This window comes from Microcaecilia unicolor, chromosome 3 (genome assembly GCF_901765095.1).
Source record: "Microcaecilia unicolor chromosome 3, aMicUni1.1, whole genome shotgun sequence".
Lineage (NCBI taxonomy): Eukaryota > Metazoa > Chordata > Amphibia > Gymnophiona > Siphonopidae > Microcaecilia > Microcaecilia unicolor.
The window spans coordinates 340858061-340979956 of NC_044033.1; the positions used below are offsets into that span (position 1 = coordinate 340858061).

Consider the following 121896-nt stretch of genomic DNA (forward strand, 5'->3'; position numbering starts at 1 on the left):
CAGCCATCCATACCCAGTGATTCTCTTCTCTCCCCTGCCCCCCTCCAGTCATCCATACCCAGCGATTCTCTTCTCTCCCCTGCCCCCTCCAGCCATCCATACCCAGCGATTCTCTTCTCTTCCCTGCCCCCCTCCAGCCATCCATACCCAGCGATTCTCTTCTCTCCCCTGCCCCCCTCCAGTCATCCATACCCAGCGATTCTCTTCTCTCCCCTGCCCCCTCCAGTCATCCATACCCAGCGATTCTCTTCTCTACCCTGCCCCCCTCCAGCCATCCATACCCAGCGATTCTCCTCTCTCCCCTGCCCCCCTCCAGCCATCCATACCCAGCGATTCTTTTCTCTCCCCTGCCCCCCCCCTCCAGCCATCCATACCCAGTGATTCTCCTCTTTCCCCTGCCCCCTCCATCCATCCATATCCAGCAGCTGTCCTCTCTTCCCTGCCCTCCTCTCCCCTCCATGTCCAGCAATTTCTCCTTTCTCCCTTGGCCCTGCCTTCCCATCCATATCCATCGATGGCTTCGATGCTCCTCTCTCCCCTGCCCTCCCGCTCCAATGTTCACCTGCCCGCCCTCTTCTCCCCCCCAACATCCCTCTTTTTGCTCCTGCCATCCTGGGGGGTTTAAATTGTTCATCCGTCACAGCAGCTGCAGTGAAAGCCCGTCTCTAGCCTTCCCTTCATTTCCTGTCAGTGTCCCGCCCTCGCGGAAAGAGGAAATGACGTCAGAAGAAGGCAGGACACTGACGGGAACGAAGGGAAGACTAGAGACGGGCTTTCACTGCGGCTGCTGCGACGGAGGTAAATCAACGATTTAACCCTCCCCCAGAGCGGCGGGAGGTGAGGTAAGCATGGCTTGTGGCGCCCTCCTGCCATGCTTACCTCACTTACCGCCGGGTTGCGCCGCCCCTGGGAGCCAGCTCACCTGCCAGAACAACCAGCTCGCAAGAGCTTTAAAAATGTAACAACCGGCTCTTGCGAGCTGGCTCCAGCACACCACTGGACGTCCATCTTGTTTTGATAATATGGGTTGCCCCACCCCTTTATGAGGCCATCCTGCGAGGACGCCCTCATGAAAACTTGGGTGCCCCATTCGATTATGCCCCTTCATGTGTCCCTATAAGATGATCTATATAGAAAGACCATACGACCTTTAAACAAGCACATTCTGGAACACAAAAGTGCCATCAAAAGATCTGCAATTCATAAACCATTAGACCAGCACTCTATAGAAAAACATCACAACTTTGAGGATTTTCAGTTCTTTTGTATTGTGTATGCCATGTCCCTCATAGAGGACCTGGACAGATTTCTCTTACAAACTGAACAAAGGTTCATTCATGATTTTAACACAGTATCACCTTTTGGACTTAATCAAGATATACTCCCCCCCCCCCCCCCCCCCGACATAGCTCATTGACTGAAACTGTCAGACCAAATTGAGCAGTTGAAGTGGGTGCACTAGCACTAGCTAACTATCTGGAATTCCATAGGAGAACACAATTTACGCAAATTCATTGAGAGTGCATTCCAAAAAGAGGGTCCAGCAACTGAAAACATTGTTTTCCATAAGTCACTGTAGCTGAGTTAAAAAAAAAAGATTTGGACAAGCATCTAGAGGACAGGCCCCATTACATTACCCATTATTTTGCTGGCTACCTTAGGTAGGGTTACCATATGGCTCCAGAAAAAGGAGGACGGATTGAGCCAGCCGGGTTTTACTTCCATTGCTTTCAATGGAAGTAATTGAGCCAGCCGGGTTTTACTTCCATTGCTTTCAATGGAAAGCAATGGAAGTAAAACCCGGCTGGCTCAATCCGTCCTCCTTTTTCTGGAGTCATATGGTAACCCTAACCTTAGGTGCCTCCACCTCCTACAGTACTTCTAGAAACATTCTCCTTGTTGGGTGGCCACTACTAGTAACAGGATGCTGAGCTCCATGGCCTGGCCCAGCGGGGCACTTCTAATGTTCTTATACTACATAAAAATAAACAAAAGCCATTCTCTATTTATCTCTTTTCTTTGTTAATGTACCAGGTCTCAGCCGATCAAACACTGCCTGTGCTAATTGTCTGTTCTTTACAAATGTGCCTTTCTAATACATGCAGGCTTGTGAGTTTGCCAGTAAACTCCCTATATACACAGGTTTCACTTAGCCTTACTGAAAAAAAAAATCAGGCTGTCCCCTGTATCTCTTCCAGGCATTGCGACTTAGTAAGTGTTTCTATTGTGTTTACGAAATGGCAATCTGTTGGATTAGTTCTTTCTGTATCGCTCTTAGCAGACAGTCTTTTCCAGCTAGTTACCTAATGCCACTGCACACACTTCAACTGCTCAGTTTGGTCTGACAGTTTCAGCTTGCAGTTTTGCATCAGGAGAGAAGCCTCCTGGCACTGAAAGAGTAGGGCAGGAATCCCAAAGCAATCAGATAGCCAACAATTCTCCAAACTAAATACAGCAGGTACAAATTAGTATATTCACACCACAAAACACTGCTGTTGTTATAATTCAGAACAGTTTACAAAAGAAGGTAACTTCAGCCCATCAGAGGCAGTACTCCACATACTATTATGAGAAGTTTAGTTAGTTTCTTAGAAGCAAACACTAAATAAATTACACCAATCTTAAGGCTCTTTATATTCATCTGATATCCCTAGTACCTTAATTAAACAACTCTATAATACTAAGAAGCAGACAGTAGTCCAGCAGCAAGAGGGGTGCTATCCAGTCTTTTGCATTGAGTGTCACATGTATGATAATCTCCCAGTTGGTGAGAGGTCATATGTGTGTGCTTGATGCAAAGAGCTTCTAGCTCGCAGAGAATGAGTCCGTTCTCTTGAGGCTAGAGTAGCAAACTTGGCGGAGCTGAGGGAGACAGAGAGGTACATAGAGGAGCCCTACAGGGACGTTGTAAAGAAGTCCCACCTCCAATCTGGCCCTGTGCTGCCTTAGAGGAGGGAGGTCTCCTAAAAGGAGATCGCCCTGGTGCAGTTGGAAGTAATCCTGTAGCCAGGACCAGCACACCAGGGGATGCAATATCCTCTCGCACTGAGGATGTGTCTCTAGGAGATACTGCCCAGAAGGGAAGGATTAGGATAGTTGTTGTAGTTGGGGATTCGATTATTAGGCATTTAGATAGCTGAGTGGCTGGTGGACTTGAGGATCGCCTGGTCACTTGCCTGTCTGGTGCAAAGGTGGCTGACCTCACGCTTCACCTAAATAGGATTTTACATAGTGCTGGGGAGGAGCCAGCTGTCTTGGTACATGTCAATGACATAGGAAAATGTGGGAGAGAGGTTCTGGAAGTCAAATTTAGGCTCTTAGGTAGAAAGCTCAAATCCAAAACCTCTAGGGTAGCATTTTCTGAAGTACTACCCATTCCAAGCACAGGGCCCAAGAGACAGGCAGAGCTCCGGAGTCTCAATGTGTGAATGAGGCAATGGTGCAGGGAGAAGGGTTTTAGATTTGTAAGGAACTGGGCAACATTCTAGGGAAGGAGGAGCCTATTCCGGAAGGATGGGCTCTACCTTAACCAGGGTGGGACCAGGCTGCTGGCATCGACATTTAAAAAGGAGATAGAGCAGCTTTTAAACTAGAACCTGGGGGAAGGCTGACAGTCATTCAACAACGCGTGGTTTGGAACAAGGTATTCTTCAAAGATATCACCAAAACAGGAAAGATAGGGTATCCCGAAAGCGAGGTTGCAAAAGAGACCATAGTAGATCAGTAAATCAGACAAAAGATTGCAAATTAACACAGTCAACTAATGAGCAAGATGGAATTAGGAACAAACAAACATAGTTTGAAATGTCTATATACAAAAGCCAGAAGCCTAAGAAATAAGATGGGAGAGTTAGAATATATTGCATTAAATGAAAAGATAGATACAATAGGCATCTCTGAGACCTGGTGGAAGGAGAATAACCAGTGGGACACTGTCATACCAGGGTACAAATTATATCGCAGTGATAGGATGGATCAAATTGGTGGAGGGGTAGCATTGTATGTTAAGGAGGGCCTTGAATCAAATAGATTGAAAATTCTGCAGGAAACAAAACACATCTTGGAATCCCTATGGATTGAAATTCCATGTGTAAAGGGGAAAAGGATAGTGATAGGAGTGTACTACCATCCGCCTGGCCAAGATGAACAGATGGATGTAGAAATGTTAAAGGAATTTAGGGATGCTAACAAACTGGGCAACATATAATAATGGGTGATTTCAATTACCCCGATATTAACTGGGTAAATGTAACATCAGGGCATGCTAGGGAGGTAAAATTCCTTGAAGAAATTAAAGACTGCTTTATGGAGTAGCTGGTACAGGATCCAACAAGAGAAGGAAAAATTCTAGACCTAGTCCTTAGTAGAGCTCATGATCTAGTGCAGGAGGTAATGGTGCTAGGGATACTTGATAACAGTGATCATAATATGATCAGATTTGATATCGGCTTTGGAGTAAGTACACACAGGAAATCAAATACGTTAGTGTTTAACTTTCAAAAAGGAAACTATGATCAAATAAAAAGAACAGTGAAAAAAAAAACTTAGAGAAGCAGCTGCAAAGGTCAAAAATTTACACCAGGCTTGGATGCTGTTCAAAAATACCATCCTGGAAGCCCAGGCCAAATACATTCAGTTCATTAAAAAAGGAGGAAGGAAGACCAAACAACAGCCGACATGGTTAAAAAGTGAAGTGAAGGAAGCTATTAGAGCTAAAAGAAAATCCTTCAGAAAATGGAAGAAAGAACCAACTGAAAATAATAAGAAACAGCATAAGGAATGTCAAGTCAAATGCAAAGCGCTGATAAGGAAAGCAAAGAAAGACTTTGAAAAAAAGATTGCGTTGGAGGCAAAAACATATAGTAAATTTTTTAAAGGTATATTAAAAGCAAAAAGCCAGCAAAAGAATCGGTTGGACTGCTAGATGACCGAGGGGTAAAAAGGGCAATCAGGGAAGACAAAGCCATAGTGGAGTGATTAAATGAATTCTTTGCTTCGGTCTTCACCAAGGACGATTTGGGAGAGATACCGGTGCCAGAAATGGTATTCAAGGCTGACGAGAGAAACTGAATGAAATCTCTATAAACCTGGAGGATGGGGGGGATGAGGGGAGGGGGGAAAAGAATGCATACGACCAGATAGCGAAGGCCTGAATGGTGGAGCTTATCATTGACAAGCATTGTTGAAGTTAAAGGTTCACATTAATGAAGATGTAATATCAGGGTACTACATTGGCAGAATAAGCAAATGGCTACTAGAGGAGAGGGGAAGAGGGGGGAAGGGAGGAATTGGGAGGGGTAGATAGTAGTATTAAAAGTTATATAAGAATTGATGTCTGTTAGTTAGCAATTATTGCACAAACACGTTGGGATATGATGTTTGATCTGTGCAGAGATTGTATGAAAACGTTCATTGTGTTGCAGCATCAATAAAAAATGTTTAAAACTAAACCTGGAGGATGTAATGGGGCAATTTGACAAATTAAAGAGTAGCAAATCTCCTGGACCAGATGGTATTCATATCCTAGTACTGATAGAATTGAAAAATGAACTTGTGTAATTATTGATAGTAATATGTAATTTATCTCTAAAATCAAGCGTGGTTCCGGAAGATTGGAGGGTGGCCAATGTAATGCTGATTTTTAAAAAGGGTTCTAGAGGTGATGCCAGGAAAATTATAGACCGGTGAGTCTGACATTGGTGCCGGTCAAAATGGTAGAAACTATTATAAAGAACAAAATTACAGAACATATTCAAAAGCATGAATTGAGACAAAGCCAACATGGATTTAGTGAAGGGAAATCTTGCCTCACCAATCTATTACATTTCATTGAAGGAGTGAACAAACATGTGGATAAAGGTGAGCAAGTCAATATTGTGTATCTGGATTTTCAAAAGGCATCTGACAAAGTACCTCATGAAAGACTCCAGAGGAAATTGGAGAGTTATTGGATAGGATGTAATGTCCTATTGTAGATTAAAAACTGGTTAAAAGATAGAAAACATAGAGTAGGGTTAAATGGACAGTATTCTCAATGGAGCATAAAATGTATTATATTGTTTTGGGATCTTGCCAGGTGCTTGTGACCTGGATTGGCCACTGTTGGAAACAGGATGCTGGACTTGATGGACCTTCGATCTGTCCCATATGGCAACACTTATGTTCTTATGTTCTGTTTTTATTAAGTAGAACAATGCTGAATTGCAAATTGAGATATCAGATGTCAAAGGGAACCCCTCCAATACTTCTGCTTTTTGTATTTGGAGCACGCTTAGTTCAAGTGCAACCCTTGCAACTTGCTTCAGTGGAGTATCATCTTCCTTCTGCATTATTCAGGAAGTTCTCAGTCTTAATGGGTTATCTAATTGTGAGGATTTCATGCCCTCCATTTACACTAATGATCAGCCATTTCATATCTCTTGTTACTGTTACCACTGCAGCTGATTGCTTTCTTTTTGTAAATGCATCTAATATATCTTTAGTGTCTTTTGCTTATTCTCCTATGTACTTACCCAGCTTTTCTATTACAGCAACTGCCTTTCTCTCTTTGTGTGGGTGATTTTGGAGAGAATCAAAGGTTGGGGTTTGGGGGGGGGGGCTGTTGTGAGGGACTTGAAGGGGATCCTGAAGAACAGGGCCTGGAAGAGCTGGAGTTTGGGGGACCAGTAGGGGGATTAGAGAAAAATGGAAAGCCTGTGTCAGTTATATAATGAAAACTGTTTTTTTGAGTTTTACAGTCGCCTTGAAGGCTATGAACCGTGAATGCTTGGCTAATTAGCTCTCAAACCAAATGTCCTAGCAATAGGCTTTGAAACCTAGACATAAAAGAAAATTGTCAGTAGCATAGCCAAGGAAGGAACTACGTGGACCAGAAAGATATGATGTACCTATTGATGGAACAAAACAGATAGAGAGGGTAGTACAGCATACAAATAGAGTATACAAACAAAAAAAAGTAACACTGGGCCTTCAAAACTGAGACAACAGTGATTCTTTATTGACAGGTGGCCCGACACGGGCCGTGTTTCGATGCAAAAAGCGCCTGCCTCAGGGGTCAAGGTCTCTGTTCTACAGTATGTAAAATATATAGATCCAATCCCTCAGGAATTGAGAAAATTTCTCATCAGTGAGCATGTCTGTAGAAAAAATTACAGCAGCAAGTTGGAGATTGAGCTCCATTTGAAGCCTTCTCGTTTGTATAAATGATGGAACAGACAGGACCTGAGAAAGGGAAAGTGTGTTGCTTGCCAATTATGTTATCATGCCAAAGAATGAATCTGTATCCTGAAATTTGCTAATAAAAGTAGCCCAGCAAACAGGAGACTCAGAGGCTTATCTCACAAGTCTGCTGGATTTTTGCAGCTGTGATAACCTTTCCTGATGCTGGTTTTAGTTACAACTGTAACCTGTTTATTTCCTCAAACACAGCTTGGGCTCTAAAATCTAAGAGCAGAGGTAAGGGCAGAGTCCTCCAGGTTTCTACAGTTATTACGGCCAATATTTAAAACCTTTTAAGTGGCCAGGAGCAGCTCCTAGCCAGTTAAACAGCACTTCACTGGCTATCTGGCGATATTCAGTGAGAGATAGCCGGCTATCTCCTGCTGGTTAGTGGCTAACCAGATATATCACAAGATATAACCAGCTATCCACCAATATTGAACGTATTGCTGGCTAAGTTTGGTAACCAAATTAGGCTGCTGAAATAGTAGGCATTTCTTTAGCTGGTTTCAACTTAACCGGCCAGCACAGAATATCTACTTGGCTGGTTAAGTTGAAACCGGCCAAAATACGCCTGGATATTCAATGCTGGTCACCGGCAGTGAATGTCCGGGCTCAGTGCCAACCACGGGAGTCAGCCCAGCCACCTCCCACAGTCTGAATATCAGGCTAATCATTACTAGGCAGAGGATAAACTCTGATCCTTTCTGGAAACTGCAAGGGTCTTCTCAAGTCACAAAGGTCACACGCTTCACTCTAGTAGAGGCACAGAGATTACTACCAAACTGTCTCTGACGGGCATAATACTTATGCTCTTTAGAATTTTATAAAATATTATTCTTGGACTTTCAGCATGTGTCTTGCTACAAGCATGGGTATAGTTGGGGAGGCATTAACCCCCTCTTCCCCCCCTCCCCCAATGCTGCAGGGCATAGGCATTGGAGCGGAATAAATTCCTGCCTCATCAAACCTCCCCTTTATGCTGTACCTGTGTCCCTCCCTCCCCCTTCTTCCACACACCTTCCCTCAAATCACTCCTCCCTCCAAGCCAGTGTCCCTTACACCCCAGTCCACCCACCTTCCTTTAAACCAGTGGTTCCCAAACCTAGTCCTGGAGGCACCCCAGTCAGTCAGGTTTTCAAGATATCCACAATGAATATTCACGAGAGATATTTGAATGCAGTGGAGGCAGTGCATGCAAATCTCTTTCATGAATATTCATTGTGGGTATCCTGAAAACCTGACTGGCTGGGGTGCCTCCAGGACCTGGTTTGGGAACCACTGCTTTAAACCATTCCTCCATATTGAGCCAGTGTTAACAGAGAAAAGTACAGCTCAGAGCCTTGAGCTTTCATGCCAAAATGCTGTGCAAATCTCTGTCAGGTCCCATCCTTTTGACACACACTTCCTGTTGCTGTGGGGGTTGGACTTGGCAGAATCTTACAGAGCAGTTTGGCACAAAGGCTTAAGGAGCCTCATTATTCTTTTCACTGTTGACAATGGTTCAATATAGAGGAGTGGTATGAGAGAAGGTGGGAGAACTGGGGTGGAGGGACACTGGTGCAACATGGAGGAGAGGTTTGAAGGGATGAGGGAAGGGGAGAGAAGAGATGCTGGAGGGCAGGAGAAGAGATGTAGATGCTGAACCATGTTGTGGGGAGGGGGAAAGATGCTGGAGTATGGAGAGATAGAGAGTAGGAGAGGAGATGGAAGGTGCTAGATCATGTTGGGGAGAGCAAGATGGGAAAGTGCTAAATGAGGCACGATATGCTGGACTAGGTGAGGAAGGGTCACAGGAATGAAAGGAGATGTGAGAGAAGATGCTGGACCTTGTTGGGGGGAGGGCAAGAGGGGTAGATACAGAACCGCAGAGAAGTAGAATGGAGGAGAGGAGAGGGAAGATACTGGACCATGTTGGGGGGGGGGGCAGGTGAGAGGAAGGAAATGATACTGGCACATTGTAAGCAGAAGAAAAGAAGTGTTGATGCTCCTGTACAAGTCATTGGTGAGGCCCCACTTGGCGTATTGTGTTCAGTTTTGGAGGCCTTATCTTGCTAAGGATGTTAAAAGACCTGAAGCAATTCAGAGAAAAGTGATGAAACTAGTAGGGGGTTTATGTAGCAAGACATATATAGAGAGACTTATTGACCTAAACATGTATATCCTGGAGGAAAGGAGAAAAAGGAGTGATATGATACAAATGTTCAAATATTTGAAAGGTATTAATCTGCAAACAAACCTTTTCCAGAGATGGGAAGATAGTAGAACTAGAGGGCATGAATTGAAGTTGAAAGAGGGCTGACTCAGGAATAATGTCAGGAAGTATTTTTTTCACCAAGAGGTTGGTAGATACCTGAAATGCCCACCCATATGAGGTGGTAGAGATAAAAACTGTAACGGAATTCAAAAATGCGTGGGACAAACTCAAAGGAATCCTGTTTAGAAGGATTGGATCCAAAGAAGCTTAGGGGAGATTAGGTAGGAAAGCCTGTGCTAGGCAGACTTCTACGGTCTGTGCCCTGATTGAGGCTGAATAGAGTTGGATGGGCTGGAGTGGAGCTTTACAGGGGCAATGACAACAACTTCAGAAATTTTTGAACAAGGCCAGTGCCGGGCAGACTTCTACGGTCTATGCCCTACAAAAGGCAAGGATAAATCAAGATCAGGTATACATAAGATGTATCACTTCATACTATATGTAATGAGTTTATCTTGTTGGGCAGACTGGATGGATTATAATGGTCTTTATCTGCCACCATCTACTATGCTATTCTGTAAGGTGTTCATGTTATTTTATTTTATTTTTATTTTATTGCTTTTGTATCCCACATTTTCCCACCTTTTTGCGGGCTCAGTGTGGCTTACAATACATTGTGATTGATGGAAGTACAATTTGTTACAATACAATTTTGGGTTACATTGTGAAGAGTTTAGAGGGTGAAGATGTTAGAAGAAGGGACTGAGGCTGGGGCTAGGAGAAGGGGTCTGGGGAGCTGAGGAAGAGCTGAGGCAGGGGCTGGTGATGGGAGAAGGGAGATGCCTGACAGATTCTGGTCCTGGGGGGCTGAGTTGGGAGAAGGGAACTGATTTTTGGAGATAGTTCTTATGTTGTGGCTGGAGGCTGACACAGGTCCTGGGATTGAGAGAAGGGGACTGATGCTATGGCACTGAAAGAAGAGGGCTGATGTTGGCGGAATGAGAATGAAGAAGAGGACAGAAACTGGGGGAAGGGGAGAAAGTAAGGGCATATACTAGGAATGGCCTAGTGGTTAGGGTGGTGGACTTTGGTCCTGGGGAACTGAGGAACTGAGTTCGATTCCCACTTCAGGCACAGGCAGCTCCTTGTGACTCTGGGCAAGTCACTTAACCCTCCATTGCCCCATGTAAGCCGCATTGAGCCTGCCATGAGTGGGAAAGCACGGGGTACAAATGTAACAAAAACAATATATAGAAGGAAGAGATGTAGAAGCAGAAGGGTGAATGCTGGGGCAAGAAGGAAAGGTTGGGTAAATGAATATTGGGAGAAAAGGTAGGTGAATGGATGCAATGCAAGAACGTATAAGGGAAGAGGCAGGGAAATGGATGTTTATGAGGGGGATGAGGCAGGGGCAATGGATGCCAGGGATGGGTAAGAAAGAGGCAGACAGCTTTGAAAAGTGTGAAAGACACATTGTGAAAGGAGGTGAAAGAGGTTAGAAATAGGAAATGGTGGCCTTGATAAGGGGATAAGATATAAGAAAGGGAGGGAGGTGGAGATGGGATGAGTTACAGGGAAAAAACTGTAGTTGGTGAATGAATAAGAGGCAGATGAAGGTAGATGAGCCTAGGAAGGGGGTGAGTACAGAGGATGAAAATGGGGGACTAGAAAGTGGCTGAAAGATAAGGGGATAGGATGCAGACAAAGGAAAGAGAGACGTGAAATGGGAGTACTAGATAGGTAAGTAGAGGGAGACCGAGGACAGGAGGAGAAGGAAGGAGGAATGAAATCTAGAATTATAGTTATAGGGTGATAAAAAGGCTTATGAGAGAAATGGAGAAGATGAAACAAAAAGACTAATGTCAGAGACAGATGTAGGGAAGGGAAGAAGATAGGAGGAGTGAAGAAATAAAAAGGTAATGAGATCCTGAAAAGGACTTAGAAGAAAGCCAAAAGCGGAAGTGGAAAAGAGAGACCAGAACCAACCCAAATAGAAAAATAAAATAAATTAGACAAAAAGTATGCAATATTTTTAGTTTTTAGAAATGTCAGTTTTGAAAATGTACATTTTGTTCTGTAGAGGAGGAATTGCATTTCTGTTTCTTTCTTCAGTATTCCACTTTCACAGAGGCTGGGTGCTTGGGCTCTCCATCTCATATTTTGTCTTCATATTTGTTTCAAGGTGATGATCTGTGTTTTGTGTGTGTAACCAAGGTGAGGGATTCTGTAACCATGTAGGTTCCATGTAGGAATCTGTTTAGCATAGTTCACGGCAGGTGTACTGGTACAGTTTGTGTTTTTGCACTTGGTGCTGGTATGGTATGGTATGGTAAGCTTCTGAGTGTCTATTTGCAGGGTTGTGTGTTACTTCATACAGTTTCTGGTGATGAAGAGAGAAAGAGTGTGTCGGGTGAGGGAAAGGTGTGGAGGAGAAATGGGTGGGAAGGGGTAGAAATGGAGAGAAGGAAGGAGGGAAAGGGCAGTATGGAGAGGAGAAGCAAAGAGGGAAGGGTGGAGGAAGAGATGAGGTAAAGAGATGAAGGATGAGGGAATTATGGAGGAGTAGAGAGCACAGAACAAGGGGTGTGTGTTTGAGAGATCAGGAGGGAAGTGAGAGAGGAGAATGGAAGAGTATAGGTGGGATAAAGGGAAAGAAGGAAAAAGTGAAAACAAAAGAAACACAGCCAATAGCATAAGCAAAAGATAGATGAAGACAGGATGGAAAAATCTAAAATGATGAAAGAATAAAATGGGCAAGAGAAGAAAAAGAAACTTAGGGTCCTGTTTACTTAGGCGCGTTAACCATGTATGTGCCTACATGGTTAGCGCTAAGTGTATGCACGCTAAAAACACTAACGTACCTTAGTAAACAGGACCCTTAGATATCAGAGGGGAGAGAAATTATGGATAAAGGAAAGATGAATTAACAAGAAAAGGCTACAGAACTGAAAATAAATGTATATAAAAAGAAACAAAGATATACAAAGGTTCAAAAATATTTTATCACCTTCTGCAGCTACAACTGAATGTGTGGAAGAGAGAGTGCATGTTGGAAGGGGGAGAAGAAGCAAGACTAATCAATTCCCATTTGAGGGGGAGAAAGTTCCTCCCTCCTCTACTACCCCATGTCCCCCTCCCCAAACAAGCAATGCAAACTGTTGTAAAACTGCACCCCAGATATCCAAAGGAAAACAGAGTGGAGGAGTAGCCTGATGGTCAGAGCAATGGGTTGACAACCAGGGGAACCAGGTTTGAAGCCCACTGCTGCTCGTTATCTTGTGCAAGTCAGGGGCCCTTTTACCAAACTGTAATAAAAAGTGGCCTTGGTGTGTCCATACACGGATCATTCCTGTGCACTAAAGCCATTTTTACTGCAGGGGTAAAATGGCGGCATTTTCTATTTTCTCTATTAATGGCTATGCGCTAATTTTCCCATTAGCTCATGGTCATTAGTGTGTGAGCCCCTACCCTCACCTCTTTTGTAGGCAGTAAAGGCTCACACGCTAACCACATGCTAATCGGTTCACATGCAGCAATGTAGCTATGCTAACCAATTAGCGCTTACACGCCTACTGTCTGTTCCCAGACCCACCCCATTACTAAAAAATAAATTGTATTTTTTAGCACATGGGTAGCACAAGCACATCCAAATATTACTGCAGAATGCCTAAGTGCATCCCATGGTAAGCTCTTTTTTTTTTTGCTGTGGTGCTTACCACAGCTTAGTAAAAGGACCCCTTATCCCTCCATTGCCTCAGGAACAGGCTTTGATTGTAAACCCTCTTAGGACAGGTCAGGAATCTACACCGTCCGTGCCTAAGTGTGACTTAATCCTGGGCTACTACAGAAAAAGGTGTGAGCCAAACCTTCCCCTTCTGGATGCTGACTTTAGAGCCAGTAACAGCGCTGTAATTGTCATTTTGCATAATTCCATCACGTAATGCTGCAGCATCCAGACTGCAAAATAAAATGTTCTTTCTAGATTTATTTTCCAAAGAATGTGAAAATAATATAAAAGAATACCAGGAAAAGAATTTTGATCAGGTTTAAAAGCTTTCTGAAAAGAGAAATTGTGCACCATATCAAACACGTAAGGGGGAAAAAAACCCTGCTACACGACATATTTATTTGTTTTTATGTTTTTTTTCAACAATATTTAATTTTTGAGCTGCTTCTCCTTCCATCCCAGTTATGCTCGCTAGCTTCAGAGGTGATGCAAAGACCCAGGACATAAAACGCTTTTGAGTAATCACTGAAGAATGTGACCGTAGTACAACCGCTTTCACGTCTGCAAGTATTTGACTGGGAGGGAGCATAAGAGAATAGACTTCCGAAATATGCCCCTCCCACTTGTACGGGATAGGCCGGCAGCCCTGTGTGTCACAGAGAGGGGCCCAAGCTTCTGGATTACAGGCAAACTTGTTCCCACCCCCAGTGCCTTGTCATTCGTCTTCTGTTCCCCTGACAGGTTCTGGAACAAAGTGAAAGGGGAGAAAAAATGCACAGTGGGGCGAACAGTGCAGCCCTGTGTAAATCCCGATGAACTGTTCCTCGACCTCCGCAGGAGAAAAACTGTGAAAAAACAATGGCATCTGGGCAAAGTACAGAGGAGGTCAATCTACAGCATCAGAAGCTCAGGGAAAGTGATCAGGACACAAAAGCCACCCACCTGCATCATCTCCAAGCTCAAACAGGTAAAAGTGACTTGTTGCTGCTTATAGCCAGTGCAGCACTAATATTTCCCCCCCTTTTAGCTTATGATAAAATGTTTAACTTTTCCTAAGAGAGTGTAGAATGTTCAGGTGACTTTGGAAGGGAACAAAGGTGGCAATGTCAGTGGTGGCCACAATCCTAACACACCGTAGGAAGGTGACTGAAAAGATTCCATTATTCTGCCGGTTACATGAGAGAGCGAGCTGTCCAGAGTGACGCTAATGCTGTGGGAAATGCTTGCCTACATGTTGATAAGAATAATGCCAAGATTTTTCCTCGATGGAAATTGATTAGAGTAGAAATGTTAGGGCTCAGTGTCAGGGTCTAAGAATCTTTCAGTTTCCAGACATTTTAGTGTGTGTGTGTGTATATATATATATATATATATATATATATATATATATATATATATATATATATATAACTGTCTGTTTTCTTTATCTCTCACCTCCTTTGTTCAGTTTCTTACCTATCTATATTTGTGCTTCCATAACTACTGCTTCACAGACTCACTAGTGGACAGTATACTGTGTACAGTATTTGCTTAGGGAATCTTTGAATTTCTTGTAGGGTCGCACCTCTTGGTGAGTGAACCAAAGCATGATGAAAAGATGAATGAGTTTTCAAGATAACATAAGATCCACCCCCCCCCACCCCAGATTATTACAGCTTTGGCTCAATGAAAACTAATATTCCATTCACACAGAATCTAGTGTTATCTGGAACCAATCTAGCTACTAGACCCCTGTGCTCTGAAAATCCCTATTAGTCTGTCACTTAGTGTATTTATCCCATAAATACATAGTAACATAGTAGATGGCGGCAGAAAAAGACCTGCATGGTCCATCCAGTCTGCCCAACAAGATAAACTCACTACTTTTTGTGTATACCTTACCTTGATTTGTACCTGTCCTTTTCAGGGCACAGACCGTGTAAGTCTGCCCAGCACTAACCCCGCCTCCCAACCACCAGCCCCGCCTCCCACCACTGGCTCTGGCACAGACCATACAAGTCTGCCCAGCACTATCCCCACCTCCCGTCACCAGCTCTGCCACCCAATCTCGGCTAAGCTCCTTAGGATCCATTCCTTCTGAACAGGATTCCTTTATGTTTATCCCACGCGTGCTTGAATTCTGTTACCGTTTTCATTTCCACCACTTCCCACGAGAGGGCATTCCAAGCATCCATTACTCTCTGTGAAAAAATACTTCCTGACATTTTTCTTGAGTCTGCCCCCCTTCAATCTCATTTCATGTCCTCTCGTTCTACCTCCTTCGCATCTCCGGAAAAGGTTCATTTGCGGATTAATACTTTTCAAATATTTGAACGTCTGTATCATATCACCCCTGTTTCTCCTTTCTTCCAGACTATACATGTTCAGGTCATCAAGTGTCTCCTCATACGTCTTGTAACGCAAATCCCTTACCATTCTCGTAGCTTTTCTTTGCACCGCTTCTATTCTTTTTATATCCTTCGCAAGGTACGGCCTCCAAAACTGAACACAATACTCTAGGTGGGGCCTCACCAACGACTTATACAGGGGCATCAACACCCCCTTTCTTCTGCTGGTCACACCTCTCTCTATACAGCCTAACAACCTTCTAGCTACGGCCACCGCTTTGTCACACTGTTTCGTCGCCTTCAGATCCTTCTCCCCGTCCGTTCCTATCAGACTCTTCCCGCCAAACACATACATCTCCCGAGGATTTCTATTCCCTAAGTGCATCACTTTGCATTTCTTTGCATTGAATTTTAATTGCCAAACCTTAGACCATTCTTCTAGCTTCCTCAGATCCTTTTTCATGTTTTCCACTCCCTCCCGGGTGTTCACTCTGTTACAGATCTTAGTATCATCCGCAAATAGGCAAACTTTACCTTCTAACCCTTCGGCAATGTCACTCACAAATATATTGAACAGAATCGGTCCCAGCACCGATCCTTGAGGCACACCACTACTCACCTTTCCCTCCTCCGATCGAATTCCATTCACATAAGTACATAAGTACATAAGTAGTGCCATACTGGGAAAGACCAAAGGTCCATCTAGCCCAGCATCCTGTCACCGACAGTGGCCAATCCAGGTCAAGGGCACCTGGCACGCTCCCTAAACGTAAAAACATTCCAGACAAGTTATACCTAAAAATGCGGAATTTTTCCAAGTCCATTTAATAGCGGTCTATGGACTTGTCCTTTAGGAATCTATCTAACCCCTTTTTAAACTCCGTCAAGCTAACCGCCCGTACCACGTTCTCCGGCAACGAATTCCAGAGCCTACCCTCTGGCTTCTGTGCGTCAACTAGTTCCTAATCCAGTTCACCACTTTGGGTCCTATCTTCAGCCCATGCAATAAAATACTTTAAATGAGAAACATATTGCCATGTTCTCATGGACTGTCTTAAGCAGAAAGTGTGGATCAAGAAGACACTGGCAGTGTGACTGATGGAAAAGTAATAGGATAATTTAAACAGTGATTCCTGGAATGAGTTTCAAATCCTGACTCTTAGAAATTCAAACAGAATGCTTTTCATTTGCAAGGAAATTAAAGGAGGGATTTACACAAATGAATGGGCATGTTTAATTCCTTTGCTACTGTTAGTTCATGGCAACCAGGAGGGAAGATGGAAAGCAAAGCATAAGGCCAAAGAACAATAACTTATTGAAATCATATTCAATTTAGTATAATAAATGAATCCTTTAACTATGTTTTTCTACTGTAATTAGACGTGGTGAAAGCCGACTGCTAGCTAGGCTCTGGGTTCACTTGGTTAGGCAGGTTATGCTTGATTTCAGGCACAAATTAGAGAAGCAGTGAGTGACTTTTCCCAAATTGCTGTTTGGAACCTAAGTTCACATTACCCCATGTCTATTCAGTAGAAAGTAGAAGAGGACAAATTTACAGACAATGAAAGACTATAATCAGAGTGAGCTAGAGATTTAAAAGTTGAAAGACTGGGCTTTAAATTGGATTGGAACAGGAAATTAGAGGTGTGCTGGAACTTTGACACCCATAGCAACACATGCAAATGCTGGAGTGTTGACCCTCTTTAGTCCCAAGAAAGCCACTTTTTGTGGTAAACACTAACTCCTTCCGTCTGGATGATAACATGTGTAACAGATGCATAAATAGCGCCTATGTTGTAGAATTGCCCCTAAATTTCTACTTTGTTCTTTTGCATGGCAGTCCCAGCAGAAAAATAGTGCACATTATATCACAAATAATGCAGAACATATTTTCACCTTACAATATAGTGTTATTATAAGAACAACCAAAAATAGATCAATTAGCAGTTAAAAACTGCATCTGGGTTAAGAATGTACCACCTGATAGTCAAAGCAATTTAAACAGCCGGGAGGGGCTCCTGACCATTTAAATCACTTGTCCGGGACTATCTGCTGATATTCAGTGGCACTTAACCACAGTGCCGTTGAATATCACCACATATCGTCCCTGCACTGTCCAGTTAGTGCCAGGGTGGTCCATGAGAGGAGCATTGGAGGTGCCTGGATCTAACCAGTTAGCAGCCATATTTAGACCGCTAACCAGTTAGGAAAACAACTAAAGTTAGGACAGCAAAAAGACTGTTCTAATTTTAGCCACAAAGCTAACTGGGCACCGGTCTGAATATTGGCTGGTGCCCAGTTAACTTACGGGTTATGGTGGAGAAGTGCCGGCTGCCCTCCCTTTCTGATCCCCCGTTTCACCCCCAGGAAGTACTGCACTCTCTTCCCGTCCTGATCCCCCTCCCAACCCCCCCCCCCAAAGAAAGAAGATTTCAGACTGAGCCCCCCTCTCCCTACCCCCAAACCTGTTGCCCCCCTCCGGGCCTACCTGGATGGTCCCTAGTGGCCTAGCGGGGCAAACGGGCAGGAGAGGTACCCACTTGCTCCTGCTTGGTGCGGCAGCTTGTTCAAAATAGCTGTCACAAGTTACAGAGGCAGCCTAGCGGTAGTACCCAAGTACCATGAGGCTGCCACTAGAGGTTGCAGCAACCATTTTGAACAGACTGTCATATCAGGCAGGAACAAGTGGGCATTGCTCCAGCCTGTTTGCCCTGCTAGACCCTAGGCCATAAGGGACTATCTAGGCAGGCTCAGAGGGGGCCTACAAGAGTGGGAAGAAGGGGCTTGGGCCTACCATTTTTCTTTGGGAGGCTGGGTGGGAGGGGGATTGGCAGGAAGGGGGGTGCTATGGTTCCTGGGAGGGGGTATTGGAAGGGGGATGCTATGGTTCCTGGGCACAAACTCTTATGCCGGACCTGGTCGAATATTGGCTTGGACCTGCATAAACTCCGACAGCCACTGCTATAACAATTAGCCCCAAGTATTCAGTGCCGGGGCCCGCACATGGCCTGGCACTGAGTATCTGGGGCTAATCTAACCTGCAAGATGTAGTGATGCAAATCGACAAGTTAAATAGGAAGGGGTTCCAAGGCAGAAGGCCTTAAAAACCATGAGGAGAATTTTATATTGGACTTGAAAGGCTACTGGAAGCCTGTGGTGGCCTTTTAGAAGAGGCGATACACGGTCTGACTTTCTGGCATGACAGACCAGTTGAATAGCGGTGTTCTGCAAAGTTTGTAATCTTTTGAGAGAAGACTGAGAGGACCCTGAATAGCTGACATTACAATAACCAATTTTAGTCATGAGTAGTGCTAGAACAGGAACATAGAAGGAATCATGACTAAAGTATTGTCTGACACAGTGAAGCTGTCGAAGAGTGAAGAAAAAAAAACAACAACAGATTTTAAAATGGATGAAATTTGTGATGAAAAGGAAAGTTGGGAATCAAGGGTTACCTCAAGATACCAGAAATATGTTACAGGGTGATGGAGGAACCCATGAGGAGGGGAGAAGTAAGAGTGGAGTGTTACTATGCAACTGCTCATCTCCATGGTGGCAACACTGGAGGTAGTAATTTGGATGAGGGCTCATATATAGCCGCTCGATAAGGTGCTGTTTTACCAGTAGGTTCCTTGGTTTCAGGTGTTTGAGGTACATCTCCCACTGTTGGGGACTCTGCACAACAGTGTGTCTTTGTGGGCCAATTTTCACTATCTGCTCTGGGGGATTCTCCTGGACTGTCCTGACTGGATTGTATTGACCAGCAATGTGAGCCTCCAGGGTGAGGTGTTCACTGCCTGAGTTGGGTTGCGCAAATTTGATGGTCCCAGATGGGAGTTAGCATGGTCCATCAACTGCCTGGAGACAAGAGTCATTCAACTAGCACTACATGAGTTTCTTCTCTTAGTGAAGGGGAAGGTGGTCAGGGTGCTGTCAGTCACAGCCACTGCAGTGGCTTACATCAACAAGCAGGGGGGCATGTGTAGTGCAGTGGTGGCCCAGGAAGCCAGCTGGATTTGCTGTTGGACCCAAAACTTCTCTCTCGGCCATCTCAACAAGGACAGAAAATGTGCAGGTGGACTTTCTCAGCTGGGATGCTCTGGTTCCAGGAGAGTGGAAGCTGAACCACTTCGCCTTCCAGCTACAGGTGGATTGCTGGGGTCTGCCTTGCTTTCTTCTGATAATGATGCACTAGAATGCCAAATGCACCTGATTCTTCAGGAGAGTGGTCAAGATAGAGGAAATTGAAACCCTGGTACAGTCCTCACTGCTGCAGGAGCCTTTGTACTAGTTTCTACCCTAACCCGTCATTGGCTGAATCCTCTGGAAAGTGGCCAGGCACCCCTTATTAGTAATTCTAGTCATCCTGGACTACCCCACTGTCCATGGTATCTTTTGTGCCTCCTGGCAGAACCCCCTTCCTGTTATTGAGGGGTTGGGGGTGGTGATCATGGAGGATCTCAATCCATTCTGGCTTATGGCAAGGCCTTTGAGAAGCAGTGCCTGAGAAATAGGGGTTATTCTTCATCAGTTATCTCCACTGTGTATTGTCAACGTCCCAGCCTCTGTCAGCTCGGGCTTTCCACTGTCTGCTCCAAGCGCACACTGCCACTCTGGGTTTTCTAACAACTTAGAAATTATAACAACTGAAAAGGTGGGGTTTTCCTTGCCCCTTTTATTCTGAAACCACCTTAAAGCAGGGAACAGTTTTATAGCCTTCCCCAGTCCACTGCAGTCTTTTTGAAATAGTCCACTCTATATAAGGGTCCTTCTTCCCTAAAGCCAAAGCAGTCTACTAGCAATAGTTCATTCAATGTACTTGTTTGTATCCCCAAAGCAAAACAGTCTGCTAGAAACAGTTCATTCCATGTACTTGTCTTTATCCCCAAGGCAAAGTAGTATGCTTAAAACAATTCATTCAAAATAATTGTACATCTTCAGACTCGAGTATTCTTTTCCCTTTCCTCAGTGGACCACCAAGGAAAAGGAGACCCCCCCCCTTCCCTTTATTCTACTAGCCTGGAATTCTCTGGTAGCCACCCTGGGGTCTAACTTGAGCCCAGGGAAACACCTCTGTAATAACTTCCTTCAGTTCAGGTACTCCTATTAAACCTCTTCTCCATGTAGTGAATCAAATTACCCATTAAGGTAGCTAACATTCCCCTAGAATGCCCCCTCTGTACCTGGTCAAGGGCAGAGATATCCATCGGTTCCCACTTCGTCTCCCCCTCCACCCTTTCAGCCTCAGAAATCCCTCCTTGTGCCTCCCATTCCATTTGAATCTATCCTTCAGCAGCTGATGATCATTACCCTCAGCTGGGCTAGAAAGATCAAGCCTTCCAGCTCGGGGAACCTGGGTCTTGTAGTCCAGCTCCTCCAGATTAAAAGAATCCTGTGACTCATTTCGGGATCCTGGGAAGCGTAGTGTAGTCTACTCTCTCTGGAGGAGTCAGGTAATCTGACTTGGGGAAGCTGGGAGTTGTAGTCCCTCCCATGTCCCTGGAGATGCCTTCCACTCTTACTCCTCCTCCCAGAGTCTCCTCCTCAAGGGCTATCCTGGGGAAGCTGGGAGTTGTAGTCACCTGTTTAGATGAAACTTTGTTCTTGCAGAGCCTAACCCCCATGTCCTGCCTTCTGGACCTGTTGTATCCATCACAGTATGAAACCTGCAGACAATCTACATCAGGGGTGTCTAACCTCGGTCCTCAAGGGCCACAATTCAGTTGGATTTTCAGGATTTCCCCAGTGAATATGCATCATCTAAATCAAATAACTATGTATGACCAGCAGAAGAAAAGAGGTGTTGATGCCCCTGTATAAGTCGTTGGTGAGGCCCCACCTGGAGTATTGTGTTCAGTTCTGGAGGCCATACCTTGCTAAGGATGTAAAAAAAATGGAAGCGGTGCAAAGAAAAGCTACGAGAATGGTAAGGGATTTGCGTTACAAGACGTATGAGGAGAGACTTGCGGACCTGAACATGTATACCCTGGAGGAAAGCAGAAACAGGGGTGATATGATACAGACGTTCAAATATTTGAAAGTTATTAATCCGCAAACGAACCTTTTCCGGAGATGGGAGGGCGGTAGAACGAGAGGACATGATATGAGAGTGAAGGGGGGCAGACTCAAGAAAAATGTCAGGAAGTATTTTTTCACGGAGAGAGTGGTAGATACTTGGAATGCCCTCCCGCGGGAGGTGGTGGAGATGAAAACGGTAACGGAATTCAAGCATGCGTGGGATAAACACAAAGGAATCCTGTGCAGAAGGAATGGATCCTCAGAAGCTTAGCCGAGATTGGGAGGTGGGGCTGGTGTTTGGGTGGTGGGGCTAGTTCTGGGCAAGACTTCTACGGTCTATGTCCTGAAAATGGCAGATACAAATCAAGGTAAGGTATACACAAGAAGTAGCACATATGAGTTTATCTTGTTGGGCAGACTAGATGGACCGTGCAGGTCTTTTTCTGCCGTCATCTACTGTGTTACTATGTTAAATAGTAAACAATCATATTATCAAAATTACTTGCTAAAATGTCCCTCGCTAAAAAATCTCCCTATATTAAACACAGCCCAATCCTAATCTTTTTCAACCATTATATAGTGCTTGCAAAGATCAAATCTCAGGACCACATAAAAATATTCCCTTAGATAAGTCCCACAATACAAAATGTTGGTTCCATCAGTTCAAACAAATACAGGCTCCATACAAGTCAATCCCGTACAGCGTCAACCATTGCAGTTCAAGAAAAGCAAATGTGACTCCATCAGCAAAGCTTGCTCAGTTCCAAAGCGAAGCATGCAAATACAAAAGCTCCAAGGCACAGGAAAGTAAGCACACTGCGTCTTCCACTATTCATCCATTCACAGAACAATATGTTGATCGCAATTCACATTCTGCAACATGTTCTCAAGACTTCTTAGGGGTCGAGATTAATTACTACAACCCTCTATCATCAGCCACCAGGCAGTAAGAGCACTATCAACACCGCTCCCAGCATATGGTTGGCTGTACAAAAATGCCAACACATGCCAGCTGACTGTATGCTGGGAGTGGTGTACAGGATTGACTTGTATGGAGCCTGTGTTTGTTTGAACTAATGGAACCAACATTTTGTATTGTGGGACTTATTTAAGGGAATATTTTTATATGGTCCTGGATTTGGATCTTTGGAAGCAGTATATAATGGTTGGGATAGTTTAGGACTGGGCTGTGTTTAATATAGGGAGATTTTTCAGTGAGGGACATTTTAGCGAGCAATTTTGATAATAAAGATTTATATGATTGTTTACTATTTGCATAGTTATTTGATGTAGATGATACATTGACTAATAAGTATACTGACATTGATTTCACCCATTTTTTTTGTTAAGCAATGAATATGCATGAGATCTATTTGCATGTACTGCCTCCATTGTATGCAAATAAATTTCATGCGTATTCATTGTGGAAATTCTGAAAACCCAACCTGGCGGGGGCTGAGGTTGGACACCCCTGGTCTACATCCTTGGGCCTTTGAGGATTGGTGCATGGAACTGGAGCTTTCACCCTGGCATTTCTTGCAGAGTGGTTTCCCCTGAAGGTCCAGGTGGCGGCTCTCTCATGTTTTCAAGGCAAGCTACAGTGAGGCTCCCTGGTGGTGCAAGTGGATATCTTGCTGTTCTTGCCTGGGGTGAAACAGATTGGCCCCCATTATGGCCTGTTCTCCCGCAGTGGGGCCTGAATTTGGTCCTCAATGCCTGCTCGGATCTGCTATTCCAACCTTTGAGGAGAGTCTCAGTGAGGGATCTCATTCTGAAAACAGTCTTCCTGGTAGCCATTTGTTCTGACAGCCGAGCTGCAAACCTTGTGTTGCAGGAACTCCTACTTGCTATTCTTAGATGACGCAGTCTTCCTTTGAGTGGTCCTTCCTTCCTACTGAAGGTGGTCTCCCCATTCCATGTGAACCAGGTATGGTTCTGCCTTCATTCTTAGGTTGGAAGATAATGGTGTCCTCGTGGCAGCTCCACAGCTTGGATGTTTGTAGAATGTTGCTTTGGTAATTGGAGGTCACCAACTCCTTTCAATTTTTAGATAGGCTATTTGTGCTGTTTTAGGGCCTGTATAAGGGGTAGGCTTCATCTAAGCCTTTGATAATGGCAGATTAAGGCAACAATTGAGATGGTGTACTTCTTGTGCGAAAAAATGGTTCCATTGGACCTGAAGGTCCACTCCACCCAGGCTCAGGTGGCATCCAGGGTGGAGGCTCTAGTCGTCACGCCAGAGGACATCCACAAGGTGGCAACATGGCCCTCACTATATTCCTTTGTAAAGAAAGCACTTCAAGATTGGTGTATTTTGCGTGGTAGAGTAGTTATTCATAGTGCCTTGTCTTCCTCCTTCAAGTAAGGTATTGATTTTTTGTACATGCCATTGGTTTGTATTGGTCTAGAAGAATAGTTCCAGCATCTCTACCTCCCATTTCCCGTGGTCTGACGGTGCTTGCTGGCTTGACTCGGTCGCTGCAGGGCACTGCAGCGATTGGGGAGGGCTGCCTGGGTGCTTCGATCTTTCTTGTGATGTGTTCTGTCTCCTTTGATGTTCCATATGGACGGGATACGTCGTGGGGGGATCAAGGCACCCAGGTAGCAACTGTCAGGTGCTGCAGTGTCCCTGCTGGCGGCGATTGGGGCGGGTTGGCATGCTCCATTGGACCGCAGGGAGCACAAGGGAGGGAGAGAGGAGAGCTGCCAGCTGCCTGGGATAGTAGGTGGAGGTCATGATTGCACTTAGAAGGGTAATCCTCCCCATGCCTCTTATATGCCTTAGCTTAGCAGGGTTTAAAAAAAGGTTTGGATGGCTTCCTAAAAGAAAAGTCCATAAGCCATTGTTAAAATGGACGGGAAAATCCACTGCTTATTTCTGGGATAAGCAGCATAAAATGTATTGTACTGTTTTGGGATCTTGCCAGGTACTTGTGACCTGGATTGGCTACTGTTGGAAACAGGATACTGAGCTTAATGGACCTTTGGTCTGTCCCAGGATGGCAACACTTATGTACTTATGTACTTAATCTTAAGGAAGGTGAAATTTATTTACAACTGTTAATTTCCTTTCCTTGAGTTCTGCTAGACCAGACCAGGGCCCGCTCTGGAAGACAGTGGTGTAAGGGATTTCTTTCGGGCTTAGCATGCTTTCTCACTCAGTGCATTTGTATATACAGTAGTTCTTCCCTGTTGATAATCTCTTGGTTATGATCAATATATGCACTGCAGTGACTTAGATGGGATTCTAAATTGGTGTGTAGCAAGGTGGACTTAGTGCTGCTGTGGTAGTGGCATCCTAGAGAATTCCAGGTTGCATCAGCCCTTATACTGGTGACATCTCTGGAATAGTTCAGTATCTCTACTTCCATTAGCTGGTAGGAGGACTCAACCCATTGGTCTGGACTTGTCAAAAAGGACTCAAGGAAAGGAAATTAACAGGTATGAATAAATGTCACCTTATTGATCTGGAATGAGAAACAATGAGAGAAGTGATAAAATATGTAGGTTACAAAAGATTATTCTAAGTTGTCAACATATGAACAGGCTGAGGAACTGCAGAAGGACCTTTCCAAACTGGATACAGTGGTGTAGCCAGACCTGACTTTTTGGGTGGGCCCAGAGCTAATATGGGTGGGCACTATGTATATAGGTATGAGTAGTGTTTCTTGGGATACTACAAAATGATGCCTTAGAATGCTGCCCAACAGCTGCCCTGCATCAATATAAACCACATACACACTTAATGGAAAGCAACAATATTTGTAAATATAGTTACATTATGCCATATCAAACATGATCAGACATAAGTCTACAATAATGGCAAACATCTCAACGCACTTGACAGGATCCTGCATTATAATTACAGCAATGACATAACAATGTATTCAAATTCTGGTAGCATCTCAATAATGACAACAAAATCCCGTCACTACCAGTACTTTGTGAAGTAACACTAAATCCTGCAAGGAGGCTTCTTAGAGCCTATATTGCAAACTGTCAATAACAGTACCTTTAAAAAGGCAGCAGTGCATATACACAACAGCCAGAAAAGTCAGACTCATAGATCCCCATACAAACTACATACCAGCAGAAACTCTCACCTGCTCAGTCACATGCAGACCACAGACCAACCCTCATCAATTACAGAATAAAGGACCAAAATTAGAATTTTTTAAAAATTTATTTTCTAAATTTCTATGCCACACTATCTGCAATTCTAAGCAGAACACAATTCAACACACATAATTTTAAAACATATTACAAAAAACATAAAACAAAGACCTTCCCTTCTCAACCCCCCCATCCATCCCAGCAGCCTGGCATCAGCCCTTCCTTTCTATACCTTACCCCCCCCCCCCCCGCAATCCATCCCTGTAGCCCAGTATCAATCCTTCCCTTCCCCACCATCCATCCCATAGCTAAGCATCAGCCCTATCCTGTCGCCTAGCGTCAGCCCTGTCCTACTCCCTACCCATCCCCATGGCATTAGATATAAGACTTTTTTAATGTTCTGGGCACTGCAGAGCCCACCTCCACCGCACCGGTGCAGCCACAGAAAACCGCCTACACTTTTTTTTTTTAAATTTAACCTAGGCACTGTAGAGACCATCCCCACCCAAAAACCCACCAACATGAGAAATAGACAACTTTTTAAAAATTAACCTGGGCACTATTAAAATTTATTGTTGGTGAATTTCTGGGTGGGGGTGGGCTCTTCATTGCCTAGGGCAAAAGAGATATATTTAATGATTAAATATACCTTTTTTTTTTTTGGCTCTAGGCAGTGAAGAGTCCACCCCACCCAGAAGCCCACCATCAGAGCCATCATTTTGGTTACAAGAGTAATCAAAATGCTCGCTGGTGGTGGGCTTCTGGGTGGGGGTGGGCTCTTCACTACCTAGGGCCAAAAAAAGGTATATTTTAATCATTAAATATACCTTTTTTGCCTTAGGCAGTGAAGTGCTTACCCCACCCAGAAGCCTACCACCACCAGCAAGTATTTTGAGTACAAACACAAATCAATTAATACATGACACATTACAAACATTTAAAAATACATATGCTTTTATTACCTGGCTCCTGTAGCTGTGTGGGGCCACGAGGGAGTGCTGCTGCTGTGATTAATTGACTCCCCAAGAGAACTGACTAAAAATCATAGGCCCAGCCGGCAGGACAGGGCACAGGGTGGACTTGGAGTCGTGTCCGTGACCTTTCCCATGCGGCGCTGCGTGTGGTGCGGCGCCATCATGCTGTGAGCAACTACACACTGTGGGCCCCGGCCAGGCTGTGTGTGTGGGGGGAGACGGCAGTGTGGTGGCGTGCGTGGCGCTGGCGCGTGTATGTGGCACCGGCCGCAACTTTGCAAGTCTTTAGCGCGAGATTATATGCGGCCCGGCGTCTGGCCAAGGAGGAGCTGCCAGTGAGTGCGACTGCTGAGAAAAACATGTGGGAGGTGGCTGAGCGAGCCGACAGCAGATTGGGCAGAAACTAAGGCTGTAGCTGCTCAGCTGCTGCAAAACTGGGTGGGCCTGGGCCCACCCAGGCCCACCCGTAGCTACGCCCATGACTAGATATCTAACCTGCAGGTGAAATTCAGCACAGACAAGTGCAAAGTGATACACATAGGGAAAGTAATCGCACTTTTAAGTATAGTTTCAACTTCAACCATTCTTTGTCCTTTTTTTTTTTTTTTTTTGATCTAGCAATTTCTTTCTGCTTTTTTGGACTCATTGAAAACTTGCACTTAGACAGTGCCTTGAGCCTTTATTCATGTAGGTCATTTTCTCAGTTTATTCTTTCTGCTGTCCAGCCCAGTAAATCACAGTGACTATGTATTAACTGAGAAGTATGGATGAAGATACTTTCCCACATCATGCAGCACCTATGATTTTGCAGCTCTTATTTTGAGATCTGGCTCTGCAGCAGCAGCAGCAGGAGGTGATGTTCTTAAGCACTTCTCCTGCTGCAGTGCCATATTGGGTAATTGAAGAAAGTCAGGAGGTGGGGTAGCAATACTGTTGGAAGTAAATTCAGTGTTTGTTATGCTTACCTCCTGCCAGTCTCAATAGAGGCTTAAAGCTTTATTGGAGGGGGGTGGGGGAGCGGGGAATTTCTCTTCCACCACCACCATTGCTATTGGGGAAGGAGACCATTGTCAACATTTTCCTTGGAGTCTGAAATTTGAGCTTGCACCACTGTTCAAAAGCTAAATTAATACCATACCTGAACAAACAGTTATGTACAAACAGTTGTAGACTACCTTGTATTAAAATTGGAAATATGTTCTAAAAATATAAAATATTTGTTTATGATATATATATATATATATACATGATGCAACTTATTTATACTTTTCTTTAATTCTAGGATGTGGAACATTTACTCTTCTTTCATCTGTCATTGCATCTGTAAGTGGACTTCTGGTGGGCTATGAGCTAGGGATAATCTCTGGAGCCCTTCTTCAGCTCCACAGTTTATTGGGGCTTAGCTGCCCACAACAGGAAATAGTAGTAAGCTCACTTTTGACTGGAGCCTTACTAGCATCACTCACTGGTGGTTTCCTGATAGACCATTATGGAAGAAAACCTACTATAATTATATCATCATGTCTACTTGTCCTGGCAAATCTGCTGTTGATATCTGTTGTAGCATATGAAGTTCTCATTGTAGGACGTGTTGCCATAGGAGTTGCCATATCTCTTTCTGCAATTGCGACATGTGTTTACATTGCTGAGATTGCACCACAACACAGACGAGGCCTACTGGTATCCTTAAATGAACTGATGTTTGTAGTAGGCATTCTTCTTGCCTATGTTTCAAATTATGCATTTGCTGCTGTTTCTCATGGCTGGAAATACATGTTTGGTCTAATTATTCCACTAGCCACTTTACAAGCTGTTGCAATGTCCTTTCTTCCACAAAGCCCTCGGTTTCTACTTATGAAAGGCCACGATGGACGAGCCAGCAGGGTGCTCCAAAAGCTCATGCCAGCCACTAACACTATTGAGGAACTCACTGCTATTAAGGCTTCCCTTAAAGCCGAACACCAATATAGCTTTCTGGATTTATTTCGCTCCAAGGACAACATGAGGGCCCGAATGTTAATAGGCATCACATTAGTATTTTTTGTGCAAGTTACAGGACAGCCTAACATTGTATTTTATGCTTCTACTGTTCTGAAGTCAGTTGGCTTTGATAGCAATGAAGCAGCCAGCCTGGCATCTACTGGAATTGGAGTAGTTAAAGTAGTTAGCACAATACCAGCCATCTTGTACGTGGATAAAGTAGGAAGTAAACGCTTTCTTTGCATTGGGTCAGCAGTCATGGCTGTATCATTGATCATTATGGGCTTTGTAAGTCTAAAAATAGATGTAAATTTCAGTAGCATTTGCAGAAGCCATACTCAACCCAACCAGTCACAGGAAGATTCATATATTCCTGACCCAAGAAACTTGAACTTCAGCAGTGGTTCTCACCGGACAGAGTTTGTTAGTATAACTTCATCTAGCAGATCCCCTTTTATAACACAAGAAAACTTGGAAACTGCAAGGACTGAAGAGTGGAGCTGGAGACATGGATCTCATTCATCTACAGTGAAACAAAGAGACGCCTCTGAGTCATCGCAAACTGACAGTCCAGTTCCAGCTTCTTTAAAGTGGACATGCTTGGCAAGCTTACTTGCTTTTGTTGCTGCTTTTTCCATAGGCCTTGGACCGAGTAAGTCACAAATCATTTTTCTCACATGGATAAGGTAGTAAGTTCTTTGCACAATAAGGCAACTTTCTAGTGGTTGAAACGTGATCGCACAACTTTTTGTTTAACTGTTGACAAAGGTTTAAATATTATGCCGGGGTGGACTAATATTCAACACTGTTTGTTTGCAGAGGCTTAGTAACAAAAATAAAATGGAATTTAGTGCAGTCCACAGTAGGCTTATCGCTCGCTTGTCTGGGGCTACCACCGGCCCAACTCGGCCACCGGCGGTAGTCCCACACTGAGCGTGCGCCATTTCCAGGGATAAAGAAAAACCCCAGAAATGGCTTGCACCTCGGTAACCCGGTGGTAATCGGGCATTGCCTCGCACTGCCTGGTTACTGCCGGGTTAGCGCGGGAGCCCTTATCGCCACCTCAGTGTGTGGTGGTAAGGGATCCCCCGTCGCATGGCCATGCGGTAAGAGTTTTCTTACCGCATGGCCATGTGTCCCTGGGGTCTTTTGACCCGCTGCGGTAAAATGGGTCCTGGCGTATGGGAAAAACAGTCCCCGCCGTTAGTGCAGGGCCCTTTGTTAAAAAGACCCCTTAGTGCAGTCATTATAAAAATGTTGCCGTTGGCTATTCAGGCCAGGCAAACATTCATTTTCATGCCGGAGTTCTTCCATGAGGAGACAGAATATTCTGTTGGACCTCACAGCTTCTCGGTTTTCCCCAAACTCAAAAATCAGGAGACACTAAGAGGCATATTTTCAAAGCACTTAGCCTCCCAAAGTTCCATAGAAACCTATGGAACTTAGCCTCCCAAAGTGCTTTGAAAATATGCCTCTAAGTGCCTCTTTTACAAAGGCACACTAGTTTTTTTAGCGCACACTAAACATTAGAGATGCCCATATATTTCAGTGGGCGTCTCTAGCATTTAGCGCACACTAATCATTGGCACACGAAAAAAATGGTAGCGCGCCTTTGTAAAAGACCCCCTGAGGTTGTGTAAATTAGAAAAAAAACTTGCATTTTCTGGCGGGGGATACATCCTTCAAACAACTTTCAAAACTTGTCCAAAACATAATTATTTCCAGTCCTGAACATCAATAGCCCCATGTCCTTTAGTTGTATTTTTGGAGTCTTAAACAACTGTGCATAAAACTTGCAACAAGGCTCTTGACCCTCCCAAGGTTTTGGTGGTAGTGGAAAGCAGATCGATACAGGGTATCCGTCACCAAGAAACAGCAGAGCAATGGAGAATGTGCATCATCAGAGGTTTATTAAGCACAATAATATTAAAACACTAAAAAGCCTGACATGGCCATGTTTCGCCCTACTAAGGGCTGTGTTGGGGCAAAATAGCAACTATTAATAAATACATAAAACATAATAGGGCCCTTTTACCAAGCAGCTCTAAAATAGGTTTTTCCCGTGCGCTGATGCCACTTAAAGCGCAGCCAGTAAAAGGCGCTAGTGGCGGTGGGCGTTTTTGCCGTGACCAAGGGCCCCCTTTACCGCAGCGGGTATAAAGGACGAAAAAAGAAATGTCCGTGTGGTAAGTTCGCACTTGCTGCACTGTCATTTTGAGGGAGGGAGCACTTACTGCCACCCATGGAGGTGTCAGTAACAAATCTTGTGCTAACCCGCGGTAACTGAGCAGTGCATGATGCTTCCTGATTACCGCCGGGAAACCCCCTGTGGACATATGGCGTGCGCTGGGGGGTGGAGCTACTGCCAGCACCCGCGTTGGGCCGGCAGAAATTCCGGGTTGCTGCGCGGCAAGTAAAAGGGCCCCTAAGATCTTTTTCCACAGACAAAATCATGTTGCAAAAAGAGGCCCCAAATCCATTAGCACACTGTAGTAAAAGGACGCCTACATTCTGAATCTGGTCCATGGGAATTACACTTGTGGGATTATCACAATCTTTCTTTTGTTGTTGATTATTTGATTCTCAGGTCCTTAATCTGAGAATAAAGAGTTCAAATGTTTGCCTAGAGTTTATGAGTGCTGATGTTATTAATTTATGTAAGCACATTTATCAGTTCTGAAAGAGATAATTTTAAAATTATTGCATGTAAAAAAACATTTAGAGTAATTTATTACCAGCCCTAGTAGAGATGTACCACATTGATTTATGTTTATAGTAGAATAATTTCCAAACCTTAACAATTTGATTCTTGAGGCTAGAAGAGGCTCTGTGCCTTTCCTCTGTCTGAACGATGTTGCTCAGTGGTTCCCAAACCTGCACTGGGGGAACTCCAGTCAGTCATATTTTCTGGATATCCAAACTGAATGTGCATGAAAGAATTTTTCATGCAGTGAAAACAGTGAATGCAAATAAGTCACAACCTTTAAATCCAAAGGAGTTAATATTTAAAATGATTTATGTAGTTAAACTTTGGTGTTAAGCACATAAATTGTTGGGCCCGCTGACCACTTTTGTTAAGACATCAAGGTTAAGTCTGGGAGGAGTGAGTAGCATGTGACTGGCACAGCCTAAAGCTGACTGGATAACACTGATAAATACTGCTATGTAGATAACAGGGAAAGATATCCATTTAACTTTCAGACATCATATCCACGGTCCAGTTCAGCTGCATAAATCGGCTTAATATTTACTTAAAGAATACCGAAGAAGTGATCCAGTTAACTTTAAGCAAATAGTGGTGGTGGTGGTGGGGTGGGGATTCTATAAGGAGCCACATGATTTTAGGAGAAAGAATGCATGTCAGTGGTGGTATTACAGTCACTGATACGTGTAAATGATCTCTTATCAAACACTGATTAGCAGGAAATTATGTTGTGCCAGTGGACAAGTGCAAAGGCAGAGTTTGGATGGAGCATGGATGGGGCACGCAGTTATGTGCATAAATTATCTTCGGTGACTTAGGTTTTTTTCCCACCTTTACCATTCCATTAACTTCTTGGGGATATTATCCAAAAATGAGGGAGACAGAGAGGAGGAAGGCAAGGTTGAGGGGGATAAGTGCTGTGAGACTGCCACTAGTGGTCATGCAGTCATTTTAAAAAGGAGCTACGACAGGCAGAAGTGAGTGGGCATAACCCACCCTCTAGACCACCAGGGACTGAAAAGGTTGGCTTGGGGGGGGGGGGGTCTTTCGCTCTGGAGATTCCTGTTGTCATGGGAGGGAGGAGGGAGGGGAAATTAGAGGGTGTGAGAGAACCTGCTTCAACTTTATGCAGGTCCCAGCTGAATATTGGCTGGGACTTGCAAAAGCTTCGACAGCTAGCCATTTCTGGATTAGCCACAGATATTCAATCAGGTGCCTGGACATGATCTAACATTGAAGATCTTTGGCTATTTCTACCCATAGTGCTCAGCATTAAAAAAAAAAAAACACTGATCGCTGCGGGCTGATTATCTAGTGGTGAATTTACGGCTAACATCTAGGTGTAGAAATTTACATCAGCTACAGAGGTGGTGAAAGTGATCATGTTTTAAATATGTGCATTTTTGTCACTCCTGCTAGAATTACTACAAAGAAAAGGAGGGTGTCTATTTTCTTTTCAGAATAGGCTTGAAATAGGCACCTGCTTGCCCTCTCATCCTAGACAATATATTATAGAATCACCCTCCTAGAGACCTACTGAATATTATCCCAAAAAGTCCATATGTCAGTAGAACTCTCACCAGGACAACTGACAGGATTCCTAGGCCAAAAATCTGTGTTGATTTTCATGTCTTTCCCTATAACCCTCAGTAAATTATTGTATGTTGTTCTATGGCCTATATTTTAAATGCCTGCTACTTTAGGATATGGATGGGCAGTCATTTCAAACGAATGTTGTTTGCTGTTTAGAGTGTTCACTGTGCACACATAGGATCAGATTCAGAATGAAAGGAAAACTTCTGGACCTAGTATTTCCATCAACAAGAGGTGTCAGATTTAAGACAGTACACTCATCAACCTTATCCTGTCTATTTGCAAAATGGTGGAACGATATACCAGTGACAGTACGATCAGTATTAGAAAATACGTGTTAGGGAATGAGGGATAATGTGTACATCACCCAAATACCACCCCCCCCTCACCGCCCAACTACAACCATTATGACCCTAAAATGTAGCAATGTTTTTCTTCTTGAAATGTGTCGTCTAAAATGTAACATTGTACTTGATCTCTTAATGTAAGTTGCGCTGAACTCAGATTGGGAATGCTTTAGACTAATAAGAAGTAAAGGGCCCCTTTTCCTAAGCTGTGGCAAAGAGGGGCCTGCTTCCGTCGGTGCTTGTTTTTTACGCGTGCCGAGGCCCCCTTTTTCCGTAGCGAGTAAAAGGGAAGTCTCTCTTTTCTGTAGGAAATGGCCATGTGTCAAGTAAAGCAATTGCCGCACAGCCATTTTGGGGGGCGGCGGAGCCCTTACCGCCACCCATTGAGGTGGCGATAAGGGCTCCCGCGCTAAACCAGCGGTAACCGGGCAGCACGTGGCACTGCCTAATTACCGCCGGGTACACTCTGGCTTTATAAAAATAAATATCGTTTTTTTAGCACTGGATATGACGGCGCACTAAGGGTGGGAAGTACTGCTGGGCTGCTGTGGTATCCCGGCAGTAGTTCCTGTTTAGCGAGCTGTAAGCCCACGTTGGGCTTACTGCTGCTTAGTAAAAGGGGCCCAAAGTAAAGTAAAGTAAAAGTATATGGTGCCCAAATTTAGGTGTCAGAAGGATTCAAGCTAAACTCTTACATTAAAAAGGCTGCTCTGCGCCAAGCACCCTATATAGAATAGCACCCCCCAGATTCTATATAGTGCACCTTGAGATCCATGCCAAAATCCAAGCGTATTCTTTAACAATGCACGTAATTTAATTGGCTTAACAAGCTAATAGCGTTGATAACAGCTCTTAGCAAGCAACGATCTCATTTGCAACTTTCTCTAAATCAGTCACCTACTTTTTAACTCTTCTTACTCTCTTACCTATCTATATGTTCCATCTTTGCTTTACCCTTCACTATCAGTTATAATGTTCTATTATGCATTGCGTTGACATTGTAAGTAGTATACTATGCTATACTTTGTATTGTTATTTGAATATTTTGACTGCTGTAATTGCCTATTGCTCGTGCTTGATCTATTCTTACTGTACATCGCCTTGAGTGAATTCCTTCAAAAAGGTGGTCAATAAACCCTAATAAATAAATAAATAATGAACACTAATTAGCAATAATTAGAATTTACACGTACAACTCGCCAAGCGCATTCTGTAACACAGTGCACCTAACTTCTAACGGGCGCAGGCAAAAAGGTGTGTGGTTATGGGTGGGGAAATGGGCATTTTGTTGGCATTCTGAAATTTACGCTCATAGTTATAGAATATGGTCCAATGTGCGTAAATCTACGTGCAGGGATTTATGCCACGTTTTCGTAGTGTGAATGGAGGTGTGTAGTTTTAGGTGTTGAGTTATCAACTAAGCATATTCTGTATATCGTACCTAAATCTAGGCACTGCTTATAGAATACGCTCAAATCATCATTGATTTCCATGCCGATTTGTTAGGCACCATGTATAGAATTTCCCCCATAGTTCCGATTCCTGTGCCTAATTTTGAGTGTAAGGACTTATGCCTGCTGAAACCTGGTGTAAATTCTGGTGTGCAATCCGGGAATTGTAGAACACTTCACCAAATTTTTGGAATGCCCCTGACCCATCTATGCCCCCCATGGACACGCCCCCTTTTGGGTTGCACACGAGTCACTCTGAGTGCCACGTTATAGAATAATGTGTAGGCAGAGGCACACACAAATTCAAATTAGTGCCAATTAATGCCAATAATTGTTATGTCCTGTTTACTAATTAATTTTCGTGAGCATCTACCCTACACACCCAGGCTTGGGCGTCCCAGTGACATAGTTATGGGTGGGCCTGGGTGGCAGCTAGCTCACTATCCTCTCTTCTGCCCCTGGGTCCGGCATTCCCCTCCTGTGGCCTGGCAGCTCCCTCCACCTTGATGAGTATCTTTGCTGGTGCAACAGTGACACACCTCCACTACGTTCGCCAACCTACTACTACTTCTACTTATCACTTCTATAACGCTACAAGTCATACGCAGCGCTGTATGAATGTTGTTTGCTGTTTAGAGTGTTCACTGTGCACACATAGGGTCAGATTCAGAATGAAAGGAAACCTTCTGGACCTAGTATTTCCATCAACAAGAGGTGTCAAAGACAGTCCCTGCTCAAAGAGCTCAGTCTTCCCTCTGCTGCATCCTGCCTTCGCTGATGTCACTTCTGTTTTCTGGACATGGCAGAGGGAAACCTGCAATGTCAGTGCAGGCAACGGAGGTGTGTCGCTGCTTTGCCAGCGGCGATGCCGAGGTAGACCAGGGTAGGGCTGCCAGGCCACAGGCGGGGGGCTAATGTTGGATCCAGAGTCGGAGGAGAGAGAAAGAGATGCAGGGCAAAGTGGTGGTGGTGGTGGTGGTGGTGGTGGGGAGTTTTATCCACTACTTTCTCTAGATACAACTGTCTCTATGTTTCCTCAGAGGAGGAACACCACAAAAATGGAGGAACGTATACTTTTCCTCAGCCCTCTCTTTCTCAGATTATGGAGGCCTTTCATGCTGTATGTCCCACTATAGCTCCTCATGACCCATTCACTTCAGTATTATTGAAGGCTTTAAATGCCTGGTAGCCCCTTTCATTCAATGTATGATGACCCATAATTTTGCTCTGGGTTTAGTGCCTTCTTTTTAGAAAACAACCTTTATTGGGCCCTGGCCAAAAAAACTTCATTTGGTCAAGAACATTGTATCTAATTATCGTCCTATTGCCAGCATCCCCTTTCTCTCTAAGGTTAGTGATCATCTGGTTCTTGTACATCTCTCAGAGCTTGTGGACTATATGCATATACTAAATTATAATTAAACTGGTTTCCGCAAAATTACAATACTGAGCTAGCATTATTGAGTATGCTTACTACTGTGCATTCATTCCTTGGCTCAGGGTAAAGTAGTCCTTCTTTTGTCTTTGGACCTCTCTGCAGCCTTTGATCTGGTCAATCATGGAATCTTACTTTCTAGATTGCAGGAAATTGGTATTGTAGGGAAAGCCTGGCTTTGGCTTCGTTCTTCTCTTTCTGACAGGACTTATTCTGTCCAATGGCAGGGTGAGAATTTGCGGCCTTATGTCCTTGATTGTGGGATATCGCAGGTATCCCTTCAGGTGCTACTATTATTTAACATAATTATCGCACCATTGGCTTACATTAATTGAATCGCTGGGGCTTACTCCCTACATCTACACTGATGATATTCAGCTTCTTGCTGTTATGGATTCAATCACTGATTCTGCGCTGCTTGATTTAGACACTAAGCTGCAGTTTATTTTTCATTGGCTGCATATGAATAGAATGCAGATTAAACCAGATATGACCACAGTGTTATTTTTTTTCTAGAGGGCGGGCCAACTCAGTCCCTACTTCCCTCCCATTGGTGAACACTAACATTCCTGTGAGTAAGACCCTCAAGGTTTTGGGAGTCATTCTTGATTCAGCTTTATCTTTTCATCCTCATGTTTCCTCTGTTGTTGAAAGATGTTTTACGTTAGTTACGTTTGACATGGCATTTCTTGGAAACTAAAGCCTTGTGCGTTCTTTTGCATTCTTTTTTCCTGACATACTTGGATTATTGTTTGTGCAGCGCTGCGTACGCCTTGTAGCGCTATAGAAATGCTAAATAGTAGTAAATAGTAGTTGTATTGTAATGCCTTATTCATAGGCATGGTCGCTATCGACATTTGGCGGCCTCAAATAGTGCAAAATACTGTCATTAAGCGGCTTTTGGGGGCAAGAAAATTTGATCGTGTTACCCCTTTGCTATGCTCAGAACATTGGCTTCCTGTGCAGTACAGATTGCAGTATAAAATTTTGGTTTTAGTACATGTAATTTTTCACACTAGTTTACTGGCATTTCTTCCAGGATATTTACTCCCGTGCTGTTCCCACCTTCCGTCAGATTTTTCACAATGCATTTTGTAAGTCCATGTTTCATGTGGTGGGCCTGACGTGGAATGGACTCCCTTTGGATCATTGTCTGGAGCCCTCTCTTTCTAGTTTTAAATCAAGATTAAAAACATACTTATTTCAAAAGGCTTTTACTGTATGAACTTCTTTCCCTCCCCCTCTTGGCTTGCATTGGGGGTAGGTTGGTGTGTCCTGTTGGACCACTTGCAAAGCTTACACATTTTTATACTGGTTTTTTTTTCCTCCTTTCTGTCTTTTATGCTTTTCTATTTTATTGTTCCTTTTCCTCTTCCTTTTTTGTTGTTTGAGTCTTCCTGGATGGCTTGTCTTTTATGGTAGTATATCAAATAAATCTAACCTTGAACGTTGAACCTGGAAGACCCAGCCATCCTAATTATGGGCTCACCCAAAATGATAGGTCTGGCTATGCCCCTGGGACGACCTATATAGAATCCATGGAATAGTGCACACTTTTATTAAAGCATGTGTGTGCTATGTGATAGGTGCATGTGTGCACTTGTGCAATAGTTCGTGTATTAAAACAGGTTTGCGCACGCATGTAATATCAATTGTGCACCACGTGCAAATAGGCACACACTCTTTAAGAAAAGTGTGCACTTTTAATGAAATTTGTTTCCATCTGAAAACAAACAAACAAACATGAAAACAAAAATTTCTGGGTGCCTATCTCTAATATTGGAAAGAGGTTGATGTTAGCTTGATTTATTTAGTATACATGCTAACAGATGATTTAATGCACAGTAGACTTTATATGCAGCATTAAGGTGAGCCTGGCTTTTGAATGTACACTCTTTGCATAAAATTATGCTTTGGGCTGTGCTGTTCTCACTGGACCAAAGTTAATAGGCTAGTTAGACAGGGGAATTCTACCTATATCTCTATTTGCCTCAATCTTTACCACATCCCTTCCTGTCTCTGGAGCATCATCGACATCAAGACTCTCTCCTGGCCAGACATCAAGAGCCCCCTGACCCCACAGGAGATAATGGCCCTTCCCTATCCACAATCAAATCCTCTTCCCAATATACTTCTCCAGTTCACCATGGGGCTCTACACACTGCCTGATCCCCACCATACCTCACTAGCAGGAGGAATGTCTTTTACCCCTTGCCTATTGCTGATGTATCTGGGCTTCCACTCATTGGGGTGAGGGCAGCCCCAGAGATGCTTCAAAAGATATTTCTCAGTCCAAATGTCTGGATCCTCTGAGAAAATACCTGTACAACATGCTAGCACAATATACAACAATTAAGGGTCCTGATGGGCAGGGGGAGAAATGTCCTCAGCCTAAGCTTGCAGGATTCTTTCTTCTGACTAAGAATATGTACAGTGCACGTCGGATAAGTGCATGCTCTGTTTAACTGCATGCCGTACTTTGGTCCTGTTTTTGGCACCATCAATTTCTATGGGGACAAACTTCGGTTTAGTGCACCAGTGATAAGTGCAAGATTTGCTTATATGCATGGTTTAAGACTGCTCCTCTGCAGGAAAGACTCCGCATAAGCGCACGCACGGAATATGGAAGCCGATTGGCACGTGCCAAAGGGGCGGTAAATTTGAAATCTTGTTGGGTAACTGCCACAGGCAGAATAAGCGAAAGAATGTTGTTAGAGTGTACACTGGTGGCAGTGTCGTCGCACAACTGTAAGACTATAACACTGGCTGAATGAATAGAAGTTCTTAAAAAATTAGAAAACAAACAAAGTCAAGCATCTATTGCTAAAGAATGTGGTGTCAATCCCAATCAAATTTCACGTATCTTGAAGCAGAAAGACCAGCTTCTGGAAGACTGGCAAAACAATACAAATCTACACTGGAAACGTAAACGGGTGGGAAAAGCTGAGGATGTAGAACATGATCTTCTTCGGTGGTTTTCTCAAGTCAGTAGCAGACAGTTTCCTGTCAGTGGTCCACTGCTTATGGAGAAAGCTAATCAGCTAGCTGAAAGTCTTGGACTAACTGAATTCAAAGCCACTGTTGGATGGTTGGAAAGATGGAAGGAGAGGAACAACATAAAATTCAAGAAACAGCATGGTGAAAAACAAGACGCTGATGACTTTGGTGCTGAAAATTGGGTTGTTTCAGTTCTTCCTACCATCTTGAACGAGTTTGCACCTCATGACATTTTCAATGCTGATGAAAATGGTCTCTACTGGCGAGCGATTCCTGATGGAACACTTACATTCAAACATGCCAAAATTACTGGAGGTAAAACATCGAAGGACCAACTGACGATCCTCCTTTGCTGCAATATGGATGGGAGTGAGAAGTTGGAACCCCTTGTCATTGGAAAGAGCAAACAGCCCCGTTGCTTCAAGAATGTTAAGCGACTTCCTGTGTCATATGAGGCTAACGCAAATTCATGGATGACTGGGGAACTTTGGAAGCAGTGGTTAAAGAAGTTAGACACTAGAATGCGGGCACAAAAGCGTCAGATTCTGCTGCTTTGTGATAATTTTGCTGCACACAGGGATGATGTCAGGCTGTCTAATGTCAAGGTGGTCTTCCTGCCACCAGACAGCACCTCTCTGATCCAACCTATGGATCAGGGCATAATAGCCAATTTCAAACAACATTATCGGGCTGTTGTGCTACGTTGTCTGATGAGCGTTATGGATGACCAAATTGGCAAGGATAAACATGCTGTTGCACTGGCTCATAATCTATCACTGTTGGATTCTCTACATATGCAGAAAGAAGCCTGGAATCATGTTACACAGGCAACCATTGTGAACTGCTACAGGAGGGCAAGCTTTGTTAAGGATGTGGAGGGGGATGCAGCTGTTGCAAACGTGTCAGATGAAGAGGTTATTGACATACCAGCCGGTGTTACTGAAGAGGAGTTCCATCGCTACGTAGCTGTTGATTACGATCTACAAACAGCTGAAGACAGCTCTGATGTCGAGATATGCGCCTGCACGCAAGCAACAACAGCTGGTGATGGAACAGATGAAGAAATGAGCAGCGAGGCACATGCTGATGAAATTCAACAACCTCCTCCTGTCACTTTTGCAAGAGCGCTGGAGAGTCTCAACACCGTGCGGGCCTATCTGGAGGCCACTGGATGTCAGTTCTATGACAGTTTTTACCGTCTGGCAGATATAGTCTATGGAACTCACAGACCCAAGAGTGTACAGAGGACTATAACTGATTACTTTAAGTAAAGCCTAATGTCAGTTAACTGAGACTGTATACTGTATGTATAATAATAAACAGTACTGTACATACGTTTATCAGATGTCAAGCTTCTGTGGGTCACAACGGTTAAGTGCATGCTCTGGTTAACTGCATGCATTTCTTTGGTCCCAGACCCTTGCACTTAAGTGCATTGAACTGTATCTGTGTTACATACACTGTTGTTAATCCTAGACAAAGTTCTCTCAATCGTATCTAGAGAAATCTCATTAAAAGAAACTCACAATTCACTAACTTATAAAGGACAACTAATTTTTACCGGTAACTATAACTCATTAAAATGCTCCGAGATCCACTTCACTTTTCCCACAAACCCTTCAGCAAACTTATTATTGGAAATTAATAATGACCCAGAGTACTTATTCCCTTCTTCCTGAACCAGAGTCGAAAATACCAAAAACAGTTCTTTTGCATTTGATGATGCCTGTTCAATTTCATTATCTTAAAATTCATATTTAGCATTCATTGTAGCATTCCTATACTCTACCATCTTATCCAAATAAGAAATTTGTGTTACCCTCAAAGGATATTTCCTCTATTCTCTGTCAGACTTAATTTCTGCTTCTTCAATCTAAGTTCATTAGAAAACCACGGATGTCTATAAGATCTTTTGGCAGTATATTTCATCATAGGATCAAAAACATCCAAGGAATCAGATAGAATAGCGTTCCATTTCTCAACCATATCATCCACAGACTCATTCTCTGCAAAATTTAAACCAGACACATTTTTAATCAATTCTCCCTTCAAGTCTGGAACCTCAAATGGTTTTCGATTACACAATACCTTGATCGTCTTCCTAGCACTCAAATCACTACAATAAAATATCCCTAAAGAAATTAAGCCATGATCCGACCAAGGTACAAAATCAACCAAATTAACATTCAAAAAATTCTGCTGTTTCAATTTCAGTACAAAAACTAAATCTAGACTATGTCCATCACTATGTGTAGGAACCCCAATAACCTGTTTCCAGCCCAATGCATCTAAGGAAACCAAAAAATTACCAGTCATATCATCATTCATTGACATATCAACATATAAATTAAAATCACCAAGCAAAATAGTATCTGAAAGAGGTACTTTTAGACTAACTAAATACTCTATCTAACTCCTGGGGCTGCATATACCAAAAGAACATCCCATCCATTTTCTTAAAATCCAAGCAATTCTTAAAAATGAATAATACATCCCTACCCTTTTTTCTTAGCATGGAAAAACGCAGAAAAGCCTGGGGGACAGAGTTGATTCAAAATAACTAAACTATCTTCCTTAAGCCAAGATTCAGTTATACAAAGAAAATCTATTATATGATACTTAATCAAATCAAAAAATTATAGGAATTTTATTCCTTACTCGTCACACATTGATTGAAACTAATTAGCAATTTTCAAAAAACAAATTCCCACATTTATGTGAAATAGTTGCTGGAATTAGTTCCCTATTCCACTGCAGGATCTAGTTTAGTCTATTCCGAAAGGATGGTCTCCACCTTAACCAGGGTGGGACCAGTGTGCTGGCATCAGCATTTAAAAAGGAGATAGAGCAGCTTTTAAACTAGAAATGGGGGGAAGGTTGACAGTCGCTCAAAAGCGCATGGTTCGGGATAAGGGATCTTTCAAAGATATCACCAAAACAGGGAAGATAGGGTATCCTGATAGTGAGGTTGCAAAAGAGACCGTAGTAGATCAGGTGTCCCTAAATAAAAATAAAAATCAACAAAAGATTGCAAATTAGTACTGTCAAGTACTAAGCATGATGTAAATAGGAGCAACAAACACAGTTTGAAATGTCTATATGCGAATGCCAGGAGCCTAAGAAATAAGATGGGAGAGTTAGAATATATTGCACTAAATGAAAAATTAGATATAATAGGCATCTCTGAGACCTGGTGGAAGGAGGCTAACCAGTGGGACACTCCATTCTGGAAGCCTAGGCCAAATATATTCCGCATATTAAAAAAGGAGGACGGAAGACCAAACGACAGCTGGCGTGGTTAAATAGTGAGGTGAAGGAAGCTATTAGAGCTAAAAGAAAATCCTTCAGAAAATGGAAGAAGGAACCAATTGAAAATAATAAGAAACGGCATAAGGAAATGCAAAGCGCTGATAAGGAAAGCTAAGAGGGACTTCGAAAAAAAAGATTGCGTTGGAGGCAAAAACACATAGTAAAAATTTTTTAGGTATATTAAAAGCAGGAAGCCAGCAAAAGAATCAGTTGGACCGCTAGATGACCGAGGAGTAAAAGGGGCGATCAGGGAAGACAAAGCCATAGCGGAGCGATTAAATGAATTCTTTGCTTCGGTCTTCACCGAGGAAGATTTGGGTGGGATACTGGTGCCGGAAATGGTATTCGAAGCTGACGAGTCGGAGAAACTTAATGAATTCTCTGTAAACCTGGAGGATGTAAGGGGGCAGTTCTACAAACTGAAGAGTAGCAAATCTCCTGGACCGGATGGTATTCATCCCAGAGTACTGATAGAACTAAAAAATGAGCTTACGGAGCTGTTGTTAGAAATATGTAATTTATCCTTAAAATCGAGCGTGGTACCGGAAGATTGGAGGGTGGCCAATGTAACGCCGATTTTTAAAAAAGGTTCCAGAGGAGATCCGGGAAACTATAGACTGGTGAGTCTGACGTCGGTGCTGGGCAAAATGGTAGAGATTATTATTAAGAACAAAATTACAGAGCATATTCAAAAGCATGGATTAATGAGACAAAGTCAACATGGATTTAGTGAAGGGAAATCTTGTCTCACCAATCTACTACATTTCTTTGAAGGGGTGAACAAACATGTGGATAAAGGGGAGCCGGTTGATATTGTGTATCTGGATTTTCAGAAGGCATCTGACAAAGTACCTCATGAAAGACTCCAGAGGAAATTGGAGAGTCATGGGATAGGAGGTAGTGTTCTATTGTGGATTAAAAACTGATTAAAAGATAGGAAACAGAGAGTAGGGTTAAATGGTCAGTATTCTCAATGGAGAAGGGTAGTTAGTGGGGTTCTCCAGGGCTCTGTGCTGGGACCGCTGCTTTTTAACATATTTATAAATGACCTAGAGATGGGAGTAACTAGTGAGGTAATTAAATTTGCTGATGACACAAAGTTATTCAAAGTTGTTAAGTCGCGGGAGGATTGTGAAAAATTACAAATGGACCTTACGAGACTGGGAGACTGGGCATCTAAATGGCAGATGATGTTTAATGTGAGCAAGTGCAAAGTGATGCATGTGGGAAAGAGGAACCCGAATTATAGCTATGTCATGCAAGGTTCCACGTTAGGAGTCACGGACCAAGAAAGGGATCTGGGTGTCGTCGTTGATGATACGTTGAAAACTTCTGCTCAGTGTGCTGCTGCGGCTAAGAAAGCAAATAGAATGTTAGGTATTATTAGGAAAGGAATGGAAAACAGGTGTGAGGATGTTATAATGCCTTTGTATCGCTCCATGGTGCGACCGCACTTTGAATATTGTGTTCAATTCTGGTCGCCGCATCTCAAAAAAGATATAGTGGAATTAGAAAAGGTGAAGAGAAGGGCGATGAAAATGATAAAGGGGATGGGACGACTTCCCTATGAGGAAAGGCTAAAGCGGCTAGGGCTCTTCAGCTTGGAGAAAAGGCAGCTGAGGGGAGATATGATAGAGGTCTATAAAATAATGAGTGGAGTTGAACAGGTAGATGTGAAGCGTCTGTTCACGCTTTCCAAAAATACTAGGACTAGGGAGCATGCGATGAAGCTACAATGTAGTAAATTTAAAACTCTGGAATTCGTTGCCAGAGAATGTGGTAAATGTGGTTAGCTTAGTGGAGTTTAAAAAAGGTTTGGACGGCTTCCTAAAGGAAAAGTCCATAGACCATTATTAAATGGACTTGCGGAAAATCCACTATTTCTGGGATAAGCAGTATAAAATGTTTTGTACATTTTGGGGATCTTGCCGGGTATTTGTGACCTGGATTGGCCACTGTTGGAAACAGGATGCTGGGCTTGATGGACCTTTGGTCTTTCCCAGTATGGTAATACTTATGTACTTATGTACTTATTTTTGTCTTAAGAATAACCATTCAAATCCCCATACCTACCCCTCCCAGTTATTGCAGAGATATTACTAAAACACATATTTTCCAATAAAACTGACCAATCACTTCACAGTTCTCCCAAAGTTCTTATGAAGTCTGCATGGAGCACACAAAGGAGCGCTTCTTTGTTACGCTTCTTAATTGGCACGCCAACCTTCAGCACATACAGCTCCAGAGCAAGGCTTCCCCCTAAATATTCTCAACGCCTCCTGGGAAACGTCATGGATAGGCGGAGTCTTGCTGTCCCAGGGAGAAGCCTGGATGTCACACTCGGATAGGTTTACTCTGTGATGATCCTGCAGCAAGATGGAAAATGTCAGTGATTATCTCAACTCAGTGTAAGAGAAAGGGAAATGGGACATGATATACCACCTTTCTGAGGTTTTTGCAACTACATTCAAAGCGGTTTACATATATTCAGGTACTTATTTTGTAAGGCAGCTCCAAGCGGGATATCCTTCACGCCAATGACCTAGCTTGGTCTCCTTCAGTATTACTCCTTACTCCTCAGCTCCCCTCAGGGCAGGTCAGAAGAAGGGAAAACGTCTTTTCCTCTTTTTACATGACCTTTTATAGTTCCTCCGAAACCATATGGAAAGACCTACTACTAGGGCAATGGACAGGGTTGCAGTAAGAGATCTGTATATAAAGGGTTAACTATAGTCAAGCATGAATATATAGACAAAGTGCATATCAATTTTCAGTGATCCCTGCTCGTAGAGCAATAAACTGTGAACAATATGTAACCATAAATCTACTGGTTATCAAGGCTTGGTAAACCTTTAAACAATCAGTGAACTCATTATAACCCTGGAGAGTATATCATTATATTAATAAATGAGCCAGTAATATGCATGGATAAACTTGTACAGTTGCCTTCAGGCTCTCTACTATAATATTTATTTTGTCACTTAACCTTCAGGCTTTCGTCAGTAAGTTGATGTGTCTTCCACCCCTCTGAGAGCAACAGGCAACAATGAAGTACCCATAAGAGTTCCACTGAGAATATAGAGCAGGTTGCCCCTTTCACTGCTGGTAAATGATGATTAAACCGGGGATGGCAAATTATCTTAACAGTTAACTGGAAATGTAAGAACTTGGGGGTTAGATCAGTGTTCCTAAACCTGTCTTGGGGGGCTCCCTAGTCAGTCAGAATTTTAGAATATCCACAATTAATATTGATGAGCGAGATCTACATGTGGTGGAGGCAGTGCATGCAAATCTCTCTCATGAATATTTATTGTTGATATCCTGAAAATCTGAATAGCTGGGAAGTCCCCTGTATCTAAGCCTGTAGTTTAGATACAATCTACAGGCTTACATCTGATGCAGATGAAAGTATTGGGTTAATATTCAGTTCCCACAGTAAGTGAGTCCTTTTAAATATCATCTGTGGCATTTATAAGAATCCATTCACCTGATATTCAGACACGGCAGTCAGTGTTCTTTTTAAATGCTGGTTGTGGCATTTGATTAATCACATATTCAGTGCTCCTATCCAGATTATGGCTAGAGATCTTTGGGCAGCTGGTAAATATGTAAGTCCGCTGACCTAGTATTTTTAATATAACAAAAATTAGGGAAATAACAAATAAATATCTCTCCTTCAAACTATGGGCCCTGTTTACTAAGCAGTGTTATAGGTGAATTAACATTTTTAACATGCGTTAACCATGTTCGCGCCTACATGGTTAGCGTGCATGCTAAGTGTAGGCGCTAAAAACACTAACAGGCTTATTTTCGAAAGAGAAGGGTGCCCATCTTTCGACACAAATCGCAAGATGGGCGTCCTTCTCACAGGGTCACCCAAATTGACATAATCGAAAGCCGATTTTGGGCGTCCTCAACTGCTTTCTGTCGTGGGTATGACCAAAGTTCACGGGGGCGTGTCGGAGGCGTAGCGAAGACGGGACTTGGGCGTGCCTAACACATGGGCATCCTTTTTTTCTTACAACTAAGCCACAAAAATGTGCCCTAAATGACCAGATGACCACTGGAGGGAATCGGGGATGACCTCCCCTTACTCCCCCAGTGGTCACTAACCACCTGCCACCCTCAAAAAAAAGATTTAAAAATATTTTTTCCAGCCTCTACTCCAGCTTCAAATATCATACCCAGCTTCATGACAGCAGTATGCAGGTCCCTGGAGCAGTTTTAGTGGGTGCAGTGCACTTCAGGCAGGCGGACCCAGGCCTATCCCCCCCACCTGTTACACTTGTGGTGGTAAATGTGAGCCCTTCAAAACCCACCAGAAACCCACTGTACCCACATGTAGGTACCCCTCTTCACCCATAAGGGCTATGGTTGTGGTGTACAGATGTGAGTAGTGGGTTTTGGGGTTTTTTTTTTTGGGGGGGGGGCTCAGCACACAAGGTAAGGGAGCTATGTACCTGGGAGCAATTTCTGAAGTCCACTGCAATGCCCCCTAGGGTGCTCGGTTGGTGTCTTGGCATGTCAGGGGGACCAGTGCACTACGAATGTTGGCTCCTTCCATGACCAAATGGCTTGGATTTGGTCGTTTCTGAGATGGACATCCTCGGTTTCCATTATCGCCGAAAATCGGGGACGACCATCTTTAAGGTCGACCTAAATTTCACGATTTGGGCGTCCCCGACTGTATTATCGAAACGAAAGATGGACGCCCATCTTGTTTCGATAATAGAGGTTTCCCTGCCCCTTCGCCGGGATGTCCTCAGGAAAACTTGGGCAACCCTTTCAATTATGCCCCTCCACATCACCTTAGTAAACAGGGCCCTATTTATTTATTTATTTATTTATTTATTATATTTGTATCCCGCACTTTCCCACTAAAAGCAGGCTCAATGCGGCTTACATAGTAATATAGGATAGATGTGCCACAGTGGGGTGGGGGCTCTGGGAGCATGGACATGTAGGGAATCGTCATTTTATTAATATATTATATTAAGGTATTTAAATAATAATTATATCAAAATAATTTTTTAAAGAAAATGTGGAATATTTAAATATCATTGTGAATATTAAGAAGTGCTCAGTTCACACGTCAGTCATTATAGAAGTGACTGGCTGAGTAGAGAACCATCATCGCACTGCTAGTGTTCTCAAGAGCACAGTACATATATATGTGTGCTATATTACAGCTCAAAACAAAATAAGATATATCGTGTGAAATTCTGGGTAATTATGTCAAAATGAGAGATCTTCACCCCTGAAGTTGAATAATACACGTTATCTATACACGTAAGTAGAAGACAGCAAGCTAATGTTCATATACTGAATCTGATAATGTCACAGATCAGCAATGTCTAAATCGCTGTGTCTTGCTTAGTTGTCACCATTCATCCAGTTAGGTGATTATTGCTAGAATTTTTTGACACTAATCCAACCCAAGTTTGATCTTACACCAAACACTGTATCATACCATAAACATGGTGAGAATCAAATGGGAACTCTCACAGGTTCACCATGTTTGTGGGGGTGAAAAACCTGGACTGAACGTTAACCTTTTTTCACACAAGCTGGTGCTGCCTATTAATGATTCAAGATAAGTACATATAAGTACATAAGATCATTCAGATAAGTACGATACAGTGTTTGGTGTAAGATCAAACTTGGGTTAGATTACTGTCAAACAATTCTAGCAATAATCACCTAATAATTGGATGAATGGAGACGGCAGGACATGGCGATTTGGACTTTGTTGATCTGTGACATTATCAGATTCAGTATATGAACATTAGCTTGCTGTCTTCTACTTATGTGTGTAGATATTGGTGTATTATTCAACTTCAGGGGTGAAGACCTCGTGTTTTGACATCATAATTACCCAGAATTTCACATGATATATCTTATTTTGTTTTAAGCTGTAATATAGCACACATATATTTTATTTATTTATTTATTTCTTACATTTATACCCCTCATTTTCCCACCTATTTGCAGGCTCAATGTGGCTTACATAGTACGTAAAGGCGTTCGCCAATTCCGGTATAAACAGTTACACAGTGATGTTGTGGTAGAATGAGGTTCACGTGGAACAAACACATTAGGGAATCAAATAGAGGAAGAGTTACGTTATGTTCATTACGTGCTTTGGTTTCGTAGTGTTGCAGGGTTCAGGCATTTAGTAGGGTCGGTAGGGTATGCCTTTTTGAACAGGTAAGTTTTTAGTGATTTCCGGAAGTTTAGGTGGCTATACGTTGTTTTCACGGCTTTTGGTAATGCGTTCCATAGTTTTGTGCTTATGTAGGAAAAGCTGGATGCATAAGTTGATTTGTATTTGAGTCCTTTGCAGCTTGGGTAGTGCTCTTGAGAATGCTAGCAGTGCGATGATTGTTCTCTACTCAGCCAGTCACTTCTATAATGACTGACTTGTGAACTGAGCACTTCTTAATATTCACAATTATATTTAAATATTCCACATTTTCTTTAAAAAAATTATTTTGATATAACTAGGATTTTTAATGGCACAATTTGGATAGAGACAGTGAAAATTTCTCTAACTGCCTCAGCACTATCCAGATAGTGGCAGGGTGGAAAGAAGGCTAAATGACGAGCTATACAGAGTGGCTATATTCAGCCATAATTTGGGGACAGTTCTATAAGTGGCCACCTCCTTTTCAGTGCCCCAATGCTGCACAGTGAGAATCTATTCTGAAATGACCGGAATGCTCTGATTCAGTTGAAGAAAACTAGTGTAATCCAGCATCAGCATGTTTTACATTTACATGCCTGCGGTTACACCAACCATAGACCTAGCATAACTGCAGGTGCAAGCAAAAACAGGATGTTGTTGGTGCCAAATATTCTTTATTCAACTTCTGGACGACTTGACCCGAGCCGTGTTTCGGCTGCAATGCCTGCCTCAGGAATCTGAAGATTCGAAAAACAGAATTCGCCAAAAGGCTTCCAGTGCTCACAGACACAGCAGCACAAATGTAAACCAAAAGTTTTTTGAATCTTCAGACTCCTGAGGCAGGCATTGTAGCCAAAACACGGCCCGTGTCGAGTCATCCAGTAGTTGAACAAAGAATTTTTGGCACTGACTACGTCCTGTTTTTGTGTTCTCCGCTGTGTTGTTGTGCTTTGCGTTCTTTGTAGAGATTAATTTTTCTGTGTTTTGTTCTGTAACTGCAGGTGCATTGATAGGAAGGGAATGTGCACTTAAGTGGCAGCAAAATCTTCTCCTGCCCCTTTCATGGTGCTTGGGCTGTTCATGTTACTGTTTGTTCTGCTTTATCCCACTCCTAGTACCTTGGGTTGCTCATGACACCATTGGTTCTGCTTTTCCCCTCTTATTGTGCCTTGGGTTGTTCATGCCACTGTTTAACCATTTTTCTTTTCTTCTCTTCTTGTGTATGGGGCATCCTTGCTACTGTTTGGCCATTTTGCCTGTCTCATTGTGCCATGGGGTGTTCATGCCACTCTTGGTTCCCTGGGGTGCTGTTGCCACCTATGATATCTACCTGCGAGTTTTATTAACTTGGAAGGAAAATCCGTTGACTATAATGGAAAAAGAAAGCAAATGACATAATGAAATATACAAAATAAGTTGGGAAAAAAGACATAAAAGGGCAAATGAAAAGAACAAATGAAACAAATCAAAAACTTTTCCTGTGCGCATGTCTAATTTACAATGAGGGCAATATTATTATGATGATTATTATTGTTATTTGTTGGACTGCTGCATATAATTTAAAATGCAGCAGTCCAGCAAACACATAAAGTTGTATGGATAATTCATGTGTATAATTTTATGTATATTTGGAGTTGTGATATGCTACTGCGAAATTACAACAAATAACGTAATAACTGACAATGGACAAAGACCAACTATAACATGATCTCCAAACCACCAGAAACAATAATCAGTATACCAAAAACAAACAAAAATATCCAGTGGAAGTTATGTCACAATATTGAATAATTTAATCAAAGACTTTCACTCACACTGTCAAAGGACATGAAATATATAGCATACATGAAAGTGAGCCATCACACTCTCATCACGCACAGCATGGCCACAATGCTTATATAGCTGATAAATGGGTGGCAAATATTGATCACTAGTAAAAGAGGCCCGTTTCAGAGCAAATGAAATGGGCGCTAGCAAGGTTTTCGTCGCCAACACCCCTCCCTCCCTCCGTGGCCAACCCCTTCATTGTTCTGCCATTGCTCTGCCCCCAGCGTCATGACATTTGACGCGAGGGCGGGGCCTGAAGCGATTTCCCACCCCCCCCTCCCTGCCTCCCTCCCTGCCAACCCCTTCGTTGTTCTGCCATTGCTCCGCCCTCGAGGGCGGGGCCCGGAGCGATTTTGGTGGCTTCACCACCACGAACCTTCGAACCTTTTTGAAGGAAGTCAGGGCTTGGCTTCACTGACGACAGTGTCCTCAGAACGTTGAGGGTGAGTTTTATTATAGTAGATTTGTAAGGCTCCCTTAGTGATTCACCTGATTAACATGGATAACTGTTTCAACAGAATTGATAACGTGTGAATAGTCTCAAAAAATCATTAAAGAGTCATGGAATAATATCACAATAATGCATCTATTCGGCAGCTGATGAAAACATAAATTTAGATGCCTTAACACTTGTAAGCTCCCATGAACTTGGTCCATCTAGTCTGCCCTTTAAATATTCGGCTCGTTTGTATTTTACATAGTCTTTCCCCCCTCCTCCTCCTTGGGATGGTTCTGTAAAAGATCTCTCTACAACAAGCAAAAGAGTAGCTGGACTCACTAAAATATACATGAGACCAAGTGCTGTGGAGAAAAATTGCAATATGGACTGGTATCTTGTTAATAAACTCTTGAGTCCTGCCACCTGTGCACAGTTATATAGTGCACACAATTGTATAGTGTGGAAATATGGACAAACCACCCTATAGTAGGCTCTGTGCTTCTTGTCTATATGCAGAAAAGAGTAACATTTAACATATCTGTCAAGGAATTTCTATTTAATATAATTGCACATATTTATTCAGTATCTTAGTAGTCAAAAACCAGATCAAAGTGGATCAGAACCTTGAAAATGGCATTATAACAACATAGCAGTATGGAAAAGGTAAATATTTCTCATATCATCCTTTACGACTGCCTTCTGTTCATTGTGCACTTAACAATGTGCCATTTATTCTTTCTCTTGCCATGTTCCTCATCGCTTGGCAATTGTCGTTCATTGCTAAAGACTGAAATAAGCAGTCATTGTTTGTAGCATGCCTTTTACTCCAGGCTGTGATCCAACAGAGCCTGTTACAGAAATCTATCTTTGATTTATCACAATTTTCATCAATTTACTCTTCTCTTTTTCCAAACTTTCTATAGCCATATGAATCCTGGAGAAAAATGGAGACTTTGTAGATTGTGACACCTTTTAAAAGCCTACAAATAGGAAGCTGAAGAGCAATGGTGTTTAGGGCGGAAGTTATCAAGGTGTGGTGAAAGGCGAGCTTTTACTGCATCTTGATTTACCATAGGAGTCAGCAACCTGCGGTATAACAGTCCCACTGGTTCCTGAACACCATGGTAAATGAATAACACTGCTTGTGAACCACCTCAAAGCTGTGGCCTGATGCTCCTGAGCTGCATCTTACATAACTGTCAGAGCTTCCCTCATCCGTCCAATCCAAGCCCCCACCCCTTCACATCCCCCACCACCCTCGATCCAAGTGCCCCAATCACATCACCCACCCAATCACATTTCTAAAACCCCCATGGCTCTTTTTTTATTTCTTGATGTCAGTGAGTTTGCAAAGCAAGTATTCTGAATAAGACTCTTTGAGGTCCTTTCACAAAGGTGCGCTGAAAAAATGGCTTGCGGTAGTGTAGGTGTGGGTTTTGGGCTCGTGCCAATCCATTTTTCAGTGTGCCTGTAAAAAAGGCCTTTTAAAAACTTTTTTGCTGAAAATGGACGTGTGGCAAAATCAAAATTGCCGTGCGTCCATTTTGGGTCTGAGACCTTGCCACCAGCCATTGACCTAGCGGTAAAGTCTCACGTGGTAACTGGATGGTAATGATTTATGCGTATCAAATGCCACTTGGTGCGCGGTCGATATGTGCAGCCAAAATAAATATTTTCAGACGTGCGTATCGGATGCTTGCCAAAAATGAAATTACATCAAGAGCCACGCAGTAGCCAGGCAGTAACTCCATTTTGGCGCATGTTGGGCGCGCATAGATGCTTACGCAGCTTAGTAAAAGGACCCCTTTATTAGGGATGTGCATTCATTTTTGGAAGCATGGTAAGACACAACATATAAGGGCATTTTCAGTTTATATACTGTACTTTTAAGAGAACTGAATTTACCATGGGGTACAATGAGCTGAATCCTCATGTGAACCATTTGTTTTCAGCACCATTGCAATATGGACAGTGGGGAAGAGGAGCAAAGCACAAGATGCTTCACCAAGAACATTGAAAAATTTGACAAGCAGGTAAACAAGCCTATCCCTGCTTCAGTTCTCCCAAATCCCATGACTGATGATGATGTTAGCATCTTAGCAGAAAGTGAAAGAAGGCACGAGCAGGGAACCATTTTCTGGCCTGCATTCAGAGAGAAAAGGTCAGAGAGAAAGACGCTAGCTTCAGAAATTGCTTTGCTGAAGTCAAAAACTTATGAAAAAAAAAATAGAAAAAGCATCCAAAGAGCACATGTGGAGCTCTGAGAGAGAGAGAGAGAGGCAGTAACAGCCCTATTTTTCACTCAGAAACAGACCAGCTAATATATTTAGCCCAGGGCAGTCAGTTGTTTTTAAGTCACTGATAGCTGCAAGCTGAATTAAGCCCAGATATTCAATGCTGAGCTATGTTTTAGGTACTGAAATTGAATATCTGACACAGTGCAAAAACTCAAAAGTTACCCAGGCACCAGCCAATATTCAGGCTGGTATACCTTGGTAACTTGGCGGATCAAGTTAGGCTAACCTTTTTGCTGTCCTAACTTTATCCCTTACTTAACTGGTTAGTTGACTGAATATTGCTACTAACCAGTTAAGTGGCAGCTCCATTCAAGCTCTGCTCGAGGACTGCCCTGCAGTCAGGGGAGATATTCAGCTGTCCTTCCTGGTTAAATCCTTTTGAATATTAGGTCTAGACCTTTTCTTTAAAAATCTCCTAGATTCCCCGCGTACGAGTCCCAGTGAGGGAGAAAAGTAACCCAAACCGAACAAGGCAAAGATATACAGGCAGGTAGTTACCCCTAATTCTATAAGCTTGTGTGCTCAAATTTCTGAATAGTGTGCAAATTTGCACACACAAGTTATAGAATAAGGTCAGTTGCGCATATAAGTTAATTCAATAATTGGCTGTTAATTAGCATTAGTTCCAATATATATATATATATATATATATATATCAGAAAATCAGTCTACACTAATTATACTCAGACTCATACATCGGGATTCCAATGACAAAACAGTCCTCCAGCAGACTTCAAAAAATGTGGAGAAAAACCTCAGTAGAGCCACCCAGTCAACAATAGTCATAAGACATGGGCCTGGCCCACCATCATGGGAAAAAAAACTCCACTCAACAGTGCGCAAAATAAACTTATCAAAAGTTGTAAAATAGAGTCACAAAAATGCAGAAAGCAAATCACAGGAAAAACTATATCCAACCAATGTCTGGTGTAAACATAACACAATAAAAGAGTGATACTCATCAATCTTTTTCCAGGTTTCTTATGCTTCTTGTATTCCAATAAAACATCATCAAGAGTCATCCAGATTGTCCATTATCCATTCCATATACCCAACAGGGATTCCCTGTTTCGCCGAAGCTGTGTCAGGGGTTAGACAAAATAATCCTGTGACATGACCACTGTGTTTCCAACATCAATGGGTAACTGCCAAAAGGATGCCAGATGGGCTGTTAAGCCTGCTATAAGCTCTGCCTCTCACAGGACAGCCAATACACATTCACATGCTCCATTTCAACATTTAAAAAAAAAAGGCAGACCATTCAATGCGAATATTCAAAAAATTAGGTTCAACAGAATTAAAGAAGAATACCCATTTTTGTTCCACCTGTCTCAGGATGTGACTAAAGTCACCACGCTACTGGGATCGCTCTATTTGTTCTAAAATTGTACATCACAGATCATTAAACTGATGTCCCAGGCGAGCACAGTGCATCACCATAGGTGCTTCCAATTTGTGGGTTTTCAAGAAAGACCGATGCTCCATTAGTCTAGTTTTCAATGATCTTGAGATCTGTCCAATATATCCTAAGTTGCAAGGACATTGTATCAAATACACCACCCCTGTCGACTCACAATTAGTGTAAGTCTTCAATTTACATTTCCTACCAGATCTTGGATGAATGTATTCCTTATCATCTAACATTATATGGCAGATCGAGCAGTGGCCACATTTCCCATGTTGACCTATGTTAGTCTTCTCTTAAATGTCCAGACATCATTCTGACTTATTAAGTCACCCAAATTGCATCCCCTCTGGTACGAGAACAGAATATTAGCTTGCTCAAAAACTGGATGCCGCCATGATCCGACCCCACCTAGCTCACCTCACAGCTCTCGAGTGGGCTGGTCCACCACTGGTCAAGCTGGGGACTTGGAAACCATCAAGTCCTCAGCGGGGAGGGGCCCCACCAGGCAGTTGATGTTGCGCTACATGCACAATGCACGTATGCCCAGCGCACAGGCTTGCAGATAGCTGACGCACCTGGATGACACCGTTGCTGGCTTCTTGAAGACCAGTGTCCCTCCATCTGAGCAATGCCTTCATGTCACTCATCTGTGAGGAAGCTCCTGTCAGATCCAGCCAAGCCTGCTCAGCTTCAGCTAAGCCAGCGCAGCTTCTGCCAAGCCAGCTCTGCATCAGCCAAGTTTGCTGAGCTTCAGCTAAGCCAGCCCAGCTGCTGCCAAGCCAGCTTAGCATCAGTCAAGCCTGCTCAGCTTCTGCTAAGCCAGCTGAGCATCAGCCAAGCCTGTTCAGCTTCAGTTAAGCCAACTCAGCTTCAGCCAAACCAGCTGAGCTCCAGCCAAATCAGGTCAGCTCCAGCCAAACCTGCTCATCTCCAGCCCCGCATCAGTCAAGCCTGCCTAGTTTCAGCCACGCTAGCCCCAGCTCCAGCCTTCTTAGATTGCCTGCAGTGGGTCGGTGACTCGTCTGCAGCTGCCTGGGACCTGGCCCTTGGGACGAACCTGGCTTGTGGTCCAAGAGCTCACCACCAGGTTAGTGACAGACACCCATTCTTGATGTCTCCAGTGTTTGGGGTGAGTATATACCCCTTCCAGCTGTCTTCTTTGCCTATGTATGCAGAAAAGAACCCGACTGTCCAGAGAAGCTCAGAGAGAGAAATATTTTGGAGCCTGGTCCGAATCGTCAACATTGGCATTGACATTGGTGCCGGTGCTTGCACTAACATCAGGTGCATCAGTCCCCATGGCCACTAGACCCATGTTTGACACTAGGAGTGGGTTTGCATTGAGCAGGTCTTCACCTGCCTTGACGCTGGCTGCTGTACAGGGCCCCCGGGACTGATCAGCATCGGACCCAACACCAAGGGAGCGTGGGGATTTGACGTTGTCCTCAATGGCACTGAGGAGTGTCGATGGCATCAGGCGAAGGCCAAGAAGCACAAGCATCAATCCACCTTGATGCATGGTGCTGGGAACACCGGGTCACGGAGAATCCCAGTCCACGAGAAGCGTCGGCACAGGAAGGAACGCTCTCCCTCCGTTGAGGAGGTGCCAACGTGGGGGTCTCCATGCAGCCACTACCAGGCACTCACATTGACCCTGACAGTTCAGCAGGCTGTCTCTAACTCCACACCCCAGTGTTTCCTGATGTCGGCCCTTGATGAGTGCATCCGGGCCGAGCTTCAGGAGCATTTGGTGGGGCTTCTCCAACAGAGGGCATTGGCATCCATGCCTCTGCCTGTTGCCCCCCCCAAGTTGCTCAGCCTGTGGTGAGGTCTCAGAGACTGGTGCCGCGAGCGGTACCAGTGTCTACAGCTGTCTGTGCTGGCACCCCCTCGACATCAATGGAGGAAGCTTTGCTGGAGTCGAGGGTGGAGCCTACACCTTGATGCCCTTCCAGGCAAGGACATGGTTCCTCTCTGTTGAGGCAGGCTCGGTCTCAGCCCTCTCATGAAGAGTTCTTCGCTGATATTGATACGGAATGCTCCTGACCCTTATCTTTAAAGCCCATAGGACTGGTTCCCCCTCCCCCTTTCTAGCTTCTTTTGCCATTCCATATTCCCCACTCGTCTTCTCCGTTTTATAAATGATCACCGTTTAGTTCTTCTCGGTCCCAGATCTGCCCAGTTAGAATTGACTAGACACTAGGCCTTCTACTTCACGGTCCTTTTTTTTTTTTTGGAATTCCGTGCAGAACTATCATTCAAGAATTTCAAATCTGTCCTGAAGACCTGGCTTTTCGGACAGGCTTTCAGTCAGATTAACCCACCATTGACAAGTGGTGTGACCAGTGTTTTCCCATCGCTTTTCCAATTACCCAGGTTCCCATCCCTTTCCCCCCACTCTACTCATTCATACTTTTCCCTGCTATTTTTGTTGTTGAAGGATTGCCTCTTGGATGCTTGTGATATTCTTTCCTGTCCAGTTTTGTAGTTCCTTTCCTACTTTGAAATGTTGTTTTTAGTCTGTAAACCACTTAGTTCTGCTAGTTAGTCCAGGCAGTATAGTAAGTCCTAATAAACCATAAACCATAAGAATCCACGGTATTTCTCGGAGGAGGAGTCCTTTGGTATCCCTTCTGACCCCTCTCCACCTGAGGAAGGAGAAAGTCTCACCTGAAAGTCTATTTTTCCCAGCTTTTGTCAGGGAGATGGTGGCTGTTATTCCTATTCATTTGGAGATGGAGGACGGCACAAGACTTTGCAAGATGTTCAGGTGGAGAACTGGAAGTCCCATCTGTCGGTCCCTGGCCTCCCCCAAGCAGATTGACACCATGTGCTGGATCTAGAGTTCCCCTGAGTTTGATAGACCACAGATGCCTCATCCATTCTCTGGTGGTGGAATCTGCACTCAAAAGAGCCTGGAATTCTAGAGACTTTGCTTTGGTGCCCCTGGCAGAGAAGCTCGAACCTCAACTTTTTTGGGTGGAAGATGTATCAGGCCTCTATGTTCATCTCCCATATACAGTCATACCAGCTCTACACAAGCCTTTACTTGTGGAACTTGGGTAAGTTTTTGGCCAGGTGTGCTTATGATACTTTTGATGTGGCATCCTGGATGTCTGCCCAGAGTATAGTGATGCGCACACACTCTTGACTGCATATCTCTGACTTAGACCCCGCAATCCAGCAGGGATTGGCGGATCCCACATGCTGTGGGGAATAACATTTTTGGAGAGAAGGTGGAGGAGGTTGCTGACCTCATCCAAAAGCATACAGATACCATTGATACTCTCTCCTGCCAGATGCCTTCTGCACCCTCTACATCCAGGAGGTTTTCGGGCAAGATGAAGAGGGATCCCTACTTCTCTCAGAGGCACAGGTACATTTCATCAGCCTCAATAGGCTTAGCCCCAGTGCACTTGGTCTTGTCAACATAATGTGCCTAAGTCCCAGCCAGCTCCCCAGTCAAAACAGGGGACGAGTTTTTGACTGGCTCCAGCAAAGCATAGCTGATGTAACAATGAACTTTCTGGATGACCTACCAGTAGGAGGGAGGCTGAGATTTTCCAAGAAATGTGGCCCCTTGTAACCTCCAACCAGTGGGTTCTTCAGATGGTCCACCCTTCATTGGCATTAAAGACAACCAAATTGCCCTCCAAGAGTGTGTTTCTTCAGCTGTCAGTACAGGGAGGTACTTGCAGAGGAACTTTCCACCTTTCTAAAGGCTGATGTGGTTGAGCCCATTCCATCAGGGGAAGACTGGAAGGGATTCTATTCCAGGTACTTCCTTGTCCCAAAGAAAAATGGGGTATGCGTACATCCTAGACCGAAGGGCCTTGAACAAATTCCTGGTCAAAGAAAAGGTCAGGATGGTTTCCCAGGGCACCCTTTTCCCAGTGTTTCAGACTCAAGGTTGGCTATGCTCTCTGGACTTAAAGGATGCCTACACTTACATCTCAATACTTCCAAGCCACAGGAAGTATCTTAGATTTCAAGTGGGAACATGCCATTTCAAGTACTGAGTGTTGCCATTTGACTTCACTTTGGCTCCCAGGGTTTTCACCAAGTGTCTAGTGGTAGTTTCATTGTCGCTACGCAGACTGGGAGTCCATGTGTTTCCCCACCTGGATGATTGGCTGGTAAAGAGCAAGTCAAAAGATGGTGCTCAGGAGTCCATGCGGAGAACTGTTTGGGTGCTGGAGCTACTAGGGTTCGTTTTAAACTATACTCCAAGTCCCATCTGTTCTCAGTTCAGCCTTTCTCCCTGTGCCAAGTGTGGATGCTCTAGTTGCACTCACCGCTCGGGATCAAGTCAGCCAGCAGGTCACAGCTCGGCAGATGTTGAGGTTGCTACGCCACATAGTCTGCACAGTATGTCACTACCTTTACACATCTGCACATGAGAACTGCCCAGTGGACTTGAGCTTTCCAGTGGTGTCAAGCCTCTGGGAACCTAATGGATGGCATCCGATTAACACCAGAGTTGGGTCAGTCCCTCTTCTGGTGGACAATTCGATCCAATTTGACTATGGGACTTCCATTCCAAATTTCTCAGTCCCAGAAGGAGCTGATAATGAATGCATCCCACCTGGGGTGGGGAGCTCATTTGGATGGGTGCCTGGTCATTTCCTTGTCCCAAAGAAAATGGGGTATGCATTCATCCTAGACCGAAGGGCCTTGAACAGGGTAATGATCTTAGGGTAGATTTTATTGTTTCCTGACCACCCAGTTGGTCAGGAAACAGATCTTCAGATCAACCTTCTAGAGCTACGGGCAATCTGGAACACTCTAAAGGCTTTCAGAGATCGGCTGTTCAACCAAATTATACTCATTCAAATACACAATCAAGTGCTATATATTAAACCAACAAGCAGGGGAGTACTGGATCATACCTTCTGTGTCAAGAGGCTATCCAGATGTGGCACTGGGCTGTCTAGAACAGGATAGTTCTCAGGGCCACAAACCTGGCAGGCAAATCTTAACACCCTGGCCCATAGACTGAGCAGGGTCATGCAACTGCACGAGTGATCACTCAGCACAAGTGTTACCTGTGAGATCTTCCAGGAGTGGGGCACCCCTTCAGTGGATCTCTTTGGCACTCCATTCAACCACAACGTCCCTCAGTACTGTTCCAGGGTCAGGGCTCATGACAGACTAGCGTAGGGATGCCTTCTTCCTCCATTGGGGGAATGGTCTTCTGTATACATATCCTCTTATCCCTCTCATGGAAAAGACTTTGCTGAAATTCAAGCAAGACCAAGGAACCATGATTCTGATCGCCCCTTATTGGCCCAGGCAGATCTGGTTTCCTCTTCTTCTGGAGTTATCCTCTGAAGAACTTTGGAGATTGGAGTGTTTTCTGACTTTCATAATGTAGAACGAGGGATCTCTTCTGCATCCCAACCTCCAGTTCTTGGCCTTCATAGCCTGGATGTTGAAGGCTTAGAATTTGCTCTTTTGCATCTCCCTGAGGGTGTCCCCAAGGTCTTGCTGGCTTCCAGGAAAGGTTCTACTAAGAGGTGTTATTCTTTCAAATGAACGAGGTTTGCTGTCTGCTGTGAAGGCAGGGTCCTAGATCCTATTTCTTGCCCTGCACAGACCGTGCTTGAATATCTTCTACACCTTTCTGAGTCTAGTCTCAAGACTAACTCTAAGAGTTCACCTCAGTGCAATTAGTGCTTACCATCACTCTGTGGAAGGTAAGCCCATCTCAGGACAGCCTCTAGTTTGCTTCTTGAGAGGTTTTCTATTGGCAAAGCCCCCTATCAGACCTCTGCCTGTGTCACAGGACCTCAACATCATCCTCACCCAGCTGATGAAAGCTCCTTCTGAGCTGCTTGATTCCTGCCATCTGAAGTGTTTGATCTGGAAGGTCTTGTTTTTGTGGCGGTTACTTCAGCTCACAGAGTCAGTGAGCTTCAGGCCCTAGTAGTGGATCCAACTTACACTAAGTTTCATCACAGTAGTTCTCCACACTCACCCTAAGTTCCTACCTAAAGTTGTGTCGGAGTTCCATGAGAACCAGTCGATCGTTCTTTCAACATTTTTCCCAAACCCATCTTGGTGAAAGTGCACTGCACATCTTGGACTGCAAGCAAGCATTGGCCTTTTACTTGGAGCAGACTAGGCCCTACAGACAGTTCACCCAGCTTTTTGTTTCTTTTTTTTTTTTATTATCCCAGTATGATGGGAGTTGCCATTGTGCCATCTTGAAACGCACAATCTCCAATTGGCTGGCAGATTGCATTTCTTTCACTTATGCCCAAGCTGGGCTGACTCTTGAGGGTCATATCAAGACTCATAATATCAGAACCATGCCTGCGTCGGTAGCCCACTTGAGATCAGCCTCTATAGAGGAGATTTGCAAGGCTAAAACATGGTCTTCAGTCCACACTTTCACATCTCACTATTGTCTTCTTGAGCAGAATACCCGATGCAATGGTTTGGACAGACAGTTCTGCAGAATTTGTTTGTGGTCTAGAATCCAACTCCACCCTCCTATATTTTGTTCTGTTGTAGGCTGTTCTGTTGCACAGTGTGTATATAGTTTTAGGTTAATTAGGTTTTTTTTTAACTTGCTGTTGTGGGTTCCAGTTGTCCTACTGTTGTTGGTTTTTGGAGAGCCTGGTAACTAGGGATTCTCTTATGCGAGTATGACATGGTCTGCTTGTCCTCAGAGAAAGTGAAGATACTTACCTGTAGCAGGTATTCTCTGAGGACTGTAGGTCAATCATTCTCACATACCCTCCCCACCGCCCCTTGGAGTTGTTTTTGAACTGCTATTATACTGTACTGTTGGTCCTGCACTCTCGCGGCGGGGCAGGTTGGCACTTGCGCATGCGCAGTGGGGATGCTAGTGCATTCTGTTAAAGTTGTATAAGCTGTGAAAGTGTTCCGCACCGGGCGACATGGATGCCATTACCCACATATGAGAATGACTACCTGCTGTCCTCAGAGAATACCTGCTACAGGTAAGTATCTTTGCTTTCTAGGGGCATGGTTTGGGTGTAGCAGGGTGGGATTGTCTGTAACTCATGTAGAGCATAGGCACACATTTGCACCTGCTTCAGGGCAGCTGTTAATTTATGCATCAGTGTGTGCACCGTATTGGAGTTGCCTTTATTATAAAAGTACCTGAATGTAACTTACCTTAAGCTATTACTGAAAAGGTGTGAGCTAAATCTGAAATAAAAATAAAAATTTAAAAAATGGCACAGAGGAACCTAATTTGCCTTTTAAAAAAAATATGCACCTTTTTGGACTTCTCACATAAGCATCCTGTTGTAAAATCAGGCCCATAAAACTGAATTCATGGTTTCATCAATGCTGGCAGGCCATTCGGATTCTGCTGTAGCAGAGCAGCCCCACACTACAATACTTTCATCACCATGCTTACCAGACAGAGTGAGGTTCTTACTTTGGAAAGCAGTGCTTGGTTTTTCCCAAACAAAACATTTGTTATTGTGACCAAAACGTTCTATTTTTGACTTATCTGTCCACACACCCTTATTCAAGAAGTTTTCCGAGTCATCTAGATGCTCCTTGGTGAACCTGGGGTGGGCAGTGGTTTCTTTGCAGCTGTCCTCCCATGAACACTGTTTTTTCTAGATGGTTGACACATGAATCCGCATGTCAGCTGCAACAAGACAGTCCTGCAGAGTGATAGATGCTAATCTGAGATTCTCTGGACTTTGTAGATGATTTCCCAGTTTTCTGTTTAGGTGATCTTGGCAGGATGATTGCTTCTGGCTAGAGTTACCTAGTTTTCCACTTTTAAGATTTGTAGATTATCTTTCGGACAGTGCATTAATGGAGCCCCAGATAAGACGTAGTCTTGTATCTCTGTCTGGAGTTTTCTTTTCTCTTAGGTTCTCTGAGATTTCCCTTGATTGTGGCATGATGAGTCCCCACTAACTTTTACGGTGAAAGCCAAACTCAAAACCTTTTGGACCTTTATTTAGGAAAGGATGCCGAAGTGCAGTAGCAGTGACTTTCCCTGGCCCAAGGCCTAGGGTTTGAGGGCAAGCAAGGAGACAACAGCAGCAAATTATTTCCCCAGCCAGGCCATCAGGGCTGGTGTTAAACAGACTGGAAATAATGTAAAAACTAAGAATGGACTCTCCACCTCTCTTTCCTTCTCCCTCAACTCTCTTTTCCAGGTCTTCTCCCTCCTCCAGATACTTCTGTTGGTTAGCCCCTCATACTGTAAAACTGATCCTGCATTGTACAGGTCGGAGGCTGACATGACAATAAGTGGATGAAACAGCAGTACAGCTCTCTTCCTGCCAGGCACCACCACTGACTTTATACTGGGTAGTGGGAGAGAAGAGAATTTACAGGATTTACAGGACAAAGGGAAGAAAGGGAGGCAGGAGTCAGTGATCTCTCAGATCTGGACTCAGATTTAGACCCCATATTGCAGGAGTGCAGAAAACATGGGCACTAGATGAATATTATTAGGTGTCAGAGAAACTTATTTCCCTTTTTTTATTACTCCTTTCTTTGATGTTTATTAGTTTATTTTAAGTTTTTTGTGTATATGCTTGTTTTACCATTTTCTTTTTTTCATTCAATTTTAGATGTTTTTATTCGCTATTTTCCTTTTTTTTTTTCTTTTTCTTTTTATTACCAGCTTCTTATTTTCTCCTTTTTATTTCTCTCTTCAGCGTCTCTTCCTGCAGTAGCCCCCCCCCCCCCCCAAGCTTTCCAGTAGTACTAGGACTGGGGAACATGTAACAAAACTAACTATCAGCTGCCTTAAAATGAATTCTAAAAAGTATTTTTATCAGTCAGTGCATAATTAGAAGGCTAGAGAATGTGGTCAAGGCTGGACTTGTATGGGTGCCCAGACAAATTGAGCCTTATATCTGCTTCTGCCCCACCCCACTTGACCCTGAGTTACTTAGTCAAACAGCTCACAGTGTAAAAGACCAGCATCAGAAATTGCTGATGTTGCGACCAAGCATTTTGAACATTCTTAAGGAGGAGGAGAAAGAACACTAGACCTGGTGTCTGGACCTCTGACTTATTTCTATCTTTCTACCTTTGGTTGTCGGGGCTGGGGATCTGGACCAGGTGTGATGCTTCTCCTGGCCATCTCTGCTTGCTTATTTAATGACTCCCAAATTCTGGTACCTGAGGTGACTACCTGATTTGCCTAGTGGTAGGACTGGCCAAGATCAAGGTTAGTAATCTAGCTCAGTTTTAAAAAGGTTCAGATACGTTTACATGGTAACTTAATAAATGTTGGCAGATAAAGACCCGCACAGTCCATCTAGTTTGCCCAATAAGGTGGGCAGATTTGAATCTGGCACTTTGCACAGGTTCCACTTCTTAATCTCTGTCTCTCCCTGCCAATTTTGGGACACAGATTGTAGAGTCTACCTAGCACCATTACTACTTCTCAACTACTGCAGTTGTTGTCAAAGCCCACTGCATCCTTGATTCTGGTCTGTGTTTGCATTTACAGTACCCAGACCATGGAAGTCTGCCTGGCATTGTTTTTACTTCTTAACGTCTGAAGCTGCTATAAGTTATGAGGTCATTTAAGTTTTGCTTTAATTAGATTCCATCCTTTTTCTACATAGTGTTCCTCTGTGTTCACATTCTTGAATTCTGCTACCATGTTTGTCATCACAACCTCCCGCGGGAGGGCATCCCAGGCATCCACCACCCTTTCTGTGAAAAAGTATTTACTAACATTGCTTCCAAGTCTCCCATCCTGCAATCTCAACTCATGAACTCTAGTTCTACCGCTTCCCCATCTCTGAAAAAAATTAGTTTGCATATTAATACCTTTTAAGTATTTAAATGTCTTTATCATACCCCCCTCCCCCATCCTTCCTTTCCTCTAGGGTATACATATTGAGAACTTCTCTCATATGTCTTTTGGCACAAGCCCCATATCATTTTTGTCACCTTCTTCTGAACCGCTTTAAGTCTTTTGATGTCCATAGCGAGATATGACCTCCAAAATTGAACACAATACTCCAAATGGGGCCTCACCAATGACTTGTACAAAGGCATTAACACCTCTTTTTTTCTATTGGATATGCCTCTCTCTGTGCAGCCTAGCATCCTTCTGGCTACAGGAACCACCTTGTTGCATTGTTTTCCTGCCGTAAGATCCTCTGACACTACCACCCCCAAAGTCCCTCCCCCAAGCTGTGCTTATCAGCTGCTCACCCCCTAGCAAATACAACTCTTTTGAGTTTCTGCGCCCACATGTGCATCACTCTACATTTCTTTGCATGAAATATTAACTGCCAAACAGGCCATTCTTCTCATCTTTTTCAATCACTTCTCATGTTGTCCACTCCCTCTGGGGTGTCTACACTGTTGTAAATTTTCATGTCATCCACAAAAAGGCAAACTTTCCCTTCTAACCATTCAGCAATGTCACTCAAAAATATGTTGAATAGAATCGGCTCCAATACCAATCCTTGGGGCATTCTGCTACTCACCTTTCCTCCAAGTGAATTCCATTCAGTACCAGCCTCTGACATCTGTCAATCAACCAGTTTTTAATCCAGTTTACCACTTTGGGTCCTAACTTTAGCCCATTCAATTTGTTCACAAGTCTCCTATGAGAAACTATGTCAAGCTTTGCTGAAATCCAAATAGATCAGACATAGTATGTGCCCTCGATCCAGTTCTCTGGTCACCCAGTCAAAGAAATCAATCAGATTTGTTTGACATGATTTTCCTTTGGTAAAACTGTGTTGCCTTGAATCTTATAAGCCAATTGATTCTAGGAATTGTACTATCCTTTCCTTCAGCGGTGTCTCCATATTTTTTCCTACTACCAAAATGAGGCTTACCGACCTGTAATCTCCCACTTCTTCTCTGTCACCATTTTTGTGGAGAGGGACCACATCTGTCCTTCTGCAATCCTGTGGAACATCCCCTGTCTCCAAGGATCTATTATACAAATCTTTAAGAGGGCCCACCAGAACCTCTTTGAGCTCCTTCAGTTTCCTTGAATGTATTTCATCTGGCCCCATGGCTTTGTTCCCTGTCAGTTTTTCTAGAGGAGAAGTGATGTGTCCATTAACTATGTCTCCTCCTCCCTCTTCTATGAACAAGTAATTTATAATGGGCTTTTTATGTGTGATTTGACAGGTATTGCCAAGTGAGTCAGTTTAAGCACTGTCAGAGATAGGATGTTGGGCTAGGTGGACTCTTGGTCTGACCAAGCTTGGTATGTCTTCTGTTCTTACTTTTAATCTGGATCAAAAGATGAAAGTTGGCCACATATCAGGTTGATTTCTCCTTTCTTTCTGTTGTTCATGGTACTCACTCACTCACTCCCCAGTCACCCATACTTACTTTCTTCCTAGGAAATGAGGAGGTGGGAATCTAGTAGATTTATTTTCTCTCTTTATTCAGCTCGGACTCACGTTACGTTTTCAGTAGGTCCCCCCTGTGAATAGGCTTGTATGGATAGGCAGCTGGTAGTGAGTCATTGTGTATGGGAGATGGACAAAGACCAGACAAGTTCCATGATATAACGGGAAATATGGTGGGTCTGGAAAAAGCAAAAGTAGAGGCTGACAAATGCGCAAACCAATAGGGAGATGATATCAAAAACCAGTTTATTCAGAATATTCATATCAAGGACCCGACACGGTCCGTGTTTCGGCGCCAAAGCGCCTGCCTCAGGGGTCACAATCAACTTTCTCTGAGAAGAAGCTGAAAGGCTTGAATAATTCCTTTATGCATGCAAGTTAATCCACAGAGAGAACAAAAGAACAGCCAACCGATCAGCAAACACCTATCAGCTTCTTCTCAGAGAAAGTTGATTGTGACCCCTGAGGCAGGCGCTTTGGCGCCGAAACACGGACCGTGTCGGGTCCTAGATATGAATATTCTGAATAAACTGGTTTTTGATATCATCTCCCTATTGGTTTGCACATTTGTCAGCTCTACTTTTGCTGTTTTGCTTTGACTTTCCGTGGAGGCTCCTCCTGTCTTCTTGGGTCTGGAAAAAGGACTGGGGCATGACTCAGGTATTACACTATGGCACAGAGAAGGAGATAAGGAGTCAATAAGAACTGGAAATAGATCTGAGTTCATTTAATCTAAGCTCCTGACCAACTCTTCCTTTTATGCTGTGTGTGTCTCTCTCTTCTTAATAGCTCTTCTTCTATCTGATCTTCCTTCGTACCAGGTTTTTGGCTTCTGTGATGCAGTGATGCATGCATTTTTCAGGTTGCTTTGCCAATTCAGGTCAGCAACATTCACAACTTTGAATTCCACTTTGCTGGTAGGTTTTATCTTGACATTCTCAGCCCTCAGGGACAAGGGTTATGTGTTACTAAACAGAAGAAACATAATTTTTGTTCTTTAGGGCTGCAAAACAGTTTTTTTCAGGTAACCAAACTATTAAAATTCACCTGGTTCTCATGACAGAAGTATATATTGTGACTGTTTTGTAACCCAGACCCATTTGCCGTCTTGAAGGACCAAATTTGTGACCTCTGCCTTCAATAATATTATTTAAATAGAATCGTCATCTCGTTGGGAGGGGGAGGGGGGAGGTTGTACCCAGTTACAAAGCCAAGCCTGTTAATAGTGCTAGTTATAGATAGGACTATGTTCTTCATTAGTAGATGTGAAGGAGCATTTTCAATATGACGTCTAAATCCAACTTTGGATGTTTTTCTAAGAACATCCAAAAATCAAGTGGCAAACATGGCCATTTTCAAACTTGAAAAATGTCTATCTTTTTGTTTTGAAAATGGCCATTTTCTTGACATTTTTTAGACATTTTGTGCTCAGTTCATTTTTCTTTTGTGTCTATTTTTGGAAAAAAAAGTCAGAAAAATGCAGAAAAACAAGACATTGGGACATATGGGAGCCAGCAGTCTTAGTAGACTGGCCACCCAGACATACCAGCAAAGCAGTGGGGCACCCTAGGGAGTGCTGCAGTAGACTTCACATAAAAGGTCCCAGGTACACATTTCACTATTTTATCCCCATATGTTGTATGGGGAGCCATATGTTGTTGTATGGCAACCGCCATTACGGCAAATGTAAGCCACATTGAGCCGCAAATTGGTGGGAAAATGTGGGATACAAATGCTACAAATAAATAAAATAAATAAAAACCTGTACCCATCTGTACACCACTATAATAGCCCTTACGTCTGTAGGTGTCACCTATATGTGAGCACAGTAGGTTTTTGGAGGGCTCGCACTTTCTCACCATATGTGTATCAGTTAGAGTAGGATATGGGTCTGGGTCCCCTTCTCTACAGTCCACTGCACCGACCACTGGGCTATCCCAGGGACCTGAATGCTGCTCTAATAGGCCTGGCCATCTGACATTTGTCATAGTGCCTAGTATGTACTGTCTTTGGGGAGGGGGGGTCAGTAACTACTGGGAGAATAAGGGGGGTCATGCCTTAATCCCTCCAGTGGTCATCTGGTAATGTAGGGCATCTTTTTATGACTTAGTCCGTTCAGAACTCTGCTGCACGTCATATCTTCCACCTGGACTGATACACTCATATCACCCCTCTCCTCAAGTCACTTCATTGGCTTCCAATCAGGTACCGCATTCAGTTCAAGCTTCTGCTACTAACCTACAAATGCACTCGATCTGCAGCCCCTCCTTACCTCTCAACCCTCATCTCCCCTTATGTTCCTACCCGTAACCTCCGCTCTCAAGACAAATCCCTCCTTTCAGCACCCTTCTCCACCACCGCCAACTCCAGGCTCCGCCCTTTCTGCCTCGCCTCACCCCATGCATGGAACGGACTCCCTGAACCCATACGCCAGGCCCCCTCCCTGCCCATCTTCAAATCATTGCTCAAAGCCCACCTCTTCAATGTCGCCTTCGGCACCTAACCACTACACCTCTACTCAGGAAATCTAGACTGCCCCAACTTGACATTTCGTTCTTTAGATTGTAAGCTCCTTTGAGCAGGGACCGTCCTTCTTTGTTAATTTGTACAGCGCTGCGTAACCCTAGTAGCGCTCTAGAAATGTTAAGTAGTAGTAGTAGTACTTAGTCATGATTGAAGCAGTTCTAGACCAAAACATCCAACTTTTAGCCCTGGACTTTTTTGCTTTGTTCCATTATGGCAGAAAAACGTCCAAGTTGTGGGAATGTCCAAATCCCACCTCCAACATACCTCTGACACACCACCTTGTGATTTGGACGTACCACATAGAAAAATGTCTTTAAAATGTGTTTTGAAAATAGCGATTTGGACATTTTTGTAAGAATAATGTCCATTTGCCTCTGTGATGCTTTTTGGATGTTTTTCTGTTTCAAAAATAAGCGCCTAAATACTATAGCTATCCAGCTCTGTATAAAATCAGTCAATCACGTTCACAAAATTATAAAACTACAAGAAGACGTGACAAATCTGCTAATCTGCTGATTTTATAGCTATTCTTTATAAAACAGCTGTAATAGTAATTTCAGACATTCACTGTTCACAGTCCTAATATGAAGTCAGATATTAATTATGTAATTGGTTTCTTCTGTTGAATAATTTAAGACTATTATTTTTTTCAGTGGCCTGGCTGGTGTTGAGTGAAATATTCCCAGTTGGGATTAAAGGACGAGCCTTTGCTTTCACCTGTAACATGAACTGGGGTATGAATCTCCTCATCTCCTTGACATTTCTAACTCTAACTGGTAAGAGATTTTTGATTATTTTGTAATACTTTATACTGTTTCCAAAATATAAAGTGACAGCATGTCTGGAGTATTATTCAGTTGTAAGGGCTGGTCCCAGTGTATGCCTGGATAGTGTAAGAGGGACTGTTCACATAAAGAATTCATTAGTTTGGGACCGGCAGAAACCAGTAAGCCACAGGCAATTTCACCACATGCTCTGCATCCTCCTTTTAATCAGTAAGCAAACCACTCCAGGGTTGGTGTTTAGAACCAACAAATGTACTTATAAATCTTTTAAAATAAATAACTGGGATGAAACAATATCAAAGACAGTCACGTTGGCATTATTTGAACAGTCTCTTTATCTCCTTTTCAACCTTTCTTTTATTCTGGCATTTATAGTCTACTTAACCATCAAGTTCAAGGTGGAAAACAATCTCACATTGCCTAGATGGCATTCCTGGCTGGTGACATAGTAAATTGTAATAAACTTGAACATTATAAGCAGGTACCATCTCTATCGCTAGAGGGCTCATAATCTTGGTTTTTGTACCTGAGGTAATGGAGGGTTAAGTGACTTGCTCAGGGTCCCAAGGAGCATCAGTTAGAATTGAACCCAGAACAGTTGGCTCAAAGCCCATTGCACTAACCATCAGATCACTCTTCCACTTTCCCCACTAAGGGTACTTCAGAGGGTATAGTTGTCTTCAAAAGGCTATCATTTACAGGCCTTGTCAGAGATGCAAAGAGTCTCAAGGATTGTGAGGGTCCAAAGTAGTGATTAAGGTGACTTATTCCTGGTTGGATGCGAGAAGGTCCCCAGGAGATCTGTGGCTTTAAGCTGTTCTTTTTCCATCAGCCTCTGGAGCTGTTCTAGTATCCTGTACCGATGGTGAGTGGGCCTGAGCACCCTACTGAAAATACATAATGATGCCAAGCTTCTTCCTTTCACCTTTACCCCTGGAATGGGTACAGTGGGTTCCCCATTCCCACAGTGTCAATCAGTACAGAGCTTCAGCAACTGCTATTACTACTAAAGGCTCCTATGTTTCTCTTTGTAGATTGTTCTGCCTAGGATAGCCAGATATCTCTATCATCTGTCTTTGCTTGGGCTTCGATGGCTAGGGACTTTTTGCTGGAAGGGCTCTTCCCTCACATGCAGGTCAGGTGCTGAAGAGGCAGAAGCCGAAGACATAGATTTGAATTATGCACAGGGTTTTATATTCCTTTCAAATTCATAAAACTAATGCCCCTTGGGGAAAATTCCTTCCTTCTAAAAGCTGTCAGGTTAAAGTAAAGTTAACCTTCAGTATTCTTGTATTTATTTATTTATTTTCAAACTGTATACCCCGCCTTAAACCTAATCGGTTTCCAAATATACATACACAATAAAAACACATAAAACAAAAACAGCATAAAAATACATTCACATGTAACAACAACACTGCTCCATCCTCTACAAGTCCACACTCTACAAATTCAGAAAAATGTCACTAGAAGTCACTGTGGAATCCCAATATAGCAGACTAGTGAACTATATTATCATTACTGGGTAGAGACACTAAGGTCTGTGTCTCTACCCAGTGATGATAATATAGTTCACTAGTATTTCTTGGTCAACAATATCTGTCAGAGAGGATGCATGTTCTTTCTGTACAGCTGTTTCCAAACAGACATGAACAGATTTTTAACAGACTACCTAATAATGAAACTAGAAATCAGTTTACTATTGAAACAATGCATCAGTTTTGGCATGTGACTTGAACGTTGTTGGCAAAAGCACAAAGCCAATAACATGGCACAGTAGGACACACCTCTTTCCACTACTGTCTCAGGGAAGATTTTATTCAGGGTCAGTATAAGTGATAATGCTGTACCTGTATTGCTTAACAGGCAATTTCCAAAAAAATACTTTCATCTGTTAAACTAATGTCAGACCTGTGAGTTCTTGTACCAAGTAGAGCGCTGCCGAGCCTGGTACTCAGACCAGGTTCTGCTTGGCGGCCGGACAACCCCGGGTTTCACCTGCATTGACCGCTGTTCCCCAGAGGTTGAGCCCCTAGGTGTGGGCGGCCTGCAGGGCTTACGAGATGGAGCAGGAAGCGGGGTGATGAACATGACAGCCAGACAGGCAGCAGGTAAGAGAGTGATCCAGGTACAGGCAGAGTCAGTAGGCAGGCAGCAGGTCAAGAAAGTAATCCAGGTACAGGCAGAGTCAGTAGGCAGACAGCAGACACAAGAGTAATCCAGGTACAGGCAGAGTCAGTAAGCAGGCAGCAGACACAAGAGTAATCCAGGTACAGGCAGAGTCAGTAGGCAGGCAGCTGACACAAGAGTAATCCAGGTACAGGCTAAGTCAGCAACAAAGAACAAAGTTGAGGAGAAGCACACTACTGAGCAAGTAACACCTACCAAAGTAGAAGCCGAAGCAAGGAGTCTAGGGAGAGCTCAGCTGATAAAGTGCTGGCGTCTGACATCAGCAGGGAGAAGGGGCACAGCCATAGGACAAAAGCAGGGAAGGAGGAACCGGAAGACCAATAGGAGAGGAGCAAGGGAAGCCAGGCAGAGGAAGAGCAGACCTAGGTGGGTGGAAGCAAAGCAATCAAGGAGCCTGGAAGCCAGGCAGAGAGAGAGAGCAGAGCCAGGTGCATGGAAGCAAAGCAATCAAGGAGCCTGCAGCCAGAGAAGAACTACACACACTTGGCTCAGGGCTGTGCCAGTCAAGTGTGCATGTCGACGGGACCCTGCGCAGCCCAAGGACTCCGCTTGCGTTGAGTTAGGGGACATAACAACTAATTCTTCCTCACACTGATGTACTAAATGAAGTTGGATTCCACACTCATCTGCCATGGACAAAATAATCATTAGCTCAGAATGGCTAGAAGTTATTGCTTGCAATTCCTGAAGAAAGATATGCATACACTGTACCATATGCATATTCTTCTTCACTTCATATGCATGAAAGTGGAAGGAAAAATGTGCCAAAAAGACACAGGCAAAAATGGAAGTGTCTAAAAAGCTTATTTTCAAAATTCACAAGCAGTAGTCCACAAAACAGTGAAAGGATAAACCAAGTGACCCTACTTGGAATTAGTGCTATTTATGGTATGGTAGAATTGCTCTATAGTTCCTGAGTGACATTTGTAGGGCTTTTATTACTTTAAAGTATCCTGATACTGGATTTTGGATTTGAATTTAGATTACGCCTTTCTCAGTAGCTCAAGGCAAGTCATATTCAGGTACAGTAGATATTTCCTTTTCCTGGAGGGCTTGCAGTCTAAGTGTGTACCTGAGGCAATGGAGTATTAAGTGACTTGTCTAAGAAATCAAGGAGCCGCAGCTGGATTTGAACCCTGGCTTCCCTGGTTGGCAGCCTACTGCTCTAACCATTAGGTATAACTTATACAGATAATACAGTAAAAAATGTAGACATTTTCGGCTGCCGAACTCATACCAGTGCCAAAAGTGTATGCATTTTTGACTGTAATAAAATTCAGTGCTATTCAAAGAATGAGTATGCTGGTGATTATGTCTTAGTTGTTGTACATATGTCCCCCCTGATAAAGCCATAGTGCAAAATGGCATGGCCACCATGGTCCTTGTGACAACGTTTTGATAAGTTAAAATTGTTGCCTACAGCATATATCATAAATGTGAATATGAATGTTTGTATATGAGCTCAATATCCTATATAATAATTTGCATCTCCAACGTTCCATGTCTGGCTGCCTGGGTTCATAACATCTCCTGACATCAGCCAGCCTCCAGCGTTCCATTCCCCCTTACTGTCCCGCCCTTGCGTCAAGACGTAATGACGTCAGAGGGCGGAACAGTGAGAGGGAAGGGAACGCTAGAGGCGAGCTGATGTCAGGAGGGATGTTACGAACGGAAGCCAACGCCAGCCAGCCAGAGAACGTCGGGTACAAATCGAGGGGAGGAGAGAATCGCGGGACATCGAGGGGAGGGCAGGGCAGAGGAGAATTGATGGACATGGATGGGATGGGAGGACAGTAGAGGAGAGAATCGTGGGACACGGATGGGAGGGCAGGGAAGAGGAGAATCGCTGGACGTGGAGGGGAGGGAAGAATTGCTGGATATGGAAGGGAGGGCAGGGGAGAGAGAAAAAAAAGCTTACATGACAGCCTTCCTAGGGCCCGTTTCATTGTTGAGGAAATGGGCATGGTTCCACTAGTTATTACCTATTTTATCTGTACTAGTTGAGAGAGGAAGAGAGACAGACAGACTGACAGACAGATATAGAGAGAGATAAAAATGGAGGTTTTTCTTGACCAATGATTGAAATGATTTAGAACACCTGTGTTATGATGATGTATATCAGCAAGATTATTTGATTGTCACTTAATTGAAGAATATTTATTATGGTGCTCATTTTCAAAACGCATAGACTTAAAAAGTTACATACTACTACTACTACTACTATTTAGCATTTCTATAGCACTACAAGGCATACGCAGCACTGCACAAACATAGAAGAAAGACAGTCCTTGCTCAAAGAGCTTACAATCTAATAGACAAAAAATAAAGTAAGCAAATAAAATCAATTAATGTGTACAGGAAAGAGGAGAGGACGGTAGGTGGAGGCGAGTGGTTACAAGTGGTTATGAGTCAAAAGCAATGTTAAAGAGGTGGGCATAGAAACATATGTAACTTTGTCAGTTTATGTACTTTAAAATGAGCCTCCATATGTGTTGGGATGATTATAAAGGAAAGCATATTAAGGAGTTGGTGTTTGAGGGGTAGGGTGGGAGAGATTATAAGTGGCAAAATCTGCTTGAACCCCCAAGGTGAAATGACTTCCAGGATCTGCAGCTAATAGTAATACAAACCAAATACTGAGTGCAATGAAAGAAGAAAATAAAGAAGCCACATTTGATGTTTTAATCTATCTGGGGACAAATGGCCTGGTCAACAACATTATCCTTGTGACAGAGAGCTTTCCAGAACAGAAAGTGCACCGAGAGAGAGAGAGAGAGAGAGAGAGAGAGAGAGAGAGAGAGAGAGAGAGAGAGAGAGAGAGGACTTTATTAGGAACCTCTATCAAGAAAAAGTGTTCATAAGGAAAACCTACTAGTAACTGTAAGTGCTAGAAACTTTTTTTTTTCAAGATACCTCTGTTTGTATATAGTTGCTATTAAGAACTGTTTGCTTTTACCTAAATAATCCACGTTAAAGTAAATCCTGTGGTTCAGAACATAAATTTTAGCCTGGGCTGTCTTAGCAAAAGGAATGAGTTAGCTGTGCCATTGGCCTCCCAGAGCAAGCTGGTCCTGGCCATGACCCCTTTATAAACTGAGGGCCCTGTTTACTAAGACACGCTAGCATTTTTAGCGTGCGCTAATGCTGGAGACACCCATATATTCCTATGGGTGTCTCTAGTGTTAGCGTGCGCTAATTTTTAGTTCGCCTACAGCGCGGCTTAGCAAACGGGGCCCTAATATTTTACGCTATGTTTCTCTGTTTAACTGTTGTTGAGGATCTGGCCATCTGTCTGTCCATACACATGAAGTTGTAGTTTCGGAAGCACATCACGCGTGCACTTTGGAAACTAAAACTTCCAACAGCATTGAAGAGAGGAATTGAAGTCTGCGTGCAGAAGACAGAGCCAAGCAGAACTGGTAGTGGCGATGGCAAAGAGATAGTGAGGTTTCTGAATTCCAGTCAGCACATGAAAATAACAGGCAGAAGTGGCAGTGGCAGCTGTGGAGAAGAGAAATGCCATGAGTTTTCATTCAAACTGACAGAAGAAAAGTCTGGACAGAAGTGGTAACAGCAGTGGCCTGGGGACCTGCAGGAGCTCCTAATTCCTACCAGCAGAGGAGAAGTCTGGGCAGAAGAGGCGTTGATAGTGGCAAAGAGAGATGTGTGGATTCCTAATTCTGAGTGGCAGAGGAGGGGGCCAGGTCAAAGTGGTGGCAATGGCAGGAAACAGAACCATAGTAACATAGTAGATGACGGCAGAAAAAGACCTGCATGGTCCATCCAGTCTGCCCAACAAGATAAACTCATATGTGTATACCTTACCTTGATTTGTACCTGCCTTTTTCAGGGCACAGACCGTACAAGTCTGCCCAGCAGTATTTCCCGCCTCCCAACCACCAGTCCCGCCTCCCATCTCTGGCTCTGGCACAGACCGTATAAGTCTGCCCTCCACTATCCTCGCCTCCCAACTACCAACCTCTCTTCCCCCACCTGCTCCGCCACCCAATTTTGGCTAAGCTTCTGAGGATCCATTCCTACTGCACAGGATTCCTTTATGCACATCCCAATGGAGATTAGGAACCATCAGGGGTTCCTAATCTCCATTGGCAGAGAAGACAGCTAGGCAGAAGTTGCAGTGTTGGCAGGGAAGAAGAGAACTGATAGGGTTTCTTAATCCCTACAGGTAAAAGAATTACTGCGGCAAAATGATGGCAGCAATGGAAGAATAGAGAACTGCTAGCAGTGATATTCAATCTCTGCCAAAAGAAGAGAAGACTAGGCAGAAGTAGCAGCAGCAGCTGCAGTAGAGAAGAGAACTGGTAGGGGTTCTCAGGCCCTTCCAACAGAAAAGAAGTCTGGGAGGAAGTGCTGAAGAGATCTGTCAGGGCTTCTGAATTCCTGGCAGCATGAGAGAAACCCAAGCAGATGTGGTGGGGTGTGGTAGTGAAGAAGAGATCTTGGGGACATTTTCAGTTCTCACTGGCAGACAGTAAGACCAGGAGGAAGTCACAGCTGCAGTGGCAAATTGAGCAAGCAGGGTTTCTGAATTTTCCACTGGCAGAAGAGAAGTCCTGGTGGAAGTGGAAATGGTTGTGGCGGCAGCAGCACAGAATAAAGCCTGCGGGGATTGTTAGTCCTTGTCAGCAGAAGAGAAGGCTGGGAAGAAGTGGTGATGGCAGCAGTGAAGAGAGACAGCAGGTGTTCCTAATCTGTGCCAGCATGAGGCCCGGAGGAGGCAGAGGTAGCTGAAAAGAAAATAGGAGTGCTCCACAAAAGAAATGAAGGCTGGAAGGAGGAAAGGCAGAAAGGAGCTGCATTCAGCAGTGAACTGAGAGGGAAGGGGAAGGGACGAGAGAAGGAAAAGAAGGGGAAGTTTAAGGAAAAATAGGGGAGGAGGGTGAGATGAATAGGGAGGGAAAGGGATGATTTATCCAGTACACCTTTTCACGTATACCACATTCAAGCAATCACTATACACGCAGCTCCCCACACATTCACACACAAGCCAAATCCACTCCGTTACACACATACCCATGCACTCACTGATGCATAAATGGCATTCATAGACCTGCACATACCGACTCAGAGTACACATTTGCAGACACCTCCTACCAACATCCTCCACCCAGGCATTACACCCACTCGAATTCTACTCTGCACAAGCATGCAGACTTGAAGGTAACCCCTGATCCACTCCACTACCAGTCACTCATTACTCAGTCACACACTAACTCGCATGCCCACCCAAATCCATTCAGTCACATATACACAAACACTTATATACATGTAGACCTCAGCTGCAAACTTACATATGCCTCTCTCCTCAACCCTCTTAACCACAGCCCCCATGTCAAAGTTATCATCTACCCATTCATCCACACCTACTCCCAAAATGTTTAATTTGCATACTCGGATCTTACATAGAGAAACAGTACGTTTGTGTCATGCTTTTAACACATACTTTCTGAATTTTTTTGTATCTATTCATGAAAGTCCTTAAGACAAGGACTAGAACAACCGTGAAACTGCAAAATACCTCTGTGGTTAAAGAAAAGGAACAAACTGAACATTTCCCACAGCGATGATGACCACTCATCTGTACTGTGCAGGGCCAGCTGCTCTAGAAAAGATTCTCTTCTGATGAAAACAGAAAAATATCATACATTTTGAAACCAGGCCAATATTATATTTATAACCTGCTGACCACCAAATGCCTTCATGGGCACAGGATCTGCAAAGTTACCAGCCTAGTTTGGGATTTGTAGAAGTAAATCCATCTGTGTGAGCTTTTCTTTCTTTTTTTATTACCTGTTAGTATTGAAAAACTGTTCCCCCCCCCCCCCCCCCCCCCAGATTCTGTACGTTTTGAACATAACAGGCCTGATTTTAGAATAGGATTCCTATCTGAGAAGTCCAAAAGAGCACATATTTTAAGTACATTTTATAAGGCAACCAATGCTTGTGTGCCTTTAGACTCCCAGAACCGGCTCCAACAGTGCACAAATGCTGGTGCATAAGTTTACACTTGCTGAGAAACAGGTGTATCCTATGTGTGCACATGTGGATTTTATAAAATATACACACACATCACGCTACACTCTAACTCCACCCCCAGGAACATCTATGTGCAAATCTTGTGAAAGTAGGTGGATACTTTCAGCGTACATACTTTTTTGCACATACGTGGTGTGTAATTTTTACCCTTGTATGGTAGACTGACCCGCCTAATGTCTCTTTCAGGTTCAGTGGTCAAGAGGGACCTGGAGAAAGGGTTGGGGGGGGGGGAGGGAATGCTACTAGACACAAGGGCTTTTTATTTTGTTTTAAATCAGGGGAGGAGGGGATAGGGGGTCAGTCATGAGGGGGAGGGTTGTCTCTAGACACCAGAAAAGTGTTTAACTAGGGGGAAGGGGTTTGGTTTGGTTGGGCCAGACGAAGGGGTGGAGGAGGGAGGGAGATTGTTGAAGGATGCAGACTGTGGCGAGCTGAGAGCTGCCAGTTACTCAAGATGGTATAGTAAATTCTAATAAATTGTAACCATAACCATACAGCATTGACTTGCCTGAAGTCAATGGAAAATCAGGTTGACCCATCCAGCTTGGGTACCAGCACTATAAGACTGGCCCATTTGCTTACAGATTCTTCAATGACCCCTAACTTCAGCATGCTGGCCACTTCTTTTTTTACTGCCTCTTATTTGGCCTCCGGGAGGTGATAAGGCTTTTGTCTTATCACTTTTCCGGGTTGTGTAACTATTCTGAGGACCCCTAACTGCATGTGGCCCGGCAAAGTAGAAAACATCCTGAAACTTCAGAACTAAATGTTATATCTGCCCTCTCTGCTCTGGGGTCATGCTTTGTTCTCCCTCCAACTTGGCTGTATCCAGTCCTAGGTCTTTCTGTCCTTCCAGGGTCTCTACCACCAACCCTTCCCAAGTGTTAGGACTTGAGTAGTGAGCCCTTGTGCCACGACTGAGCACAGTGGATGAAGAGCAGCGCCGCACTCGGACAATCCCTAGCTTCACCTGGGAAGCGACCACCGTTCCCCAGGAGTTGAGCCCCCAGGTGCAGGTGACCACCAGGACTTCGGGATCCGGACGGGGCTGGGCAGCCAGTGACCTGGCTAGTGATAAAAGTGGGCGTAACTCAGCGGGTAATCAGGTACAGTCCAAAGATCAAGGCAGGCAGCAATACAGTGGATAATCAGGTCCAGTCCAAAGGTTTAGGCAGGCAGCAACACAGCGGGTAGTCAGGTCTGGTCCAAAAGTCAAGGCAGGCAGCAACACAGCGGGTAGTCAGGTACGGTCCAAAGGTCAAGGCAGGCAGCAACACAGTGGGTAGTCAGGTCCAGTCCAAGTAGTCAGGTATCAGCAGACAAGTAAGCAGTGAAACACACGGTGCAAGCACCAAACTTCTATAATCATAGAAGCCGAAGCAAAGATAGTGGCTCAGGCCAGCTCTTAAATAGGCCTCCAATCAGAGGGTCCTGGTCTCAGCTGTGAGGCAAGAGCTCCCATAGGGCACGCCCAAAAGAACTCAAGATGGCTGCCTCCTAGTGAGCTACCTAAGATGGCTGCTCCTCAAACGATCCTTCCAAGATGGCTGCCCTTCAGATGCTCTTCCCAAAATGGTTGCTGCTCAGATGATCCTTCCAGTATGGTCGCTGTCAGAAGAACAAGGTAGGGTTGCAACACCAAGTTAACCAGGATATCAACAAATTCACATGAAGTATATGACTTCTTTTGCCTTTTTGGCTAACCTCATAATCTATCAAACCCACCCTTTGCTTTATCACAAAAAGTCACTTTCATTTGGCCAAAAGCTTATTAGCAGAGGTGGGAAACTACACTAGTACTTGATCCTGAGGCTGAAACTCCCGCTGCCTAGCATTCCTGTCATAGTAAGATTTTTGATGGGCCTGAGCCTTCACCAAGTTCTCTCTCGACTCTCAATTTTTTTTTATATTCTCTATTTCTATTCCAGGACATGCTCAACTACTGAGCTCACTTGTCTATTCCTTCCTATCCAGGCTTCCTGTACTAGCTCTAACAGGTTCCAGGGTTGGCGGCCAAACATTAATTCAAATGGGGAAAAACCTAAGGAAGCCTGGGCAACTTCTCTATGGGTAAACAATACATACGGAATTACTGTGTCCCACTCTTACATTGTCCTCATTACACTTCTTCACCATATGGATGAGACTCTGGTTAAATCTCCCTACTAACCCATCTGTCTGCGGATGGTAATCTGCCATTTCAGATGCTTCACCCCGAACATCCTCAAAAATTCTCCTAATGTGCTGGATAGGAAATTGGTTCCCCAGTCCATCAATAGTTCCTTGGGTAACCCAAACTGGCACCATCAACTCATGAACTATTTACCTGGGCAGAAATCACCTGCAGGGAAGTAGCCCAGGAAAACCAGGTCGCGTAGTCTACCACTACCAGAATGTATTGATGGACGGCAGCATTATGCTCCAGTGGCCCTATGATATCATCACCTGCCCTATCTATAGGCCATTCAACTATGGGAAGAGTATTACAGGACTTTTCTCGGGCAGCCGCTGGAGTACCTTCTGACATTTAGGACAGGTCTGACAGTTCTTTTGCACTTCCTCACAAACCTTTGGCCAAAAAAATCATTGTATAATGCAGGCTACCATACCATGCTCCCCTAAGCGACCTGCTAATGGATGGGAATGGGCTAGGGTCAGCAGGGTCCTTCTAAATATTTTGGGTATTAGTAGCTGTATATATTCCCCTTTTCCTTCTTTATCTTCTACATTTTTCTTAATAAGATATGGACCACTACACACCTCCCTCTCCCCTGGATCCCTTACTTTGTCCCAACGTTCTCTCAGAGAGAGATCCCCTACCTGCTCCTCTTGGAGCTAGTGAAACTGATTCATAACTTCTTCCCCTAAGGCTTCTACTGTACCTAGAGAAATTAACCCTTTCCATTTCTCAGCTTGTTTCATAGACCTACTTTTCCTGTTCTTCCCTGGTTTGTCCATCACGCTCTGGGTGGGAAAGTGGAATAGTTCTCCTAATTGCAGGTCCTCAGCGTCTGGAGGGGAATAACCCCTATCTTGGGTTGACACACCATCCCCATTCCTACCCAGTCTCTCCCTAAAATCAGGGGAAAGTGCAATTTTCCCACCACAGCCATCTTGAGGACCTGTGTTCTTCCTTCCCAAGTCACCCCTACCTCATAAGTAGGTTACTGCTTTATATCTCCATGCACACAATTTACCTTTACCACTCCATTAAAGTGGCCTTCCCTTTTCCCTATACATAGGGACCTGGCTAATGCTCTGGACATGAGGGACTGATTACTCCCGGTATCTAAAAGGGCTTCCAGAGCTACCCCAGCCACACATACCCCTGTTTTTATGGCATGATCCTGACCTCCTGGGAAGTTGATGACCAGACTTCTAACCCTGAGAGGGAACAGTCCATCTGAGGGCAGTCTCTCTGGAAGTGTCCCTCTATCCCACAAGCAAAACACTTATAACTGGGGCGGGTTTCCTGGTGGGGATGGTGAGTAATGGTGTCCCACTTTACTCTTCTAAAATCCCCAGGTGAAAGGCCCACGTGATCCTTTCTGGAATCTCTACCTTCCCCCTAAGGGTTTTAGCTGTTTCCTTCCCTACTAGGGACATTGGGGTTCTCTTGGGGGCAGGCACTTACTTACTTTCACTCAACCCTTCTTCCTCCTCCATGTATCTCTCTACAAGTAAAGTAACCTCCTCTATCAACCCTGGTCCTTGTCTGGTAACACATGATTTTATAGAAAAGGGTAAAATGGTGAGAAATTGTCCTAAAACTATGGCCTTCACCAAGTCCTGCGGGGTTTTCTTTTCTGGTTCTAGCCATCGGGAGGCTAAGTCCAGCAGTTGTACAACCACCCAGGGTCGATCCTCTTTCTGAAAGTTATGGGCTTGGAACCTCCTGTGATAATTTTCAGCTGTGAGGCCCAACCTGTCCTGTATAGCTGCTTTAACTTCCTTATAGTCCAAGGCCTGGGTGGCATCTAATGCTCTATAAGCAGCTTGGACCTCTCCAGTTAAGTAAGGGGCCAAAATAATAGTGCAGTGTTCAAGAGGCCACTTTGCAGCCATGGCCACCTGCTCAAAAGTGACAAAAAAAGCTTTCGGGTCATCCTCTGGTCAATTTAGTAAGGGGCAAACCTCTAGGCCAGCCTACATGGGAGATCCCAACTATTCCATCAGAAAGTCTCACCTTTGATTCCCATTGGGTCTCTCGTCTATGAAGGCCAGTTGCGAGGTTTCTTAGTTATAGAGCCTAAGCTTCCAGCAATTGCAGTAAAGGTTGCTGCTGCTGCACCTGTTGTTCTAAGGTGCTGGAAAACCTGAGATCCATTGCCTCTTGTTGAGCCTTCATCTGCTCCATGAACCATTTCATGAAGGCTTCTAACACATCTTCTTGAAAAACTGGAAAAACAAACAACACTAAGTGCTGCTCCTAAAGCTTCAGGTGTTTCTCCCCCTTGGGTGCAAGGCCCCACCCAGCCCTTCTTTGAACCCCTGCTTTCTATCCTCAACTTGTATCCTCCTTCCTAGCTCTTAACCTTCAACACTTCCTTCCTGCCATTAACCCATCCCCATTCCTCCTAAGTTCACCCCGTTTTCGTCGCCTTCGCTGCCCGACCTCCCCCACCCTCCTCCGCATTCTCTTGCTCCTCCTCCTGCTATCCGCGGGAGACATTAACCCTAATCCAGGTCCCTCTCACCTGTCCCCGTCCTATCCATGCGAACGATTCCGGGATGTCTCCAATCTCGTCTCTATTCCTCTCCTCCCTCCCTCTTCCCTCCCCTTCTCATGTGCCTTGTGGAGTGCCCACTCAGTCTGCAACAAACTGCCCTTCACCCACAATCTCTTCATCTCTCACTCCCTTCAACTGCTCGCCCTAACCGAAACCTGGATCTCCCCGGAAGACTCGGCCTCAATCGCGGCCCTCTGCCATGGAGGTTATCTCTTCTCCCACACTCCCCGCCCATCTGGCCGCGGTGGAGGCGTTGGGCTACTACTCTCACCCTCCTGTAGTTTCCAACCCCTCCCCCTACCGCAGTCTCACTGCTTCTCTTCCTTTGAAGCCCACTCCATCCGGCTATTCTATCTGCTGCCACTCAGAGTCGCAGTCATCTACCGCCCCCCCTGATAAATCCTTCTCTTCCTTCCTCACCGACTTTGATGCTTGGCTTTCCGTCTTTCTTGAACCCTCATCTCCGTCCCTCATTCTCGGAGACTTTAACATACACGTTGATGACCCAACCGACCCTAACATCCTCCTTCAGCCTCCAGCTGGGCTCCACCACCCCTACTCACCGTGATGGCCATTGTCTTGACCTCGTCCTCTCCTCCTCCGGCTCACCCTCCAATTTCCATGCTTCTGCTCTCCCTCTCTCCGATCATCACCTGATCACATTTACACTTCTTCACCCCCCCTGCCCTGTCCAACTTTAACCACCACCTCCAGGAATCTCCAGGCTATTGACCCCCCCCCCCCCCCCCCCACACTTTATCCTCTAGTATCTCTAATCTCCTCCCCTCCATCATGTCCTCTGAGACTGTAGACAAAGCGGTTTCCGCTTACAACGCCGCTCTCTCCTCTGCTTTGGACACCCTCGCTCCATCCACCTCCCGTCCCACAAAGCGTACTAATCCCCAGCCTCGGCTGACCCCTTGCATCCGTTACCTTCGCTCCTGCACCCGTTCCGCTGAACGCCTCTGGAGGAAATCTCGTACCCATTCAGACTTTCTTCACTACAAATTCATGCTATCCTCCTTCCACTCCTCCCTATTCCTTGCAAAACAGGACTATTACACCCAATTGACCAATTCTCTCAGCTCCAACCCTCGTTGTCTCTTCACCACCCTTAACTCCCTCCTCAAAGTGCCCCCCGCTCCCACTCCCCCTTCACTCTCTCCTCAATCACTGGCTGACTACTTCCGCGACAAGGTGCAAAAGATCAACCTTGAGTTCACTACCAAGCCACCACCTCCTCTTCAGCCTGTAGCCCCTTCCAACAACCAACCAACCATGGCCTCTTTCTCCTCCTTTCCTGAGATCACCGAGGATGAAACCTCCCGCCTTCTTTCCTCCTCGAAATGCACCACCTGTTCCTCCGACCCCATCCTCACCAACTTACTTAACATCATCTCCCATACTGTCACCCCCTCCATCTGTCGCATCCTTAACCTCTCTCTCTCCACTGCAACTGTCCCTGACACCTTCAAGCACGCCGTAGTCACACCTCTCCTAAAAAAAACCATTACTTGACCCTACCTGCCTCTCCAACTACCGCCCCATCTCTCTCCTACCCTTCCTGTCCAAAATACTTGAGCGCGCCGTTCACAGTCGCTGCCTTGATTTTCTCTCCTCTCATGCCATCCTCGATCCACTTCAATCCGGTTTTCACCCTCTACACTCGACAGAAACAGCACTCTCTAAAGTTTGCAACGACCTGCTCCTCGCCAAATCCAGAGGCCACTATTCCATCCTCATCCTCCTCGATCTATCCGCGGCGTTTGACACTGTCAATCATGATTTACTTACATAGTAACATAGTAACATAGTAGATGACGGCAGAAAAAGACCTGCACGGTCCATCTACTCTGCCCACGATAAACTCATATGTGTATACCTTACCTTGATTTGTACCTGTCTTTTTCAGGGCACAGCCCGTATAAGTCTGTGCAGCAGTATTTCCCGCCTCCCAACCACCAGTCCCGCCTCCCATCACCGGCTCCGGCACAGACCCCGTATAAGTCTGCCCTCCCCCATCCTAGCCTCTCAACCACCAACCCCTCTTCCCCCCGCCACCCAATTTCAGCTAAGCTTCTGTGGATCCATTCCTTCTGCACAGGATTCCTTTATGCCTGTCCCAAGCATGTTTGAATTCCGTTACCGTTTTCATCTCCACCACCTCCCGCGGGAGGGCATTCCAAGCGTTCACCACCCTCTCCGTGAAGAAATACTTCCTGACATCTTTCCTGAGTCTGCCCCCCTTCAATCTCATTTCATGTCCTCTCGTTCTACCGCCTTCCCATCTCCGGAAAAGATTTGTTTGCGGATTAATACCTTTCAAATATTTGAACGTAAACTTCTTGCCACACTGTCCTCTTTTGGGTTCCAGGGTGCTGTCCTCTCCTGGTTCTCCTCTTATCGCTCCCACCGCACCTTCAGGGTTCACTCTCATGGATCTTCCTCCACTCCCATCCCACTATCTGTTGGAATTCCCAAGGCATCTGTCCTTGGACCCCTTCTCTTCTCAATCTACACCTCTTCCCTAGGCTCACTGATCTCATCTCATGGTTTTCAGTATCATCTTTATGCTGATGACACCCAGCTATATCTCTCCACACCAGACATCACCGCGGAGACCCAGGCCAAGGTATCGGCCTGCTTATCCGACATTGCTGCCTGGATGTCCAACCGCCACCTGAAGCTGAACATGTCCAAAACCAAGCTCCTCGTCTTTCCACCTAAACCCACTTCTCCTCTTCCTCCACTCTCTATCTCAGTTGATAACACCCTCATCCTCCCCGTCCCATCTGCCTGCAACCTCGGAGTCATCTTCGACTCCTCCCTCTCCTTCTCTGCGCATATCCAACAGACTGCCAAAACCTGTCGCTTCTTCCTCTTCAACATCAGCAAAATTCGCCCTTTCCTTTCTGAGCACACCACACAAACTGTCGTCCACGCTCTCATTGCCTCTCGCCTTGACTACTGCAACTTACTCCTCACCGGCCTCCCACTTAGCCACCTATCCCCCCTTCAATCCGTTCAGAACACTGCCGCACGTCTTATATTCTGCCAGAACCGATATACTCATATCACCCCTCTCCTCAAGTCACTTCACTGGCTTCCGATCAGTTACTGCATACAATTCAAGCTTCTCCTCCTTACCTACAAATGCACCCGGTCTGCGGCTCCTCACTACCTCTCTACCCTCATCTCCCGATATGTTGCCGCCTGTAACCTCCGCTCACAGGACAAATCCCTCCTTTCAGTACCCTTCTCCACCACTGCCAACTCCAGGCTCCGCTCATTCAGCCTTGCCTCACCCTATGCCTGGAACAATCTTCCTCAACCCCTACACCAAGCCCCCTCCCTACCCATCTCCAAATCTCTGCTTAAAACTCACCTCTTCAATGCTGCTTTCGGCACCTAACCTTTCGAGAAATATAGTATGCCCTATCAGATCGCCTCTACACTTGTCTTTTAGATTGTACACTTGTCTCTAGATTTATACCTGTCTTGTAGATTGTACACTTGTCTTTAGATTGTATACCTGTCTTTTAGATTGTAAGCTCCTTGAGCAGGGACTGTCCTTCCACTTTCCATGTTAAAATTGTACAGCGCTGCGTAACCCTAGTAGCGCTTTAGAAATGTTAAGTAGTAGTAGTATCCCCCATGGTACTGTTATCAGTGGTATAGGTGAGTCTGCGCTCTGCATGGGTCCTTAGGCTGTCCAGCACTGCTACCACTTTTTATGTACCATCCACCAGAAGGGTGTGGGCCGAGTGTCTGTGGAGACTTGCCTCTCACACCACTGTCATGCACCACCCACTTGAAGGGTGTAGGCTGAGTGTTTATGAATTCCACAGCAACAAGAAAATTCAGGGTCAAAATAGGTCTACAAATCCTTAGTAAAAGCCCCAAAGGAAAAGTGTGGACCTTGAGCAAAACAATAATCCAAAAGCAAAAGATCCATCCCTGATTCTCCACAGCAAGCAGTCATCCAAGTAGAGAACCATCCATGATCCTGCATAGAAACCAGTAGTCTAAATAGAAGTCAATCCCCAATTCTTTCTGCTAGAAGGTGCTCTCTCATCTTTTTCAAGGAAGAGAATGGTCACCAACTCTGTAGTCCCACCAACCACAGGGTCCTGATTTGGCTCTCTCCTTAAGGGCAGGGTGAGTACAGCTTTACCCCAGTCTATCCCCCTGTTTGCCTTAAAGTCCTGGGAAGAAAAGGTCTTTCCCCTTTGGGCCTAACAGGGGCCTTTCCTTCCTTCTAGACAGAGCTTATATCTATTCAACACAGACAACAGAATAGGGAGTTTAATTTATTATGGGCACTGAACAAGTGAACAAGAGGTTTAAGAATTAAAAGCAGCCTCAAAAACCTGGGCTTTTAGGCTGGATTTTTTTCTTTTAATTTCATTAATCTTAATATAAATCTGGGGTGTATAGGAGATTCAAGATGGCCACACGATTGCGTAAACCAAAAACCAAGGAGGGCACAGTCTGCAGAAAAGACACAGTCAAACAAAAAAACAGCGAAGTGGACAATGGGTGGCAGAAGGTCTTTATTCACAATAAAAGGGACCTGACACAGACTGTGTTTCGGCTTTAAGGCCCTGATACTGGTGTTTGCAGAGCCCTGTTAAGGGGTGGTAAGTCTAAACTCCAGCAGGGAGAAACCCCAGAGGCTGCTCTTGAAGAAGAGAGGATCAGATAGGTCAGGCCCCAGATCCAGGAACGCCCTGAAGGGGGCACTACATATGCAATTATTATAATCATTTATGCACATAATAGGTGAGCAAATGTTAGCATCCACTTTATAGAATTATGCCCATAGAGGGCAATTCTGTAACTGGGCACCCATACATAGGGGCAAAATGACTGGTGCTTATTCAAAAAATGGAGAAAAAGCCCTCAGAAACCGCAGGTAAATTACCTGGGGTTTAGTGCGTGGTTATGGTTATTCACATTGACTTATAACACACGCTACAGTTCCATCACTGGGCAAAAAACTTCATTTTAACACAGGCTCAAAATTTTATGCCTTAATGTTGCTATTAAACAAAACAGATTTCTCTTAACATGGAGTTTTTTTTTTTTTTTTTGAATAAGCACCAGTCATTTTGCCGCTGGAGCTTTGTTTGGTATTAGGTTACAATTTTTGCTCCAGTGATACTGCATTTGTACTCTTTGATTGACCCATTCATAGGGGCCCAGAGAGCACTTGGTAGGATCCTGTTCTGTTAAGGAACACAGGACCAGCATTAGGGGTGGCAAACAGGGCAATTACCCTGGGCCCCCATACTGCAAAGGGCTCCCAAGCCTGCCTGATGCTCCTCCCCAGTTTTTGCCCTGGGCCCTTGAATGTCTGACAACAGCCCTGAAGGAACATAGGTGCCTACTTTATAGAATACTAGTATAAAAGGCCCGTTTCGGTAAGCAAAGAAACGGGCACTAGCAAGGTAATCCCCCCCCCTGCAGCGTCCTTCCTGTCTCCCCTGCCCCCCTGCAGCCACCCATCTGGTCTCAGGACCCCCTCCCCACCAACCCTCCTCTGCCCCTGCAGCCACGCATGTGCAGCGGCCCTCCTCTCTCCCCTGCTCCCCTTGCAGCCACCCATGTCCAGCGACTCTCCTCTCCCCCTGCCCCCCCTGCAGCCACCCATGTCCAGCGACCCTCCTCTCCCCTGCCCCCCTGCAGCCACCCATGTCCAACGACCCTCCTCTCCTTTCCCCTTGCCCCCCCTGTAGCCACCCATGTCCAGCGACCCACCTCTCTCCCCTGCCCCCCCTGCAGCCACCCATGTCCAGTGACCCTCCTCTCCCCCTGCCCCCCTGCAGCGTCCCTTCTGTCTCCCCTGCCCTCCCCTGCAGCCACCCATCTGGTCTCAGGCCCCCCTCCCCACCTCCCTCTTCCCTGCCCCCCCTGCAGCCATCCATGTCCAGCGACCCTCCTCTCCCCCTGCAGCCACCCATGTCCAGCGACCCTCCCCTCCCCCCTCGACGCATCACCCAACCCCCTACTCCCCCCCCCAGCGCATCACCCAAGCCCCTACCCCCCCCCCGGACACAACCCCCTCGCCACCCGCAGCCGCCAATACTAACGCTGTCTGGACCCTGCTGCATCTCCTGTTGAGCAGCAGTGGCCGGTACAAAAAGAAAAAAGCCAAAAAAAGATTTTAAACCTGAAACACGGCTCCGTAGACAGCCATCTGGCATTGGCTGTCATCTCTGCAGCCGCTCCTCCTCTCCCCTCTGACGTCGCTGCGCTCTTCCGGGGTCTTCCTGCAGGGGCAGTGACGTGGAGGGGAGAGGAGGAGCGGCTGCAGTGACGACAGCCAATGCCAGATGGCTGTCTACGGAGCCGCGTTTCAGGTTAAAAATCTTTTTTTGGCTTTTTCCTTTTTGTACCGGCCGCTGCTGCTCCACAGGAGAAGCAGCAACGGCCGGACAGCGTTAGTATTGATGGCTGCGGGTGGCGAGGGAGTTGATGTGCCCGAGAGGGGGGGGGGGGTAGGGGCTTTGGTGATGCGCCGGGTGGAGGGTCTTGGGTGATGCGTCGAGGAGGGGGGGGTAGGGGCTTGGGTGCTGCGCCGGGGCAGAGGGACTTGGGTGTTGCGCCGAGGGGGGGCACTGAGCTGATTGGTAGGCAGGGGGAGGGGGAGGGAAACACGCTCTGCGTGTTTCCCTACTCCTCCCCCTGCCTGGTTCGCGGTTTTGCAGGGCAGGGGCTTGGGTGTTGCGCCGAGGGGGGGGGGGCACTGACAGCTGTTTCCCAGGCAGGGGGAGGAGTAGGGAAATACTCCTCCCCTTGCCTTGGAATCAGCTGTCAGTGACATCACTGACGTCAGTGCATTCTAAACTGCCTAGCAGACCACCTCCCGAGGGAGCCACGGTACCAGGCACATTAGAACGTTGGAGGTGAGAATTATTATATAGGACTAGCCTAAACATGAATATATATACATCTATAAGTTACGTATAAGCACTTGCAGTAGAGCTGATGTGTGTTCATCTAAGTGCTAGAGATATGTGTGTAAGATACAGTAATCTGTAAATTAGACACAAAAGTTTGAGTCCTGCCCATGTGTATACGGAACTTTAAAATAGTGATTAGGCAACATTGTGGCATACACATATACATTGTAGCATGAAATACGAGTGTAATCAGCATGTAACTTTGAGCACATACCTCACAGAATTATCCTGATACCCCTAGATTCTATAAACTTGCATGTCCAGCCTTATGCATAACATGGAAAGTTGCATTTGTAAGTCACAGAATAAGGTCAATTGCACTTGTAAATTAATTTAATAACATAGTAACATATAGTAACATAGTAAATGATGTCAGATAAAGACTTGTATAGCCCATCCAGTCTGCCCAACAAGATAAACTCATTTTCCATATCATCAAGCTGATCAATCCATAGACTGGTGGGTTGTGTCCATCTACCAGCAGGTGGAGATAGAGAGCAATCCTTTTGCCTCCCTATATGTGGTCATGTGCTGCCGGAAACTCCTCAGTATGTTCTCTATCTCAGCAGGTGGTGGTCACACACAGCAGCAGCTCTGGCTAGGCCTCCAAGCCTAATTTTTAGGTTTTGTTGAGTGCCTGGGGTTGAGGGCTCTTCTTGAGCAAGTGCAAACCTGGTGGCGCCAGGCCCCTCCTTTTCTCCCCCCTCCCGCTGGCTCCGTTAAAAAAAAAAAATTTTTTGAACGTCCTTAAAGGCGTTTATTTCGACGTTTATTTAAACGTTTATTGCAGCATACTCACTGGGACACCAGGTCGTTACAGCTCGGAGTGGAAAGCAGGTAATTTTTACCTTTTTATAGCGGGCAGGGGGTTCCCCGATTGATCTCCACGTGGCATATGGCGTCGGAGGGCGAGGGCGCAAGTCGCTCCCCGGATCGCTTCGGCGCTTCTAGAGGGGATGCGGGGGTCTTAAAATCTGATTCGCCCTTGTTGGGTGACAGTTTCGTGGCCGATGAGTGTCCCGGTCCTTCCTCCGGCGTGGCGGTTTTTCCCGCCATAAACGCCCATCCCCCGCTGCTCGCCTCCGCCATCTTGGCCGGCCACGCGACTCGGACGGCTTCTTCTTGGGCCGCCCTTGAGGGAGACATTAATGCCATGGACGCCCTTAATTTGGGCGACGGCACCAAAACGGCAAAAATTAAGCGCCGTTCTTCCCGCGCGGCTCCTTCGCGGAGTGTCGCGCCGGACGCCATCTTGGATGCGCAGCATGTCTCTCCCCCGCTCTTGCGAGCGCCGGTCGAGGGTGCGTCTAGGGCTGTAGCCCAGGCTGCGGAAGTGCACAGTCTGGGGGGTTCTCCCCCGAGTTTGTTTTGCTGCTGCATCAGGCCTTCCTTATGCAAAACGCTGCCCCTGCTCCCTCGCTTGCTAAAGAGGTTGAGGTCCCCGGAGGTAAACGCCCTCGGGTTGATTCCCAGGCCTTGGAGGACCTTGTCTCCTCCGATGTAGATGAGGGCAGCGTATCTGAGTTCTCCCAACGGTCCTTTGCGGATTCCTTGGAGGAGACGGATCCCCGCTCGGTTGGAGCGGATGACCCCTCTGCAGCGCGGCTGTTTAGCTCAGAGGATTTGTCCAACCTGTTAGTGCAGGCCATGGGCATTTTGAAGATTTCCTCTCCGGAGGACGTCTCTCCCTCAGCCCCTGTTGGCTCTGCCATTATGCTGGGGACGAAGCGCTCGCCTAGAACCTTCCACATGCATGATGCCATGCACACCTTAATTTCGGCTCAATGGGATGTCCCGGAAGCGAGCCTCAAAGTGGCTAGGGCTATGTCCCGCCTCTCTCCTTTACCTGAAAGTGAACGTGAGGCCTATCTGTGGCCTACCGTGGATTCTTTAATCACTGCGGTGACTAAGAAAACGCCGTTGCCGGTGGAAGGTGGCACGGCCCTAAAGGACGCCCAAGACAGAAGATTGGAGGCGGCCTTAAGGTCGTCCTTTGAGGCGTCTGCTTTAAGTTTGCAAGCCTCAGTTTGCGGTTCCTATGTGGCCAGGGCGTGCCTGACTATGGTGCAGCGGGCTTCCCCCTCGGATCATTCCTTGAGGGCTGATTGGCCGGCCCTGGAATCGGGCTTAGCCTATTTGGCAGACTTGCTGTATGATGTCTTGAGAGCCTCAGCTAAAGGCATGGCTCAGACCATCTCTGCGCGGCGGTGGCTTTGGCTGAAGCATTGGTCTGCTGACCACGCCTCTAAATCCCGCCTGGCTAGATTGCCTTTTAAAGGCAAGCTGCTCTTTGGGGTCGAGCTGGACAAAATCGTGACCGATCTCGGCACGTCTAAGGGCAAGAAGTTACCAGAGGTCAGGGCTCGGGCTAGTACTCGTCCCGGTACCTCCAGAGGACGGTTTCAGGAAGCCCGTCGGTACCGCCCGGGCAGGTCGGGCTCCTCTGCCCCCTCTTCCTTCAAGAGGAATTTCTTCCCCAAGCAGCATTCCTTTCGCAGAGACCGCCGTCCCGGAGGTGCTCCCTCCGGTCCTCCCCCAGGGTCTCGTACCCAATGACGGGGCCTTGGTCCACGCCCCAGTGCAGATTGGAGGACGGCTGTCCTCGTTTCTGGGCGAGTGGACCACAATAACTTCAGACGCTTGGGTGCTGGAAGTCATCAGAGACGGCTACAAGCTAGAGTTCTGCCGACCCTTAAGAGACGGGTTTGTACTCTCTCCCTGCAAGTCTCCGGTCAAAGCTGTGGCAGTGCAGCAGACCTTGGACAACCTGATCCGCCTGGGTGTGGTCGTTCCGGTGCCAGAAAATCAGATTGGCAAGGGACGTTACTCCATTTACTTTGTGGTACCAAAGAAAGGAGGTTCTGTCCGGCCTATCCTCGACCTCAAAGGGGTCAATCGGGCCTTGAAAGTGCGGCACTTTCGCATGGAGACTCTCCGCTCTGTTATAGCGGCAGTGAAGGCAGGAGAGTTCTTGGCTTCCTTGGACATCAAGGAAGCGTAACTGCATATTCCCATCTGGCCTCCTCACCAACGCTTTCTGCGTTTTGCAGTCCTGGGACGACACTTCCAGTTCAGAGCCCTCCCTTTCGGGTTGGCTACTGCTCCGCGGACCTTTTCCAAAGTAATGGTGGTCATAGCGGCCTTCCTGCGAAAGGAAGGAGTACAAGTCCATCCTTATCTGGACGACTGGTTGATCCGAGCCCCCTCTTATGCAGAGTGCGGCAAAGCTGTGGACCGGGTAGTTGCTCTTTTGAGCTCCCTGGGATGGATCATCAACTGGAAGAAGAGCCAGCTGCGCCCGACTCAGTCCCTGGAGTATCTGGGAGTTCGATTCGCCCCCAAGTGGGCAGAGTGTTCCTGCCAGACAATCGGATTGTCAAACTTCAGGCTCAGGTGGACCAGTTCCTAGTAGCCTCTCCTCTTCGGGCTTGGGACTATGTGCAGCTGTTGGGCTCTATGACGGCCACGATGGAAGTAGTGCCCTGGGCCAGGGCTCATATGAGACCACTACAACACTCTCTGCTGCAGCGCTGGACTCCGATGTCGGAGGATTATGCTGTGCGCCTTCCCTTGGACCCAGCAGTGCGCAAGGCGCTGAGCTGGTGGATGCAGACAGACAAGTTGTCTGCGGGAATGCCTCTGGTGACCCCAGAGTGGATTGTCGTCACGACGGACGCCTCTTTCTCGGGCTGGGGAGCCCACTGCTTGGGAAGGACAGCGCAGGGGCTCTGGTCTCCTGCAGAGGCAAAGTGGTCTATCAACCTCCTGGAACTCAGAGCCATTCGGTTGGCGCTTTTGGAGTTCATCCCGGTACTGGCGTTGAAGCCGGTACGGGTCCTGTCGGACAATGCCACGGCTGTGGCCTATGTCAACCGCCAGGGAGGTACCAAGAGCACCCCTCTAGCCAAGGAGGCCATGAATCTATGCCAGTGGGCGGAAGTGAACCTGGAACAGCTGTCAGCGGCCCACATTGCTGGAGTTATGAATGTCAAGGCGGACTTTCTCAGTCGCCATACCTTGGAGCCCGGAGAGTGGCAACTATCGGCTCAGGCGTTCTTGGACATCACGAAGCGCTGGGGCCAGCCGAGCCTAGATCTGATGGCGTCATCGGCCAATTGCCAAGTGCCGCGCTTTTTCAGCAGAGGACGGGACCCTCGATCCCTGGGAGTAGATGCTCTTCTCCAACAGTGGCCGACACAAGAGCTTCTCTATGTGTTCCCGCCCTGGCCCATGCTGGGCAGGGTGCTAGACCGGGTGGCAAAGCATCCGGGCCGGATAATCCTGGTGGGTCCGGATTGGCCCAGACGTCCCTGGTATGCGGACTTGATCAGGCTCTCAGTCGACGATCCTCTGCGACTGCCAGTGGAGCAGGGCCTGTTACATCAGGGTCCCGTGGTGATGGAGGATCCCTCCCCCTTTGGTCTTACGGCCTGGCTATTGAGCGGCAGCGTCTGAGAAAGAAGGGCTTCTCAAACAAGGTCATCGCCACTATGCTGAGAGCGAGGAAGCGCTCTACTTCTACTGCTTACGCCAGGGTTTGGCGTATCTTTGCAGCGTGGTGTGAAGCAGGCTCACTTTCTCCCTTCACTGCTCCAATTTCTTCAGTGTTGGCGTTCCTGCAAGAAGGTCTGGAGAAAGGCCTGTCGCTCAGTTCCCTTAAAGTCCAGGTAGCGGCTCTGACTTGCTTCAGGGGCCGCCTGAAGGGTGTTTCCCTGGCTTCTCAGCCAGATGTGGTGCGCTTTCTCAAAGGAGTTAATCACCTGCGCCCTCCTCTGCACTCTGTGGTGCCTGCGTGGAATCTCAACCTGGTGCTAAGAGCATTGCAGAAGCCGCCTTTTGAACCCTTGTCGAGGGCATCTCTGAAAGACCTGACGTTGAAAGCTGTCTTTTTGGTGGCTATCACTTCAGCCAGAAGAGTTTCCGAGCTCCAGGCACTCTCATGTCGAGAGCCTTTTCTGCAGTTCACTGAGGCAGGAGTGTCTATTCGCACAGTGCCTTCCTTCCTGCCCAAGATTGTTTCTCGCTTCCATGTGAATCAGCAGCTCTGTCTCCCTTCCTTTCGTAGGGAGGACTACCCAGAAGAGTACTCTGCTCTCAAATATCTGGATGTGAGACGTGTCATCATCAGATACTTGGAAGTGACCAATGATTTCCGGAAATCGGATCATCTGTTTGTCCTGTTTGCAGGTCCTCGTAAGGGTCTGCAGGCTGCTAAGCCTTCAGTGGCAAGATGGGTCAAGGAAGCCATTTCAGCGGCTTATGTGGCCGCGGGGAAGATGCCGCCTCTCCAGCTGAAGGCTCACTCCACTAGAGCTCAGGCGGCCTCGATGGCAGAGGCCGGGTCCGTCTCCTTGGAAGAGATATGCAAGGCGGTAACTTGGGCATTGGCCCATACTTTCTCCAAGCATTACCGCTTGACTGTGGCTGCTCGGGCGGAGGCCCGGTTTGGAGCCACAGTGTTGCGGTCAGGGATTTCAATGTCCCGCCCTGGGTGAGTACTGCTTCGGTACATCCCACCAGTCTATGGATTGATCAGCTTGATGATATGGAAGGTAAAATTATGTATCATACCTGATAATTTTCTTTCCATTAATCATAGCTGATCAATCCATAGCCCCTCCCAGATATCTGTACTGTTTATATTCTGGTTGAATTTTAGGTTCAAGTTTAGTCTTCAGTTACTTCAGGAGGACTTCGTGTTCAAGTTCTTTTTTCACTTGGATCCTACAAGAGTTGAGACGAGTTTGTGTAACAGTGAGCTGCTGCATTCCTCTCCCCTCCGTTTTACGGGGCTGGATTGAGACATAAATTCTGCCGGCACTCCCTCCCGCTTCGTGCGGCTGTAGGGCAGCTTGGTACCCCTCCCGCTTCGGCGGTGTTAGGGTCAGTCAGCTCCTCCCGCGGTTGCGGTTGCAGGATAAGCCAGATCCCCCCGCATCGGCGGGGTGGTGTCCCTCCCCCGCTCCACGGGGATGAGCTGGACGGATTCCCCTCCCCCACTTGTGTGGGGATGAGCTGGGTTAATTCCCCTCCCCCGTTTCGGCGGTGGTGAGCTGGGCAGAGTGTCCCTTTGTGGGTGTAATTCTCTAAGTGCTGAGTCCTGCGGATGGAGCTTTGATATCGACATACTGAGGAGTTTCCGGCAGCACATGACCACATATAGGGAGGCAAAAGGATTGCTCTCTATCTCCACCTGCTGGTAGATGGACACAACCCACCAGTCTATGGATTGATCAGCTATGATTAATGGAAAGAAAATTATCAGGTATGATACATAATTTTACCATACATGGTATGCGATACTTTATATGTATACCCGAGTTTGATTTGTCCTTGCCAATTTCAGGGCACAGACTGTAGAATTCTGCCCAGCACTGTTCTACTAAAATTTCTGAAGTTAACGTCGAATCCTCTTAAAATTTACGCTCCGGCCCATCCATATCTATTTATAAATATTCAGTCAGGATCAGGGCACAGAACCGTAGAAGTCTGCCTAGTACTGGTTTTGCTTCTTGATTACCTGTGTTGCCACTCAATCTCCGCTAAGATTCCATGGATCAAACGGATAATTGGCGTTAACGAGCAATAATAGGCTACCGTTGATCTCAACTGACATGCCTCGGTATCAGTTAGCAGATATGCATTCAGCTGCCCTTAGTCGGTATTCTGCCACATGCAAGCGCAAATTCTACCGCACGCACCTACTAGGCGGTGTAGGCATGGAAAGGTCAGGGGCGTGCGTAGCAGTTATGTGTCCATATTACAGAATATCAGCATTTATGTGCCTAACTTCGTAAGTAAGGCACAAGCACTTACGCCATCCTTTCACATGGCATTAATGCTCACATCTAAAGTTAGGTGCATATATGTGGACTTACGCTAGTTTTCTATAACAACAAGTGCATGTGCAATTATGCTTACCGCTGTATTCTATATATCGCACCCAGAATTCTGTGCCAAAATCCAAGCGTAACTTAATTGGCTTAAGAATCTAATCAGCGTTTATAACTGCATTTAACAAGCAATAATGAGCACTAATTGGCAATATTTAGAATTTACTCGCACAACTCACAAAGTGTATTCTGTAACACAGATCGCTTAAACTCTAATGCGCACTGCCAAAAGTGGGCGTGGTTATGGGCGGGGAAAAGAGCATTTCTTAAACCTCTTCACCCAGCAACACAGCATGACTTTGATCGTACTGGACAACACGCAATCTTCATCCTTCCTGATCCTCCACATATACCTCATACGATCACATTTCAACCTTGTACTTGTTATCTACCGACTGGGCAAACGCCTTTGACGGTACTATGTAAGCCACATTGAGCCTGCAAATAGGTGGGAAAATGTGGGGTACAAATGCAACAAATAAATAAATTTCACGGGCATTCCAAAATTTTCATGCACCATTATAGAATATGCCCCTCTCTGCATGGATTTTGTAGACGCCATATGTAGAATTCCAGGGTTAGCGTGCTGTATCCTATGCCTAACTTTAGGTGCCCTTTCTTGAACTGCTAATTAGTGAGAAAACTGAATATGTTCTCATTGCTTCATTATCCAGCCAAGACTGTTATGAACAGCTATTGTATTAACAGGTTTTGATGCAATTAGGTTATTATCAAGTTTTATGTCATTGTTTATCATTGTTTAATTTTTAGTAGTCAAAAATCAGGATTGGTACAATGTAAATGACAGATGTTTGAAAATTTTTTTTCTTTTGTAGAATCAGTTGGTCTTCCGTGGATATTTTTTAGTTACTCAATAATGAGTTTTGCATCCCTGGCCTTTGTCATAATGTTTGTACCAGAAACAAAAGGACGTTCTTTGGAGCAGATATCAGTGGAACTGTCTAAAAAGTGAGTATTGAAAGCATTTTTTTAAAAAATTTGCTGAAGTTTGTCAGTGCTCATGAAGAATAGAATTGCCTAGAACAGAATTAGGCAACTCCATGTCCCTGAAAGTCATTTTAAAAAAGTCATATGTTAACTAAAATCTACAAACAAACCAGATTCATAGATTTATTTCTTTGCACCGTTTGCATGCCTTTCTATTGGCTGCCCAAAAGCAAATATATCGGATGATGTATCCTGAAAACATCATTTACTTGCAAGGAATGGAGTTGCTTAAAACATTCATAGAGACGAACTCTATATATGACCCCAGCAGTTCAGCCAATGCAGTTCTTTCCTGACTTGGATTAGCTCTGCAGTGCCATCACAGTCGTGTCTGAGCAGACAGTAGAGATGCGCTGTCATTTATGATGAAATGTCAATCGCCGATAATGTTATGATCGTGGTCAGAACCCCTCTCAAACTTACCTTTTGCCTGGGGGTCAGCTTTTTAGCTGGCTTCTGTTCTGTTTTTCTGTCCTGTTTGAGCTAGCTCTCTCTCTCTGCCGGCTGCTGCCAGCATGGGGCTAATTGTCTCACTTCACTGCAGCTGTGGGTGTGGTCTGAGTTGCTCTATCTCTCCCTGGGTGTACTGGCTTCAAGAGCTTCTCAGTGCTGCATTGATGAGGGTTGGGCCTCTCGGGGTTTCAATGTGTTCTGCCTGGCTCTAGGGAGAGTGACATCATCTGGGAGGGCCTTGATAAGGAAGTGATGTTCTTTCCTTCAGAGCCTTCGCAACGTTTGCTGTTCTGGCTACTTGCTTTAGGTCCAGGTTAGTTTAGTGCAGTCAGTGTGCACTTGTGACTTGTGTGTTTGACTTCCCTGTTTTTCCCTTTGGCTCCTCTGCTTTCCCTTTTGCTACAGTGTGTAGCACTGCTGTTAGTGCAGTGCTGGAGTTTGGTGCTGGGAGCACCCTTGTTAGTAAGTGTTTAGGAAGCACCTTTTGTTGTTTGGGTATTTGGCTTTCCTGCTTGTTTCCTTGTGCTTTCCCCGCTTTTCCTCATGACCTGTGTTTAGCTGCTGCAGCTTGGTGCTTAGGAAGCACCAGTGTTAGGTCTGGTGTTTGTCTTCCCTTCCTTTTCCCTTGTGGCTTCCCTGCACTTCTGTTAGTGTAGGGCGTAGGGGCGGCACCCCTGTTAGTTTCTGTTAAGAGCACTGCTGTTAGTGGAGGGCTTAGGAGCTCTTTGGTTGGTGCCGGGCTTAGGAACGCTTTTGGTCAGTTTAGGAGTTAGGCGTACTTCAGCTACAGCCTGTTCTAGTCCTGGTCCCTGTGCGTTCCAGTAAGTCCTGCCGGCTACTCAAACCCAGGAGCTCAACTCCTGGGGGGCTTAGTAGCTAAGTGCAGGTGAAGCTGTGTGGACCAGTCCAGTGTGCTCCAGTCCAGTGTTCCAGTTCTGTGTCCTCCTGTCCAGGGGATTCCAGTCCAGTGTTCCAGTCCGGGGTTCCAGTCCTGTGTCCTCCAGTCTGGGGAATTCCAGTCCCGTGTTCCAGTCCGTGTGTTCCGGCTCACTGGGTGGTGCCTGCAGTCCCTGCCGGTGTCGGTGTGCTTGCCCAGCGTTGGTTGGTGGGTTTTGCCTGCTGCTGTCGCTCCTCGTCAGCAGCCCAAGGGCTCACGTTTGATCCAGAGCCCGGCCCCGTGGGCTCTGAACCTGAGAACCTGACAGATAATAGTGCACACTCTTCTCAAAGAGTGTGCACTGTGTGCAAAAAAGGTTCACTCTTTCTTGAGAGTGCCAGATGCAGGAAAAGAGTGTGTGCCGGGTTGTGCTCAGTGGTGGCATGTACTTCCTACCCCCAATATTGCCCTCCATTCCTCTCACCCTTCACTTTGATGCAGGTTGCCAGTTAGATCCAGATTCGCCCAACAGAGTTGATCCAGTCCTAGGCTTACCCCATTGCAAGCAGTGGTTCTGATTTCCCCGTTGGATTCCCTAAGAAAAACAAGGTTAGAAGTCCCTGCATACATTGGGGTAAGCCAAGGTCTGGATCAACCCTGTCAGGTAAGAATCTGGATCTAGTTGGAAACCCTGAGTCCATTTTTCCTCTCTTCTCCCCACCTGGAGGGTAGAAGGACAGTGAGACACTTTCTGACTCTAACCACTACCAGCACATTTATTTTGTTTAAATGATTTATTAACTGTAACAATAACTGGGTACACATAAAAGCAGTGAACATACATCATTAAAATGATTAAATTATCAGGAAAGGATAGTCTCAGAAAGGGAATAATAAGTAAACATAAATGTAATGACACTTCAAATAGGAGGAGAAGCATTGCACATTGTGAGAAACATCATCGGTGAAAAAGATAGAGGTCCTTTTACTAAGCATCCTGCATTAGTTTAAGCATGTGTATGCATTGACTGCATGGTAATTATTTTTTCTTAATTTTTTTAAGGGAGTGTGTCAGGGGTAGAGAGTGGGCGTTGCTGCACTAACCAATTAGTGCATCTATATTACCACATGCTAAATGGTTAGCACACGGTTAACGTAGGAGCCCCTTACTCCCCCAAATAGGTGGGGGTAAGTGCTCCTGTGGTAATTTTTAAAAATGGTCGTACACTAATGACAACAGTACATGTGATATCAAAATTTTCAGTGAAGAAAAGGATCGCTAACAAATAGTTTCCACTCAAAACAGAAAAATATTGGTCAAACTCAACCTGCTAGCACGTTGAGTTTGACCAACCTGCTGAGCTTCAAGGAATGAGAGCACTGGCACTGAGTTGAGATTGTTCCAGGACTTCCCTTGAAGAAGCAGTTGTGAAACGGGTTCCCTTTTGGGATGGGCCAAAAACAAGATAAGTTTCTCAGTCTCTCTAATGCTCACTTTATACAATAAGAATGACAGGTACAGATGCTGATATTAACCGCACCTGCTAGCTTCACTGAGGTTGACAAGAAGATAAATGAATAAGATAAAAAATAATATAAAAAGATATTACAAAACAAAAGAAAAATCATACAATTTAACAATTGGATTCGGAGGTTTTTTGGGTGAACCAATGATCAAACATAGCTGACCCAAGGAAGTTTGGAATGCATAGTTTTCTTGGAACATTGTCTTGGTTTCGGCACCAACTGAGGCTCTTTTTCCTCCGTCCCACAGATTTAAAGTGATAATTATTATTTCCTGAACATGCTAACAGGTTGAGTTTGAACATTAGTACATGGCCACTAGTGAAATAAATAGAAATTTAGGTTTTATGGCCACGGTAAAAATGGCCTTAATGCGTAGAAATGACCTGTGTAAGGGCTCATTAAGGCCAATTAGTACCTCAACTTAATAAAAGGACTATAATATAAATGACAATAGTGACAGTGATAACTTCAAATTAATCAATTATATAAAATACTTTTAAAAAATGTTATCTGTATATATGAAAACAAAAGTTGCCATATTTTATTGAAAAGCAAAATGTTATTATTTTTTTTAAACTATGCTGTTAATCTTTCCATCAACATAGTCTCAATTATCTAACAAAGCCATCCTATTTTTGAAAGGGCAGACTATGTCTTTCAAAAGTTAGTTATGATAGCTCTAGCTGAGAGCAATAATGCTTTAAGTAGACATAAATAATGCAAATCCCAAACACGCAGAGGATCTGAACCCAGTAAACATTATTTGGGACCAAGAGAATGGATACAGTTAAGGGACATCGCCACTACATATAATCAAAAGAATCTAGTGCACCACAACCTCTCCGATGGTGAAGCTGAACTTCTGGAAAGCATTGTGCAATTCTTACAGGGTCAAGATTTGCATTTGCGTTTGAACTCTAGACATTAAAACACAGCATTTCAAAGTAGAGAGCAAGACTGGAGACCAGAATTCAGGAGATTCTGATTACGTTGCCAGTCTTCTCTATACTTATGCTTATAAGAAGAGAAAACTGGCAAATAAGTTTTTTCAAGCCCAGGTTTCCAAATAACATTTTTTTTAGAGGATAAATTTCTCACAACAACTCTTGTTTAGAAAGAGGCTGAAAAAAATTGAGAGAAACACTTATAAAAATGGCAGCTTGGTGCTCTGTTGCATACTGCAGTTTCAGTTACTATCAGTATCTACATTACAAGTTGAGGTAAGTGAATTACCATCAGTAGCAGTGTTGCTAATAGATTAGTACTATTTCAGCAGTTTGAAAACAGCAACGTAGTGAGCTGGATACATTTTTTTGCTATGCTGGAGAGAGAAACAAGATCAAGCAGCCTTTTTCCGGCTCGCTGGCCACTTCCTCCTCCCTACCAGCACATTCTTGCTTGATGTTTTCCCAGTATCAAGATACTTTATGCCCTTGAGTTTTTTAATAATTTTATTTAACTGTTCAGGAACAACAACAACAACAACAACAGAAACAAAAACTGTACAGTGCCAAACTAAAGAAAATCATCAGAGTAAAATACCCCAAAGAACAGCTGGAACCCAACAGAATAGTCAAAGAAAAGCAGCCCCCCCTAGTGGTCTCTTATCCAAGGAGGCTGCAACCCCGATAGAGAGGTTGCCATTCGCTGAAACATTTTGTAAGATCCCCTAAACCATCACACATAGCACAACCAGCCACACTATCAAGTAAACCATCCACTCCACCCCCCCCCCCAACAAGTGCAGCACAGGAACTTCTGGAAAAGCACCAAAGGGAATAAGAAGGGAAAACATATAAATCAGTCCTCAGCTGGCTCAAATGAGCCATATAACCACAATAATTTTTTCCAAAGAAGAACATAGGTTTTCATCCAGGGTTTGGAACCATGAGCATAAGAGTCTAGTTCAAAACTATCCATGCTGGTCATCTAGTGAGTCCAAAGTGTGAGCACTGGGGCAGTATCCTTAATCCAATCTTTCAAAATCAGCTGCTTAGCCAACAACAAGGCAGAGAGTATACATTTTTTTCTGAGCAATGGACACGATATGCTCTTCATCTCTGTCCTCAGTCTCCTAGTCCCCCAATAAAAGCAGCGTATAAGTGTATGGAGGATTTTATACCAGAACAAAAATGGGGTAGAGAGGGCCCAATATCAAGAGATCAGTCACCACGCTTAAGGGTAAGATGCTCCAGAAAAACTTTATTAGGACCAAACACGGTCCGTGTTTCGGCTATATCAGCCTTCTTCAGGGGTCAATCTATGGATGTACGGTGATATATCGACTGATGGAGCATTTAATGATCATTAATAAGAATCAGAAAAACTCAAAAGATGACAAACATTCTCAGCGTTCTATGTGATGAAAAATGGTGTAGGGAATTTTAACTTCTCCTCTTCAACAGAAAAAACTTTATTGAACAACTCTAAAACATTACCAGGACACTGGCTATAACCCGAATACGTGACTCCGTAAATCCATGAGAACAGGACAGTCCAGAAAAAATATGGATCCACATACCACTTCCTCGCTTTTATGTCAAGCAGGTGTTCGTGTCCCAGAACTTCATTTTACAACCCCATGCCTGAGTAATATATACCTGATGCGATAGCTTATAGTTTATTTCCTGAAGCAGAACAGAGGGTATCAGTTTAAAATTTTCCTCCTAATACTTGCACAAGTTATCCACGTTAACATTCACACCCAGATCCGCAGTTCACTGCTGCACCAGCCATTCAACGTGCTTATTCCATGAGCCTCTAGGCTGTATTTATACCACGTAGATAAAGTATTAAATGTAAAGGGTAGCGCATGAAAATCTTCATCACATTCATTCCATTGCACACTAGATGGAGCTCTCCTCTTGAACACATACCAGTAATGGCATATTTGTAGATAATGAAAGAAATGGGTGTGGGGAAGGTGCCACTTACAAATAATATCATCAAAAGAGAGCAATAGAAGATCCCCCAAAGTGGACAACCCTGCTGCACCCACAATTTTATGCGAGATGATCCCATCCCTGCAGGAAATTCAGGATCACCAGTGAGTGACAAGAAAGGTGGGACGTGGGGAGAGCTGCCACAATGTCTGGCACCAACTGTAGGTTTTACCAAAGGAGGCCAGAAAACCCAGTGTATTATTTCAAGCTCCTTTAGCTGGCATATGGAGAATGGTTAAAAAGTCCTGAGTCCCTGAAAGCGGAGCTCTGCTGGCATATAACATAATGGACCTCTATAGAATATCTGGGGCTCCCAGCCCCCCCTTTAGGTTTGTCCAGAGTCAGTTTAGCATAGCTCAGCCTATGCAGTTTACCCCTCCACAAGAAGGAATGCAAAATTCCTTTATAGAAGTGCTCTTCCTTTTTGAGCTCCCAAAAAGGTACCATTTGGAGGGGATAGAGAATCTTAGGTAGCATGAGCATTTTAAATAATTCACATCGTCCAATAAGAGAGAGAGGTAAATCCCTCCATCTCTCACACAGCTGCTTAATTTCTTCTAGAGGTAGTTGAATATTAAGATGATATAATTGGCAGCTATCAGGGGTAAGCTGAATTCCAAGGTAGCTCATAGAACCAGCAGCTAACCAATGGGGCACATCCAATGAGATCACGCTTAATCCCCGGCCCCCTAACTATTTTGCTTTATTGTAATTCTGAGACCAGAGAAACACCCTCATGAAGTAATAAATACAGTAAGAGTTTGCAGATTTCCGCCGGTCTCCCCCCAAATTAAGCATATCATCTGTGAATAAATGTTTACATTGTTCATACTCCCCCAAAAGAATACCACAGATATCAGGGGCATATCTAATTTTCTGGGCCAGGGTTCCAAGGTTAAAATATAAAAAGTAAGGGCAACAGAGAACACCCCTGCCTTGTCCCTCTGTGTAATAAAAAAGACTCCATAAGAGTCCCATTCATCAGCAGTTGCACCTCTGGTTTTATCATAAAGAATGCTGATACAGGAATGAAAGGATGGTTCCATCCTATATCTCTCCAAAATCCAATGCATATAGCACCAGTCCATGCAGTCAAATGCCTTCTTGGCATCTAGACTCAACAGAGCTGCCAGGCAAAAGCCCATAGTGTGCAAGGCCAAAAGAGCCCAGACAGTATTCACCAAAGTGTAGCACCCAGGCATAAAGCCCGTTTGATCTGTGTGGACCAAATGAGGAAGAACTTGGTTCAATCGCATGGCAAGAATCTTAACTAAAATCTTCAAATCTTGATTAATCAGAGAGATAGGGTGATAGGAATCTACCTGCACAAAATCCTTACTGAACATAGGGAACAGTAAAATATGTGCCCTGTTCTGATAAGCACCGTCCCACCCTGACAAGCCTGTTCCTGGAAAATTCTCTCCAGAACCGTGAACACAAGATCTGCTGTCATTTTGTAAAATTCGGCCCCATAGCCATCAGGGCCTGGGGTCTTCCCTAGTGTCAATGTGGAGATCACCTCCCTGATATCCCCCACCATGATAGGAGCATCCAAAATCCAACACTCAGGGTCCAACACAGTAGGCAAATCCAACTGCCGGAAAAATTGCTCCCGGGAATCCACATCATGGGGTGCCTGCGCATATAAGGTCCGATAATACTTCATAGAAGTCAGCACAATATCTTGATGTGACTCTATAACTTGCCCATTCACTCAAAACTTGGTAACTACCTGCTTGCTGTTACTTGGACAAATTAAATTAGCCATTAACTTCCCTGACTTATTTCCCCATTTATGGAGGAAGCATGTTGTGCCAAAAGCTGATCCACCTGACCCCAAATCCCAACATAAACCTCCCTATCAGCCTTGCCCAAGATGAATTGGTGCTTACACTGAGCCATTTTCAAACGCTACAGTAATTCTTTTAGTTGTCAGTCACTCTCCTTGTACATATGATTAACATAAGAAGTGATATGACCTATTTAAAAAGCCTTAGCCAGTTCCCAAAGCATGATGGCGTTGACCTGCCCAGTATTATTCAAGTCCAAAAACTCCTGCCACTCTTTATGTAAAGAGGCCACACATTTGGGATCACGATATAACAAAAGATCAAATTTCCAAGATCTGATCTGTGACACATCAGAGAACCGCAAAAAGACTTCCACTGCTGCATGATCGAACGCCATCAATGGCTCAATATCTAGATGCTGTAAACTAGAAAATAGAGATACTGGGAGTAAAATATAATCCAAATGAGCATATACTTTAATGCACCTGTAAAAAATAGGTAAATTCCACATCAGCGGAGTGTAGACTATGCCAATATCAAGGAGGCCCAGTTTTTTTAATAAGAAAATTAAACCCCCTCTGATCATGACCCACTCCAGGAGGTTTAGGGGGCTTACAATCCACTAGCACAGGGGTAGGCAACTCCGGTCCTCGAGAGCCGCAGGCAGGTCAGGTTTTCAGGATATCCACAATGAATATGCAGGAGATAGATTTGCAAGCACTGCCTCCATGGTATGCAAATCTATCTCATGCATATTCATTGTGGATATCCTGAAAACCTGACCTGCCTGCGGCTCTCGAGGACCAGAGTTGCCTACCCCTGCACTAGCAGATCAACAGTGATATTAAAGTCACCACCCATGATCAACTGGTAATCCTGGTATTGCAAAACAGTGGCCACTATCTGGAAAAAAAGGCATGATCATAAACATTAGGAGAGTAGATGCTACAGAGCTAGACCTTATGACCCATTAGTTCTCCCAGGGCCATAACCACCCTTCCCTTCAGATCCTTGAGAACCTTATGCAGTGTCCAAGCCAGTCCTCTCCTCAACAAAATGGTTATCCCTCTCTGCCTATTATTAAAAGTAGAGGAGAGGACCTCCCCCACCCACTGCCAGCACAATTTCTGATGTTCCACCTGTGACAAGTGAGTTTTCTGAAGGAGGGCCACATCTGATCTCCACCGCCTCAGGTAAGCAAGGAGCTTCATACGTTTGACAGGGGAATGGATCCCATTGACACTGAGAGAAATTACCTTAAGAGGGTTCTCATCCACATCTGTGACTAGACAGAGCAACAGGGAGGAAAAGTCCCAGCCATCCCCTCCTCTCACCAACATAACTACCAAACACCTGGAAACATACAAGAACCATGCACCATCTATCCCAGCAAAACCTGCACTGTACCCATCTTACCCCCTACACCCCTACTGTAGACCCCTCTCCCACACCCAAACATACAAACACACACTACAGCCAAACATCCCAGTATCCACAACCTGTATTCCCATAAACCCCCAACAAGGATACCCACATGCTGCTCCCTCCCACAGCCCCAGTGCACATGTCCCACTGAAAGAAGCCAAGAGAGAGATACGTCTGGCGAAAGCGCAAGTGGAAGAACAAATGGCTAGAAATGTAAGGAGGGGCGACAAAAATTTTTTCAGGTATATTAGTGAAAGGAGAAAGACTAAAAATGGAATTGTGAGACTGAAAGATGCTGCGAACTGCTATGTGGATAATGAAGGAAAAGCAAATTTGCTAAACAAATACTTTTGTTGTGTTTTCACTGAAGAAAATCCCGGAGAAGGACCACGATTGACTGTCAAAAGTACATATGAGAATGGAGTGGATATAGCACTGTTCACGGAAGAGAGTATGTATGAACAACTTGAAAATCTAAAAGTGGACAAAACCATGGGACCGGATGGGATCCACCCCAGGATATTGAGGGAGCTCAGAGAGGTTCTGGTGGGTCCTCTTAAAGATTTGTTTAATAAATCCTTGGAGACGGGAGAGGTTCCATGGGATTGGAGAAGAGCAGATGTGGTCCCTCTTTACAAAAGTGGTGATAGGGAAGAAACTGGAAAATACAGGCTGGTAAGCCTCACTTTGGTTATTGGAAAAGTAATGAAAACGATGCTGAATGAAAGGATAGTGAATTTCCTGGAAGCCAATAAGTTGCAAGATCCGTGACAACATGGTTTTTTTACCAAAGGTAAATCGTGCCAAACGAATCTCATTGAATTCTTTGGGTGACCAGAGAATTGAGTTGGGAAGATAGTCTCACATGAAGTTCTCAGCTTCAAAAGGAAAGTTATTGAAGAACTTACTTCTAATGCAGCAATAAAGGCCGGCTTAAACTTTCATACAGTACACACTCTACAGAATGAAAAAAGAAAGCCATCCCATATACAACTGATGCATTTGGAAGGAGACCAGTTTCATTTTGCAGGCTTACACAAGGATTATGTGGGTTACACATGATTTTCTTTTTGAAGCTAGGATTAAATTTACATAATGCTATCATTCTCAAACTTTGTCCCCCACTGAGTCACGTCAACAGTCGGCTAGGGCTCAAAGAATCAGGGTTTAATATTAAATGTTAGAATTAATTAAAGCCAAGGATTAATTATATTCTATTTAAAAGAAAAGTAATAATAATCTAGCTACATGAAAGTTACACTGAAGGCAGTAATAACTCACACATTGCTATGGAGCATCAGGTGGTAACTCATCTGTTTCCTGGTTGAAGGTGTTAAAGAAACACATGCATTCTATCTAGGGACAGACTTAAAGATGTAAACATATGAGCCCTAGAGGAAAGGCGGGAAAGGGAAGATGTGACGGCAACATTTTAATGTAGTTTTTTATTGCTGAAGCTTCCTTTGATGTATTTACAAAGGGTAAGTTATAAAGTGAATAAACGGAATATATTTTAATTGCCTTCAAGATATAAATACACAGAAAGTGAGTCCTTTCATTCAAAGAAGATTACAGAAAGGATGGTGGATGTGTGGAACAGCCTCCCAAGGGAGTTGATGGAGACAAGGACAAAATGTATTTATTTACATTTGCTTATCTGCCTAGCATCTTCATATCTAATTGGATTACAATAATACAAATAAGATAAACTGCAAGAAAGCCTGAGACTAACATAGATCACCAAGGGAGACCAAGGGATTGCAGAGCAATTGACATGGATAGGCAGACTGAAAGGGCTGTATGTTTGTTTGTTTTTTCTACAGTTACATAAACCTTGGAGCTGGGACCCGTTCTACCAGGCATGTCCCCACATTCCCCCCCCCCCCCCCCCCGTACGCTTTCACTCAATAACTCTCTGCACACAATTGTGGAATAACCATAGGCCGCAGCTTGATTTATTAACATTTAAACTTCCAATTAACATCCGTATAGGATAACCCCCACCCCCGAGCTACAGTTGTCATAACAAAAGCACCCACAGTTGCCCCCTCCGCCGCTCGCCATGATAGCAAAGCAGCAACTTCCACTTCCGGCTGTCACCGCAACTCTTCACCCTTTCGACTCCGCCTTCACAGCAAGAGGCCTGGCCCGTGTGGACCTCCACACATTATTCCGGGTCACCTGACCCATCTTAATGACCTGGCTCAGCCCCCCCATGAGCCATTGCTTCTGTAGCTCGGGTTTTTTGCTGCTGCGACAAACTCCGATGCCGTTCCTGAAAAACATCTACAACACCACACAGATAAGCCTCCTCACATCCAGTACATGAGAGGGTGGGAGGGAGGGAAAACTGCCTCCGAGGATCAGACAACGCCCTGAGCCTCGGAGGAAGCAGAGCCCCTCTTCCCTTCCCACAGCCCCGCCCCCCAGCAACCTATCCTCCAATCAGCTGCCTGTGTTGCTTCTGTGCTGTCAGCTTCTGTTGATCTGACCAATCCCAGCTGCCCACGTGCTCACCAGCCGAACACGACCCCCCCCCCCCCCCCATAACCACATGCTCTTCACCCCACTGCCCTCAGAGCCTTCTCGAACGGGCCCAGCCCTCGTTTAACTGGGCCCGTCGAGACAAGCTCTCGGGCCTTTCATAAACCTTGGAGCTGGGACCCGTTCTACCAGGCATGTCCCCACATTCCCCCCCCCCCCCCCCCCCGTACGCTTTCACTCAATAACTCTCTGCACACAATTGTGGAATAACCATAGGCCGCAGCTTGATTTATTAACATTTAAACTTCCAATTAACATCCGTATAGGATAACCCCCACCCCCGAGCTACAGTTGTCATAACAAAAGCACCCACAGTTGCCCCCTCCGCCGCTCGCCATGATAGCAAAGCAGCAACTTCCACTTCCGGCTGTCACCGCAACTCTTCACCCTTTCGACTCCGCCTTCACAGCAAGAGGCCTGGCCCGTGTGGACCTCCACACATTATTCCGGGTCACCTGACCCATCTTAATGACCTGGCTCAGCCCCCCCATGAGCCATTGCTTCTGTAGCTCGGGTTTTTTGCCACAGGGGGGGAGGGGTCCGTGCACCTGCAAAGGCCCCCTCCCACCCCCCCCCCAAAGCAAGCTGCGGCCTACTGAGACCCTGCAATACCATGCTGCTCCAAGAATACCTGCACATCATTTTAGAATAGATCCAGACCCCCATCAGACAGGTGTACCCTGTCCCGTGCAAAAGCCCCACTCACTGAGCAGCCACCCAGTTGTGTTGAAGTTGGAAACCTCCCATCATTCTTACCCATACTGTGACCTGCCGATTGACCTTGCGCAACCCCTGTGCCCCTTGCGCGCCAGTAGGCGGGCAGGTCTGGGTATAATATCTGACCACCAATTTTGTACCAGGAAACCAGGCCAATACCAATCGTGAGTCTCCCCCTTTTTAGTGTCACTGAGTCTCTTACCCGTCCAACCATCCACCTCGTTCCCCCACCCCGAACCAGTAACCCCTGAAGGTGTCGCGGTCTGTTGCGCAGCCAATACAACAGTGGCCCTCGTTGACTCCTCAACATGCCCCACTCTCCTAGCCAGGCTATCTAGGCCCCACGCCACGCCAATCCCCGGTGAATCCCCCCAGGATGTCTCGCTGCTCTGCTACCAGCCCAATGAATGAAGGCGTGTCCAACCATCCAGACTGAGTAGATCGAACCAACAGCATCTCAAAGGGGAAGGGGCAACCACACACGGAGAAAGCGAGCACCCACACCGGCAGCCCCTTCAATAAACTAAACTGCCGGCATATCAGGCCACCGGCTAAAGCATAGAAATAACCACGACCCCACCATTATGTACCGGCCCTGTACTAGGCTCCCTCAGGAGGGCCTAATATATCCACGGTACGCCCCGGAAGACCACCTGCTGGCACCATTCGCATGTACTAATAAGGAAAGAGGGCCATGTGGGCGGACCACCCAGGTAGGCCTCCAACAAGGACACTGGGTATGAGATCCTGCCCAGAACTCCGTTTTTTGTGCGCAAGATCTTACTGCACCAAACTCCAGTCTGGATACCAACAGTCTCCCGTAACAACCCAGATAACACAGCAACCGACCTGTGGCTCGCTACAAGCTCGCCTACCCAAAAGGTCCCATAAGATGCCAATGCGGAGGCCACTCGGAAGAGGCGTATCTCGAATGTTGGATAAGTTGCGCACTCAACAGCCCGCAAAAAGCACACCCAAAGTCGTGAGTAATCCGCCAGCGCGCGTCCAGCACCAAGGAAGATGAGCGGCTCTGACCAATCAAGGCACTGCTCACCCGAAAACTAAAGCTCGGCAGTCCTCACCCACACACGTTGCTGGAAAAGGAGAACCCAGCCAGATGATGCGCGGCTGCATTTCGAGAAATACCCCATGCCTGTGTGAGAACAATGTAGGCTGCTAACAGCTCACCTGATGCCCGACTCGCTGTCCAGCCTTAGTCCCGAAACTAACTAGTCACTCTGTCCTATCCACAGGTATACGCTGACCGTGTGGCAGGTGCAATCGAGATTCTCGGCCGCTCCCACACCTCAGGCCTCCTAGCCGCCAAAAATGACCTGGCATTGGCTGCCCTTCCGCCTCTGCCGCCTGTGCCAAAGCCCGGAAAGTCTGAAATTGAAATGAGAGAGTGCATCATCCATACGATTGGACATTCCCCGGCATGTGCCTAGCCCGTACGTGCATATTTAGTTGCACACAGCGCAGGACCAATTCCCTGATCACGGAGCTCACCAGCAAGCACGTGCAACCTCCTTATTCACCACCTCTACCACCCCCTGATTGTCGCACCACAGCAGAATGCTTGTACTTTGCCACTTCCCTGGCTGCCACTCGCATGCCCCTACAAACGGGAACAGCTCCCTGAAGGTAATGGTCTTTGTAACTCCCGCCGCTATCCAGCTGTCCGGCCATGGTTCAGTGCACCACGCGCCCTCACAGTACACCCCGAACCCAAGCCTTCTGCTGCATCCTTACAGAAGTCAAGATCCGCATTAGACACCACCGTGCTCTGCCACGCTAATGTACCTTTACACGCACACAAAACTCCAACCACATCGCAACGAACTCCCGCTGACAAGCACACATGATGAAAAGGCTCCGTGACCCCTGACGTCGCAAATGCCAGCCGCCAAGACAAGGCCCGACCCGTCGGGATGACGTGACATGCCAAATTAAGGCTCCACACCCGGGACTGAAATGGTACACAATGTAGCCTTACGGGCCTGTAACACTGCCAGAATCTGCTCTTCCGACTGAATCACCTTAGCCCGCAGCAAATGGGTGAACTGTCCGTATTGTGTCAATTTCAGTGCCGAGGTCTGTGAGGACCGCGGCTGGGCCCTCCATTTTGTCGGTAGCCCAGGGGATGCCAAAGTCCTCCGCAACCGCCCTAAAGACTCTCAGCATATGCCCATGGTCCCCGACCTCAACTGCCCCAATAGAGAGAAATTGTCTAAATAGCGCACTATACTTTCGAGCCTGGACCCCTGCCCATCACCCAGTGTACGTATGAGCTGACTGTTCCCCGTAAGTACAGGCGACTGAACCTCCCATCGGCATTCCAGCCCCCGTAAAATAGATCCTTCAAAGTGGAAGCCCAGCAACAGAAACGCAGAAGGGTGAACAGGTAACAGCCTGAACGCCGCCTCAATATCGACCTCAGCCATCTGCGCCCCTACCCCCCCCCCCCCCCCCCGGCATATCAACCGTACCACACCGTCAAATGACGTGTACTGCACTGAGCAGAAGTCTCTGGGAATGCTCTCATTTACGTACTCACCCGCTGGGTCCGAGAGGTTGCGCCTGAGCTGGAATTACCCCAGCGCTGTCTTTTAGGTATAACCGCACCAGGAGATATCGCAAAGGACGGAAATGGACCGGCAATCCTGCCGAACGCAATCCCCTCCGTCAACTTATTCCTCACCACCTCCCGCAGCCACTCGGTGGACCCAAGTTCTGCCCCCAATTACTGCCCAGCTGACCTTGAAACGGAATGACAACCCCCTCCACGAGATCCCACCCTAATGCCTCTGCAGCGTCCCTGACCGGATATCGATGGAGCCATGGCAGCATCGCATCGACCCTCACCGGTGTAAGGGCACGGCTAATCAATTATGGCTTCGCTGCGGACGGTCCCCCCGGTCCCTTCCTGACATTCTGCCGCTACATGCCTCTGGCCGCAGGCGGAACGGATGCGTCGCAACTTGCAGTCCATAAATGGACAGGAAGCTCTACTGAACCACCAATAGACCTCGGAGTATGACCCCGATCTGGCTCCCGGGACACCGCCCCCCCCCCCCTGCACTCATGGCCCGAAGGACTGACCCAGAGCCGCCTGGGCCAACCCCCATTTACCCATCCCCCAACCTCTACCAGTGCTGCCCTGGGAGCCATGTGAACCACCATAAATTGATCCTGTGTCGGCAACGCTCCCATTCACTGTCATGCGCAGACAAGACCGAACCGAATTACCCCCGGTTTGGCGCTCTCACGCTCCCTCGTACCCTCTGCCTTTGTCTTCTCCTTCGCAACCTTCCGGCGCCCCCCAGCCTCCCGCTACTAAAATATAGCTATGCACTTTCTCCGCCTGATCTTCCTACGTAACGAGTGCAGGACCCACTCCCAGACAGGGCTACCCTGGCAGGCGGGCCCCTCGTCCACTCTCCAGCACCCTTTGCCAATTCTGCCGCCCTGGAGACGCCCACTGACCGAGAAGAAGAAGAGGAATAAGAGGAAGCCCTAATCCGCTTCCCCCCTGCCCCTCCCCTTTCGTCACCCACTCCCCCCTGTGCTCGCTTAGAGGATGACCCATTACCCGATCCAGAAGCTCCAGCACCTGCCATGGACGATCCCGAGACTGCAGCAGGGCTGTGTCCTGACGCCCAGTCCAGCTGCTCCGCCGTGTCCTGGATGAACGGGGTCCTCTCCTGCCCTGTCTCTGTCTCACCACTGGTTCCTCCTGCTGCACTGTAGAAGGGCGTTCCGCCGTCCCCTGCTCGATCTGGCTGGACCCGCCAGTCGCCGGCTCCACTCCCTCCGTTGCACTCTGCACCTGTAATGACAAAAGGAAGCGGCAGCAAAACCAGCCCCCTCGGACTCCCACACTTGCCCCAGCCCCCCCCCCCCCAGGACGCTTCCGGCAAGACCCCATGGAACCCCGGAAATGCCCAATGCATATCCGCCCTCAGAGGTATCCCAGCCCATGTGACCACCTGGGGAAGAGCCATGGCCGCTGCCCATAGGGGCATAGCGCAGGGAGACCCAAAACCCATGGGTATGGACCCCAGCCTGTCGAAGAGTCGCCTATGTTTGTAGGAAACCCTCCCCCATAGCTCCTCGATACAGGACCAGAAGGCTGTGCGTGCCCACCAACCGCCGCTGCTCTCTCCACCCGCCGTCTACCCGCAGGCAGCAGACCCCCCCTCCATAAGCACTCTGCCCAGGCCATGTGTGCTCCCCTTAAAACCCCAGCCGTTGCCACCTCTGCCATGCAAGCAGCAGGGAGGGGGTAGGAATCCCTCACTGATTCCCTGCACCAGCCCCCCTACTCTGACCCTTTCTCACTCACCGCCAGCTCCAGCCTGTTAGTGAAGGTCGATGCCTCCACTGGCAACTCCCCTGCCCCTTTTTCTGTGACCCCCGCTGAGCTCCTTAGATCTGCCTCCCCCCCCCCGGTACTCACATGTGCTGGGCTGTCTGGAGTCACTGGCGCAAAATGAGCTCCACACCTTGATTCTCCTCTGCCTGCTCCCAACACCATGGTGCAGGTCTCCCCAGTTCCTTCCTGCCTGCCTGGGAACTTTGTCCTTTTGACCTCCTGAAGTTGGACTCGATCCAACAAAGTTTCTAACCTCTCTGTGAAGGCAGGAACCTTTCCTCCAAGCCACTGCAGCTGTTAGTCTGTAAGTTTTCTATCTCTTAAAGCCTCAATCATTCTTGAAAAGCTGCACAGCTCCTTTGCAAAACTGCCTCCGAGGATCAGACAACGCCCTGAGCCTCGGAGGAAGCAGAGCCCCTCTTCCCTTCCCACAGCCCCGCCCCCCAGCAACCTATCCTCCAATCAGCTGCCTGTGTTGCTTCTGTGCTGTCAGCTTCTGTTGATCTGACCAATCCCAGCTGCCCACGTGCTCACCAGCCGAACACGACCCCCCCCCCCCCCCCCATAACCACATGCTCTTCACCCCACTGCCCTCAGAGCCTTCTCGAACGGGCCCAGCCCTCGTTTAACTGGGCCCGTCGAGACAAGCTCTCGGGCCTTTCATTCTCTGTTTTTGTTTGAAGAACTGTGGCTTTAAAAAGTTGCATAATTTAGTCAAGGAAACAGAGAGACTCATTTTCTAAGAGCAGAAGATATTGGCCCAGGAGGAAACCACTGATGAATGCAAACTATTTGGTACTTTAGGAATAAAGATATCAGTTGGATAAAATTTATTTTTCTTTCATGAATATGTCACTTTAAAAACAATGGTCGTCTTTGAACACAAGCAACAAATGTCTACTTTTCTTTCTTTTCTACTATTCTTACAAACATAAGTGTTGCCATACTGGGACAGATCGAAGGTTCATCAAGCCCAGTATCCTGTTTCCAACAGTGGCCAATGCAGGTCACATATACCTGGCAAGATCCCAAAAGGGTAAAACAGATTTTATGCTGCTTATCCTAGAAATACTGGCAGTAAGTTAATGACCTCACTCAGTCACAGAAATATATCAGAAAAAATTGACACAGAGTGTGTGTGTATGAGTAACCATAAAACAGGAGCAAATATAACGAGGTGGATTAGAGTCTCATATATTGAACACGATTGTTCACATCTCACACAATGGTGAATCACTTATACGTGTTTGTTTATTAATCATTGACTCTACCTTCACCACCCTGTGGCTACCAATTCATTCAGCCCCATTAATTTATAAATTATTAAGGCTCGATAGTGTAAAGTACTTATGACTTTTGAAGCACTCAATACAAAATGCAAACAGCACTTAGCTTATGCAGGCTGGCAAACTCTTGCACCCCGACAGGTCCCTGTTTCGTTACTCTTTCTCAAGGGGGAGTATCGCCATATCGGATTTCAGCATACCAGCGAGAAGCGGGTCAGCACATACAGCTACGGTATGCTGAAATCCGATATGGCGATACTCCCCCTTTATCATTTTTTTATCATCCCCTTTATCATTTTTGTTGCCTTTCTCTGTACGTTATCTAATTCCGCTATATCTTTTATGAGATTCGGTGACCAGAATTGCATGCAGCATTCGAGGTGCGGTCGCACCAAGGAGTGATACAAAGGCATTATAGCATTTTCATTTTTGTTTTCCATTCCTTTCCTAAGAATACCTAACATTCTATTTGCTTTCTTAGCTGCCGCTGCACACAGCACAGAGGGTTTCAATGTATCATCAACAATGACACCTAGATCCTATTCCTGGGCAGTGATTCCTAGTGTGGAACATTGCATTACGTAGCTATAGTTTGGATTCCTCTTTCCTACATGCATCATTTTGCACTTGCTCATACTAACTTCATCTGCCATTTGGATGCCCAGTCTCCCCAGTCTTGTAAGGTCCTCTTGCAATTTTTCACAATCCTGTTGTGATTTAATAACTTTGAATAAATTTGTGTCAACCTCAAATGTAATAACCTCACTAATTATTCCTATCTCTAGATCATTTATAATGATATTAAAAAGCAGTGGTCCCAGCACAGACCCCTGGGGAACCCCACTAACTACACTTCTCCATTGAGAATACTGATCATTTAACCCTACTCTCTGTTTTCTATCTTTTAACCAGTTTTTAATCCACAATAGGACACTACCTCCTATCCCATGACTTTCTAATTTCCTCAGGAGTCGTTCATGAAGTACTTTATCAAATGCCTTTTGAAAATCCAAATACACAATATTGTTCGGTTTAGCTTTATCCACATGTTTATTCATCCCCTTAGAAAATATTTTGAATTTAATATTTTCAGGATTCTAGTTCAGTCACTTTTGTTTTCACAAATTGATTATTGCAACATAGTTTATTTGGGGTGCCCTAGGCCTATTTTTAAGAAATTGCAAACTATAAAAAAAATATGACTGCCAGATTAATATTTTCAGCTCATAGGTATGGCAGCATTAGGCCTTTCTTGGTAGGTTACACCAGTGGAGGCATAGGTGGAGTTAAAAATCTGCATGCTTATATTTACAGTTTTATATGGTGTTGTCCCAGAATACATGAAGTCTGTGGTATAAGTATTCTCAGTCTTCGAAATCAAATGATGTTACATTTCCCAAGTTCATCTAAAATTAAATCCAAAAAACCTTTTTCATCATCTATATTATATGAAGAGGTTAGAGTCTGGAATTTGTTTCCTTCCTCTATTTGAATAATATATGATTACAGAATTTTTGGAAAGGCAGTAAAGACGTTTTTGTTCTGTAAATTCTTGATTATCAAGGTTTAATTCTTAACATTTGAGGTTCTTATAGTAAACTGGGGACTAAATAAGCAGATAGATATTATTATTTAGAGATTATAGATTAATATACATGGAGGAGCATTTTCGATATGAAGTCTAAGTCTAACTTTGGACCTTTTGGTAAAAATGTCCAAAAATCAAGTAGGGAATATAGCCATTTTGGGCACAGAGAAATGACTTAAACAGAAAAAAGTCTATCCTTTTTTTTTTTCAAAAATGGCTATTTGTAAGATGTTTTTGTGCTCTGTGCATTTATCTTTTTGGTCCATTTTGGAAAAAAAAAAAAAAAGTCCAAGTGAAAAACGCACAAAATCAAGCCATTGGGATGTAGGAAGAGCCAGCATTCTTAGTAGAGTGGCCACACAGACAACCCAGGGGAACAATGGGACACCCTAGGGGGTACTGCAGTGGACTTCAAATAAATGCTCCCAGGTACACATCTCACTGCTGCTCCCTTATCTTGTCTGATGAGCCCCCCAAAACCCACTACCCCCAACTGTAGCCCTTATGGGTGAAGGGGGCACCTATATGTGGGTACAGTGGATTTATGGTGAGATTTGGAGGGCTCACAGCTTCCACCACAAGTGTAACAGGTAAGGAGAAGTATGGGCCTAGGTCCACCTATCTGCAGTGCACTGAACCCACCACTAGATTACTCTTGGAACCTGCATTCTGCTCTAATGGACCTGAGTATAACATTTGAGGCTGGCATAGAGGTTGGGAAGTAATGTTTTTAATCACATTTTGGGAGGATGGGAGGGGGCCAGTGACCACTGGGGGAGTAAGAGGAGGTCATCCCTGTTTCCTTCCAGTGGTCACCTGGTCATGTAGGGCACTTTTTGTGGCTTATTCATTAATAAAACAGGTCTATACCAAAACATCCAACTTATTTTGTTTCATTATGGCAGAAAAATGTCCAAGTGTTAGGAATGCCCAAATCCCGCCCATGTCCCTGATACGCCCCCTTGTGATTTGAATGCACTTCTGATGGACATCATAGAAAAACGTTTAAAAATTGGTTTTCAAAATACTAATTTGGACTTTTTGTGAGAAAAACATCCAAATGCAGATTTATGCCACCTTTTGGACGTTTTTCCTCTTTTGAAAATGAGCCCCACAGCACTGTATTTCCCTGGTATTGTCCAGGCCTTCTTGCATGTAACCCACACAAAACCTGTCCAAGGATGTAGCTGGCTATGTGAGGCATATTTTCAAAGCACTTAACCTTCCAAAGTTCCATAGGTTTCTATGGAACTTTGGAAGGCCTATGGAACTTTGGAAGGCTAAGTGCTTTAAAAATATGCCACTATAAGAACTGCAATAATGTAATATAATGTTGCCACACTGTGATGCATCTACCATGGCTCTGACATGACACTGAACCTCCTCCCACCCCCAACACTCCCTCCTTTACATGGCACTCCTCCAGGCCTAACTGGCTCTTACTGGGAATATCTCTGGTGTCTAGTGGGAAGCAGGAGTGATCTGCACTCTGTCCTGCTTTGTGTGCAGCCTAGGATCAAAATATTGCCAGTGACCCCTAGAGGCTGTCTTATGGTACTACTCCTAGGGAGGGTCAAGTTACCAAATAAGAGTGAGCTTTATTCCTACGATCTTATGCTGGTAAAATATTACAACACATTAACTGCACTCTTTCTTGGACAAGTTAGGGAGTGTCAATTCTCTTGTTTTCTTTGGGGTGGAAATTGATTGTAGATACTTACCTCTGTCTGTGCCCTTAGCAGCAGGAGATTGGAACTGGAGAATGTGTCTGGGGCTTTTTGTATTTGTTAATATTGTGACATATTTTTACTACTGTCTTTTGATTAGTGAGTTATGAACTGCTTTGAATTCTCTTTTGAAGAAGGTCAGTCTATACATTTTGTACTCCATTTTATTCTTACAAGCTAAGCCTCTCTTTGTACATTGTGCCTAACAGTTTGCTTGCATATAAATATTTACAAAGAATATAATTTTTCTTTTACAGGCAGTATAAGAAGAAAAATATTTGTTGCTGATGAGATATTCTCCTGTTCCTGGAAGGAATTCCTCAACAGAAGCCAAACCCAGGCTCTAAAGGACTAGTATTCTTTGATAGCACTTTTTCTTCTTATATTGGATTTGGACTTTGTGATATTACAGGGTTACTATTTAGCACATATTTTGATTGGTATAGGTTTAAGTCATTTCTCTATGCCCAATTTCATTTTAGTTTCTTAGTTAAAGAGACCCTTGTTCAGAGTCTGAGATGATGCACTGAAGACCCAGTGGAGGAGGGAAGGCAATAGCTACGATTGTAGACAGAAGAGGGGGTGTAGGCCTGGAGAAAACTCCCCTCCAGTACTGTACTAGAGAGGGAAGAAAATTCCTTCCAGCCCTAGACCAGAGATGGAATTTTGAGTTTAAGGACATTCTGTTTAAGAATGACAATCTAAAAAGTTCCGTAAAATTAAAGTCAAAGGAAAGGGAGCACATGCTGTTTCAAAGCTTCAAGCTTGGTTTCCCTATAAGTTGAAGGTCCTGGACATATTTTTTTTTCCCATCTGTTGATTTATTTAATGACATGAGAAAACTGTTCTTAAGATCTGATAACCATTGCCAAACTGTATTACTGATTTTGTGTTGAGATGTTGGGTATGATAACCATATCCCCAGTATTCTTAAGAAAATAGGAATACAAGCTTGGCCCCTTTTTGTGGCACTAGACACATACCCTGGATTCTATATAACATGACTTAAGTTGCGCACGCAAAGCCAGTCATAGTCTAGATTTGCATGCTCAACTTAATTAGTTGACAAGCCAGTCAGCGCCAATAATTGTCAATTAACAAGCAGTTAGTGACACTAATTGGCATTAATTAGAATTTATGCGCATAACTGTCTAAGTGTATTCTATAACGTGATGTGTGTAAATTCTAAGCCACATTGTTGAAAAGGAGACGTGACCATGGGCATGGAATGGGGGTCTTGGGTGTTTCTAGTATCTGAGCGCATTGTTATAGAATACACCCGGTCATGCCTAATTTATATGTCATTTACACCAAGTTTTATTTGGCGTAACTACTCCCGATTAAATTTAGTTACATGGACATGCGCTCGGCGTATTCTGTAAACCGCGTGGAAACGTAGGCATACTTTAATGAATACGCCTAGGCATATTTCATTTTGGTGCCGATTTTTTAGGTTTGATATATAGAATCTAGTCCATACTGTTTTCTTTACAAAGCAGCTATAATTTATTTCCTTTATTACAGATAGTTTTTGGCTTTGTTTTTTCTGCATAATTCACTGTTTCTGATCCACATTACACTTAGCATTAAATACAGTATTTTTTGATAACTATGGTTTCCAGACTTATTTTTATTCCCTGTATTTTCACTTTTTGGCACATGCTTAGGTAATGTGTGACCTGAACAGCCAGGATAACTGGAGGAAGTCCCTCTCCATGATGTACCCTCTGTACTACTCATTTGATCAGCCAGTTTTGCCACAAGAGGGATAGCATCCTTCACTGAACTGTTGCTAGCTTGCTCAATTTTTCCAGGACAAGTTGATCCAGTCGTGACTTGACCTCCAGTGGATGCATGGACTTGCATACAACCCTTTTCATTCCCTAATTTGTCAGCTTGACCCCTACTATTTACTACTACTAGGAACCCTGGGGGTTGATCTTGTATTCCCCCCCCCACCAAACACTTCAGAAACCCCCAGTAGGTGCGGGGGGGGGGGGGGTGAGGTTTGGTGGGTAGGGGTGATGGGATTTTCAGTGGTAAGGTGGGGAGGGGGAATGGAGAGGCTCAAGTGCAGGCATTGGCTCCTTTAAGAGACTCCCACATGTAAGCTTTTCTCCCAAGATGCATTGGGTTGCTAATGTCAGCTCAAAGCTGGCATTATCTTTCATTGAATAATGCAGCTTGCATAATAAACACAAGCTACATTATTTGATTTACATAATAATGCGCTACTTTGAATATCATTATTTAGCTCACATTGTTTGACACTGACATACATTAAGGGCAAATAATGAGAAATTTAGCATCTACCACTTGAAAATTATATTGAACATCCTCTTAATTAACAATCAATTATGCATTTATAAAGATGCTTTTTCAGACGTAGTCATCTATCTTTTTAAGAACCCTGACAAAGTAGTTTAACAGGAGCAGATTCCCTCATTTGATTTTTGTACTAAAAGGGCAAAGCTTGGCTGAGTCGGGCATATGATTATCCCTCTAGTTCTGTTGTCTGTTCAATAAACTCTACTTTGGATCATTTTGGTCTACATTCTGATTTTTATAGCCTTTCTTTATAGGGCAGCTTGTTGAGACAGACTTTTGATGCCACATCCTCCAACCAACCTCTTTTAAAGGTTCAACCATCTTTGATCCAAATTAACAAAATATTGTAAACCAACATGCCCTTCTACTTCAGATCACATAAGAGACATGGGTCTGAGCCTCCTACTCAATGAGGGGGAAGAAGGAGGGTAGTTACTAATGTGCATTAAAGCAGTAATACACAATATCTGCCATTTTTCACTCCCGCTTCATTATCATCCTATTTGTAACATTCCCCATTTTTCTAAAATCTTGGAAAAGGTGATTATGAAACAGCTTACCTCCTTTTCGGATAAAACTTTTGCACTATACCCTAGACAGGTAGGCTTTCGCAGAGGCCATAGCACTGAGACTGTCCTCACTGCACTTTACAACAAAATATGTATGTCACTGGATCAAAATATCTCTGTTGTAATAGTTTCATTAGATCGCTCCTCAGCTTTTGACATGATTTAATTCTGCAGTGCCTTTCCTCAATGGGCATTTTAAGCACAGTTTTATCCTGGTTCACTTCATACTTAAGTCATCACTCTTTTCAACTTTTTTCAGATAATCTCCACTCTGCCAAACAGGGCTGCCGAGAAGGGGGGGGGGGTAAAATTCCCCGGGCCCGGACCTCCAAGGGGGGCCCGGTGCTGGGGTCTCTCTCTCTCCTGCTCCTGATTGAACTGGAGTGATTGCGTCCCAACAGGAACAGGAGACTGAAAACTCTGGCACTGCTGCCAGGCCCCCCTTGGAGGCTGGGGAGGACCCGGAGGAGCACATCCAGCGCTGCTCTTCTGCCAAGCTGAGCGGCTGCTTTTCCTCTCAGGCGGCATGCTCGGTTTTGAAACCGAGCATGCCCTGAAAGAAAAAGCAGCCGCAGGGGCAGAAAATCGGCAGAAGAGCAGCGCTGGAGGAAGATGTCCTCTACTGGCGGGGCCTCGGGATCCCCGCCAGCCAACAAAGTATTTCAGTTGCGGCAGTGATCTGGGGGGGGGGGGGGGGGGAGCAG

At 45.2% G+C, this 121896-nt stretch overlaps 1 protein-coding gene across 2 annotated transcripts; it reads left to right on the forward strand.

Moving 5' to 3' along the window:
• The first annotated feature begins 13861 nt into the window (after window positions 1-13861).
• On the forward strand, window positions 13862-120803 carry SLC2A12 (solute carrier family 2 member 12). 2 transcript variants are annotated; one of them, XM_030198457.1, is made up of 5 exons: window positions 13862-14109; window positions 27857-29206; window positions 69070-69192; window positions 96873-97005; window positions 118553-120803. In XM_030198457.1, the coding sequence occupies exons 1-5, from the start codon at window positions 14001-14003 to the stop codon at window positions 118581-118583; spliced, it is 1746 nt and encodes a 581-aa protein (XP_030054317.1). In that variant the 5' UTR covers window positions 13862-14000; the 3' UTR covers window positions 118584-120803. The 2 variants fall into 2 exon arrangements, with proteins under 2 accessions (XP_030054317.1, XP_030054318.1); XM_030198458.1 differs by lacking the exon at window positions 69070-69192.
• Window positions 120804-121896: the final 1093 nt, after the last annotated feature.

Excerpts from the sequence above, each read along its gene's own strand:
- SLC2A12 (XM_030198457.1), top strand. The coding sequence starts at position 14,001 with ATGGCATCTGGGCAAAGTACAGAGGAGGTCAATCTACAGCATCAGAAG. Across the intron at positions 69,193-96,872 it reads GACATTTCTAACTCTAACTG|AATCAGTTGGTCTTCCGTGG; the intron begins GTAAGAGATTTT and ends TTTCTTTTGTAG. Across the intron at positions 97,006-118,552 it reads TCAGTGGAACTGTCTAAAAA|GCAGTATAAGAAGAAAAATA; the intron begins GTGAGTATTGAA and ends TTTCTTTTACAG.